Source organism: Ixodes scapularis, unplaced genomic scaffold, assembly GCF_016920785.2.
Source record: "Ixodes scapularis isolate PalLabHiFi unplaced genomic scaffold, ASM1692078v2 PGA_scaffold3__209_contigs__length_174095766, whole genome shotgun sequence".
In the NCBI taxonomy this organism is placed as follows: Eukaryota; Metazoa; Arthropoda; class Arachnida; order Ixodida; family Ixodidae; genus Ixodes; species Ixodes scapularis.
The window spans coordinates 54,574,489-54,718,667 of NW_024609868.1; the positions used below are offsets into that span (position 1 = coordinate 54,574,489).

Here is a 144,179-nt window from a genome sequence, read left to right on the forward strand (position 1 = left end):
GCCGCTTGTTTTCTCGCCGGGTTTGAAAACCATGTTTCGGGTCCTCGCCGCTGCAAAAGCTGCGCGCTGACGACCAAGTTCCCCGAGAAATGCTCTGTGCTACCAGATCCTCGCGCTCCAAATCTGCGACCGGGCACTCTGTGGCTGCGTCGTCGAAACTTCCAGGATTTGTGAGTATAGAGGAGGCTATGGAACAACAAACTACTCTCTCGTGCTATACTTGCGCGCGCCGGTCTGTCGGTTCGTGAAAAGAAAGTTATCCCATTTAATAACCGTCGAATCGACCACGGCCACTCGATTAGGACTCCCAGGGGGGATCGAGTGGCCGTGCCTCGACAGTCTCGTATCTTGGCGTAGGGTTTGAGCGCAGGGCTCAACGTTTTAAGATGCTGGGTTCAATTCAACGTAAGGAAAGTTCGGTTGTTATTGTTGTTTCAATTGATTTACGGGTTCAATCGTTTCGTGGTAAAGATTCAAAATTTCCCGGGAGGCTGTCGAAATAAATATCGCAATTAAAGCTAGAAAGAAGAAGTTTGTGGTAATTAGAAAAAACAAAAAAAAAACGTCTACTACGAACCGCAAAAAAAAAAAAGAAAACATGGATTTTGTGCTTCGGCTGCTCCCTTCAAACTTTCTAGATGTCTTGTTATGATGTCGTTTTTGGCGAATTCTCAAAACGAGAGACCGACCAAGGCCACGTCGTCATCGTCGTCGGCTGGTCGATCTTTAATCTGAACCGCGTTTTTTTGTTTTTTTTTTTCCCCACCGAAGCTAACCCGTACCGTGAGAGCTGCGATCGAACCAATGGCGAGCAGGATTCCCATTCTATTTCCGGATGGGCGAAAAGTTGGAGTGCTCCGACGCATACGCAGCACGCGAATCGAGCGGTTGCATAAACGAGACAAAAAAACAAACAATTATTCCGACAAACAAGAACTAAATGTGAACCGAAGAGGAAAAGAGAATGAAGGAAAGAGGGGGGAACAAACAGGCATAGTAAGACAAGAAAAGGAAAACAGATTGGCAGACCTCTCAAGTTGCAGAAACATAAACGAGATAAGTGGCAGCATCTGCGGCAAAGTGAACTGCGTCTACTACCCAGGCTCGGGGAATCAGCTTAGTTCTCGAAGGATTTCTTACATTTTGCGTTTATATTTCTGTTCCGATTTCGAGGGATTCTTGATGTTCAAGGGTATACGTGCACGACAGCCTCCTGTACTCCATTTCATTTTAGAATGGAGCACAGCGGACGTAACGCACCATATCAGCCAATCCAGCGTTGCGAACTCGTCACGTGACCAGGCGCTCTGCGCGTCCTTGTGGGATACATATGACACTCGTTGGATCGGTTGCGAGCGTTCGCAGCGTCCTCCGCGCTCCATGGCGAGGGGAAACGAGGTATAGCGAAATTCCTCAAGCTCAGCCCACGTGATGCACGACGCGGGTTCTGCGAAGAGTTGGGTTGGTGAATTTAATCAAGTACAGCGTGTCGCGTGCCACGAATGCGGCGCTTGCAGCCTCTTTTCTCTCTCCCTCCTCCACCCCTCCCCCCTTCTTTTCCTTGTGCGCGAATATTTTCGGTCCTTTCCATTTTGATCTCTGGCGCGAGCGTGCAGGCAGTCCCATGTTGCTCCCCATGGGATCAGCTCTTCTTCGCGTGACAAGAACAGAGAAAAAACAACAACAGGGAAATCGGTCTGCTTTGATTTATCATTGTTATTTTATTCCTTCTTATCTTTTAAATCTTTATTTTCCTTTATCTATTTCTGTCTTACTCTTACGCCTTCTCCTATTGACTCTGGAAACTAGTTCCCCGGTACATTCTTTTAAATGGTAGCTCGAGAAACATCCCGAAAGCTTCCTGCATGTACATTTGACTATATCTACAGTATATAGTTTCTTTTATCTTCCGTTCTTTCTTTTTGCTTTCATTTTTTTATGTGTACTTATTTTACTGTCAGCCCATTACAGAGTTTTTAGAGGAGCGGAAAGGTATTTGAACAAAACAGAATCAGTCAATCATGTACGCACAGTTCACACGAGGCTCGAACAAAATAGGACAGTACTTACATGACAGAGGGAAAACCTCTCACTCTAGAACAATTGATCCATCGCTTAACAATGCCATTAACAAGAACATTGGCATTGTTAAGAGTCTTTTTACAGTATGTCATTTATTTACTTACTCCTTTATTTCGTACAATATAAAAGCTGTAGGAAGAGCTCCGTCCACAAATTTCCTTAGATCAATTTCGTCAATGCGCCATTCAGTACCCAAGCAGCACAATGCATCGAGTGAAACTTTTTTTCTGTCTGGGAATTTAGGGTCTTAAAATACCCGAAGAAGCCGAGGTGCAGTCAAACTTCAACTTCTGTGGTCAGAGCTTTGTACCTAATTCGCCAAACAAGTTCCAAAGTTAGGCCTGGTTGGTAGTTTAGCTGCCATCTGGCATATTTGGGCTTAAATTGCCAAACAAGTGCCATACTTAGGCTTCACGGCTGGTTGTTCGGTTCATTAGTTGCATCTTTGGCTTAGGTCAGGCACTTTAGTAATTATGTGGCGAGGCAAAAACACCAAAACAAAATGCGCTGTCAGTAAATAATTCCTTGGAGAAAGACTGTGTTAGGGCGAAGTTAGGCCCCTAGAATTGCCAAGCTTGTGCCAACATAGGCATTTCTCTAACGTGCTGCCTATACGAACGAACCATATTAGTTGGCCCAGGACCGGGTAAAAATACAATGGGACAGAACGCATGGGTCGGCGACTTCAACAGGATACACATTTATATGTAGAAGCTATATAAATTAATGTATTTATTTATTTCCCAGTACCGCAGGCCACATCCCTGGCATAAGCAGGTGGACATTTTAACGAACAAAAATGCATATATGCATGCAGTGCAAGAATGCAAAGAAAAAATATTCAAAGCGTAGAGCAGAATTAAATATTTTTAACAACGATAAAAGAAAACTAATGATGCACTGACCCAATGTAAAAGAGTAAAATGTTGCTTTAAAGCTTGTTTGAAATTATGTGATCGAAAAATAGCTTTAAAAAAAGTTCCATCAAATGCGGTAAAAAAGCTGCTTAAACTTCATATATTTTTTGTTTCCGAAAATGGGATATAATGGATGCTCCCTAGTGTGATCTGTTCTCCTTGAGTTAACGGTTAAAAAATGGGGGTGAAATTATGATTGTGTTCCCTGATAAATAAGTTATTAGAAATAATATGCGGCTTTTTTGCGTCTGTAATTGAAAAGATGGAAGCTGGTTGTCTCTCATAATAAGCTTAGTTGGTGAGTCTTGTCTTTTATATTTACCAAAAATAAATCAAAATGTTCTTCTTTATAAAAATAAATGAGTTTAAGTTGCGTGTTTTCACGACTGCATGTTTCATAAGGTCTGAGCGACTATCTTCTCCCGTACTTTACTGTTTTTTGTGTTGCACTATTTTCGAACACCCGGAGAATATAGGCCGACGTTAGCATCAATACGCAAACTAAAAATGTGTCAATCACGGATATTAAAAAAAAAAAAAAAAATTCACGTTGAACCCAGGTTTATAAAATCATAATTGCGCATACAAACGATATCGTATACCGCACATCTTGACAGTCGTTATAAACAGGGAATATAAAAAGGCCAGAGTGAGAACGAAAGTGAGGTGGTGTATATAATCAGCGACAACTTAAGATATACAGGACGTGGCTGGTCCCGAGCATATCACTATCGCTCCCCAGCCAATCAGATTATAGCATTTGTTTACATGATAAGCCCCGCTCCCTGCATTTCTTTAGCTGACACTGTATACTTCATTTAGATGTATAGTTTTAACATGTTTTTTTTTGTAACTTGCGACATGAAGTGTGAGTCTAGAAGTGTTCAGCGTTTGAAAATAATAAAACGAGTCGATTTGCGCAAAAATAATTATGGCGCGTCTATCTGCTCGCCAAGTGGGTCCGAAGAGGCAAACTTTGAATGGTGAAGTCTAAATGATTTTGTGATCGAAATAAATTATCTGCTCCTGGACAAAAGGGAGCGATGATAGTTCCTTTGCGGGTCACATTTCTGGGTCGGGGCTATTTCTCTGTTAGTCGCAGTGACAACATTCTGCGGAGACAACACTCTGCGGGGACAACACGCTGCGGAAAGGTCTCTCTTTTTTTTTTTTTTTTTTTTTTTTTTTTTTTAAGCGAAGAGAAAATACCATTGCGTCACATTGAGAACTGAGGATCAAATGGCGGTGCAACTGGCACATAACACTTTCCTTTACGTCTGCTTAGTTCAAAAAAACGAAAAAAAATTTTAAAAAATATCGCGATTTGCTTTTATTGTAATCCAAGGATACCCTGAAAAGCTTACCTTTGTTGTGTTTCTAACATACAACAAACATGAGCAAATGAACAAATAAAATAAATAAGCAATCCAAGAGAAGAAAAAAAAACATTTTTTGCTGCTCTTTTTTTTTTTTTTAACTTGGCTCAACATCAGAATGAATTGGTTCACCCATCTCATGTTATTGCGTTTGGTAGTTCGCTCGTCGTTTGACAGCTGGGAATACCGACTTCGACGTTGCGGTTGTACACTCTTGCTTCTTTTCCTCTTTGTTTTGCTTTTATTACACCTAGCAGACCCATCTCGTGATATTGAAGCGAAGTAAGGAAACGTGAGGCACATCCATCGTACACCGCACCAACGGTGCCGCCTTTGTGTGTATTATCTACTGCAGTGCTGCTTGGGCTGAAGATAACCGAACAGGAATAAAGTAGGTTATATTAAGTCCCGAGGCAAGAGAAGAGGTAAATTTTTATGTAAACTGCTCGGTTTTAAAAATAAAAAAAATCCTTTTTCTTATTACGCAATTAATTGAAAAAACTTTCAATCTAATCTTTTTAGAAGCATTGTTGACTAAACCTAGTTAGCATTTTCTGAGTTGATTAAAAAAAAAAAAAACAAGCATACCTTTTCTACATACATCTATAAAAACCGTAAACACGACCTCCATACACTACAGGCTCGGTTAACGGACGGTAAAAGTATCCCGGTGTGATATTCAATTTATGGCTTTGCAATAATAGATTACAAAGTTCTGTATTAGTAATGATTCCCGCTGCTACACTCGGAAGCTTAGAGGGATTTTATTTCTATTTTTGGCGCGTCTCATGAACACTAAAATATTAAGGTGGTCTAGTTGGTACAACATACTGAATACATAAAGCGCACACGGACATACGATGACCTGAAGGACAGGACAGCCTTGTCGTGTTTACTTAATGTCCTCGTCTGTCCCTTTTCGTTTTATAGTATATCCAGTAGATCCAGTAGGTTCACAAACAAAAGGCAAAGGTGCTTGAAAGTGTACGTTAATGACACAAAACTCGCTCCTCTACTTTCCGCGATGCTTATTTACTGCCCGAAACGAGCATTTATGGTAAGTGCAGATGTTGCTCCGTTGACTGCTAGTCAGAAAATATTGAGATGAGACTGCTTTGTATATATATATATATATATATATATATATATATATATATATATATATATATATATATATATATATATATATATATATATATATATATATATATATATATATATACACATATATATACACGTATATATACACCACGGGCACTTCACATCATCGTACGTGGTCTCCGAGGAGGATATAAACGAACATATGCAGATGTATGAATAAACGATCATATGCAGATGAATGAACCGTACTTAATCCAATGAATCAAAGAATTAATTTTTTTTTCAGGAACCCGTCGAAAGCCAAAATAACGAAAGCCAAAATCCTAGCTCCGCCGTTTTTTTTCGTCTTTTTTTTAGCTTTCGGCGGGTTCCTGAAAAAAATATAATTCTTTGATTCATTGGATTAAGTACGGTTCATTCATCTGCATATATATATATATATATATATATATATATATATATATATATATATATATATATATGTATATATATATGTATATATATATATATATATATATATGGTGCGCTTGCCTCAATTCCGTGGACCGTACTCCCCGCCGAAAAACAGTAACGGTTAGAAGTAATTTTATTACTTTAAAAAGTAATCAGATTATTTTTGTGATTACTGCCTAATTAAAGTAATCAACTGATTTCAAAATTACTCCAAAAAGTAATTGATTACAAGTAATTTGATTACTTGTAATGCGTACGGTACAAGTCTGAATTTAGCCCTCTACGCCCTCGTCCCCAGAACTCCCGTTCTCCCCTCGAACAGTACAGAACTTTCCAGTGAATTGCCAAAGCCATTTTCCTTTCTGACGTCCTGTTTTCGTGACACTGTTAGAGCTGATTTCTCCCGAATCCTTCTTTCCCACATTTTCCTCCCTGCTCTTTCACCCCCTTTTTCACTGAAGTAGTCGTCCGTTTTATTTTGGTTTTAATTGGACATTTTGACGCCGAAACGTATACGGTGGAAGGGGTTTCAGAGATGCCACCCCCATCTCCCAAGCGGACGCACCGCGAATTACTACCCAAGTTAAGACGCGCCCAGGTCAGGACGCGCTACCTGAGATCACCGGTGAGACATGGCTGTATAAAAACAATATTAATTGTGCCCCAAAACCTTGCAAACTAAAGATTTTAGAAAAGATCACGCCTTGTCATTCTGTACTAATCTCCAATAAAAGTTTTCACAAAAAGTGCTTTTTCCGCTCGTTTTTACGCAAAATGATGCTTTCTAAAAGCTCATGGTGACCACAGTAATAAAAAAAAAATATTGAGTCTTGGCACTTCGAGCCTGGGGGTTTCGGTACTCTGAGAATATTCAGTGACTCTAGCAGCAGCCATGTAAAACAACTTTCATGTTTCAACTCGTCGCTAAAGTGTGGCGCCGGTAAAGGGTGTCACCACAAAACGTTGTCCGCGAGTATATACGTGTATATATATATACTCGCGAACAACGTTTTGTAGCATAAAGTCAAGTCCTGTGCACCCGTGAGCTCGCATGTACTTTACGCTCATCAAAGTTGTGTGCAGGATCTTCTCACTTCTTATCAAATAGCTATAAGAGTTACCCCCGAGCAGAGACTGTGTATCGGAAGTCGTGCGCAGTGCTATTAATGACGCGGGCGTGAGCGCGGGGTTTTCGAAATGCGCTTCATGCTCGAGTTCTCGCGCAAATAGACCTTTCTGCAAAGCATATATAGCTGTTCCTTCGCTACACCCGACTGGTTAAATGAAGCGGTATATAGACTGAACCTTTTAACGTGCATCCCTCAACGGGGATCACCCGAGAGCACGTTGGAGCATGGTGCTCCACTTCGCCTATACTTCGCCTATACGCCTTCGCCACCAAACTCCGTCGGTATTCTTAAACTGCTTCATATTTGTGTGGCGTCGGAGTAACAGCTTCATTTGTGTGAGTCAGGTAGCACGTGAAAATAACGATATTTTAGCTCGATTACCACGACGAACGCACAATCGTTTCAAGAAAAGAGAGTGAAGCTATTTGGAAGCGGCGTTTTATTTATTTAATACCGAAATTTCCAAAAACTAAATCGACTTTTTTTCACTTTTTTTTTGTTTTTGTCATCTCGTTTTATATAAAACGGTGCGACTTATGTGCGTTCCATTTTTTAGAGGTGTGAATCTTTGCTGCGAACACTTGCCACGGGAGTTCGATTTTCTCGTTCCTGTCGTTGGCGAAAATATCGCAATTTGCCATTGCATGCGCATTATATTGCAATCGTAATACAGATATGAGGGATTTCAATGCAGCTTTGTCGCGCCAGCCGTACACATATATGTGCGACTTTTAAAAAGGTGTGATCTATGAACTGCAAATACGGTATGCGCTTTTTGTGGCCACTTATTAATGACCAAGCGTAATGAAGTGTTTTTCTTTTATGCGTCTAAGAGTACAATTAGGTTTCTCACCTAATGTTCCAGGCTTTAAATGTATCGGGAAGTACACGTGCTTTAAGAGAAGTTATTAATATCATGAAGTCCGATGCTTGACGTGGTATCGTTTCGTTTTTACGCTGACTACATAGGAGTATTTAAATGGTCAATATGGGTAGTAAAACGAAAGAAATTCAGATAGGTTATGTTTCATAACCCATAAAAAATCTAAAATCAGCATTTCCATTTAAGAACGTCTCAAGGCGTTTCTACAACATATGTTGCGTAGGCAACCACAACTTAGCCTTATGTCGCAGTTTATTTTTTTTTTCTCCTCCAGGGTTTTATCTCTTTGTTTTTAACGCATAAGCCCTCCTTTTTTGCGACTTCCATAGGCGAGTGAGAACGCAACGTTGGAATTATTAATTCAAGCTTTTCGGCTTCTTAACGAGAATAATTCCTATCCTTTAGTACAAAAAAAAAGGGTTTTGAAACAGCACAAATCGCGTTATTTCTTTTTACTTCCAAAGTTTTAAAATATATATATTTTTTTATATACTATGTTCATCCATCTGCATACCTGTGAAAGGCTGTCATGAAGTACTGAAAGTCAACATTGGCGTTATATTTGGAAGCTCTCAGGGAATTAAGTTTTCCCTAACTTTTTGAGTTTGAGGATTACGTTCTTGGCGACTCAAAGACTCTGTTCTGCTCGCATATTTATGATGGTGGAAGTAATACTACAAGAAGATTACGTTCATATTATATGGTTAAATCGTTTTCCTAAAACAGTACACAGAATCTAAAGATTTAAAGAAGGCAAATCTCTTCATCGAGAGAGCTGCATATTTGAGCAGCTATTTGGCGCTGCTAAGCCTTCGTCGTTTATTTAAAGGGGGGAAAAAAGAAGAAACGAGAAATACATGAAATTGGCAACGGTACAAATGAAGAAAAAATTGTCATCTTAATTCTTATGGTACACTCATGTATACTATAATAATGCACTCAGGGTTTATACAAATACCAAGATAGAAAAACGCGAAATACACAATTTTAAAATTAAATATATGTATCCAAAAATAGCGCATAAGGCTTTCTCTTTTTATCCTTGACCGCCGTTCATTCACTAAGCGCGTACACGTGGCAGGAAAACTCCTCGTACTTTAAGTAGCCTAAAATATATTTATAAGTTATTTTGTGAAGGATTTCGTTTCTGCACGATGTTCTTTAAAATAATGTTCAACAGTTCCCTAAGTAGGCTTTGCCTACATGCAGAAGTGCTTGATTGTTTTTTTTTTTTTTTTTTTTTTAACTACAGTAAAAAATAAAATTGCTTTCTTCTGGTTTTGAAGTGTAAGGAAGGGGGGGGGGCAAAGCTGCCTTTCCAAATTTGTGCCTGTCAGTGTATTTTGTTCAAAACAAAGTATCAAAACCAAGTAGATCGGCATTCAAGGCACGCGGTAAAACTTTACTTTGTGACGGTTTGCATAGGCCCCTTTCCAAGCAGTTCCGGGCCCTTAGAGCAGTTTGCTTAAGAACGCAAGTTGAGCCGTAAGAAGAAAAAAAAATTCAGAATCAAGAAACGCGCAACGTCTTGAGTTAATTTCACTCCCAATTTAACCATCTTTTCTTTCTCTTCTTGAATACTCTAACAGCGTTATCTTAACCTTTACTCGAGAGAACTTTTACGTTTTAACTTTGGCCGTAATTCTCTCTCGGTGCGCGACCGCGTATTTTCCCCTCTTCTTTCGACCGAGCATTTTTAATGAGCGAACTCTCGGCGGCCGCGGAAGGCAAACACACCGCTGCTTTCCGATTCTATTCTCACTCAGCTCTGCGCCGCCAGGGACGCTAACAAGATTGAGCCGCGTTCATGACGTCGCTTTGACGTCATACTAACCTTTGTTCGAAACCCTCGAGAAAGTTATTTTTATTGTTCGCTTTAAAAGTCCGTTTGGCGAAAAAAGAAAAGATCAGAGTGATCTTGTTTTAAACCTCCAGTCTCTTTCGCGGAGGGAATTAGTGCCGAATTCGCAGTCGTACTACTCCTGCATCGTATGTAGAAGAGACACGGAGTTCGCTGTATAACACGATGAAAGCAGCATCTGCCGAGAGGCCTCAAGCGTCTTCGAAGCATGTTCGCTTCTTACATGCATGCTTAGAATGCCTCGTGGCATTCGAAGCACGAGGAGGAAACTCGGGCACGCGAGCGGCATTCGAAACACGGATATTGTGGTGACTCGTGTTCTGCAGGCAGCCTTTTATAGGACGATGTGGGAGCAGTGTCAGCCCGGTTTTAAATGCACGAATGTTTACGCACGAGGGCCGCTTGGACATTAATGACTTCAATTTCATTGCCTTCGCCCAAGACTCCATGGGCGAACGTGGGTGGTATGATGGTTGATCCTTCTCGCCAATATTCGGTAAATTTTGGTTCTTGTGCGTCAGATGGCAGCACAGGGGCAGTCTGACAAAATGACGCCTGATATTGGTGTACGTAGGAAGCAAAAGTGTGTAATTGAAATTTCGCGTGCGGAAAATATTGCACTTATTGACGTTCATTAACGCCTGCGGAACGTTTACGAAGATCAAACAGTATGCGAACGCGAGCAATGGCGTAGCGCCGTGTAAAGACTGGAGGGAGGTGGTTGGGCGTTGGGGGGAGGGGAGGATAGTCCTAGATGAACGCTAACTCTCCTCCCCCCCACCTCCCCCCCCCCCCCCCCCGCTGCATAGGAACAGGGGCTACGTAGTAGAATAGGAACTGCGTATTAGTAGTATAATATAGTAGGGGCCAAGGCATTTCAGGGTCAGATTCTGTGCGTGGCATTTCAGAGAAAATGATGCAATGCGCCTAAAAAGAAAAGGTGCATGGATAAGGAGCAGAAGTATTTTTTACATTGAAAATTGCTTCGCCCCTTGTCACATTTCATGTTATTCCAATACCAAATGTTGCTCGCTAAAAAAAAAAAAAAGGGAAAATATCAAGTTTTTTTTTGCATTTTTATTGGTTTTGACGGAATGTTCAAGCCAGATGATTTGTTTGTGTTCTAGCTGTGATTACACCACTATAGTCCGTCTGCAACTCAAGAAGATAGGGCGAGGAAAAGAAAGGCCGGAGATGAGGAAGCAGAAAGAACGCTGTAGAAATAAGGAGGTTTCCCCCTATCCTTTCCAGCGTTTCGTCGGCTTCTCCCTCCCCAGCCTTCCTTTGCCTCGCCCTACCTTCCTGAGGTCTAACTTACCATTCACTTTGGCACGACGCTGTAACTTACAGTCTAACCGTTCACTTTGGCACGACGCATATCGCAGCTGCCGCACTATACAGCACCAACACACCGATTACAAACAAGCCAGCGTCTTCCCCACAACCGGGTGTGGGGCGCTGCGGGCGCGCGCGCAGAAACCAGATTTGTTTGGGGCGAAGTATCTGCGCATGCGCAATGTCGACAGGAGCGCCACCGCTGCGTCGTAACATCGGAGAGTCGAGTTGTTTTTTACTCCGCGTTTCTCATATTAATTCTAACTGCAGCCGAAGCTACGATTTCATGGCAACGCCCAAAATGAATCGCCACGGCGCTCCTGAATTCCCTTGCGGGTTTGCTGGCGCCGGCTAAAACCAATTAACGCATAAATAAAAAAGCGCAATCATGGCGCATTCATTATGCGTGATTGGTTTAGTCAACGAAATAAAACTGACTAACACGAACGAGCACGGTGAAAATGCACTTTGGGCTCTGCTTGTTTAACTCAATCAGGTCGTAGCGTCGACTGCACGGTCGGACTTCAAGTAAAACGCAGTATGGCTGTGCTGTCTGCGCACTCGTAAAATACAAAAAAATATCATCGGAATATACTGAAGCGACCAAAAGCGACTCTGTCAATTTTCTGCCATCTTTAACGTACCGTTAAACACAAAACAAGGTGGAATACTTCATCAAGTTACAGCTGACGCGAGCGGGGAAAAACAAGAATAGGCAACGGAAGTTTATGTTGCGCGTTTCTGATGCAAACATAGTTATACGAACGAAGCTTGTGCGGAAATGTGGAAAGGTATTTTTGCCTTTGCGGAGGAGGACATCGCCGCTTGCTGCACGTGTGTTTGCGTTTACGAGCACCCGATCTCTAATGGATCTTTCCATGGTGTATAGAAACTTTCAAGGCTAACGAGGATGGAATTCCTAAAGTTTCGTTCGGGAGCGGTAATTTTAGTTCCCTTCCTCTTCCTCAAAAGCTGCGCTCTAATTCGGCGTTACAGCGAATTGTAAGTGGCTTTCATTTTTTTGTGTAATTTTGTAGCAACCTTTTGAGAAGGCAAATAGAGCAATTAAGCGTTTTTTTCCCAAGCCGGTTGCCGCGAAACTTAATTTGACAACCAACGCAATAAATTGAGCTGTACGCGTAGTTCTATTTGGTCCCCGCGACAAGTTTAGACGAAAGTATTTTGACTATTTGCTGCACTCTATAATTTATAGTGATAGAAAGTGTTTTGTTGTGTTAAACTTTTAATTTCTGAAATAAAATTTTAACTACAGGTTCGCTTTTGGTTGCATCAAGTAATAAATATTCGGAAAAGCCTGCCGGCGCGTTTAAAACCGAGTGTCACTGCACACAGTTAACATACACGTGTTCAAGACTTCGAAATATACGACTTTACTTAATTCGATTCAATTTGTTTGTGTTCTTACATGATGTTGGAATGACCCTAAAAAGGCTGTCAAAGATAGCTTTGTGTGTGTGTGTGGGGGGGGGGGGGGGGGAGGGGGTAGAGGGCTGGGGTGACTAAGCCATTAAGCAAATGCATAACTTGATAGGTAACTAATTATTTTTGTTGTTTTTTGTATTTTTCAGTGGGATCCCACCAATCACCATGGAAGAAATAAATTTTAGTGAAGTCGTTGTCAAGCCGCCATTCAGCGATACAGTCATCTGAAAACCATCATCGTCATCTGGCATCCCCAACGTCGATCATGTCTTGTTACGTCACGCTAAGCTGTTCAGAGCAACGACGTTAAGCTTGGACTTGGACCGCTCGGACTGAAGACTGTCTTCTGAGCGTCCAGCAGACGCCCATTTTTAAGGCAATAACGAGCGGAAAAACTCCTCTTCTTTACCGGTATTTCAAAGTACTTTCTCTAAGCCACTTCCATCTGTCCCAACGGCTCAAGTCGGAAGTTTATTACAGAAAAGTGTGTACCCTTTGTGCGATAACCTTACCGGTAAAGAAAAATAGGAGTAAAATATAATATTCGAAACCAACAAAACAAATAATATAAGTTCCACGTTAAGAAAGTTCCGCTAAGCCTCCTAGGCTGGGTTTGAAAAATCGCTTCCCAAACTCGTAGATTTAGGGTCAAGTTGGCCATCACGTAACTTTGAGAGGACATCAAAAAAGACAGTCAGCCGCTTTTCGTTGTCTTATGTTAAAAGTGAGGCGCATTTGTTTGCCATCCTCCCGACCCCCTAAACATTTCGAAAGAAGATAAACTTCCACCGCCAGGATTCGTAAACACCTCTGAAGAAAGAGTAAAGTGTCTTCTAAAACCCAGAAAATACCGGAGATCGCCACCTTCTCTTATCTAGTCCAGCTCAAGACGTCGGAACCAACGTGTTAAGAACCTGGAAGCCATTCAAACTAGGAGTAGTTGGGAGACATAGGTTCTCCGTACTATATGCTTCCGTGAGAAAGCTCGCGTTGGAGCCGCACAGCGACTTTCGCAAGACTGCGGAGCAGTATTTTCAAACTTCCAACTTTCCGACACAGCCAGTTCTTTGTTTTAGATCATCTGCTTCAATCAATCCCGTGGTTCTTCCTCTGTACCGGATGTAAAGCTTGCACAGACAACGGTGAACAGTGAACCCGAACATCAACGTGGGATTTGTCACGTCCGTAAGGATACACGTGAAGTGCCAAGTGTATGTTGTGCAAAAGGTGATTCATCTCTACCGACTTCGAGGCGACCCAGAGGTCTGCTCGTCTCCACAACGTGGGTGTGAGTTCTCAGTATACTGTGTGGTGCGAAGGACGCCGAGTAGCGAGCGCTGTGCCCAGCGAGAGTGACGTCGACACCATCGCGATTTCGTGGGCCGCGCTGAGTCGGCCGCCGTCGGGCAGCAGACAGCTGGCTCGAGCGGTGCCTGGCGGGCGCGGCGGCCATTATGCCCAGATGGCGGCTGCGAGGCCCTAGGAACCGGGCGGGGACATGCGGCCGGGAGTCAACGCCACGTGGACCAGGAACACGACGGCGCCCGCACCCTTGGCCACGACCATGGCTGTCCCCGCCACCCCGCCGACGACTCGGGCCGCCCCTCTGGTGGGACACGCGCTGCGGCCGCCCAGGCCCACCGGTGAGTGTCCACGCGCGAGTTGCCCTCTGCTCTTTAACAATCTCAAGTGTGTAAACTTAAACGGCGGCAAATGTATAGAAGACTGCAAGCAAAGTGTCTGGCCACCGCAACGCCTTTGCTTGTGCTGGCAAGAACGTGTAATTGCGAGTCTGCCAAAGCTAGGCTCACGAGCATATCTGCACGTGCTTGCACGCATGAGCATAGCCTCCTCTATTCTCACAAAGCCTGGCAGTTGAACGAAAGATCCATAGAACGCCCGGTCACGGATTTGAATCGCGAGGATCTGGTAGCACAGAGCATCAAAAAGCCATTTCTTGGGGAACCTGGACGTCAGCGCACAGCTTTTGCAGTGGCGAGGACCCGAAACACACTTGTTCGCTCGAGAGAACTCTGTTTCCGTGTCTCGCCGCAGCGGGGCGCCAGTCACGTGGCTCTCTGCTCATCCGTTGTCTGCCGCTTCACCTTTTCCATTTCGGCGGCCGCTTTTCGTGGCGATCCGCCAGGCTTTGCCAGTATTCAGGGGGCTACGTCATGAGCACGGTGGTCATGAGGCACCAGTCGGAGCGCAATGCTTGCCATAAACCGATCTCACCAGCCAGTTTGACTACGCCACCGCTGCCGCAATGCTACAAGGGAGCATTAGTCTTTCTGCACTTGCGACAACACCGCTGGGGCTTTGCGCGTGTGAAACACGCGACGGCACGAGTCCTCGCATGCACCGCCGCCTGCCTATTGTAAACTAAACTTATGGCGACGTCACGCATGCGCCGAGCGCTTAGTGAGATCTGTCTATTGTCTATACCTCATCCCCCCTGACCATGAACTAACCGTGAAAGCTCATGAGGGTGAGGAGGAGACGAGCGCGTGCGGGAACGCAAGAACACCGCACTCTGGTTGGAATGATTAGTAGGTAGACGCCAATCTAGCTGCCTTCGTCTCCACTCCACTGTTCGAAAGAATTCGTAAGCAAAAACGGGTGTCTAACGTTTAGCGTTCGCTTTCAAACGCGTTTGAACGCAGAGTAGAGACAAAGGCAGTTAGCTTTGCTTCTACCCAGCAATCATTCCAAACAGAGCTCGGTGTTTTCTTTACGTCCTTTCATGCTCTCGTCTCCTTTTCTCCCCCAGTTCCTCTCCGCACTGCGTCATGTGTTTGTTTAAACATACCGGAAGCCAGTCAGCCTCAACGGGCGACTTGTCTCTCAGCTGTAGATGGCCAGTGCGGTACAACGGCTAGCCTTGGGTCTTTAGCGTGCACCACGCAGTAGTGATACACGACGGCACGCTGGTACGATGCTACGGCCCCTGTGTCTCGAGAGACTTGAGGAATCAGTCGGTCGTTGTCTGAGGTGATAATGCCCGCAATGATTGCATAGATATCTTTAAGAGGTGAGAACTTTTCATGCCATTTGCTTGTCGTATGGCACACTGCGTGAACGGAATAGCGCAATTAAGAGCGTAGGCTTGGGGGTGGAATCACGTGTCTGTATTTCTGTCCTCATCAAGACGCCCGCCTCTCGGTTGAGTGTCTAGCTAAGGAAATGCAAGATAGCCACTGTACTGAAAACAAAATAGGGTGTCGGGCGATAGATAAGTGTTTATATTTCTCTGAGTAGTATTTAAAGCCGCGACGACTTTGGATAATTCAATTGACTGATTACTTAAAAACTAAACATGGAAGATTGAGGCAGATAGCAACTCCTTCAAAATGAATGTTTTACTACTTTCATTCGCCGTCATTATGTAACCTCCGATAAAGTAACTATTATGTTGTTTTATCCGGGCAGCAAGACGAAATTTCTCAATATCACTTTACTACTTTTGTTGCCAATACTTTCCGTGAGCGTTTGTTTTTATATGCATTACATTGTTACTATGAGCTGTTTTGTCACGTCGCATCACTTGGTGGCATGCCGTTTCATTAAAATTATTGTCTATAAAATATCCGTCTTTCCGACCGATATTTACTCCACTAAAGGAGTTTGCTTAGAGGCAAACCTGTCTTTCCCAGGGCATTGTTGTACACATACTGTTCTCACACTGCGCTTTAAGTTTTATGCCCTAATAATTTGTCTGTGTATACTTTCGTAGGTTAATTCCTGTGTATAGCTATCATTATAGGTAATAGAACATGTACAGTGTAAACCCGATACTGGGGAATAAAAAAACGGACAGAACAACGAGGTCGCTCTTCTTCTGTCAGTTCATTGTTTTATTATTATTTTTCATCTGCCTAGGCTTTACTATGAATGTCATCTACCAGCTCACCTGTGGTTTTTATTTTTTATTTTTTAAATCAAACACGACTGCGTTAATAAAAGCTCGTAGCTACGAATGTAAGTCCGCTCGCAATGCTTACATGTGAGCGGTGTTCCACGGCTCCCGATCACTCGCAGTGCAACAAAATTTCTCTCCTTGCCCGTGTTTAATTTATAAACGACTTTCTAGATAACAAAACACATTTGTATCAATAAAAACCTGTTTTTTTACGACAACATATTTCCGCACGATGCTTTAACATCGGCGCTATCCTTAGGCGCCTGGCCCGACTCGATCGCTTGCAGTGATGACGTCACGACCAGTGTCCGAAGTCCTAGCCCCCAGCGACAAAAATGAGAAATGATAATCTCAAACGCAGGCTCTTGTGAAGAGAGGGACTGCGCATAAAACAAGATTTTTGCTGTTTACGGCACTCTTGGCATCGGTGTTGTTCTTGGAGCGTCGTGACAATGCATTTCTCACGTTCTTGCATTGTGATATGTGCGTAAGTTTATATAAAAAAAAACAGAGTCTTGCAAAGAAACACTGCCCCCCCCCACTGTGTCATGGCGTCTGCATAAACAGACATGACGGCACCCATGGAACAGCGTAGACAGTGGTCTATAGACCTTTCCAGCGCCATAAGCATCCTAAACAGGCAAATAAAGTAAAACTTCCAAGACGAGCCGGCGAACTCCGAATGCACAATGCAGGCGGGGAGTCACGCTGACCGAGTTTCCACAGCTCAGGCGGGTGGCAGAAATTTCTGGCTGAAAGGGGTCGCTCGATTCGCAAAATGGCGGCGGCCAGAGGTTGTTTTTTTTTTTTGTTTTTTTTAAAGGTCTATAAATGATGTTAGTCAATGGCGGCCCTCTCCCTCGGTGCAGCACGAAAGCGCGACAACGTGAGCTGCACGACGCGCATGCGGTCGCGATCTGTCACGCTCATAGAGTAGTATTTTGTGCTGTAGGCGCACTGTGTAATGCAAATGATCCAAGTAGAATCAATCTTAATACAATTTACTTGCTTAAGAGAAATGGTGAGAGCGATCTGTAATGCTCCTTACGATTCACATACCGATATCATATTTAATAATTTAGCTTTTTTAACAATGCATGCGCTATATGATCATCTATTATGTAACCAAATTTTAACCAAATTAGAAGCGTTAGAACTTAATAGTCTTTTTTACTCGCCACAATGAATAAAGAAGGGTTCTCACGTACAGATCTAACTATACAGGCAGCAAATGTTTCGACATTTAGTTTCTCAAGTTTTAAATCACATTGAAAACAGAAAATAAATCTCAGCACAATTCCTAAAAAGAAATACACGGTGCAGATTTTTGCAAGACATTACTATTCTGCACATTTCAACGTTCTTTGTTGTTTCTGGCTACAGTGTTCATTTTCTAAATGTTACTTTAATTACCGTATAACTTAGGTGTGCGTGTGTGTATTTTGTGGTTATTTATTGCACAAACTGTGGTTAAAGGGGTATCCACACGAACGAGAACTCCGCGGACGGATGTCGTGACGTCAACATCCCGGGAAACTCCATCGGAGGAGAACGGGAGAACGGCGCCGCGAGGCGTCAAAAAGGGATGACGTATGTCTCACGTGATGCGCGCTCCGCGGAGGAAAGGAGCGGATTTATCCTTCGTGTGGATACCCCATAAACTCGTGAAACACAAAGATTCTTTCGGTTATGATATAGTGGGGGAGGAGCCGAAAGAGAGCAGCGAAGTTGTTGTTGTTGTTGTTGTTGTTTTCTCACAAACCCGCAGATCCGTTTATCTTCGCGACGTTTTTCATCGAAGGAGCGAAAAATCTCTACCACTTCCTGAGCGCCGAACAAGAGGAGCTCGAGAGAGCGCGCGGAGGTGACCGTGGGTTATACGTGTGATATTACGACAAAGATTTCCGGCTGCAATCAACATATTTTATGGCCTGTAAAATTTACGGTGGAGGCTTGGGATAATTGCATTTTAAAATCAACACCGTCGAAATTGTCGTTCAGAACTGATCATCTTCTTCCTGACGTCAAGAGCAGAAACTATAAATGAACGTCACGGATCGCGCCTGCACACTACGATCCATGGCACGAGCATCTCGCTTGAAAGTCTATCATGGCCGTCGCCCGTCCGTGGGTTTATGGAACGCGAACCGCCTAAATTCTAGTACCTCTAGAACCATTATTTCGCAAATTGCGCTCTGTTCTGTTCCTCGTTGTCGCTCAGTTGGAACTTCTCTAAGCAGGGGCGTCGAAACAGGGGGACGGGGAGCGGGGCGATTCCCCCCCCCCCCCCCCCCCCAGGTCCTCAGTGGCGTCGAAAGCGGGGGCATAAATGAGTAAGGGGGGGGGGGGGCGATTTCAAAAAGGTATATTAAAAAATTCGGGGGAGGGAATATCCCCCTTATTCGCTCCCATTATCCCCCCCCCCCCCCCCCCCCCTTCTTCCGAACATTTTCTACGGCACTTCCTGACCCCTACTTTATGTGTGTCGGTATGTTGGTCGTAACCCTTTTTATTTACCTTTCTCATTCTTTTATAGCCATTCTTTTTTCGCCCCTTCATATCAAACACTACCAGCGCCACTGCACGCACCGTCGATGGGTGGCCCCGGTAGTGTTGTTGACAGAAGATGAGCTCTAACGTCGATGTACACTGCGCACGGCTCCACAGTATCTTAAAGTTCAATCTTCGCCTCGGCCTCAAATTTCGGCCTCAAATAACTCCTTCTTAAAGTTGTGGAGCGTCACTTCGTCGTCATCAGTAACGTCCGCAAACGACGATCTTGCGACGAGAAAGTGCAGAATGTTCACAGCCCGCCTAGGGACGATCTAGACAGTACTGACTTTAACGCGGCGTAGGGATACGCGGGCGCGATGTCATCAGTGCAAATGCAAGTCGGTTGGTCCTACGGTATTGCTCGCCCTCACTCTGATGAAGTTCGGTACGACTTTGCCTTTAACAATCTCGCTGGCATTTGAGCACCGAGAGGGTTTGGATGATTGACATCTTTTCCCGCATGACGCCTACGTCTCGAGAGCAGCCCGCTCTGCGAACTTCGGCCCGGACTTTGTCTTTGAGGAGTTTAGCGACCCAGTTCGCTCATCAACTGCCTAAACGGGTCGGAGGACTCGTCAAGCTTCAATTTGAAGCTTTTTTTTTTTTCTCTCCTTTACAACCATTTGTGGAAAAATTAAAAGTAAAAGATATTATTATAACTATAATAATAATAATTATTATAATCCTGTGGTGGCTGAAAACTTGAGAAACGCAAGGCTTGACCAAATATGTTGGCGCTTCTCGATTCGTTCTTCTGCGTTCTGATCGGCTCATGCCGCACTCTTATTGGTTGAGGAGCGATAATGAGATGGTCGCCACACCCTCCGTTTCTTAGGCTATCAACGGAGTTCCCGTTGTGGGCTAAACACCGCTGCCGCTTCGATTGTCCGCTGGCACTTCGGCCAGCTGAATTTGGCACCCATCGAGTCAGGGGGAACGAGCGTCGACCTTCTCAAGGTTGACCTCCCTGCCTCGTTGCTTCCGCACAAGAGGTACAGGATTCTGCATGAGGCTGCTGAGCGCGGTGACGGGTCGTCGGTCGCTCAAAAGATCGACGATGTCTTGCTAGATATCGGGTAACGGCGTTAGGGGAGCACTGGCTCGGGGTCTTTCATCCGAGTAGACCTGCCCGGCTTACCGCTCATTCACACTGGAAGCGGATCCACGTTCGCAAAGCGGTTGCGAACGCGGTTGCATAAAGATCCAGTACAATTGCACGCACACTCGATGTCATCGAGTGCGCGTGCATTTGTGCTGGATCTTTATACAACCGCGTTCGCAACCGCTTTGCGAACGCAGATCCGCTTCCAGTGTGAATGAGCCGTTAGGGTGCTGACTTGATCCAACAAAAACGGAAGTCCCTCTCTTTACGCAACAGAAGCGGAGTTTTGTCCCACCGCTTTTCTGAGGGGGGGTTCCGAATAATGATGGAAGCTTGTTATATGGTGACAAAGTTTGGTGTCTTGCAGAGCGGTGGAAGTGGACTGTCGCGTCAGATTCGCACTTTTCGGCGACGCGAAGCCAAAACTGTCTGAAGGAAATAATTTAATTCCCTTTAGAGGCCTGGGTATTATGGTGTTATTACAAAAGGAAGTGTCTTTTTATATATAAAAAGAAGGTTTACATTTCACAAAATTAGTCACTGTCTTGTGCTGAAACGATGGCTTCGGGCAGGCCGTTGCAGTTTACAGACGTCGCCGAAAAACAAGAATGAAAAAAAAAATTTTTTTCCAGAAACCACTATGTCCGTAGTGTACGATTTGCGAAGCATCGCGTGTATAAAGACACACGACGTTGCCTAAAAGGAGGCAGTTCCGCGGCCGCGCCGTTGTCGATCGGCTTCCAGCATCTGTTGCGGGCGCCGTTGCTTCTCATCGTCCACCTTCGTTGGGTATCGACGACGCTCGGCTGCTGAATGACGCCGTTTCCTCTCGAAGAACTCCTCTCCTCTGGATGGTGGTCGCTTGCGTGGCCCCATCTCATTTGACACGACGAGTTCCTCAAGATCGGGTTTTATAAACGGTTTTCGACGCAATCACCAGGGATCGCAGTGCTGCGCTTTTTGCGTCAAATACGCCATCAAGAAAAGTATGCTACATTCTGCGTCAAATTGATACTTTTGCTCAGAATTTCGCCACACCTGCATCGAGATGGGCTTCAGCGGAGCAAAAAAATAACAATATGCTATTATTTGCTGACCTTAATGTTTAAAGTAGGAGGAAAGAAAAACAAATCGTACAAATATATATGTATTTTACAGCGTCTCTAATCACCTTATAGGTTGTTTTATATTAGGTCAGAACACAGTCGAAGGCTCCAACAGATACAACCATGAACACGCGTATTTAAAGCGCAGTCAAGGGACATTCGCGACACTCCTAAGAACACGCGCACAGGGAGATGGACGAATGCCACGATGTCGCGCTTTGACGCTGTTTGGTTGATCCCATTGGCTCGTATCATCGGCTGCGCTTTGAATTAAGATGAATTGAAGCATACAAATTGCTCGTCCACCGCGCTTGCCGGTTGATGGGCTGGCGGGTTGATCGCCGATATCTTCTCAATTAAAATTTCCGTAAGATGTGGGTGACGTCAGAAGCTAAAATATGCTAGAAAAGACTGCGTAAGATAATAAGATGGCGTCTACACGTGATAAGACAAAACCAGGGTCTTGTACTCCTGATGAGAACGATCATGTCTGCCGCATGCCACGGTGTCGCGTCTCAGCGCCTCTCACCAGCTTGCGCGCGTCGGGCTTCACCGCTTTGCGCCCGAGTGCTAGGAGCAGCGGCTGACACGGGGGAGCGCCTCGGTCGGCACGATAGGCTCGGTAATCGTGCTCAGTAACTATTACAGGTCTACCTTCTTTCGTCTTGATTGTAAGTTGATCTCTCCATTAAAAAGAATTACGTCTAGAAAGCAAATGAACCCGGGTCTATGTTTGAGTCAAGGCTGTTCCCGTGCAGCTGCCAATAGAAAGAGCAGCGATGTTTGACTTCACCCAGGTTTCAACGCCGCTAAAGAACAGTGCCACTTTTAAAGCACAAGCGTAGCTTTTCATCATATTTGTGGGTGATTGTTTCTTTTTCGGTTTATAAGATTAGAGTTTTGACTATAATAGGTTTGGAAAAATTGGGCTATCCGTTTTTATAGAGAGGCGTGTAGCGGATACGCTGCTGGTTCTTGCTGGCATTTTACCAAAGTTATATTTATTGAATAAACTAACGAGTGTAGAATTGGAAGGGGGGAGGAGCTTTATGTCGACTGAATGGTTGCGCTGTGGTTTATTTTTTGACCATTTTTTAGTACCGATTGTTAATGGAACCCACTCGGACCAATGCTTTATTTCTAAAAAGAAGGCTTTGTGTTCCTTTGGCGCCCTATCTACTTTTATTACCAAACGTAATACGTAACATGCACCAGTAGCAAAAAGAAACCGTCAATAATGATCATAGATGCACTCATGCAAAGATGCAATCACTTTTCTATTTTCGAGTGATGCGCTAACCGAGCATCTGCTCCAAACATGTCAGTGGCTGCTCCGAACCCATATTTTCCTCGCTATACTGAACGTGCTACAAAAGGTAAGATGCCGCCTCCATCACTGAATCACTGACGTCCCCACGACTGCAGCGCGAAACTTCAAAATCGGTTTTGAATGATTGCTTCATAGCCTGGGGGCGAATACGAAGGAGTGTGTACTATACCGCTCCGTGTACGTGCGGCGCTGTGCAGGTCTTCGCGCCGCAGGCAATCGGGTGCGAGCACAGACTGCGCATGCGTTCTCTGCCCCCTTCGAGGTAGTTGCGAATGTGAAGGGGTGCGTACTGCCGCTCTGCATACGCGCCGCGCGTTTAGCTCCTTGTTTTGCGGCAATACGTCTGCGAGATCATAAGTATGTGCGTGTGCGGGGGGGGGGGGGGGGGGGGGGGGCAGTGAGCAATGCGGAGGGCAAGTTCGTCTGCTTCTTGCGCAGGGGGTAGCGGTGACGTCAGAACGTCGAGCCCTGATTGGCTGATCGCGACCCCCTATCTGAGCGTCATCTGCTCCTTTGCAACGTCGTCTGCTCGCAACGTCGTCCGCGTCTGTCTTACCTTTCCTGCGACTTTCGGAAGTGCAGAGGCCAGATTCACGAAACGATCTTACGCCAAAAATGTGCGGTTACGCAGGTTACGACGAAATACTCCGACAGCTCCGAAGCTGTCTTACGCACTTCTTACGATCAGCGTCGCGGTCGCGACGACCCACGGTCGTTTATTTTCTACGTGTGCTTCACACGCGTCCCGACTTCAAGCAGCAAGAAAAAAGTAAAAAGTACTTGAAACAGACCACGACGAACAAGAACGCTGGATCCACAAACACCCGGGAAAAGCTCCAATGGCCACGATTCTACCGAACGCGACCAAGCGAGCACGGCAGTTAGGCCTAGCAGGCACTCCGCGACTCGGCGACCGTTTGCCCACGACCGGCTGGCGTGCTGAATGGAATATGCTCGCGCGACCCTTGTGAACCCTTCCCGTATCATACTTTGATCGCTGACCTCAATTTTAGATTAAGAGGTCAATTTCTTCCTCTTGTTATCTCCTTGTTTCCCGAGGCAACGGTGACTCTCGCCGGTGAAAAAGCGGTGAATCTCCGGCAGACGCAGGAAAGGTAAAGCAGCCATTGCTTTGACTAGCAGACGTAAAGCAGACGACGTTAACTGCGCCAACCCGCCGACGCCGTTAAAGAATGAGGGGTCTCGCCGCACACGAAAGGAGGGAAAAAGTATTTGGGAGGGAACTTGCGGATACTAACACGCTCACTTTCGGTTCTTAGCAAACAAACCTCGGCACCTCGGGACACCTCGCCAGTGAGTCCTTTGACTTCCCTTCTTGATGCGCGTCTGCTAGTTGTTAGACAAAAACAACGTACCGCTCGAGTTATTTCGTCTGCCCTCTCTGAAAGGCGAAGTCGAGCTCGCTCGTAACTTCCGAAAATCGCAGGAAAGGTAAGACAGACGCAGACGACGTTGCGAGCAGACGACATTGCAAAGGAGCAGACGACGCTCAATAGGGGGTCGCGATCCGCCAATCAGGGCTCGGCGTTCTGACGTCACCGCTACTTCCTTTCTCATGCGCAGAAGACGAAAATGAGCCCACTTGCGAGGCGTATTGTTTGTAAGTTCTGTGCCGCTGTTAAGCCCAGAGTACTGACGCGTCAGAAAACGCGCTGCCCTGTTTTGAAGTGATTACCTAATCGGACGCAAGACATTTAAGGTGAGGGTAAGAGACTGATGATGCATATCTAAATACAGGGCGTACTATAGAGACGTATGCAGGGCGTTTGATTGATGAAGGAGGGAGACGAAGGCTACGACGTCAGGAGCCATGGGTGCGGTTTGCATCTGAAACGATAGCATTAATATGAGTGTTGCAAGAAGCATCGCGACTGAAGCATACGCCAGTACATTTTTAATGCAAGATAGAATTAAGTTTAAGGCTCCCAATAGAGCATGAATTCCGAAAATGTCGGCAAGTTCAGTACAGAATTAAATTTCGCTATTTATTCGTTTAAAAACATGTGCCATTTCGTGCACCAGTGATTAAGTCTGTCAAGATCTTATTGCAAATGAAATACATCTGTGCTGACTCTGGCTCTGTAAATCACACTGAAAATCCGCAGGCGCTAGAGGAAAATGAAAGAGGGGGTCATTAATATACGCAAGAAAAAACAGGGGTCCAAAAAGAGATTCCTGTGGCTTGCCAGACGCTACAGGAATACTTATGGAACGACAATTTTGAATGTGCACGTGCTGGTTTCTTGAGATGGGGAAATTATCTATTCATGCTAGTTCACAAGGATCAAGGAAAAGAGTATGAAGTCTTATGAGTAACAGTTTATGGGAGACATAATCAACAGCAAACGAGGAACGGCTGTTTCTCCTTTGCTCTTGTTCCGTGTTAAAATGTTTACAGTGCGTGAGTGTGTCTGTTTGTATGCGCAAATATACGTGTCTGGGTATGTCTTCTGTGCGCTCGAGGGTGTAACCATACGTGTACAACTTTACGTACAAGTGTACGCGTGTATTTGTTTCCCTGTATACATGTTGATTGGGTGCGTGTATGCATGTCTACAGGTGCATATATGTCTGCGCATTTGAACGCAGTGTGCGTGCACGCCTGCGTGCCCGCAGGCGTGCACTTCACCCGAAGTCTGTGCATACGGATGTGTATGTCTGCACGAGAATGTATGTATGAGCAGCCTTATGTTTATTAATGTACAGGTGTGTAAACGTCTGTGTATGAGTGCACGAGTATAGGTGTATCGCGGGCACTTATGTCTTTGTTCCTTTTTACGTGTTTGAGTGTACGAGCGAAAACGCGTGTGTATGTACGCGCCTATGTATACTTATGAGTATACGCGTGCGTCTCTATGAGTGTTCACACGTGTGCATGCGCACGCGCATAAGTCTACACGCGCGCGTTTGTGTATTTGGGTATGTGAGCGGGTGTTTCTAAACGTGTTGCGGAAAAACAGGAGTAAAAAGGACCCAGAATAAGCTAATAATCTGCACTTTTTGTACTTTCTTTTTGCAACCAATCTAGCGTGTTAACTTGAAGTTGGGCTGATACTGTTGGTGCTAAAAAGAAATTTGTACCACGCCTATAAGACAAAACTACTATAAAATTCGTCGGTAATAAAATTATATTCATCTATGGTCCACCACGTGATGCCTAATCTTAATTGTATACCTATCTCACACCGATCTTAGAATTACCGACCTCACCAGACAGTTCCGCTACGCCGCCGCTGCTGCCATGCATCGTGGGAACTGTAGTCTTTCTGAACGCGCGACAACCGCGCTGTAGTTGAACACGAGACGGCACAAGCTGACCCGCTCCCTGTCGCCTGCCTCCTGTGAACTACAATTATGGCGGCCTCACGCACGCGTGCATCGCTCGGTGAGATCGGTATACTGCAAGCATGGCGTCCGACTGGTGCCACATGCGTGAAAGCACGTCCAGCTTACGCGTGAACATAGCTTTGGCAAGCTTGCACGAGCTTGTCCGTGCGAGCAGAGATATAGCTGCGGCCTGTCGTCTCGCTTGCAATCGTCTATACACTCAATGTACAAGTACACACTACCGTTCGTACCGTGGCCTAAATTGCCTTTAGGATAGTCACCAAGGCGTTCGTACCCACCGGTCTTAGGCAGAAATATATTCCCTGTCCATCCATAAGTTTTAGAAACACTGAACATTTTTTTCGCAGTCCAAACCTCGCCGCCATCTAATATTCCGTGATTCCTACTCTAAAATGTCACTTTCGTGGACAGCGATTTCAGAACAATAACTTTTCTTTCCGCGAGCGCAACCACTGTTTTCTATATTTCTTTTTTTTTTCGCGAACTGTGAATGTCTGGAATAACCGTACTAACAGTCTTGTCATGCAGCCATTATTGTCATTTTCGCCCCTTATGTAAATTAGTTACATCGCGATTTTTTTTCTTGTTGTTATTTTATTGTTCTGAAATTTGTGTGTATTTTCTGTGTTCTGCCAGCCTGTTGATTTGCAGCTGTGTACCCACCTGCTCAAATTCCCAGGTCGGAATTCCACTATTAATGAATAACGAATTATATGAATAATAAATAATATGAAGAATGAAGAAGGATTCAAAATGAAACAGTCGGTGACTCTTTTACGCCGAAGGAAGGAGGTAATTTTTTTTTTGAATAAAATTATATTTTTTATATCAACGGAAAAACAGGCTTCATGAGCATTAAATATGCTTTGGTACCATGTTATTACATATAAAATATTTAATCATATTGTGTGTTCCTTTTTTATTATGTCCCTAAAAAGTTATGATCTTCTGGACCAGAGTTTTTTTTATTATTCTATCAAAGTAACGGATTGTAACGGATAGTCGCTGAAAACTTAATAAATACTGGGCATGCCGAGTCACGAGCATTTTATTGTCGCTGCTTAGTCAATGATATTACAGCATCAGACGATGAGAATGCTAAACGATGGATCAGAAGGCAAAACGCATGAACTGAACGTATTCAAGCATACCCTACGTTTCTTTTAACTGTCAACTTCTAAAGCGCGGTTCTCACGTGCATAATTAATACACATCTGTAAAGCGTATCAATTACGCCACTATACGCTGCGTATACTGGCACTGACCTTCTACCTTAGGAATTAGGGTGTTGAGTGTGAGTTCACTTGGTCAAATCAATTATGCACCCACGTAGCGTCTCTTGGTTGACAACTCCAAAAAAGGACGCACCAACGCTTCCTACGCCGAGCAATAAAGTGCTTGTGTACTCGACCCATAATCAGTGATGATCTACGAGGGTGTTTTGGCTATTAAAAGGGGACTATATCTGATACGTAAATCAGGGGTGGGTTTCTAGACGTTTTTGTGCCGAACGCTACTTCGCTAAAGTCACACATAAATCAAACAACATGACTTATATTTTTTATCTCACAAACCAATTTTGGTGTGGTATGAAAATCAAAGAAAAAGGGGCTCTATTTCGTAACTGGACTCGTTCAGACCGTGCATATGACGCAAGAGTGGAGTTGGTGCTCGCACGAATAATAGAGATACAATTGTCGTTCGAACTTTGCGTAACTTTGATTTATTGACAATGAGACTCTGCATAGGAGGGAATGGCAGATGTATCGTCCGTGGGTGGAAGAAGTCCCAGCGACAGCCCTAATCCTAGTTTATTATCTCCTTCATAAGTGGCTCCGTTCATTTACTGCGCGCGTACATCTTAATTTACGCCCAAAAGAAATTGGCACGAAACTTTTTTTTTTTACTATGTGTGTATCCTTATTGATCACATTTCATTCCTAAATAGTACTCAGAGTAATTTTTTTATATATAACGGTTTAATATTTAAAAAATGAAAATATTTTAAAAGACCCATACTTTCATAATCATGGTAAACATGGGAAAAGTTGTACGGAGCGCTTCACAAGTCAGTTAAAAATTCAGAAATAGTATAGAAAAACTACACATTTCGTTTAGGAGTTTGCTCGTCTGAATTCTTTAAAATATGTTTGTGACCTAAGTTCCGGTTTATTCCGCCTGTATAATATTGCAGAATCTCTATTTTAATCAGGGTGTCGAACCGTTACCGGAACTGAACCGTAACTGGAACTGAACCGCTCATTCGAAAAGTTTGACGACGGGGAGGAGGCTGACTTTCATTCAAAAGTCAGCGTTTTTCTTGTTTTTTTGTTTTTTTTTTTTGTCGTTAAATTTTTGAGGCCGCACCGTAATGGCCCGTTTACACTCTTGCAACCAAGTACAACCGAGAGAAACCGAGACTTGTTAAAACCTTTTAAAATTTCTTAGAACGAGAAAGCACACTGGCACGCTGGCGCCATCTACGTGGTGACCCTAAAACTGCATTTCACAAGAGTGAAGGTTTTGCGGGATTTCCGAGGTCAAATGTGCGTAATACCTATAGGAAAGGCTCGTTTATAACGTTGACAAAAGTTTTTCGAGCCAAGAAAGAAACGATAATGCGCGAGGGAAATAGAAAATAGGCCGGACCGCCAAGTTTACACTGCTACCCAAGAGATGGCGCCAGTGTGTCCTCTCGTTGTAAGAGGTTTTAAGGAATTCAGTTTTAAGAGGTCGCAAGAGTGTGAACGGGCCTTAAAAAGAGTATGAAGGCGCGCCGTTGACAGGCAGTCAGAATAAAATGACCTCGCAAGTAATGTTGTGACGGCGATTATCTGCACTCCTGGTCCTGGGTAGGGTGTCCACTCAATCCCCCGGCCTACTAAGATATACTGGTCAAAATCACTTTTTCAAAGTATTTAAAAGGCGAGTCTACAACAATAGCACTCCTCTACCAGTAATTTCACTGGGGGTGTGAATAATGTCTTATTTAAATTCAACATCCTACAATATTCGCGTTTATTTTGTGAATCGTCAACGTTTCGGCCCTCCCTAAATATTTAGCTCTTATTATTCTTTTTAAGATATATTTTCGTTAGCCTACGTCGGTATCCCGCCAGCGGTGATAAAACAGCCAACCACCAACCTTTTCGGGCAGACCGGGTAGAAGAGACAATGGACTGTAGGTTTGGCTATATCCCCGAAACAGCACCTGTACTAAAATCTATACAAATAGGTGAATCCAAATAATAATATTGATCCAATCTGGGTCGATGCGTTTTTCTTTTGTTTTGTTTTTGTTTCATGCAATTTTTTTAGCACTTTTTAGATTTTACCAAGTACTCTAAATATTTGCTGAAGGCTTTGTCTAAAAAAGAAAAAGACAACGGTCCAGCAATACGTGCGCATAAAAACGAAGCCGTGAGGCGGCCGGATACGTGCCGCAGATGAGCCGCTCGCCAAAGCTGGCTTTCCCGCTGAAGGCGGGTTAATGAGGCAAACCCGCCTTTTGGGAGACACGGGCCACCCGTGGCGGGTTCCCGCCCCGACCGCCGTCGACACTCAATTATCGGTGCGTCATTTTGATGTCTTTTTCTTTCCTTCTGCACGCAGAGTTATTAACCTCGTCCCGTGCAGAACATCTACATTAGATTAGGTCTGATACGTCCGATTAATCAAACATGTTGTTTTCGTTGTGCCAGCGTCGATCTTAAAACCGCGCTTTTAATGAGAAAGAACACACCCCCAGTTGGTCTTTATTTTTGTCTTATTATTATCGGCCAGTGTATATACATCCATCACACGTTATTATGTCATGACCCCTTTGCCCTCCCCTGGCCAATTTTGTTTTCTTTTTCAGTTACATGTTACAAAAAAAAATTGTGTATGTGTGTGTGTGCGCGCGCGCGTGTGTGTGTGTGTGTGTGTGTGGGTGTGTGTGTGTGTGTGTGTGTGTGTGTGTGTGTGTGTTTGTTAGCAAAGTATCAGGCGTTTTCACCCATACATCTTCTATGAGAGTCCGCACTAGATGTTAATGATTTATCTGAGGAAAAGCAGTCAAGGTAGGAAAGATGTGCAGAAGGACCAATCGACTCCCACCTTAGATGGAGCGTAATTCGCGCCCTTCACGAGACTGGCATCCACCGGACAAATCCGCCTCGTCCGGAACCCGATCACAGTCCCCGAACCACTATTGATATCCATTTACTCTGCAGGCGGTTAACTTCTCGTTAGTCCTGCTGGCAGAGCGCTCCGCTAATCTTGGAGAGGCTGCGGTATTGATTCACAGACTGTAATTATTTATTTCTGCGGCTGCCAGTGGTTGTTTAGGCTGCGCGCAAAATTCACTTCAATGACAGTGACGCCTTAAAAAATTTTTCTAAATAGCTATTATTTCTTCTGGCGCCCTGCTGTATCCGACGCATGGTCGTTTGGACGCAGATATGAACATTAATTTAGGGATGTTCCGGCTCGAAGCAATGCTTCGATGCTCTAGCTCAAAGCGAAAACTCAGTTGACGTGATTGCTTTGCGCTAATGATGAATCTTTATTTTTTTATGAATTTTTAGAGCGCAGCTTTTAAGCGCCCGTTTCCGGGTTGAGCGGCGTCACCGTCGCCGTCGGCGTAACCGCGCGTTGCATTCTGGAATGTTTCTCATATTGACTTCACAGGTGACGCCACTTTACCCAGGAAAAGTTTTCCGCTGAATTTAGTGGAAAAATCTTTTCTGCTAAATTTAGCGGGAAAATATTTGCTGTAAATATAGCAGAAAATTTTTTACCCTTGTGACATCACACGTGACGTCACGTGAATGAATGAAACTTCACGTGAAATTTAGCAAAAAAACTTTTCCGCTCAATTTAGCGGAAACATTTCCCCACTAAGTTTAGCGGAGAAATAGACGTCACATGACCTCAACACCAAATCAGTTTTCCCGCTAAATTTAGCGGGGAACGTTTCGCTAAATGACCCGTTAAATTCAGCGGGAAAATGTTGATAAATTATCTGCTAACTTTAGCGGGGAAAATTTCAATAAATTCAGCGGGAAATTTAGCGAAAATTTCCCGCTAAATGGGAGAGGAGCAGAACAGGAGGAAGGAAGGATACAGAGAGGGAAAAGGGCCATACCCTCTACTCCGCACCCCCCCCCCCCCCCCAATCCTCCTTCTCAAGAACTGCGCTCTAATTCGGCATTATTTATATATAACAAACATTACAGAGAATTGTAAACGTATTTTATTATGATTAGACTCAACTAAGATTTCGTACAACTTTGTTTAATTTTACATTTACATTTTTAAAAAAATCAGTAGTACTCGCGGAAGTGTTTTTTTTTTCTTAAAATTTCTTGTTCACATTGTTATTGACAAAATACATAGCCCTTAATTCGGTCTGATCTTTAGATAAGAATTTATTTTTACGTCTTTTCTAACGTAACGGAAGTTACGTGTATGTATACGAGTATTGGCTAGCTAAAAGCGTATGTCCGTCACCATAACCAAACAAAAAACAAAAAAACATTGCGCCGTTTGCAAACGAATATCCCACGGAAATTTGTTCTCCACTGCGGAGGGTGCATCAGCAAACACTAAATCTCGTCCTTATTCCCCATTTACTCGATGCGTCAACTTTTTTTTACCCGTTCGCGGAAAATGCAGTTGGTTATATAGGCATCGTGCCTGTACCTATAAATTGAGTGCGCGATCTTCATAATTAATTTTGGTTTCCCAGTTAACACACCTGCCTTACAGGGATTTTTTTTCTATTTTTTTTCTGTCAACAGAAACAGTGTTTATTCAAATTAGTTGAATTATTAAACTAAAAGAAATCTTCCGCCGTCGTTAAATGACGAAATGTTATAAACTAGAGCGAAAAGAATGATTCTTCTGGGAAAAGGTTACGTACGCTCCTTGTGCATCAGTTTGATCAAACTATTTTATGTTGTTCCGAATTAGTTTTTATAAGGAAATGAATAACTGTATTAATGGTCATTTTAGCAGATATCTTCTAGGCGATATAAAACCCCTTAGCTGTAGTAAATATATAACCCGTAAATAAATAGAATAGTATAGAAATGTGTATTATATTTTTAAGGTTTCGGGTTCTCCCGCGGTACCCAAGTTCAGGTTTCCGCTTCTTTGCAAATGAATTTCAGTCTGAACCGTACAATCTGCAAATCATCTCGGCGGATTGTCCTGGCATGCATGGTTCATGTTCACCAGTCGAACAAACCACATATTTTTCTCGTTTTTAAAGAATTCGATTTAAAATGTCTGGTCGGGAATACACAAATTATTGCACAAATCCGCCCGCTTAACCTCAAACCAGCCAACCAAGAACAACCCTAAAAATGCAAATATATGTCTCTCGTCCGGGCAAATTCGTAACTCTATTTCAAGAGATCCAGACCTCTTCAAAACATCAAAGCACGATCTAGATTAAACACCTCAAACTTTCTTCAGACATGGCTAACAACTCGCATGCTCTTCTTCTTCTTCTTTTTGGTATTGTCTCTTTATTTTCTTTTTTTATAATGGCGAGGAAAGAATAAAATCGCCAGTTCTTCTGAACGTTGTGCCGTTGATCTTTATTGTTGCGCAAAGCGAGTATTTATTAGATTTCTTAGTTTGAGCCATCGGAGGAACGGTATCTCAATTGATAATGCACGCGCGCAAAAAAATGGCACATTTGCTTCTACCGTTCCTGCACGTATTTCACAACTAGCTTGAAATTTCACGCAATTACAACAGACAACTTAAGAAACTTATTTACGCACCGCAGCCAATGAACTTGCGTCATTGGCTGAGGTGCGTCAGTGAGATGCTCGGACTTTGACGCGCCCTTGCTGTGTTTCCTAATACGTCAGTGAATTGACTACATCTTGCTGAAATAAAAAAAAAATCGCTATCTAGTTTATTGAGAGGAGACGGCGAAAACAAAATCTAATTTGGCGAGAGATTAATTCCAATCACGAAATTTGACATAAGGCGAGGTGTCGGGAGTGCGTAATTGAATTTGAGTTCTCTAGCATCGATTCAAGTGTATTCTAAAAGCCCCCTTCTGTCTATTTCACTGCTAGACATGAAAGAGGCGGGCCACCACGTTTTCAGTTGTGGGATTTCCCGTTACGTGTGCATGAGTTCTCTGAAATTTTATTAATATGTCGCCGCCGTTCAGGGGGAAAGAGGGAGACAGTTTTCTTTGAAAATGTTTTATTGGTGGATGACGTTTTTAGCGAGTGTCTTATCCTTGGTGTTTTTACATATAAAACAAACTATCCCTCACCCCAAAATAAAAGCTCATATGACCAACGTCAGCCGATATAATAATGTGTCCAGAATAAATAGTCAACAAAGTAATATTTTAAGATGTTTCATTTTAATTTAATTTAATAAAAATAACCTCGAAGACTTCTTTTTGTGGTTACATTGTTGGCGTCATGTGGCTGCGTTTGACGGTTTAGAAAACTTTTACCACCCTTTTCAGCAACGCACTGAAACATTTAAATTATTTTAACTGCAAATGTCGCATTGGTATCTATTAGTTAACCAAAGTAATAAAACTGGCGGTCATTTGACTAAATATAACTTAATAAATGTTGATAACTTAATTTATAACTTAGCAACCCCCCAAAAAAACAATGACAAAATTAGCAGGAGTGTGCAACTTCTCACTTTGTATCCGTTAATCAATCGAAATGAAAGCATCACTACCATAATAAGACACCAACAAAACATTGTACATGAATGTAGCTTTTGGTTGATGATGCATCCATGTTAAAACATTTGTAAATACGCAAGGAAGTATGCGACGATTCCGTCGATAATATTAACACATTGTGGTGGTAGGAACTTCATACATCTGGTCTTGAATAGAATTGAATTTTCGAAAACTCTAGCGCGTGTTAATATTAAACAAATGTGGTGACCACATACGAATGATCTGGACTAAACTTCATGTTTACAATTACACCCGACACACGTATGAACATTATTAAGGAATCCATGTTTTTTCTCAAGGCGCCACAGCCCTACCACAGCCTCGTCTAAAGCCATCGAAACCTGTCAGCTTACAGAACATTAGGCCATCGACTACTTTGTATAAAATGGCACATCAAAACGAAAACCAATTTCAGTTCTCTTTATTACAGTTCGCGCGAAAGCCATTTCGAAAGTCCAGCCACTGGCACATAAAAAGAAAGAAATGGTTTACAATCTGGACAGCCGCGTCCGTCAAAGCAGACACCGCCGCGCCGCAAAACAAGAGAATCCGGTAATGAATTCGCGGATTAACCAAGCCGATCGAAAGCTGGGTCCTGTATCTGTATCTCGATGCGGAAATAGCGTGGCTATAAATAGCGGCCGGCCGCGTCGCCAAGCGAGGCCTCCGGACGATCTGTCAGCTGTGGCCCTTTCCCGGTTCAGCCCGAAGCTGACAGCGCGGTCGGAGCTACGGGCTCGCCGGGCCTATCAATCGCCTCCCTCTCATCACCTGACTTCGCTGTCTGTGCGTGCGTGTGGGCGGAGGCGCAATCACGTGGGTAAAGATGGCCTATACTTGTACAGTATGGTCCGATGAACACTACACGCTTCCCCCGCACTGTCAGCTTAGACATTAACAAAGTATAACGACACACGGACGGTCGCTGACAGTTTCTGTTTTTGGTGCGACACGGAAACGGACGAAAGCAGTCAAGCTTCCGGTTTATTTGTTTGTTTTTTTCGTTGATTTCTCGGGTTATTCTTGCTGGGTTTTTCTTTTTGTATGTCGTTTTGTGTGTCTGTTTGTTTGTGTGTGTATGTGTGCGTTCCGTGTTACAAGTTCCGGTTAAGTGTTATGAGCGCGAAGGTTTAGGCGTAACCGCGTCCCACACTTTTAACGTAATGGTCAACGCTTTTTTCTCTTTTCACCGTACCGTCTCCTTCTTTCGTTTTGCCTTTCCCGAGAGATTTATTCCCTTTCCAACGGAGGGAAAGATCGGCGGGCATTTTTATTGTACTTCTCTTCTCTTCTTGCTTCGCGGCACTTGTAATTTGGAGGAGCACGACACTAAGAAGATAATCCACCTTGCGAAAAACGGAAGTTGTACCTCTGCTTTTCCACGTGTGTGCGGGTGTTCAAAAAAATAAATAAACAACGGATCGATAGGAGCAATGCCAAACCTGAGGGTATTACGTGCCAAATTAACGAAGGGCGTCTGGCAAGCCACAGCAAAGAACGGATGATTCATTTTGACCGCCTGGGGATTCTTTGATGTGCAACCGAAATCTCGGCTAAGGGCTGCCTACATAGGACACTGTTAAGGGTACCGCGCACAGCACTCGCTGGACTGCAGTTGACGGTTTTCTTCCGCTTTCGGATCCGCTTTGGGACTTCCTTTTTTTTTTTTTTTTTTTTTTTGCCAGGGCGAAAGCCATTTTCCGCCTTCATCTTTGGACAAAGCCTCGGAGAGTGCTCACGACGTGGGTTCAGACCACTCACGCGCTCTACTGGTTGCTGCAGTTAGTCCCGAATCTCCCAAAAAGAAGAATGGAAAGGAGATGACGTGTTCCACTAACACCGTCGCAAGAATAGAACGAAGAGATGACAGTGAGGAGGCAAAGAAAAAAGCCGTGATGATAATAAAAATAATGCAAAGTTTCAAGCGGGCGGTACAATGGCGAACATAATCCCTGGAGAATTTGAACAAAGGAACAAAGGACAAACACAAAACACCAAACACAGCTAGGTGACTGGTGCGCAACCGAACCAATCCGCCTGGTCCTGGTATCGAACCAGGGACCTCTCCATTTCCAGTGGAGCGCTCTACCAACTGAGTTAGCCAGGATGGAACTTAACCCGAGACTGGGGTAGAAACAGAAACTTAAAAGTAGAAGGGACAGAGACAAGTGAAGAAGAGAACGTCTCAAACGCAGCTAAAAGATTTATTTAGCCCCACATCCTTATATACTCACAACCACAAGGTCACCCAAACACTCAACATGCGCCTTTCAAAAACACAACACACCAGGAAAAAAAAAAAAAGACAACAATGCAAAGGGACGCCCCCTCAAGCACTACTACGAACAGGGGGAAAACATCCACTTCTCCAGAAATAAAAACTTTTCTGTTCTCCCTTTCCTTCTCTTTTCTCTTTGTGTGTCACTGACACTACACCCATGAACCAACAAGACCCAAAACTTGAGTACAAAGACCAACGATCTCCGCGAACACAAAGAGAACTGGGAAGAATATCTCCAAACCGGAACAACAACCACAACAGGCAGATACAGAAGGACTCACTCTAAAAAGCGCAAAACCACTTCACCCTTAAAAAAAAAAACTGTTTACAGTCTCAAAAATGCTGTAGCATTGTTTCCCAACTGCAATGATGCCTGACTTATACAATTACCGATTGATTTAATCCGAATGGTTTCCCTTACCAGTCTCTTACTGTCATTCACTTCTTTATGTATTATTTCCGTCTCTGACCACAAAGCAGTGCAATTGTTACATTCGTTTATGTGCTTAGCTATTTCAAAATTAGTTGCGATAATCCTTACATTTCTCTTATGTTATGTTAAGGCCCGTTCACACTCTTGCGACCGAGTACGACTGAGAGAGACGAGATCTCTTACAACTTCTTAAATGTTTCTAGAATGAGGGAACGCACTGACATTGTGGCGCCATCTATGCGGTGACCCTAGAACTGCATTTCACAAAAGCGAAGGTTTTGCGGGATTTCCGAAGTCAAATGTGCGTAATACCCATAGAAAGGCTCGTTTATAACATTGACAAAAGCTTTTCGAGCCAAAAAAGAAAGGATATTGCGCGAGAAATAAAAAAAAAAAAAAAATATGCCGGACCGCCGACTTTACACTGCTTCCCAATAGATGGCGCCAGTGTGTTCTCTGGTTTAAGAAGTTTTAAGGAACCCAAGTTTAAGAGGTCGCAAGCAGTCGCAAGCAGTCGCAAGAGTGTGAACGGGCCTTAAGTCTGTCATTAACACACCTCGAAGTTTGCCCTACACACGCCATCGGAATTTCATACACTGCACTGTTTCTGCACGAGATCGATTTTTCACGGTGACTTTTCCTGCACTTTTGCATTTCAGTTTCAAAAGGAGTTAATCTATCTAACCTGAAATCAGAACTGCTTAGCACACGCCTTCAGGTAATGTGAAATTCCATGAAAATACGGGATCACAGCCATCCGTCTTTTCGACGTGTTTTCTCTTTCCTTTTTCTCCTTGGTGTGTACATCTAAATTCCTTCTGATGAACTCTTCTTCATACCCTGCCCCTCTTAGTCTCTTCCATTGACCTTCCACCGAATTTGTGATAAAATGTATGCATGATCGGTCTAGAGCATTTCTGATCAAAGACTTTACGACTCCCGCTTTCACCGTTTTCGAATGGCAGCTGCTTTTTGACAGAACAGGTTTCGGGTTTTCTTTGCCGTACTCCCAGCAGAGACCTTTATCAGTGTGAATCCGCAAATCCAAGAATTGTAATATTCCATCTGAAATAGCTAAGCACATAAATGAATGTAACAATTGCACTGCTTTGTGGTCAGAGACGGAAATAATACATAAAGAAGTGAATGACAGTAAGAGACTGGTAAGGGAAACCATTCGGATATAATCAATGGGTAATTGTATAAGTCAGGCATCATTGCAGTTGGGAAACAATGCTAAAGCATTTTCAAAACTGTAAACAGGTTTTTTTGTTTTTTTTAAGTGTGAAGTGGTTTTGCGCTTTTTAGAGTGAGTCCTTCTGTATCTGTCTGTTGTGGTTGTTGTTCCGGTTTGGAGATATTCTTCCCAGTTCTCTTTGTGTTCGCGGAGATTGTTGGTCTTTGTACTCAAGTTTTGGGTATTGTTGGTTCGTGGGTGTAGTGTCAGTGACACACAAAGAGAAAAGAGAAGGAAAGGGAAAAGGAAAAGTTTTTCTTTCTGGAGAAGTGGATGGTTTGCCCCTGTTCGTAGTAGTGCTTGAGGGGGCGTCCCTTTGCATTGTTGTCTTTTCTTTTTTTTTTTTTTTTTCTCCTGGTGTGTTGTGTTTTTGAAAGGGGCATGTTGAGTGTTTGGGTGACCTTGTGGTTGTGAGTATATAAGGATGTGGGGCTAAATAAATCTTTTAGCTGCGTTTGCGACGTTCTCTTCTTCACTTGTCTCTGTCCCTTCTACTTTTAAGTTTCTGTTTCTACCCCAGTCTCGGGTTAAGTTCCATCATGGTAAATATCCACCAGCTCGCCTGTACTTTAACCGTTTTTTCATTAGCTAGGAGTTAGACGTCAGTAGAGCAAACGGGTTTTATCCGCTGCCACCAGTCTAACTCAACAAGGGTGAAGGCCGGCGTTTTAAGGTAATGATGATAATAAGAATTATGCAAATGCACAATTGAGCTGGACAAGTATGACGAAAATAAATCCCGGAAATTGAGAGATCTCTGGTAATATGCCAGGACCAGGCGGATTTTTTTGTTATAGAACCATTCATGTAGTTGTACTTTGAGTTTAGTGGCTTTTCCCTTTTTCCCCTTCTCTGGGAATTATTTTTGTCAGGAAAGCCGTGTCGTTTGTGCGCACAACAGTGTTGTTGATGTCTCACTGAAAACGTACGCGCGCGCTAAAACTTCAATGTTTTTTTATTATTTTTCTGTAAAGCGTGCACGGTTTTTTTCTTCTGTGCTGGGCACAACGTACATTGCTTTTCGTGTGGACAGCCATTTACACGGTGTCTTCTGCGCAGTCAGCATCCATTAGGCTGTGGACTGATAACATGAAATATATTCTTGCTGAGTTAAATTTGTGCAGCCATACAAGAGTTAAGAGAGAAAATATGCTAATAGTACAGGCGAGCTGGTAATTATTAACCTTGTTGAATTAACCTGGGACTGGGGTAGAGAAGAAACATCAAAACGTAAAAGAGACCGAAAATAGACACGACGACGTCTCAAACTCAGCTAACTTGTGGCTGAACAACTAAACACTGTTCCACTTCCTAAACAGGAACTGGGTTTAGAATATAAGTAAAGAGAGTGAGAGAGAGACAGATCCTTTTGTTCAAGTCTGAAGAAGAATGGGTGTTGCCTTAGCACGTAGACCTGTAAGGCTGTCCCCATTATTACATTATGTGATGGAGACTTTGGCGCTTAACTTGAATAGACTTCGTCCTTCTGTGTTGATGGCGATGACCTTCAGATTGAGACTATATAACGGGGGTAGCCAACGTGCGGCTCGCGAGCCGCACGCGGTTCTTTTCGGGTCCAAGTGCGGCTCGCGGCTCTCTAGTAAGCGTGCCCCTTTCCCCTCCTGTGTTTCCAAGACGAAAAAAGTTCTAGAATTTGTAAAACAAGCTTGCTGTTTTAAAAGTATTTTACTACACTACGTACATAGAGCTGGACTGCCCTTTGACAGACAAATGTGTGCAGTAAACCTGTTTTCTTTATTGTTCAAGGAAGAATTTTAAACCGTACATGCATAACGGGCGTCAGTGGCATTGGCTTGCTAGCGAACCATGGATTAAATTCTGCTTAGCGGTTGAGGAAACATTCTGCTCTCTGCTGTTATTTATTGTAATGGACAATTATAGTTGACCCCTTTGGGAAGGGCAGTTCGCTCCATATCGTTTTCTGTTAAAAGTAGCCCTCCCTCCCCCCCCCCTTTCTTTTTTCCTACGGCTCTTTGAACATTTGTAGTTTTGTCTGCGGCTCTAACCCTTTGTCGTTCTGGCCACCCCTGCTATATAATGATATGGACTGAATAAACGAGTTAGCTGAGCTGGAGACGTCGTCCTGTCTACTTTGTCTCTTCTACGTTTTGTTGTTTCTGCTCTATACCAGTCTCAGGTTACTTCAATATGGTTAAGGGTTAACAGTTCCATTTGAAAATTTTCAGAGTGCTTGTCGAGAAAAGTACGTATCGCTGTGCCGTCAAGGCAAATAGACCTAATGGATGCGTCATTCATTGCCATTTAAAATCATACTTTGCAGGTTCTTCGAATTTCGTAAAATTAGGCACAGCTTAAAAAATTAGTGCTAATTACCTCCAAAGGTGAAGCTTTTAGCATGGTTGTATAGTAAGATAACACGGTTTTGTTTTTAAGTATGCGCTCGTTTGGTCGGTTTCTGTTTGTTCCCTTCGTGAAATTATTCCTATAAACTTAGCAGCGCCCGAATCTGTTCATCCACTTCAAGACGTGAAGTTTGTATTTTGAGGATGCCCAAATTTTGTGAAAAAACCGGGAAACGGTTTATCTTCAATAGATAGAATAAACAAATGAGCCATTTTAGTTACAGTGCTTAGCAAGGTGCAAGGAAATAGGTAGTAACGACTACCGACAGTTTGGGTTCTTTGTTCTCAAATAAATTCTTTAAACATTCAATCAATACTCGCCGGTAGTTCAATAATTGTTTACAGCTCTGACTATGGGGAATTCTAAAGTTGCTAAACAGCGATGGACATTACACACAAAAAGAATTATTCTGCGGTTTTTTTTGTGATGCCCTCCTGTTGGCTTTCGTCATAGCCATATAGATACGACTAGGCGAGACTACTCGGCAAGGATACATTTCACGTTCAGAACTTCAGCTGCGTGCCTCAGAAAGTTGTCTCGGTTGACGTATGTAGACATAGGTTGCAAATGGCGTCATTGTAGGAGAAGGGCGGGCACCAGACTGGTGCCGCATGTGCGCAGGTATGCACCGTATTTTCAACAATGGTACAGTAGCCCTCCACGCCCCTTTGGTGTACATGACAGTATTTTGAAAGGCTTTTGTCCAGATTGTGGCTGGAACGCGAAGTTTAGTTTATATTCTTTGAACAATCTGGCAAATTAAGTTGGTGGTATCCGAGAGCGTGGGGAAAAGCCAAATTAAGGGCTGCTGCTTATTCGCGACTCCAGCGACCTATAGGGGGCGCCACCACCAAACAAACATGGCGGCTGAGTCCAGGTCGCGTCGGCTCGGCCGGGCCGCCTGAACAGGTGGCGCGTTCCATTTAACAGATTTTCTTTTGTTTAATGCCCAATTTTATAGGTGTTTGAAGTGAGACGGTTAAGTGCAGCCGGTGCAGATAAACTTGCAAAGCATAGTTTTGTTTTTGCCGATGTTTTTTGTTCTTTTTATGTCAAACTTTCGTTTCGGAGATTTCGTTCAAAACCGAAACTATGGGCTCCGGAGAGGCGGTAATATACTAATCGGTTTTGATCATCTAAGGAAAGTGGCAATGACTACAGAATTGTTCCACAGAAAGTAACGTTTCAGCTAACTCGCATGCCTCGACCATGCGACTTATCTGTCCGCAAAATCGAGCTTTTGTGCGTATCAGCTCCAGTCGTCTGCTCGGTCAAGAACACAAGCTGCAGGAAAATTACGAAAATTAAGCAAGCGCTTCTTGAGTCAAGGACCATGTTAACCCGCTGGCGCCCCACTAAGCGGCTGATACTCGTATTTCAATTCAGGTTTTAGTAGCAATCGAGAAGTCATTTTGACGAGCGGGTTATGTATTACATTGCGTAGTATGTCCCACTAAGGTGATATTAGTATATCTTCGGGTTGAAATATGAGCTTATTTGACTAGCTATTAGGTGAGCTGCTGAATAAAAGTATATTTGAGAGACAGAGAGATACTACTTAAACTTAGCCAAATGGTTCTATAGCCGGCAGCACGGAGACAAACTGAAGAGAGTCTTTATCGAACATTCACGCAGAACCTCTCTGCATTGAACTTTGCTTCGAATCCTGAACGGAAAAAATTAGTATTTTTTTTGTGGCCGGTCAGCCTGACCAATGTAGACGTATATTGCTACTGGCTTCGACGTCCTCGTAATATAAATATTGGAGGCGCGATAGGTCAAAATGCCGTGACAGCATCTTACGTCGCGAGACTCGTCCCCCACCTTTTGAAAAACAGATAATTTCCCTCATTCATCATTTGCAGCGAGCAGGTTTTCCTGAATCAAGTAATTCCGAAATCAGCCAAACTCCTTTAGTATGATCCAAAGGCTTTTTCGGCAAAAAGCAGCCAAGATGAATAGCCAACGCAGCGACCGGCGTGGGTGGCTCAATCTTGAAGCTAACCGAACACAACCAAACTCAAGAAAAGCAGCTATCGAACCTTCCCATTCACTTGACTGCAACATGGATGTGTCGTCCTGTGAAATGCCTCGTCTGTCGTCCTCAGTCCACTGTTCTACATCCTTATAAAGAAACCACCTATCAGTTACCAAGTAGTCGTCACTTTGAATGTGAATCGAGACAGACAAGAAATCAAAACGTTTTTCCGTGATTCCTCCGCATCCAAGAAATCGAAAGCACGCGACTGTGTGTTGTGGAGTAAACGGGCTTTCAAACACGTGATGGAAGGAAACAATCTACTGAGGCCTCACCACACTAATAATCACTCAGGCAAAGTTAAGAAATATTCAGACCTTCGTCAAATTACATTAATTGTTCGCCACCGCGCCGACTACACGTCTCTGCGAAAGCCACCAGAGACGCGGAGGGGCGCGGAGCGACCTGGACCGGCTGGTTCCCGGTTTTCCCGCTTGGTGGCGTCCGTTTTGCTGGAGTCGCGAATATGGTTCGGGGCCTACGTCATCTTTCACACGCAAACTCGACACAACGTTCCTGCGCGAACTTATGATGAGGGCGTTGTTGATCCGCTGCGAGCATAATTTTCCAACGTCGGTGTGATCGCGCTACGAGCATAAATTGTAAATACGTGATGGAAGAAATTCGCCGATGTAAGCGCTTAAACTAAAGTTGGAAATGTTCACGTGAACACAGAGCTTACTGGTGAAACATGCTTCAGTACGCGGGACCATTGTTAAGCCGCACGCATCACTAACATCCCCCAGTTATTTCACGAGCGGCCAGTTTTAAAAGCTACGATGTAAACATCTTTCAAGTTTAAGTTTCTGTGATTGGCGAGATAACATAGTTCCAACACAACAACACCAAATAGGCAAGTTCCGTTTTTTGCGAATTGCGCCTTTAAACAATACATGTACCACCAAGCCTAATTCACTGAAGGGTGTAGGTTTTTTTGGTTTTATTCAATTATTTTTGCGGTGAAGCGCAAGGCAAAGAGCACGAACCAGCAAAGTCAAGGCACAGTTCAAACAAACATAAACACGTTATAAAAGTGCCGTCACTCGTCTGACAAATCCCGCAAACTCGATTATGTGGGGCCACATCGTCGGCGTCAGATTCCCTGCCGCTTTTTGCATCTTCTTCCTTGACAGCTTCCTTGTCGCGGGACACGCCGATGTAACGATTGCCGGGAGCCGTATGGAAACTACTCGTGAAGCTGTCGCCGTTGTTATTTTTTTTTCTTCTTTGTTCCGCGAGTTACTGCTGCGGACGAGCGGAGCGCCATTTACCTATCTGACATAGCTGATCACTGCAAATTGCGGCGTGAAAGCCAGGAAGATTTTCCGGGGGGGAAGAAGGGGGGGAGGGGGCAGCTCTATAAGTCACCAGTAAGGTGGTATCTGCTGTGCAGTCATCTTGTGACCTTGGTGCAACCCGTGTAGTTCATGTGTTCCACCTGCATCGCGGTATAAAGTCGTACACCGGTGACCACCACGCAGGCGAGCGGCATTTACACATGCACCTATGGCAGCCATCTCAAACGACGTCCCAGTCGTGCTTCAGGCTTGAACGTTTGATGTTACAACAACGTGCTACTTTATTAACAATACTACAATAAGAAGTCACTCGAAAATCACCCAAAAAGAACTATATGTAAACTGAAAACAGGAGACAATCAAAAAAAATCGAGAAAACACTTTCAAGAGTTACGAACTCGAAATGAAATTCTGCAGCATGAAAATCGGTTGGAGTCAGCACACTACGGTTGGTTGGTCTACTTATCTGAAATATATAGATTTCCTCATCCCGGAACGGATACAACTCGCATGTTTGGGTAAAGCTGCTTACTTAACGTACTTAACGCCTGTCCTCGGAATTTTAGTGAACACCTGCCTCGTGCCTGACAGGAGCGCATACAAAGTTCCTATAAGACGCTGTTACATGTTTCAACTAATCAGTATATCAGTGAGCGTAAACCGGTATTCAAAATATTAAGATTCCAACAACCTGTGCAGTTCGAACAAAACACCTGTTGTTGTCTTTATTTCACTTCAAATATTTTTTTTTTTAAAGCTCCAGGACAAAAACCTGTCTACGCGACACAGTATTGTGCGGCTTAGGGAAGGCAATGTTGACAGAGCACAGCTAATGTTCCTACATACTTCTCAAAAGAGCGACCGCGATCACCGTCAAAATAAACGCGGCGAGTACGCGTCAAGAAACATTCCACCGGCGCTAATATGCGAGCTCCGCGTATACATCCCCGGCGATGGCGTTTCCGCGACTTGAAGCTATCACCGGTTGTTTGTGTGCCACGGTCGCGCGGGTATGATGCGAATCGAAAAAAGACGGCGGAAATGTGCCGCCGCCCATTTTACGGCTGCCACCCCGGTCTTCCTCGATGATAGCCGAGATAAAATCGCCGTGCAGCACCGTACTGCACGTAGTGCGTCTGCCACCTTGGAGCGTCGGCTCCTCCGAATGGTCCTACAAAAATAGCCTCCCGGTGCGTGAAGGGTCCATTCCGAGCAAGCTGCATTCGTGTTGCGCTCATGAGTTTTACGCTAAAAACAAACGTCGGAAGGAAGCGGTTACTAAAGACAGCGTTTTCACATTACTTTTTTACGTTTTTTTTTCACTTATTTATTTTTGTCGTCTCTATCGCGCACTGTTTACGCAGTGTTGACGTAAGACGGTCAACACTGCGCATAAGGACGATTTGTTTAGTCATTTATAGGCGTTGGGAGCTAAATAAGTACAGGAGAGGATGGCCAAGTCCCGTGCATCTAATTATTACTCCGCAGCCAATGAGATTCCAGCATAACGTATTAAGAGCACTAACACCACGACACAAAAGGCGTGACCATGACAAGCTACGCCCTGCGTTCCTTAAGCTGTCGGTGACTCGATTTACATGAAGTCATTTACTGTTTAAAGTAAACTAATGTAGCATAAATCAGAATTTAAAGTAAAGTGAAATAACCTAGATATTACTTGTGTGTGTGTGTGTGTTTTTTTTTTTTCAAATATATATAGTTTGTAACTTAAATTGAGTTGTTTTACTCGGAATTTAGGGACGACATCATCACAGATTTACCTACACGCATGACATACGAAATTTGAAGTAAAATCATGTATTATAGCCAGTTGGCATTTCAGAACTTGCTCGCGCTTACCTTATCACGTCGCAAATCGCATTATAGAAGCGAATTATTTACTTTGGAGTAATGATTCACGCTTCTATTTCTTCGACGGTGAGCAACATCGGACTAGGCTATTAGCCCCGAGAGCGAACACAAGCGTCGTTGCGGTCGCCGCGCTCTGATTGGGTTAGGTATACCGTGACCGTCAGGGGAAGAACTCCGCTTCGCAATCTCGCATCTTGCTCGATTCCCTGCCCCGGTTTCCTGGTTTGGGCGTTGTGTGCTCCAAGCACTTCGAGGAGCGACACCTCGTTTATCCGGTGTACCAGACGCTGGGTTAGGCTGATACCAACGTGAATCCGTGCATTTTATAAACGTGCTTGTCACTTTTACCTTTATAATTGGGTTACAAATCTCGAAAGCTATCGGCAGAGGCAATTCTGCCGATGTATGTCGGTCCATACGGCACAAGGCAACCGTTCAAGGGATGCTGGAATTATGTTCCTTACGTGTGCATGATTTATTAGGATATTACACACCACTTTGCGGGAATTCAAAAAGGAATTTATATCAGAAGCCTTTGCACGGTCAGCAAATTATCTCTCTCCCCCCAGACCCTGCGCATATATCTCTATATGCGCCGGTTCGCCGAGTTTTCAGAGGCAATATGTCTGAAGACCTTTGAAGTGCTCGTGGAACAGGGTTGTTTTACATAAATGTAGCTTCTTCGCGAACGAATGGTATAGGTTGTACACGTATGCAGGCATGTTTTATTTTTTAGAAGATGCACAATTTCTGAAAATTAGTTTATATGGTAGCAGGAAAAACGGCCGAATCGCCCGGAGTTGCCTGTATGAGATGTATTGAACTGCCAAAAATATGCGCAGCAATACTAACGTAATTTTGAATGTTTATATTTTTTCCTGACATTCTTTCTTTATTCTTTGCGTATTCGGAAATTAGACCGTTTAGTTCAAATGGTCACTTCAAATTAAAAGAGACCTTGTTGCAGGTCCACAAAAGCTTCTTCAGCCTTTAAACTCCCTACAGCTGGGCTCTTTGACACCAAAAGGAAACAGGAGGAGGAACAGCAAGAATTCGAACGGTTTTCCAGTGGTAGATGCTGCAGCAAAAAATGAGGAACCTATGTAGGGTGACAGTCTGCGTGAGAAAAGCTCCGGGCATTTTAGCTTCAGGACATTTTGATTTAGCTAAAATCACAATTCAAGGACATAAGGGACAAATAACAGGCTAGACACCTTCGCTTACATTTGTTGTACATTACTTGAGGGATGATATAAACAAGTCCACCGATACCACCAGTGGAGTACATTGAAATACTATTTGAATCCAGCAAAGGTCAAATGCAAGCAATGTATATTATAAAATTTTCCTTCTTTCTTTACTTTGCCCTGTACTTGGGCCGTCTCACCTGTGATTCTCTCTCCATAACCCAGACTATATTTAGCATGTTTCTCGAGCAGCATGCAGCTTTCTGCTTCGGCGATATTGTTTAAAAACAGATACAAGAAACAAGAAAAAAGAACACGAAATTGTATACATAAGCTGCCAATTCATTCAGACCATCAGCAGCATTGATTGTGTGAGACGTAAATCTACAGTGATGCTCCTGCAATCGCGGCCATATTTGTTAATTTTCATATACCAGCTGCGATTCATAACTGGCCTGCCCTGTCAACCATGCCTGAAATGTTGGTTGAAGTTTCGCCTGCAGCTACAAGCCATACCTCAATAAAGCCACATATGAAAATTTACACTTCCTACGAAAAACGCGCAAAAAAAATTAAATAGAAACGAGCGCGCCGACAGCTAACGTCGTCACAGCCTCCACAGGGCGAGCGGCGTGAGTCGGGAAAAAATTCAGCCCTCGACGTGACGTCACCCCGGTTCGCCGTAAGGGGGCGCCACGCAAACTTCTCGGAACACATAGGTAAATGACGTCCTGTGGTCTGTTTTTTGTCTGCTATTCTGGCTCGGAACGGTCACAGGTCACCAGCGTTGCTGCGGTGCTAGTTTCTAGAAAGTTCAAAGCTGTAACCATCTGTGACAGACAACCGTCGTTTTGTACGGGTGCATTCAGAATGTTGACGTCTCGAAACAAGGTGGGCGTGTCCCTTATTATATGCGGGCACATGTGTGTGTGTGTGCGTGTGTGTGTGTGTGTGTGCGTTAATGCGAAAGCATGAACTGTCTCGTGGAGCGAACCGACGTCATCAGCTTTGAAACCACTCCAAACGTTGGCCAAACGGCACCTAAAATCCCTTTTCCCAAGTGAAGCCGATCTCTGATAGATTATGCTCCCATTGGCCGGCGCGCGTCATCGAGGGACGGGGCTCCCGTTGGCTCTCGTGCGGCGTAGTTCCAAAAAAAGCCACCAAAAAACCCTCTCCATGGCTGTGCAGCACACGCAGCAGCCCGGCCGCTGGTAAGAGCGGCGCGGCGATGCGGGCCTGGCAGCAGAGCCTGCTCGGGCAAACTCCAGGGAGGGTGCATGGCCGAGCTCAGCGCGGCGTGGCCACTTCACGAGAGCGCGCACTCGGCCGTCGGCCGGGGAAACGTGGCCGTCCACGCCACTACGCCGTAGACGAACCAAGGGAGCGGAAGAATGACATTCAAGCTTTCGCATTCACAACTGATAAGAAGTGCTTAGGTGTTCTCGGACTTTTTTAACGTTGTAGTTATTGAAATAATAACTAAGTACCCTTTCTTTAGGCTCTGGTTCGATGTTGAAGAGCATTTCATGTCGGTCGTCAGCTAGGTGTGTTCTCAGCCACGTCCCGGGGCGAAGCCCATCCAGAGAAAATAAGAACAAGGATTAGGGCCATTTCAAAGTCGAATCGAAGATATTTTACTTGCCTTGTCACGTGGTATTACCCGATGACGCAAAAAACAGGTTATTTGGGTAAGATTTGGAACACATCCAAGTATAGGCTCACACGCCCGTGCATTGGTCAGCACTGTAGACATTTGTGAGGTGTAATATATTGTTTCACTATATTGTACCGAGCATGCCAGAAAAAAGTTATCCAGGCGATATCTAACCTTTTTTTTCGTCTCACGTGTTTCTTGCGAAGAAGAAAAAAAGGCTCGTGGCGTTCTTGTGTCAACCAGCGGTGTTTTTACAAGGTAACTAAAAAAACGTCCATCCGCTCTCTCACACCGAAGACACGCTGAAAGCACTTCAGGGGACCTCCTGTTTTTTTGTTGTTTTTTCTTGTTTTTTTTTTTTTTTTTTTGTAGACCTCCATAAATAGATTATGTGTTCCATCACCTTGTCCTGTCTTGTCCACTCTTCTGCCGACAGCATCAACATAAGAATCTGTACAGTCGCGGAGGATATGGGAACGCACAGGCGAGCGCGTGGCTCCGGAAACTTCCAGTGCTATCTAACGGAAGAAATATGAGCTATCATCGAGGCTATTGTCAGCACAAGCGACATTTCAGCCGCAGTTAAAGTTGTGTCGTCACTCTCACTTTGTCGTCAAACGATGGCTGTGTCGATACCAATTTCAGCGCTGTTTTTTTTTTTGTTTTTTTTTTTTATTAAGAGTGCGTGCTTGGGAAAAATTAATTAAAAACCACCGATAGTCTTTTATCTCGCGATCTTATTATTAAACGCCCGAAAAGTGATTGCTCAACTTGCTGATCTGGTGGTCTCAACCGTGCTTGATTTCGTCTTTGGTTGCGACACGCCTCAATAATCGGCGCTCAAATCAGCTTAGCTCAGCGACAGCCGGTCAAGTGGAGAGTGATGACAAAACTTGAACAGCCACTGAAGCCTCTAATAACGTTTGAGCGTTCTCCTGATGGATAGCGCAGATGACCTTCTAAACGACGCGCTCGCCTTATCTTCTAAATTCTACAGCATTTATTTAGGCAGACGTATAACAGCAACCTGATAACGCTAATGATAGAATTTATCGAGCTCAGTTTTTATGCGGATATTATCTTCTAAACCCTGTCCAGGGTTTTTGCTTTCAAGTTGATTGAAGGTACGGAAATTATACTCATCCACGTCTTTTGTAGTCTCAGACTTTTTTACTTTTTGTAACACTAGCTAGCTCTCTCAATTGTTATCTGTTTTAGTTCTTGCTTAAAAACTCGCACTTAACAAATATATGTTCAGCTGTTCTTCCTATTTGCTCAAAAAGAATCAGTTGCAGCGGCGACGAAGTTTTCATATATTAACAGTTCATTATTAAGTTTCAGTTTGCTTTCCAGCTTATACTCCTTTGCTTCGTTTCTTTCCATTTGTTATTGATTCCATGCAATGTTCTGTGAAAAATATTGGTTCTACGGCATAAAAGTTTAAATTTTCAATAGTTTCAACTGAGCAGTAAATTCTACCAAGTCTTGCGTGTGATGTTTTTTTTTTCAGAATAAATGCGTTAAGTTTTCTTTTTCTCTTTTTTTTTTTTGTCAGAAATGATGCAACATTAATAGCATTATAGTCGGTTGCAAGCTAAGAAAAAACCGGAAATACCTCTCAGAGGAAAATGTAATCCTACGCCGAGAAACGCCAGCCAATCGTTTTCATGACGTCACGATTCCGTGGACCAATCGCGATCCTTTTGAAAAAAAAAAAAAAAAAAAAAAGCTCAACATGGTTGCTGGCCTTAGCAACGCGACGCTAGTTTCTCGTGACAATTATTCTGCTTTTTTGCACCGTGTTTTACGTGCCCGAGGTTACGCTACGAAATCTTAATGGTATCGGCTTGCGTTTGCAGCAGTTTTTGCGCGACAACGTGAGAATCCAGCGACGCTATCGCCAACGAAAATTTCGAAGCGGGCGCGAGGCTTAGCACTGCTGAGAGGTATGTTAGACGGTATGATAGACAGTATCTTGGACAGAAATGAATTGGGAAAACGGTACATGTGACATGACTTTCTTTCTTTACTAAACAGCTATTTCGTTGACAAAAACGTATTCTAACTTATTTAAATGTCCTGAATGAATTAAATAATCATTGTAGTAGTTTAAGACACGTTTCCTGGAGGAAGAAAAAGCAACGTTGCTAGCGAACTACTTTCTTGACGGCGGAGGCACTTCAGATGGGCGCAATGCGCTTGTGGGTGGAGCTAAAAGATTGTTCTTAGGTTGCATCCGACTCCGACTGGTACACTATGTTGTGGGGGTCAATGAGCAGCACGGCACGTGGAGGGACGGCGCTGTGAGGGAAGAAGAAAAAAGGGCGAGGCTCGTGGCACGGCGAAGACAGGGACAGAGTTCCAAGGGCAGTGATGAACGGAAGAGACGGTGCTCAGCGAGGCCAGGGAAGGCCCGGACGACAAGGCAGCCTTGGCCCTCCGAAGCACCCGACTCACACAAAAAAAATTGGGTTGTGTGTGTGTTTATACAGCCTAGAACTTGGTCTGCCTCACAGGGGCGACGAGTCTCCCAGCTGTAGATGAGAAATTTAGCCAGTGCGGTACAGCCGCTAGCCTGGGGTCTTTAACGTGCATCACGCAGTAGTCCGACTCACACAATTGAGTATCGATAAAGTGTTTCTCCATGATAGCGCTCCCCGTGTGACTTCCTCGGAGCGAGTGGAACTCGGCCTGATCGGGCAGTATTGATAGGCGACCCACAATGTCCAGTCGTAGTCCTTCACTTTTGTCAATCCGAAGTTTATATGACGCTGTCTGCTCATCCGCAAACGCAGTTAGAATCACTCAAAATAACTATCATTCTGTCACAAAGTAAAGAAGGTCACAGGTGATAAAACAAGTTACTTTGACATTCACGTCATTCGGCGCGTAAACGTACATCGTGCACATATGATGTCGTGTAAACGACATCATATGGAGAATATGATGTCGGAGACTCGGAGGTCACGCATAATGAAACGCCCGCAAAGGTCTGTCGTGACAGCTAATTCAGAGAGATAAAAAGACTTCCTCAATAAGCGTCCAGCGGAAATACTTACAGCATGGCTAACGCATACCTTGTAGTCGTGCAGGAAATGTCAGGGGGCTTGTTTTACCAGTTCTACCATTGACAGCTTTGTTTCCTGTACGGCTCAAAAGTCTACCTCTGCTTCCAAGTAGACGTCTCAGATACTGTTGTTTCTTTCTGGTAGATTGCAGAGATTGGCTCTTTGAGTGTTCTGCGGGTAAGCAGACGCGCAGGCATTTTTTAGAGTGTATTGGTTTAGGGAGTCTGGCGCGGCAACGCGGCGCTGTTTGCGAGGGCGCTCTATTGGTTTCAGTGCTTAAAGTCAGGGGGGGTCTCGGGAATCTTAGACTCCCCGCGGATTTCAACTGGGGGTCTGAGACACCTTTGGGGAGTAGATCCAACCGTCGCGCTCCTATCTGCGAAGTTGAGTACTAAACCCACGGGCACAATATGGATTACTTTGGCGTGTTTCTGACGCAGCGTTCGACTGTGTCAACCAAACGCCGTGTTAGCGTTTGGATGTATGTGCATGTTATCAATTTAAAGGCAAGCTGCTTCTCAAAAAATGTCCCACTGCCCCCCCTCCCCCTCCTCCTCTAATCGGCCAGAACGGTCCTCCATCTTTGGCTCAAGCGCATTCCCTCAATCATCACTTCGTTCGTGCTAGTGAGCTAAAGGGTTTTCGTCTAGCGCTTTAAACATCCACAAAACCTTTCACGAGAAAGGTCGGTTACCGCTCTGTTTTTCCTTCGTATTTTTAACGAGCTTTGGCCCAGCGTTTTTCGCTCTTCATAAGCGAGCTGGCTAGCGATCGCCGCTTTCAGATAGTCTTTTTATTACGAGACGGCTCCTGCCCCAAAGCGCTCTAAATATAAAAAGTCGCTTCAGAAGTGCCCAATTCCTCTTTGGGCTCCCCATAAGCCACAGTTCACTCGCTATCACGCCATACCCTAGTCAACCTTTTTTTTTTTTTTTTTTGATCGGTTGAGCAATTTTTGTTTTCCAGGCCGGGCTCCGCCTTCTGCGTGACACCGTCGTCGATCTCATGTCGTGACTCTGCTCTTCGCTGACATGTTCTGACGTGCACCGGCGGCGGCCGCTCGATCAAAACTCTCCCGGTTCTCGAAAATATCGCTATTTCGATATCTTTTTTATAAAAAGCTCCCAAGACATTTAGCTCGCTGCTGCTACGATAGTTTTCTTCTTTCGTTTTTTGTTTATTTTTTCTTTTTTTGCTAGATTCATTTTTTGGTTGTTTATCCCTACTCCTAATGGAACAGCGCAAATTTTACAAGGACAAAGGAAGGAACTGGACAGGACGAGCGCTGACTAACAACTGAAAGCTTTATTATCAGGAAACTACGAAGAAACCATACAACAACACGACTCTCTAATCACGATGGAAACGCGCATGCGCCTCATAAAAGTAGGTGCTATCTGTTACACAATTTTATATGCGTCCTCCTCGATCTAAGAATTTAACCTCATTGTCCAGCAAATTCAAGGAAGCCTGACTCACGCAGGCTGGCCCCTCCTTCTTTATTCTATGAGCTTCGACAATCCCTCGAGCTTTTTGAGCTTTTTGGGGTCTGTGTTTATACAACTAAATGGCCTTGTCTAGTAGCGGTGTACAGGCGCAGTCTCTGCAGTGTAACACCAAGTGGGAGCTTGCTGTTCCTGTTAGAGAACGACGGTGTTCCCGCAGGAAAATGTTGAGGCACCGCCCCGTCTGTCCGATGTAAACTTCCCGCACGTGAAGGGTATCTGGTATACTACATCCAAGGTGCATAGCACGAACTCAATGCGGTGTTTTATGCCGCACGGCCTCTCCCCCTGTTTTTCTTCCTTGTTCACGCACTCTTCTACTGCAGAGCGAATACCACTTAACTATACGTGCCGAGAACACTACATCTACCCCATGCTTCGAGGCTGCTCTTTTAAAGCCGTGTGGCATGTGATGCACATACACTCTAAAAAAAGTCTGTGCGTCTACCTTTACGCACAACACTCGGAAAACGAATCAGCAAAACTTACGGAGGCAGCTCAGCGAATGACGATGCCGAAACATCTGTTTAGACAAAAAAACGCAGACTGAGTTGCGACATTAAGCAATAGACCATTTGCAGTATTCCCAAGCGCCCCGGCCCGCACTCAAGGAATCATGGGAACGGTGTTCCTTCAGCTCCCTAATGATCGCTAATTTTCGACCAACTCCATGGTTACACAGTTTTTGAGCGTAGTTCGAGGTCACCATGAACAAGCACCTGATATACCTCAAGGACCTGTCATATTACTTTTAAATTTGCTCTTGAACGTCACCATTACTGATACTGCGCATGCGGTTCACCTTTCAATCTGGCCTGAGCTGCAGAAACCTCTTACAATATTATCATTCTCGTGATTGTTGTTTGAGCAGGAATTGCTTAAAAAGCCGATAATTCAAAACAAAAATCAGGATTTAGCTCGGAGTCCGCGGGGCTGTTTATAGCATTTTTAGCGTTTGTATCTTAATATCAGCATAATAATAATGTAAGAGATTTCTGCAGCCCATCCAGGTTGAAGGGTGGACAGCACACTCTAAAAAAAGTCTGTGCGTCTACTTTCACGCACAACACTCGGAGAGCCAATCAGCGCAACTTACGGAGGCAACTCAGCGAATGACGATGCCGAAACATCTGTTTAGACAAAAAACGCAGTCTGAGTTGTGACATTAAGCAATGCAAAACGTCACGCTTGCATTGCTTAATGTCACAACTCAAACTGCGTTTTTTTGTCTAAACATATGTTTCGGCATCGTCATTCGCTGAGCTGCCCCCGTAAGTTGCGCTGATTGACTTTCCGAGTGCTGTGCGTGAAAGTAGACGCACAGACTTTTTTTATTGTGTAAAGGATGAATGTAACCTGCTTTTTTTACCTTTTTTTTTGTTACTTTTCCTTACTCGTTTCAAGTACGACATCAACCCCCGCTATGATTTGATACAGCCAACCAAGCAGCGCCAATATGGCATCGTCACACCTTTCGTTGTCTTTGTGGGTTTCTTATCGGCGGCTAAATGAATCATGCGCGAGAAAAAAGCTCAGGATCGCGGCGCATACTCTGCGCGTGATTGGTTGTGCTGGTAATGGGGAGTGCAAGTCGTCTGCTTCTTGCCCGGGAGTTGCGGTGAGGTCAGAAAGATGACGAGCTCTGATTGGCTTTGCTTGAACGGACAGTGGGTAGACCTCGAATCTAGATGTCTCGACGTCTACCCACTATATTTTTCAAATGGCCAATAAGAGCTCGGCCTTTTGACATCATCGTAACCCCTGTGCAACACGCAGACGAACTTGCGCTCCGCACAGCAACTGCACAACAATGACGAGCGCCGTGACGATGCACTTTTTGGCGGTGCTTCATAGGCTCTATCGTATCGTCGCATCGGCTGCGGACGGACTTGAATTGAAACGGAGTGTAAAGCAACTTGAGTGCACGCCAAATGTCCGGCCGCGTAATGATGGTTCCTCGGTAGTATTCATTGACGCAGTCAATGCGTAAGTAATATGTTTTAACATATGAAAAACATGCATGCATAACTGCGTTTATATTGTAATGCATAATTCTTCGGGCCATCGCTATGACATCAAGAAGCGTTCTATACGTATGTGTTGTAAGCGCAAGATATTTCGAGCAACATCCTTATTCGTGTAATATGCCTATGAATTCTATGTGCCTTTGACTACTACGATGTTAAATATTCTCGAAAATAGGCTGCCACGAGAAGTGTCGAAAGACCCGACAATGACGTATCTCTAATGACTGAGAAGAATGACCGGTAAATTGTACTCACTTGACCGATAAATCTTGGTGCTGATTCACACACTTCCGACTGCTTATGGCCGGAGTGGATAAACGCCGTCTTTAAGCCTTTTTTTGACTGCTTATGACGGTTGCAAGACGCCCGTGAGCAGACACAGAAGGTTTCAAAATAAGTGTTTAGCCCCTCTAGTAGTAAACAGTCGCAAGAACATGAATCAGCCCTGAGTCGCACAAAATGCCTTTATAACAATATAATAGCTTTTATTTACCATATAAATAGGGTGGGAGCTGAGCAAAACACCTGTCTAAGCAGCTTGACTGGTCCTCAGCCCTCTCACACGTACACAGCGGTTGCAAAGCATACACAAGAAATTATATAAAGCAAAAAACAATAAAAGCAAAAAGCAAACAAAAACACCTACAAGGTAATCAGTGTAATCACATAATTACTTTTATATAGAACTATCTCCTAATATTAAAGCAAAGAGCAAAGAAAAAAAAAACACTTACGAGGGAATAAGTGTAATCACGTAATTACTTTGGTAGAACATATCTCCTAATATCACACATGCTACAGGATTCTATATTGAAATTAGGCCGGATCATTTTGCTCAGAAACATTGGCAGTGTTTTTTTAATAATCTGTAAACCATAGTCAGTACCGAGATGCATCTGTTACCCAGAAATCGGAATGGCGAATGGAATATGTTTTAGGTTTGTTTCTGAGGGATGCTGAGCACTCTTTTCTGGAGTAAAAATAGTTTTTGCAGATTAGTTTTTGTGGTGGTATCCCAGACTAGATGACAGTAGTTCAGGTGAGATGAAATAATGAGATATCAAATCAGCTTAACTCCAATAGGAAGAATATGACGATGTCTATGTAACATACCAGTTATACTGGCAAGTTTAGAAATTAAATAGTCCACATGTTCAGTCCAAGACATGTGCTTTGAGAAAATTACCCCCAAAGTTTTAAATGTGTTTACTATTTCGATTGGAGAGGAGTCGAAGGAAATGTCGCTTGTCAGGATAATATTCCTATTTCTGGGGCTAAAAAAAGGTCGCCTTAGTTTTTTTTTTCTTAATTATGATAAGATTTTCGAACTAACCCAGGTTTCTAGGCCTTTTTATGGTTTTATTAGCAACACAAGACCTCCTTCCACACAAAATTAACTCCAAAAATGAGGATTAAAATAATTTATTTTCGAGTGTGTTGCAGAGCAACGCACCAAGAATGCTTTCGTAGAGGTGGAGAATGCTCCTTGAAAAAAAAAGCTACCGTTTAAATGAAAAGCCTTTGTCAAGTGCCGTCCTTAGAGTCTTCGTTTAGCTCGCGCTCCGCCGCACCTATGAAGCATTTTCGGCTCGAAAGATAAGCCTTCCCTGGTATTTCAAATAAAGTTTCGGATAACTTTTAACCACCATTCTTAGTACCAAGATTGCAGAAGTGTCCTTATTCGACAGCCTAGCTTGCATAGCTGCTTCGGTAAATATTCCATATGTCTCCATAAAAGTATTGCTACGTTTGCGCATTTCGCACGAGCCTTTTTATGCTGACCGCAGTTGCGTCCGCGGACTGTAATCTAAACCCTTGGACTGTGATTTTTTTTTAACAGTTGAATCAGATCTATACTAGGCCAGCTGTAGTTTCTATCAAAAGGGCTGTCATCTGGATGGTCGTCTTGCGACGCGAAAGTAATTCCAATTTTGTGAAATACGAGAGATATGCGAGGCCTTACTTCATGTTTCCACGTCAGAAAATTTTAAGCAATTAAGCGCCTACATTCTGAAGCCGGTCATTCCTCAGGTAGGGAACGCGATTCTCTCACCGCAGACAACCATCGCTGAAAGTTGCGAATACTGCAAGCTCTAATAACTGAACTCGTTCTTGAAAGGTTCTTCCATGCCCCAAGAACTCGTTCAGCTCGTGAAGAACGGTTTCGCCTCAAGCATTATCGTCCCCTGGTGCACTAGAAAGGCCACAAGGTAATAAAAAAAAAAAAAAAAACTCTTTCGCGTCAAAAAAAGGAGTTTTTTAAACAACCCTCATTTGCTTTTTCACGAAGGACCCTTTGGGGGTTCTCCGTGCTTAAAAGAACGTTTTTAGGGTGCAAAGTATGGACAAGCCGAACAACTCTTAAGAGTTATATTACGACCGTTATGTTTTAGATTGTATCTGATAAGATTACTTGCAGCGCTGCGTCCTCACCTCCTTCTGTGATGGAGCGGGTTACAAATAATGAAATGGAGAAAAAGGGAAACGTCTTGACGAATGAAGTGTAAGATATAATGATATCAATCGAGACAAAGCATAAAAGTATTCGTGCACTTTAAGGTCTAATCAGCCTTTTCCCTTCCAGAGTTTTACAACTGTGAGTGTAAACTTCACCTCACATGTCAGAATTATATGCACATATAAAAATAATACAATCGTTTTTATGAACGAACCTAACATGAGCAGCACTAGTGGCGTAAAAAAGGTTCGAGGTACACCCTAGCACTTCTTATGAGCTGTGAATGCGAAAGCATGCATCTCATTCTTTTGTCTGGGGCGTATTTGCGTCGACGGCAGATCGAGCGCTCTCATCGCCGCTCTGACCTTGGAGGCTTCGTGTTACCGGCGCGCTGGCCACGCGCGGGCACGCAGCGCCATGGGGTGGCGGTCGTTAAAACTGGCTCGCAGCTGCCGATGGGAGTCTCGTTCCTCGAAACTACCGAAGCCGAAATCTATCAGCTTCACTCCGCTGCTTTGAGATTGGGGAAACTAGGTGCCGTTTGGCTAAGCTTTTCGCGTGGTTTCAAAGCTGGAGCCGGATTCACTTGGAGAAAGGAGTTAAGGTGCCGTTTGGCCTGGCTTCAAAGCTGGTGACGGCGGCTCGTTCCATGTTCCAGTTAATGCTTTCGCATTAAAAAATTGAGCAGTCCTGCGTTAATTCACAGCATAGTCAAAGCGATAGCTGCCACACGTGACGGGGGTGTGTTGGACATACGCGTCGCGTTCAGGGACCGCGGGGCAATGGGGCGAGTGAGCAAGAGCGTTCGGAACAAAAAAGACATCTCAGATTTTTTTAACGCTTTTGTTTTGTTTCCTTTTGTTCCGAACGCTTTTGTTTCTTTATGTTCTGAACGCTTTTGTTTCTTTTTATATCTGGAGCGAGTGAAAACGGGTCTCCCGGCACGACCTCTTGGCATTGACAGCGCTACGATAACATTTTGTTACAGGCTTTTTTTTTTTTTCAGAGATTGCGTGCAGCGTGCGTTGGGTACTACAGGAACACAAGTTAAAACCGAGTTATTACCGGCGCAGCTCCGGTCTAGAATTGACCCATTCATTTCTACGACAAATTGTGTCTAGGTATGTGTTTTTACGCGACCAGAAAGACATTTTTTCGTACTGTTATGCAGGTACAACTGTAGTATGCGCTCTCTGAGTTTGTGGTGTCCTCTAGTAATTAAAGATGTGCCAGTGTACAAGGTTATTTCCGTGAAGTTGAGCTTTCTTTTAGAATACTCAAGGTGCGCTTTGTCTTAGAAAATCTCAGTTCGGTTTCCCGAAAACCGCTGTCGAGAGATTCAATAGATGTGCTGTTGCCGATACCTTTCTATAGGTTATTGTACTGTGATGGCCCAGCGTTGGACATGCTCCAAAGGGTAAAGTAAATGCCGGTCAAACCTTCAGTGTAACTTTCTTTTTTTTAATTGCAGTGCAGAGTGCTTGCTGCCTCTAAAACCGTGGCTAGAAAAGAAAGGTATTTTTGTACCGTGGTCACTGAATTGTATCCTCTGCAAGAAAACTGAGTCGGTAGAGCACGTATTTATTGAGTGATGGTACGCGGTTTGCCACTGGGATATTCTTCAACGCACCCTGAAGAAGGACCTAACTTGAACCGCGCACGGCATCCTTCTTCTGCCCCTAGAAAACGAGGGAAGAGCCCCTTTCGATGTGTTTTGACTTCTCGGACTCCACAGTCTACGCAGGACAAGAATGAGTATTAATGAAGCTCGTGTCAATATCAAAACAGTAAGAGAACATTCCATTGAAAGTGTGGCGTATATTCGCGAGATATACCGGGAGCAGAGGTTGCGTGTTTCTGGCTATAAATCTGCATGGTATTTCTCGAATGAAATATAATTATTAACCTGGACCGTGTATTGGTTTCTGATTTATGTGCCACCACGTTCTGACTGCCTTCTTGTTCCAAGGCATCAAACAAATAAATCATCATCATCATCGTCATCGTCGTCGTCGTCGTTATCGTCATCATCATTATTATTATTATTATTATTATTACAGTAGTAGTAGTACAAGGGACTATTAAATTTTGCTGTTCGAAAGCACCCCGCATTCATAATGCATAACCGTTTTTACTTAACTACTATTGGCTAATTCTTTTATTCCTTTTACAACTGGCACTCATATCGGCACCCTATGTTAAATAAAGGATCACACGTTTGACAATTTCATTACTTGTAACTGACCATAAATTTTTATGCTCCACATATTCGCGTCCTTTGGTAAAGCTTCGACGTCAATAACTCTGTTTCGTCTTATGCCGACCGAGAAAGCTCCACACTGTGTAAACTTTTATCGGATGAGCAGATGAATTTCTTTATTTGACCGAAAATTAAATAATTCCTCAATTCATTCCAAAGGACGATACACTGAGAAACGTTATGAGGAGATATCGATGCAAAATTAAATTCTATACTGGACGCGTTACAGCAATTTGTATTTGTCCTTCAATCCTAGTTTCCGGAACGCTTGAAAATGGAAGCTAACAAAAAGAAAGAGACTTTTTAACGGAATTAAGGGCTCTGTAAAACAATATTGAACGCAGAATCAGAATATAACGCGAAGCTATGCATTTTTTTTTTTTATCTTTTGGATACGATTAACCCGATGTGAATATCTTCAGTAGTTACATAAGAACCATAACATTGCCATAGGACATGCATTGACTGGAGAAGCTGTTATAACTGCTTATAAAGTTACAAACACTGTCGGATAGGTATCACCTGTCAACAAATATCTGGAAGAAATTGGACTAGTCTTATTTGTTCTTATTCATAACGTTATATGTTTTAACGTAAGCAATCTTTCTTCGTATGGTAAGCAACCTATGCAAAGCCTTGTTCATAAATTAAAGAACCGAACTACTTATGTGGCTGAGGTCATTGAAGTTCGGTAATATATCAGCTAGACCTTTTCAAGCGTGAACTGGACTGGTTCTTTCTTTCATTTTTCTCGTTCAGTTTTTTTTTTTTTTTTCCCCTCGCTGTTTTATTGTTTGCTCGTCATTTGGATTCCATCCTTTCACTGTTCGCGTGGGCGTGTGTTCTCGTCCCGGACATAAAAGCCACGTACGCTCGAGAATGGAGAGAGCATTTCGAGGTACGTTAGTTTCCTTTTAGCCCCTCTCTCCCGTCGCCTCCCTAGTTTTCCCAATTCTCGGTCGTATCTATTCGGACCACGTTTTAGAAGGAAAATCGACGACGAGGGGTCCGACTCTCGCTTCTCCGGGTTTCTTTTTTTCTTTTTTTTTTTTTCAATTTTTTTATCACCGCTTTCGCCGCTGTTTTCTCGTTTGTTGTGTTCATTAAACCTTGTTCCCTTGTGTATGTGTGTGTGTGAGGAGAGAGAATGTTTGTATGTGTGCGTGTATGTGCGTACGCGTGTGTGCGTACGCGTGTGCGTGTGTGTGTATTTTTTGTTTTTATTTTTCCATTCAACATCATCCGAATTCCTTTTGCATACCACTTTAGTGGCTCGGCTACGGCGTGGGCGACGTCTGATTTCGACGAAGTGGTGCCAGCAAATACCACGCTCATTCGAAAGAAAGGAGAGAAGGCGAAATGGGGAAGGGGAAGTAGTCTGACTGATTTCGTTGAAATTTTGAAGAGAAATCCCACCCAGAAATTCCCCCACCCTCTCGTTTCTTTTTTCCCCTGGCATACCGTATGCAGGCTCCCACTTCACCTAATGCCCGCTAAGCCCGTAAAGAAAAAGGCTACGGGAGAAAAAAAAAGAAAGGATTGGAAAGTGCATTAAACAAAACAATTTCCGGGAGTACGCTTTTTTTTTTTCTGGGTTTTTTTTCTACACTTTTATTTACGCGCTCAGGTAGGGATCGTCGGCTGCTGCCTTTCGTTACCGATCTGTTTTACGGCTGTTTCGTAAATTACAGTGACCTCCACTCGAGAGATTTCTTGCATCGATTGTTGATGTTTTGTCCGCCGTCGGGAACTTCGCTTTCAAGTCGGCAAAGTAGGCTTGATTTGTTTTAGGGTAGAGGGGGCGAGATGGAATCGTAGCGTGACTCTGATGCAAAGATCGTACGCTCGAACGAGGTAATGCTAACTTGCTTTATCCTAAATTGCTTTCTTTTTTTTTTCTCTCTTTTTTTTTTCTGGAGGTTTTTTTTATATATTTTTTATATTGTATCCGCCATAGTAGAGTCCACAAGCCCGGGCGAATATGAAACCATGAACCCTTGTGAAAGGGGGAAAGCAATCTTGTAAAGTGGTAGGAACATCGATATTAAAGGGAGAATTCGTTTTCTGTATTTCTTTCCTGAACGGCAAGAGTGTTTTATTTACGTTATTGAATAAAGAATCGCGAGCATTTACCGTGTTGTAACTGGTTAGTATTGGGTTCCTATTTAGACGTAGTTGATTTTTCTGGTATTTCGGAACATTTCTTTTTAATTATTATTTTGATCAGCAAGGATTTTTTTTTGTGACCAAATTTTTAGTTGTTTTTTTTTCGTTTTTTAGATAATTTTTACATAGCTCTAGCCATAGCCTCCTTTATACTGGCAAAGCCTGGCAGATCGCCACGAGACGCGGCCGTAGAAAGTGAAAAGGTAAAGCGGCAGACAACGGATGATAGGAGAGGCATGTAACGGGCGCCCCGCTGCGGTAAGACGCCGAAACTCACTTCTCCCGAGCGATGGAATGTCCGCTCGTGCTCCTCGCGTTCCTAGCACTACCGCTCCTTTTCTCGTCGGGTTTAAAAACCATGTTTCGGGTCCTCGCCGCTGCAGAAGCTGTGCGCTGAATACAAGAAATGCTCTCTGCTACCAGATCCTCGCGCTCCAAACCTGCGACCAGGCAATCTATAGCGCCGTTGTCGAACTGCCAGGCTTTGTTAATATAGAAAAGGCTATGCTCTAGCTTATACGATTTCTAAGCATTTCTTCAAAAAATGTTTGCTGGTTGTCGCCTAGTTTTTAACGGGCAGCGAAGCATCTGCTTCTTTCTCGACCTTTGAACGGACCGTTCTCTCAACCTCGATCGCGCGGTGTACCCCCTGACATTGTGCATTATTGTCTGTTGAAAGAATCTAATTGCGTGAGCAACGCAACAAACTGCTTGTTAGCATTTGTCATGTGTAAATCACCTCCTGTTTTGTGCGCCATGTGCCCCAGAGCCTTCCCTTATGATAATAGTCCTTATGATAGTTAGTTGTGAAATAGTTGTCAGGATAAGAACTCTCAGTTTTAAGGAGAGTAGTTGGCGACTTTTTTTTGTTTTACTGAGCACCCGTGCATTCAATGTAAGAAAAGAGGCACCGACTATTATCGTAAGGAGTACTGCTCATGATAATAGTTTGCGCCTCTTTGGCGCCTCAAGGGTTACAAGGCTAATCCGGTTTAGGATCTTAAACTCAGTGCAAGACTGCAGGATTAGCCAAAGTGTGTGATTAAGTTGTTTGATCTATATTCCTGTCCTGAAATGCGGAAAATAATTAAATAGAGGCCCAATGGTACAGCAGGCGTACCATTGGGCCTCTATTTTTTTTTTTCCAGTTCTTTCATTTTCTGGTATAGGCCGAAAGAAAACATTCCCCGGAGCCCCGTGTACCTAACACCAACTCTGAATCCACGCATTTCCTTAAGTTTACGGGTACTTTAGGTGATCGCTCATTTTTACTTGACGCGGATGTGGCATAAAACTTTCATAAACTGTGCTCTTCCCGGCGTCAGGAAAAAAAAAAATATTGGCAATTCAAACAAAAATATTTATATATTACTTTGTAGTTTTATGATGCCATTTCGAAAAAGGGAGACGCGAGAAATTCCCGAAGAAAAACGCATCGCGATTGTTATCAAAGAAAAAAAAAAGTGCAAAATGATGGGGGTTGTAAAACGTTATTTGTACGGCAAAAACAAATGAAATAAAATATTTGATAAAACCGTTCCAGAAATTCTTTTGTTGGCGAGATCAAAGATATTATAGTTCGCTGTATTTATTCTGCGAAACACTACTTCAACAGCCACCTCCAAGTAGAAACACCATATTCTTACCTAAATAACACCGTACAACTGTAAAAAAAAGATATATATATATATATATGTATATAGACGTATTTATACTTTGTGTATATCTTATGGCGAACGTTTACTGTCTCAAACAGAGCGTTCGCTTCTCTTTTTCTTCTTTCGTTTTTAATGGGAGGGGAGGGGAGAGGGGGGCTGGCAACAATGTCGAGTGGCATTGTTGTCAGTTGTAATAAAACTGTGTGAAGTTCGAAAGTTCTCACTTTATTTCGGTTTGAACCTTTCCGTTTGTATTTTGATTATGGAGTTTTTTTTACTAGTTTTCTCGGAAAAAGATAAACGGGCCAGCCGAAAAAAAATTCGTAATTCAAAGGCGCGAACAATTGCTGCTCTTTGGTATGTAAGACTTGAAAGAGGCCGGCGCTTCCATCTCGAGGCCGTGCGCAAATAAAGTTCCTCGTTTACGGTGAAGAAGCAAGAATAAGAAAAGCAATGGCAATAACGTTAGTAATCAATGTGTTTCTATGACGTACAGAATAAAATGACAAACAGCTACATTGTAGATCCTCAGAAGTTCTTCAAAAAGCCAATGAAAGAGCACTCATCGTCAGCACAAAAGCGAGTGATGTACGTACTTCATGGGAAGCAAATACACTCAAGAAAAAACAATCTACATCTTCTGTTTGAAATTACCACCGGGGCGCTGTTTGTATAAACCTCGAGATAAAACATATTTTGCATTTGTCGCTTTGCAGCGTATAATTTGTGCGCCCCCTTTGGTTTTTATTCAGATTCACAAACACGAGAATAGAGACATTCATTGAGTTTTCTCATTTTGTTTTCAATCAAATGAGTCTCTCCGCTGAAGAAGGGAAAATATGGTTAATGTCGTACGGCTGCGAACCTAAACGCCTTTACAAGGTTTCTTCTTTTTTTTTTTTTAGTATCGGAAGCTTATGTTCTGGGAAATAGATTGTGGGGGAACAAAAAAAAAAAAAACAGAAACATTTACTAAGTGGAAAATAGACTAGGGTGATGACGAAACAATTTTTACTCACAGGATTCATCCAAATTGGAGGCACATGTGTGCGGTTTATATAAAACCTCGTACTACATGATAAAAATTAACAGCTCAGCAAACGCAGGCGGGGAAAAAAAAAAGACGCAACCACAAGAGAACATAGCTTTGTCCTCATGCGATTGCGTTGTTTCTTCGTCCGCTCGTACTGAACTGTCCATCTCCATCACGTACATCATTTACCAACTGGCCCAATTGGTTGCCCTAGTATATAAAATCTTCTTTTCCCATGGGGCGGTTTCACGAGACGCACTTCCGGTTCGATGTCTCACCGGACGCCATGTTGATGAACGTTCGCCTGATGTGCGCAGAACAAGTGTTTTCCAGATCGTCCGAGTTCTTTCGCGTAGAGGTCGACTGCGCTACAAGAGTAGTCGAGAGCATAAAGAGAGCATCTGTCGGTACGCGATTTTTATACAAACCGGCCTTTATACTGACTTGAACGTGCCCTGAGGAGGTTTCTGAGATTGCCTAAGTATGGCGTTAACTCACTGTGCGGGCTCTAAGCGTCATAGAAAACTAGAAATCATAGCAATGCACGGCCAAGTTTCCTCTGAAAACAGAAATCGAAAATCAAAATGATCTCCGACGTTGGGAGGAGCATTGTGCCGGCATGGGACTAATGAAGACGCGACATTTTGTTAAGATTGCAGACGCTGTTATGACAAAACGTCCATACTTTTGTAGATGATAGAAGGAAGTAGGAAGTAGTCGAAAGATATTAATTTTACGCGGAGAGGGAACATAATACTGCAATAAAGTTCTCGAAAACAGCAAACAATTTTTCTTCTTTTTTTTTCCCTTTTTTGCGGGAGTGATGTGTTTAGTCGTCAGCTCTCGGGCGCTCCAGGCGATAAAATAGGAGACATAGCTTTTACTTGGACATTTCTAAGGGGTGCTCTGTACGTCTAAAGGTTAGGGTTCAAGTTCCACATAACGCCTAGCACTTTCTGGACCTAAACTTGCACCTAGAACAAAATCATTTATGCTGGGTTTACGAACCGAGGACAAAGAAATCTCTCCTTGGCTATAATTCCACGCAATCTTTAATTGTGAAGAGAAAAATTGCCGAAGCATGTCCCAGAGTTTCTTTAATGAAATTTTGTTTTCAAAAAAGTTCCAATAGCTTTATGATTAAGATCAAAAGGCTGATTTCAACGGGTTCCCCTAAAGATATGATAGTAGGGGTAGCAGAATCGCTGTTAGCTATCTTCAGGGAAACGCTTGGTGTTTCTGACAACGCTAGGCGGGAACCTACATCCTGACCAGTGGTAACACCTTATCTTCATAACCTTTCCCATAGGAAATATCAAGAAGGTGGCGGATAAGGTTCCTGTAGTCTTCTCAGCCCCTTCTAAGTTGTCTCGATTGCGTGCTGCGATTGAGAAAGCAAGAAGTACTACTCTTGTAATGTGTGAAGTCAAACATCGTTTCAAATACGTGACATCCAGAGTGGAATTTGCTTGTAAAATCTCAATTTTCCTGCGGTATGGTATACATAGGACAGACATGTCGGTGCATAAATGTTTGAGCTAGGAAACTTTTTCTGACTTTGAGGTCTACGTCATTGGGTCACCTGACAGTTTATTTCAATAGATGTGGTATACACCTCTGTTTAAACAGATTCAAATATTGGCAAGATACCCCATAAAATAACTAGGGAAATTAATGAAGCATGTTACATTCGTCTACACCAGGGGTGGCCAGGCTGACCCAGCCTAAGAGCCGCAAACAAAACTACGAAACTTCTAAGAGCCGCAGGGGGGGGGGGGGGGGGGGGGGGGGGGCAAACTTTTGTTTAGGGCAATAAACTAAACTCAAACTACCTTTGATCTATCAGAATCAAAAGCAGTCCAACTGTCCAACTGTAGGTAAGGTAGCAGTAGCACAACTCTACCAAACCGCAACCTGCCTTTCGATTTAAGATGCGTTCCATTTATCTTTTGGGGAAGTGCTCGCGTGACCGGGAGGGAAGGGGGGGGGGGGGGGGGGGGGTGAGGTGAGGGAGCCGTGAACCGCACTTTAACACGCGAAGAGCCGCATGCGGCTTGCGAGCCGCAGCTTGGCCACCTTTGGTCTACGCGGTCCTGATGTTTGTGTTAGTGCAGAGTCAGTTTCGATGGGTAATGAAGCTTCAATTCTTTCGCAGCACAGGAACGTATGTGTGAAAGTTCGTGTTTAGTTCCTACAATTTTTAAATGTTTTGAATATTTTGTAACACCTTTTCTATTTTTATTTTTTTATTTCGAATGGCTGATAGAAGACGTGTCCTGCTGTGAATGAGTCTTTTTTCCTCACTTTATTTCGTTTATGTTGCGAGTTAGAGCTGTGTTTGTGTCTTTTGTCTGCTTGTCCTTGTGCCTTTTTTGCGCTGTTTTCTCAAGTCCCATATAGTCTGTTCACCCTTACGCTGAGACAGCAGCCTAAGCTACAAGCGCGAGCTAGCGTGCGCTCCTCGCTTTTAGGCATGCATTTCTAGCGCGAGCGCTCGTTCTGCAGAAGCATGCTTCGAATCAATGACCTTGAGCTCTCGTGCTTGTGCTATAGACCGATCTCACCAAGCGTTCGGCGCATGCGTGACGCCGCCATAACTTTAGCTCACATGGTGCAAACGGCAGTGCACGAGATGGCTCCTGCCGCCTCGTGCTCTACACGCGCAGAGCTCCATAGAGGTAGTTGCACGCGCAAAGACTAAAGTTCCCTCGATGCATTGCGGCAGCGGCGGCGTAATCAAACTGGCAGGTGAGATCGGTCTATTGGCTGCAGTATCAGTACACTGTAGTATCAGCTTAAGGTGCAACCCCACCCTTGGTTGGTGCGATTCTGAACCAACAGATGGCGATGAGATCGCTTTCCAGACTTGTACATCAATGCAAGAAATCCTGAGTGGTGGCGCTTTGATACAGTGTGGTATTTTTCTATACCCTGATATTGACATCCCTGGTCCTTCGCTTGTTTTTCTCTACGCGAGCTTCTATGGAACGCGCACGGCTGTACCAGGTCTTGTGCAAGGGGGGCAGTTGCCTACGCTCCGAGCTCACGTCTCAAGCAAATGTGGTCAGAACAAAACACGCAAATGGTCGTGAGCTAATGGCGAGACACATCCACAACAAAGCAAACGACGCGTTGAAAAATATAAAATTGCCTGTTCGGCGTTAGCACCCCGCGAGGATTTCGAAGGCCAATTACACATATTCCAATGTGATCAGATTTATGTGATGGGCCGGGACTTTTGTCGTGCATGCGTTTGGCTCTTTGCTGGTTTCCAGCAAAACGTGATGATGTGATAGACTCGGGTTTCCAAAATTCTAGCTTGAGGAATTAAATACCTAAGAAATCAAAACAAATGAACTATTTTTTGGGCGATCAGGTGTCTCATTTAGGGAGCTGGGTATTTTTTTTTTAATCAAAACCACGAGACTGGAAAACACAAATTAGTACTGGTGCGAGAGTCATGATAAAAAAAATGCCAAAGTTAAAAATTAACTCGCAGCAATTGCTGATAAGAATTAATTTTAGTACGGGTTGAGTGATAATTGCAATGAGTGGCCAGGCAAAGATTCTGGGTCTGTGGATAGCTTTTGCACAAAGTTTAAGCAATGTTCCAGTCTTAATTTGGTGATTTATGCGCGCAAATAGTGCTGTGCAAATGTGAAAAAGATGCAAACTTGTAGAGTTTGACGTTGTATAAAATATAGTATAAGCACGTACATTTCGTGCTTATACTATATTTAAACGTGCTCACGTTTCAGTCTTAATCAGCGTACCGCTGATTAAGACTGAAACAGCGCTCCTTTTTTTCACTAGCGTTGAGCGTATCGAAAGTTAAGAGTGCTACTAAAGCTAAAGCCTGTGCACATATACTGCTCAGGCCGTAATGTTTGAATGTTCATAGTACTTTACTACCCTCAGATTTGGTGTACGTTGTCTCCTGATTGCTACAGAAAGAAGGAAACATTCTAACTCTGGGTTGATAGAAAAACTTCACCTGCTGTGACAGGTACCAGTAATCTCGGCGCCGATAATGAGTATCCATTGCATGCCAAGAGTCGCGTGCTCAGAACGAGTTTTTCCCACGTGATTTCATACAAACGCAATGGTGCTTGACAAACAACATAGTTTGCTCACACAAGCGGCCAAGTGTGAAGTTGAGAATATTTGTTATTGATAGTGGCACACGTAACAAGTAGCGTATGTCTTCTTCTTTTTTTTTCTTTTTTTTTTTTTTTACAATCCGCGAAATAGAATGCTCCTGGGTTACGTTGGTCTCTAACGCTTGTAGCACAGAAAAAAGCACAAGCTGGATTGTAGTGGGAAACGAAAACAATAATGATAAACACGTGTGTAATCTCGTGAAAACTGAGGGCATTGCACATATGCAGAAGGTAAGCTTTGTTTCACTAAATGCGTTACCAGTTAAGTATTCTGTTTTATCTTGCGAGTTAAAAACGTAACATACAAGTGCGAGCATGCTGCCCTGAACTGCACTTCCAGTCAACAAGCGCACCGTTTTAATCATGAAGATCGCTTTTATAGCTTTTGGTGCGCTCAAATTTTTAAAAACACAAATATAATCAATTATATGATTTTACTTATTTTTATTAAGTGCGCCTATTTTTTTTTCTTGTTGTATGTTGTCTTTTGCGTTCACGTGCCATTTTTTTTAGTTGTGTCATATTTTTTTTCCAGAAGTCTGACAACTATAGTCCGTTTCATCATAAGTAAAAGCCACATAATCAAAGATGTAGACAGGAAAAAAAAAAGAACGCGAACACGCGAACACACATTAAAAATGCAATGTAACGGTGCATTCAATATTAGTCGTCAGTTTTTTAGAGAGCAGGAGTTTCGTAGGGCGACATTCTTACCCGTTGCAGATTATAAAAAGTGCAGTACAACTGTTAGCTCGGGGACTTTAACGTGCATCACGCAGTATACGTGATACACAATCGCACGACGGTAGGATGCAGATGGGCGGCAGAAGCCAGGGTCCCTACTAAAGCCTCTTGATAAAGGCGTTTTTTACAAGTACCGCCAACCATAGTTGTGGAAACGCGCAAGACACGTGCCACGAGCCGGGGCTCCGCCGTCATTCGCGTTCAAGGGCCAATCATTTTAGTGCTGCGCCGCCATTTGCCTCCAAGGGCCGCTCGAGACACGGGCCTCGTGCACTGGCAACCGTACGTTACTTGAACGACCAGCGCAAACACATCGAGGAGCTTTAGTCCCTGCAGGTTCTGCAGCGTGAGCTCCGTTCTTTGAACGGAGCTCGCAATGGCGAACTTCTCCACGTGCTTTGACCTGCGGTGCCACAACACACTCGGCTAACGATCCCCCGCCGTACTTGGTTTAGCATGTGAGCTAACCAAAAAGGCTGCGCTTAGAGTATTGGCACTCTTTACCCCGCTATCATGGGCGCCGCCATCTGGGTGGTTAGTACAGATCAAACACAACTGCCGATTGTCATAATTCAAAAGTGTGACTACCTCATCATTAGTTTCGGTGTTAGGAAGCTCACGCAATATTGCTTTGCTTTGTCGTGACCCGTTTAAACATTTGTGGAGGACAAAAAAGCGTTTCCTATGATTTCAGATAAAGCCTCAGATAACTGAGAATCATCATTTTAAGCACCAAGATGTGTATGAAGCGTAGCTTATTTAGTGGCTCAAGTTTAGCCCGACCGTACAGGCACAGAAAGAGAACGGTCCGCTTGACCTCGCGCTCTTGGCGCTGCTTCAGTGGCTTCATCAGCCCGTAGCGTTGGCTGCGCTCAGAACAAAGGTAAAGCAAAGCAACTATTCAGATCTTTGGAGTTTACAAGCCAAACCCACAAAAATCACTGACCACGACCCAATAAAAAATTATTGCGGGTTTAGTTCGACTAACTGGAGATCTTTTGACGTGGAGTCGAAATCTCACATTGGCTTCCGTCAGATTGCATGTACCTCGGCCGATATTTAAACCGGATAAATATGAATTCATGGGCCAGCGCGGAGGCTCAGAGAGACTAACACGTTTTCATGCTTTGTGTTTTGTTTTAATATCATTGCCACTTAAGAGCCACCGAAGTGGTTTTTGAAACAATATATAGTCGAACAATTTCGACAAGCGTAGTTTGATTGCGAAAATGTTTTTTTCAAGTGATAAAAACATTCAAATGTTTTCTAATATGTGGCGGAATCCCTTTCATTGCGCCCGTTTCATTTGGATTACGTCAGGCATGTGTACGGACGCACAGTAGAACGCGCGCCAAAGCAGCTGTGGTGTACCCGCAGCCTCGTGCTTGTTGCTCTGACATCTCTGGCTTGCTCACTGCGGGCATCCAGGCTTCTGACACCCTGACATCTGGCGCTTTTTCTCTCTTTCACGTGGTGTTCCAAGCGGCACGGGACGGAAATTGCGCATCAAGCTATTCTTGAACACGTGCCGCCATCTGTGTTTTATATTAAGAAACTGCACTTTGCCGTAACTGAATGGGAAAAGCTTGAGGTCTAATAACATTCTTCACGTGTAATATATCAATATGGAAGTTCTGAAAAATGTAATATCGAATGATGCTTCATAATTTAATGTCTCGTAATTTTGATTAATTGACATGATTTCGTTTTATAGAGCCATTAAATAATACCATTTTGAACATTATTTTTGTTTTAAAATATACATTATCTGTACAGTTCATTGCTTACTTCTTTAGTTCATTATATCCAACCGAACACTTGCGTAAAAGATGGGAGCGTTGGGACGTTCTAACTCGAGAAACATTTTTTTTTATATTAGAGGCTGTGGTCTATTACATACCTAATAAATAATTAACCACTACACATAATCGTAATGTTGAGACATTAAAGTATTGTTGAAAAACAGCTCTTTAATTTGACATTAACATTTTAATTGTAGGAGACATAGAAAGAAAGTTATAAGCCGTCAAATAGCACCCAAACGTCATGCGCGGTGGGGTTCCACCCTTTAGCCCGGCTGCACAGGCACAGAAAGAGAACAAACGCGCTCTTGGCGCTGCTTCAGTGCCAACATCAACCTGTGGCGTTGGCTGCGCTCTGAACTAAGGTAAAGCGAAGCAAATATTCAGATATTATTATTTTACAAGCCAAACCAACGATGGTTGGTTTCGCTTGTTGAAAGGTCAGCGGTTTGGCTGCCGCTGGCCTTTCAACCTGTCATCAACTATAGTTTACTGTACCATTGGAGGCGAATGGCGGCGGAGCACTCGCTCATGGCACGTGTCTTGTGCTTTTCCACAATTATGGTTGGCGCTACTTGTAAGCGTCAATTTTATCAAGGGACTTTAAGTCCACTTGAAGTAGAGAGCGGTAGCTGCGATATCCTAAGCACCTCCCGTGCCATCACTTCCACTGATCGTTTGATGTATTCTTAAAAAACAGATTGAAAACACTCTGGACGCAACCTTCTTCTTACCTACCCTTTTTTATGAGTTTTGTTCTCTGCACACGGTTGGTAACACCTTCACGGTGAACGTTTTGCGCTTCTCAGCTTGTACGTAAGCCACCTGACGTGTTATGTTATCTTTCTTGTTACGGTACATGTTGGAGAACGGACTTATTTACGCGCCAATCCGCAATATGTATGCAAATAAGCCCGTCAGTTTTCAGCTCAAATATTATTTTTATACATTTATTTGAATTTGTGTTTCAGGTACCGCTTCTAATAGATATTTGCATCTTGAGCTGTTCAAGCTATATGAGTTTCCTGTCTAGCAACGCCAAAGCGCATTTTGTGTTCGCGGTGACTCCTGCCTGTTTTATATTCTTTTGTCTTCACATTCATAACGCGCATGTAAAAATCTGTGAATTTTTTACTATTCCTTATCAAGCGTGCTGCCGACGCTATAGCCTGAAAATTTGTATACTAACCGATTTTCACTTCTTGTAGAGGTGAATTTACAAAATTATATTTCTTATTGAAAAAAAATATCGCTCATTATAGCAAGCAATATGCTTATATAAACGGTGGTTTTTGTTTTATTTTTGTTTTTGTTTTTTACATTTTACTTATAAAACGTCGCTTACGAGTCTTAAATTGTCCTTTTTGCTTATTGCTTTTTTTAGCCATATATATAACGGATAATCAACGGTTCGTATACTTACATACTCCGAAAAAAACACCGAAAGTACGTTCCTGTTTTTTCGTAGTTCCTCGGTCATGCGTTTCGGCACGACGGTACGAAAGAAAATATTGCTTTTTTGTCTGCTCTTACTAGTCACCTGAGCCGGGGAACGTATACATTCTAATAACGTGACGTCGTGCTTTTGTCGGTATCATTTTTCTCCGGTAGAATACTGTTCAAACAAAACAAACCGCAGTCCTGCGGCCAGGAACCCGGCCTGGACTCAGCGCAACCTAAACAGATGGTCACTGCCCAATATGGCGCGTTTACACTCGCGGATTCGCGGGCGGATCCGTGCACGCGGAAAGTGGATTTTGGAGCCAGGTGGCGAAATGGGCTCGTCTTTGGCGGAACATTTTGGTCAGTCCGGGACCCATATTCAGATTTTCCGCCAGCGACGTGTCAATTTCGCCACCCGGCTACAAAATCCACTTTCCGCCTGCGCGGATCCGCCCGCGAATCTGCAAGTGTAAACGAATCCGCAAATCCATCCGCGAATTTGCAAGTGTAAACGCGAACAACGATGCACTCAAGACCGGTCGCCCAAGTAAGGAAGAGCCGCTTCTCGGCAACCCGAGCAATCACCCGCAATGCCGCAAGTTCTTTTTAGGAGCGAAGCTCCTTAGGGTCTAGCCTTGTCCGTCCGTCCGTCCGTCCGTCCGGCCGGCGTCCGTGCTCACATAAAAAGAAAACATGTTAGGGCAGTCGACAGGATTCCAACCTGTGCGGGGAGACCCCAATGGATTGCTAGTCCATCGCCTTAACCACTCGGCCACGACTGCGGTACGAGTAGGGGGCTCTGCGATGTCGTAGTAACTCAAGAGCTGAGGTTTCTGTCATGGATGAAACGTTGCATGCAGCCGCTCAACGTCTATACAAGAGAGGGCGCTGTGGTCAAATCCGTATATAATCGCGTTAAACTTTGCATGCATTGGCTCAACGTTTATAGACGAGAGGGCGCTGCGGTAAAATGCTCAAATGCGTATATAACCACGTTCCATACCACACATTCTGTTTCTGACATGGACCGTTGACTTAAGCGGGTGAGATGCGTTTCCACGGCTTCTAGCGGATCCAAGCTGATCCGCTAGAAGAACCACTTGCTCTGCATTTCACCGACCATAAAGCAGTAATAATGAAGTCTAAACGCAACCCGGAACTCAGCACTACCTATGAGCAATAAAAAAAAAAATCAGCACCATCAGTACTACCTATGAACAAAATCAGTATCATCAGCACTACCAGAGCTTCGCCCCAATCAACACCAGTCACCACGTAAAAATGCGGTCTTTTTTTTTGTGATTTGGGAGTGTTTTAGGAGCAACGGAGGTTGCGATGACGGGGTATGTTTGAAACATCCGTTATACTGGTTTTCCTTCTACGTTCGACCGGAGTCAACGCCATACCATCCAACGGATCCAGTCAAAGAGCGCCGAAATTGTATCGTCATGTTGCTCATCGCCTTTGTGCGTTTGACCAACTAAACAGGCTCAATAAATGAACCGCGATCCTGGGCTTTCTTCTGTGCGTGATTGGTTTAGTCAGTAATAGGAAACTCACAGACTATATATAAGTAGCGTGACGATGCACTTTTGGCACCGCCTGATTGGCTCCATCGGATCGGCTGCGGGCTGTAACAATTGCGGTGCTGTGCGCTATGCGTTTTTCTTGGCTTCCTGATAAGATTATCTAAAGCGGTGCGGGATTGTATATCTTTCTTTTTGTCCGGTCCTTATTGGATACAGAATCCTCAAAAGCCAGCTTGCTTTTATAATAAACACACATCGTCTTTCACACTCTAAAAAAAAGCCCGTGAGTCTTTTTTTCCCGCACAACACTCAGAGAGCCAATCAGCGCTACTTACGGATGCAGCTCAACGAATGACCATGCCGAAATATATGTTTAGGCTAAAAAATGCAGTCTGAGCTGTGACATTAAGCAATGCAAAACGTCACGCTTGCATTGCTTAATGTCACAACTCAGACTGCGTTTGTTGGTCTAAACATATGTTTCGGCAGCGTCATTCGCTGATCAGCCTCCGTAAGTTACGCTGATTGGCTTTCCGAGTGTTGTGCGGGAAAGCAGACGCACGGGCTTTTTTTAGAGTGCAGTAGCAGAGAGTCTGTCTGTTCCTTCGGCAGCCGTCTAGTCGTGTAAATCGGCGGAAACGTAACAGGGCGGACTTAATACGAAACGGAATATAGAAGAGTTTGTTTGTTTGTTATCCTAGTTATACGATATCCTTACAAATGTCGCAAAAGTGCTTTTTTTTTTTTTTTTTTACTGCGATTGTAGTTTGGTGCACACTTCGCGGGTTTCGCACCGTCGAACGCGCTCCATATCGACGCCGGCAATTTCGGGCGCTCCGCCAAAAGATTCCACATTGACGTCACGCCGCTGGACACGACGACTCTGACATCACGCCGCACATCACGACCCCTGGCGTCAGCTGACACCATGACGTGATATCGTCATGTCAAGTCACATTGCATAGTGACGCCACGCGACTTAATGACGTCAGGTGACACCGCGAGTCACGTGATGTCATGTCGCCACTTGACGTCATGGGATGTCATGTAATGTCATGACGCCACTTGACACTGTGATGTCATGTGACATTCAGACGTCACGTGGCAATACGTCGTCCCGTTACACTATGAGGACACGTAGAAACATAAACGTGAGACTGCTGATTATGGAAACAATATAAAGTTCTCGGGCGAGAAAACGAATTAAGTTAGGTGGGTATACAATGGTGCGTTTACGCTTGCGCGAATTCGCGGGCGGGTACACGCCGGCGGCGAGCTGATTTTGGAGCCGGGTGGCAAAATCCGCTCGTCACTGGCGGAACATCTGGACTGGACCGGGACCGACTTCCAGATTGTCCGCCAGTGACGAGTCCATTTTGCCACCGGCTTCAGAACCCGCTCGTCGCAGGCGTGAATCCGCCCGCGAATCTGCAAGTGTAAACGCACCATTAGGCCGGCGAAACCACGGGCGTCAAATTAGGCGGAACTATACACGCTCGAAACTTGAGTCTGCGATTGTGGAAGTGTTCTTCAGTGAACACAAGGCGGTGTTATTTTGTTTTCAATAATATTGCATAAGACGTTCAGGCAACCCCACCAACGACAGGGAACGGTTCATGCATACGCACGTGGTTCTTCATTCCCTGGATTTCAAACGTGGGCGCGCAATTTTCGAAGTGTTCTTCATTACCGCGAGGCAGTCCCAGTTTGTGTCTCTCTAGCTCTAGCCTGGAGGAACTTCTGCATCCGCGGTCAACGCGAGCTGCGACAGATATGGCACTAAAAGAACTAATAACTTACCTGAAAGACGCGGCGCTCTAGAAATTCTTTAGGAGACCACCTGCAGGTCAACAGACCAGAACAAGGCACGACTACCCAATCTAGCTCTCCAGCTCTTGATTACGAAACCTGCATTTCGGACACACCTTGTTCTACCAAGACAACAAACGTCATTCCACGAACGGAACGTTCGTACCGATATTAGCCCTGGAGCACAACTACCAGCCACTGCAGCTTTAAGATATTTAGCCATTCGCCCTAAGACGGCTCCACATCAAACTTCGACAGGCCTTGCGTCCTGAAGCTTGGGTCGTCCTACGACTCGACATGCGGGCGAAGGCCGAGACATCCCCCTGCACCCTGCACCCCGCCCCCCCCCCCCCCCCCCCCCAAACCTAATCCTCTCTCTTTCTATCCTTTCTTTTTCACCCAATCCCCTTTCCTGTCGACAGTGACATGTGCACACTGAGTGCACAAGCAACAAAGTCGATTTTTCAAAAAAAAAAATATAATAGACATTGCTTTCACTCACTCGCCTATGCGGACTCTAGGTGCGCGCTCACACCTTTACCGTTCATTCGGTCCATCTGCTCCTAAATGACACCTTAGCGGCTCCGAAGTCACACCTCAGCTGCCGCAGTGTATCACCTTACGGGTAGCGTAAATGTTCAGCGTTTCTTTTCTTTCCTTTTTTTTTTCTTTTTTTCTTTTTTTTTTTCTTTTTGAAGTGCAAGCCGCGCGTTTAAAGGCCTGTCGTATCGTAAGACACACGTCGACTATGGGAGCAGGAACGGGAACAGCGCCCTGCGGTAAAAGGAAAAACAAAATAGGTCAGCCTGCTCGGCTCCGACGGCTCCGTGAGTTTTATCGACGGTCGGTTGTTAAAACACTGCGGGCGCGCGATCCGTTGCCGAAGATAAAGCCACGTCAGCAAGAAATCAAAGGTACGAAAAGAAGCTTCGCACAGCCTACGATCTGCAGTCATTCCCTCGTTTTCGCGAGGAACCTTGTCTACATAACGAGAGACAAAAAAAAATGAAGCCGAGTTAAGGCAGTCTCGTATTGTACACTATGGTATCTGGGGCCCTGTGCTCCACGGCGGGACCAAGGGACCGGAACATCGTCGTCTGCTGCGATTGGTGAGCGGCGCGGCGCTGACCACTCGCAGCAGACGACGTTGTCCCGGCCCATTTGGTCCCGCTTTGACCAGCCGTGTAACACAGGGCCCCTGTTACCAGCTTCCTCCAATACATTTTGTCACGCTTATTAGGTCAGATTCTTCTTTCAAGTGCTGAAATAGTGCGTACAACAAACAAGAACAAAAATCATCGCTTCAATGAACGGCGTACTGAAATGCACGGGGTTAATGACGAATAATTTGAACGTCGATGATAGCAGGTCCGCGATCGTTCTCCGAAAATCACTGAGCGTGTAGCTTTCGCGGAATTGCATTTCCTGGGTGTATTTTGGATGTTTGGTGCTTCAGGCATGGGGTCTTGCATGCTCAATATCACCATTCCTTTTGAAACCTCACTTAAGCCGTCTATTGTATCGCAAATGCAAATGTTGGTTTATGTAGAGGCGCCGTCATATCTATGCGGAGATAGGGGCAACCTTTGCCTAAATCGCTTTGTAGCCGAGTCCGTGAAAACGAATAACAGTAAAATGTTCCTCAAGTGTATGTGCTTTTATTCGGAGTCGACTCCTCCGACTCTGAGTTTGGCTCCAATACATAGATTGTGAATATGTATCTTTATTTAAATGCTGCCTGTGCCAAAACGCAAAAGTTGAGCTGCGATTGTACCTCTACGACGAACTGTACCTCTAAAAAGAAGCGAAACCATATAGAGACTTCTACATGAAGTCTCTATATGGTTTTGCTTCTCTTTTTTAGGTTTGCCGGCGAGGCTTACGTTGAAAAACGTACCGCTGTTCGGGTTATTGAACGGTTTCGATTCCCTCCAGGAAGTTGTGAAGTGAGGTACCCGAAATAAAAACAGCAAAAATAGTGTATCTCGGAAAGGTGTTTTTTTTTTTTTTTTTACTCTTTCGTTTGTGAAGGAAACCTTTATACTCCTGAAACGAGGGGGAAAAACTATATTTTTTTATATGAAAAGGCTGGGTGATACATCAAGATGACCGATGACACATAAAACTTTTCGCGTCACTTCGAGGGCGAGGGAGGGTGAAAAAATATGCTACTCCAGGACTTCAAAGCTTTCTCTTGAAGTTTTTTTTTTTTTTTTTTTGTCCTTGCAAACAGAGGAATAATATAAAACGGTCTAGTTTTTAATAAAAGTATGACGAAGCTCCCGGCAATAAACAACGAGCGAAAAGGAAAAAGAACTGTATCCAGGGGCAATGTTTATTATGTTATATTATTTTATTATACCGGACACCCTCAACCACGGATATAGAGAAATATATAGTGAGGCAACAAAATATGCGCATTTGAACATGATTACAGTGCCGGTTGTTCTAGTTTGATGTACAATCACTTCTATTAGAAATAAAATATCTTTGTAAAGTGTAAAAGGGGCAAAATTATTTGTCGAACAAACAAGGTGTAAAATATCACAAAAGATCAAGGACTACGTTTTCTAGTCAGCTACATCTGCTTTAAATATTACTTTAACTAAAAAAAATAAATACTCCTTCTTTTATTTTAGCTCGTTTGAGCAAGGTCTTGAGGGAAAATGTCATTGTTTTAGTACAAACATTAAAAATCTTGCGTTAACCGTCTTTTTTTCTTTCTTTCTTTCTTTTTCCTACTTTGTATTATTTGGTTTTTACTGTTCAATGTATGGCTGTTTCAGACAGGCCGTGTAACTCATGTATTCATAACGCCACACTGCCTGCTTGCATAAACAAGCAATATGTGGCTTTTCTTGTTTTTTTTTTTTTTTTTTTTTTTAATTGAAAGGCTACCATTTGGAAAGATTACTAACTTAAGGGTTCTACCTTGTTGTTCAACAAGATTGTCTCAGCAAAATTCGATAAGACGCCGATGTCGTGCTTGTGCTCACAGTGTCGCGCAGTATACTTATGCCAATGAGTATAACCTTGCGCGGATAACCGTTTGAGCATCCGCATTTGATCCGCATCCGCAGACTTCGTATCCGCACCCGAACCGGATCCGCAATGCTCTTAAATTGTTTTATCCGCATCCAATCCGCATTCGATCCGCATTCGATCCCCATCCCATCCGCATCCCATCCGCATCCCATCCGCATCACATCCGCATCACATCCGCTTCCCATCCGCATCCCATCCTCATCCCATCCGTATCCGATTCGCATACGCAGACTTCGTATCCGCACCCGAACCGGATCCGCAATGCTCTTAAATTGTTTTATCCGCATCCGATCCGCATTCGATCCGCATTCGATCCCCATCCCATCCGCATCCCATCCGCATCCCATCCGCATCCCATCCTCATCCCATCCGCATCCGATTCGCATACGCAGACTTCGTATCCGCACCCGAACCGGATCCGCAATGCTCTTAAATTGTTTTATCCGCATCCGATCCGCATTTGATCCGCCTTCGATCCGCATCCCATCCGCAGCCCATCCGCATCCCATCCGCTTCCCATCCGCTTCCCATCCGCATCCCATCCTCATCCCATCCGCATCCGATTCGCATACGCAGACTTCGTATCCGCACCCGAACCGGATCCGCAATGCTCTTAAATTGTTTTATCCGCATCCGATCCGCATTCGATCCGCATTCGGTCCCCATCCCATCCGCATCCCGTCCGCATCCCCTCCGCATCCCATCCTCATCCCATCCGCATCCCATCCTCATCCCATCCGCATCCGATTCGCATACGCAGACTTTGTATCCGCATCCGAACCGCATCTACAAAATTCGGAACCCAATTCGACCCGGTATCCGCGCATTCATGTTACATCATAAAATCAAGCGTGAATAAAAAAATAACGCGTCAGAATGGTGCCTTATAAGGCGTTTGCTTATCGTTGTTCAAAAACTCTTCGAATCAGAATACGGGGACAGCCATTTTATAGTATTTGGTTTTATCGTATTTGTATTTGTAAGCCATCACGGTTCTAGAGACAGGTCGCTAGAAAAATAATCGCAGTTATGAGAACGTCTTAAAAGTCTGCGACATTTTGCCAAAAAATGCTCTCAAATTAAAAAAAGAGAGATATGTATAAATATGTTTGTGGTTGTTGCTGTTTTTTGCTTTGCAACTTTTACTTTAAGAAGACGCCCATTTTCTAGACATAAAAATGAATAAAGAACAGACTAATAACATCCTGTCATTTTATTTAGGAAGAAGAATAAAAAAAAGTGGGAGAAAAAAGCTGGTTACTCAACGTAGAGGTGTACTCGTATATATGTGACACGACGAGAGAACATCACTAGAAAGATATTGCAATTTTCAATAATATCAGAATGTCCTATCGGTTTCGATTTTAAACACGACCCCAACTGCGTGCTCCCAACCACATTCTTGCAACTAGTCGACTGTTGAGAAGGAAAAAACGCACGCACACTCTACGTTTCACCCGTCGAGGAGGCTTCTACTTTCTTGTGGCTTGGCATGTGTTAGCTTTTCTTTGCTAAAAACTTTTTCCGCTCTTTCCCTACCAAACGAGAACACGATTTTCCAGGACGATTGATTCCCCCTTATTTGTTTTTTACTTTTTCTAGCTACAGCATTCTTGGAGAGATATAATGCTCTAAAGCGATCTTTGGTTAGAATCAGGTCTTCCTTGGCGCAAGCAACAAATGTCTCCTCTGTTGCCACCTTTTCTCTGAGAGAGTCAATTGCTGCCACGAAACATTTCATGGTGAACTTCAAAGTACATCACTCATTTATCCACTCCATACTCCGCGGTCGCACACGCGTTTGTGGGCCGCCTCGGCAAAAATGTAGATCCGGATCCGCGCATATTCGCACCTGATCCGCATCCGTGGCGTCTATATGCTCACGGTCAGCTTTCTGAGGCAATGCAGTCAATGCTAGGGGAGAGGGTGCACCAACCGCTGTACACGCGCTTTCCTCCTCTCTTCGGAATGCCACAGAAAGCTGACCACGCGATCCGGAGTCTACCTAATCTGATTAATTTTTATCCAGATCCACCAGTTGACTGCGGATATCCACGGATAATCCGCGGGTAATCGCGTGGGTAATCCGCGAACACGCTGGGCTCTAGTAATAAAATTTCGTGTTAAAATATCATCTGTTCGTGGTAGTTATTTACAATTAAACTTCCTTCACTGTTTTTTTTTTTTTTTGCAATATCAAAGATAGTTTGCACGGCGAGAACGTATGTTGGCTGTATTGTTACAACCAAATGGCGTTTACCATATACGTATACTCTCATCATTTAAACTCATATTTTACATCAGAAAGGGCGTGCCTCATACGCATTGCCCCAAATCTTTTGTGAGGTAGTATCATTAAGAAGATCGTTCAGGAGGCGGACACTTGAAGGTTTTACTGTTTGCTCGCTCTTCTGTCACCGCGAAGGCATCGGATATCATTTCAGAAAGATGTTTGTAATACGAATGTGTCATATTCGATTTGTTTAGAGACAAACGACGCAATTTCTGCTTTTTTTTTCTCCTTTCACTGGATCCGGACAACCTGCGAATAAATAATAACAGAACTACGAAAGAATGACGTGTGCCTTTCAGTAATATTGCGCGAATTAAAAAACTGATGCGTGAAATCAATCAGACATGATGAAGTAACTCGATTCCATGTGAATGTCGCTTCTGCAATTCACTGATTTAGCATATCCACACAACAGGCCTCATAGCCTACATCTAAATTCATTCATCCGTTAAACAAAATATTCCTTTGAAATAAAATAAAAAAAAAGTATCCGTATTGGTAGACCCTGCCCGCTATAACAAACCAACATGATGATACACGCAGCATTCGTTATGCCGCTCGCCCTATGTACATTTCAGGAACATACGAAAAAAAATAGTAGTATTACGGGAGGCACTCACTTGATCGAATGACGTTTTAGCGAACGCCCACGTTTCATCGAACGACACTTTAGCGAATAGTCGGACGCCGCGAAGCGGCGTTTCCGGGTGGGCCAAATGGGTTCACATTTTTGTAATGAGTTGCCAAAGACTGTCGCCGCGAAGCGGCGTAAAGCGCAGCGCGACGGATGGGTTAACGCGCGCCCCCGTTATTCGCTAAAACGACCATTCGCTCAAATGTCGCCGTTCGCTAAAATGTCATTCGCTCTTGTGATATGGACCCTAGTATTACAGAGGGTGGCGGTCTTTCTTTTACATGTCTTTTTATAGACAGTATGCTCGCCGCTTCCAGCAAAAACTCATCGCTCTTGCTGTTGTTCGACTCGAGGAGTACAGCCTAAGCCTGTCCGATTTGTCTTAGCGAGGGGAAATAGAACTAGAGCTTCTACATCGACAAAACAGAACCACGTGGCGACACCGGAGCAAACAAAGGACGCCTTTGTCCGAATGTCGAACACGTCGCAGTGGCGTCGTGTCGACAGGGCGGTTCTACAAAAGCGGCTCTGATCGCTACCGCCCAAGCGTGGCCACCCACTCGGATGTTTGCGCCGCACTCTGCAGTACGGATCGATTCGTGCGGGGACCATCTCTCGACCGACTCGACCGCCGGTCCGAGCTGCCTGTCACCATGTGCCCCGAGAAGGGCCGTGTCTCGGTGTACCCGTCTCGTAGATATGGGGTATGCCGCCACGAGGACGTTACATATGTTCTTCGTTTCGGCGTTTTTGAGTAAGAAACTAATATCCCTTTTTGCGAGGCGCTTATTGTCAAAATGTCCAATATGGGTCAACGAGTCCAACGAGTCAAGAAATCCAACAAGCCGGGTCAAGATGTCAAACGAGTCAAAAGGTTCAATACTGTTTCTTTTGACTCGCTGAACAAGAGTCGAGAAAACCAATCTCGGTCGAAAGGACCTCTGGACTCGGAAATGTTGTTTCTTGGCAGCCGATAAGTTGTTTTACCCACAGCTGCTGCTAATCATAACATGTGAATCTTATAGTCGTCGAACCGACACATGCCAAGGAGAACTTGCAGAGTCGGGATCGCGAGCTAATTTGCCGACTCCATGCATGTTTCCAATTACAAAACCTTCGAAATGACTTGAAACAGGGGTCCGAATATCACTGTTCCGCGGCCTTGTGACTCGAGTTCCTGTGACAGGTGTCACAGTGTAGCACTCGCCAGCATCGTCATTCTTATTGATCCCGGAAGTGATGATGTCAAAACATGGCCCTGTGCTCCAAACGAACCGTAGCTATACTTCGTTTCACCTTACGTACAGACGCAGGAAACGGGACCGATCAAGCAGCGTCAAAAGTGCAAATCACTACGCTCTAAAAAACGCCCGTGCGTCTGCTTTCCCGCACAACACTCGGAGAGCCAATCACCATAACTTACCGAGGCAGCTCAGCGAATGACAATGCCGAAACATATGTTTAGACCAAAAAACGCAGTCTGAGTTGTGACATTAAGCAATGCAAGCGTGACGCTTGCATTGCTTAATGTCACAACTCAGACTGCGTTTTTTGGACTAAACATATGTTTCGGCATCGTCATTCGCTGAGCTGCCTCGGTAAGTTGTGGTGATTGGCTCTCCGAGTGTTGTGCGGGAAAGCAGACGCACGGGCGTTTTTAGAGTGTAGGCCTGTTTTGTTTATAATTGGTTCAGCGATGAAAGAACACATACAAAGACATGACGAACAACATGATGGTGACCTTTTGATGCTGTCTGATTCGTCCCATCAGCTCGTAGCGTCGGCTGCGTCTGGACGGAAGGTGAAACGAAATATAGGGCCGTTGTTGAGTACATATGCATGGAGGCTGGACGTGAAGTTAAAAATTGGCTGATAAAAAAAAAGTAAATAATTTTTTGTGAGCATAGTTTCTTGTTAATGTCTATTCATGAAGACTTTTTTCTATCGTATCAGTACCATAAAGCGATGATAAAAGCTAATAGTTTCACAACAGTTTTTCCTTGCTAGCAGACGACACGGTGGCTTTGTGGGTTCACTGGTTCTTTCTGAGGAAATACGGGACCGCGATAAATTAAGTTGGTGACGAACGACTAAACTTCTATTCTCGGGGTCAACTTTTTGTGGGATTTTGGAAGCGAAGAGTTCCCGTGTACAGTTTCCATCGACCCCCAAGGTACACGCGCGCGTGCGAACGCCTGTCCATGGAGGCTTTCGCAACATTTGAAAAGGGGGAAAACACCGTGAAGCCTAATAACGTGCGACGACGATCTGAAGTGTATCAACGCCGTGTGTTCAAATGGACTGTCTGTACCAGACATATAACTTACCCGATGTTTTTATCAAGCTTTTTCGCTGTTTCGGGTCTCACAGAAAACGGAAGAATCAGCAGGATTTTCTCTCACTGTCATAGCTACGAACTAAACACACACCCATATTGCGAGCCTGAACAACGAAGTTTCGGGTCTCGAACCGATTATGTTAGAGTCACAATAATTTTTACTTTATTGCAATGCACGTCAACTGTAAAATCAACAAGAGCGCCTGACGCTGATTTGATATTTTGTTTTAAAGAGAGGCTTCTCTCGTATTTTTAGCAGATCTCCATACGTGTGCTGATTTTCGTCAGACAGTATATACCGTATCGTACGCATGTACAATTCGTTTTTATAAACCCGAGGACTTTTCTTGGACCTGCCATGTTTCCATTAAATACAACATCAATATCGTTTCATTATGCAAACGATTCAAACTGTTGAGACAGCATACTTTAGTCATTCAGAGAGAGATGTTTCGAGAACCGGAAGTTGCCGTCGAAAATATTTCAGAGACAATCGCTTCGCGGCAAAACTTCTGTCGTGGTATGTTTGTTACCTATACGTCTTATATCTTTTTGTTTTATTTTTAGGCGTTGAAATTTCAGATAAAACTTTTAAATGTTGGTTCTTTTGGAGTGAAATCCAGTTTTATGTATTCGCCCATAGCAACGCCCCTAGCAACGGTTTGTTTGGAGTAGCAACGTCACACTTATGAGGCCAATTGTCAACAACAATTACGGCTCATAATGATGACAACATGGATGACTTAGAAGGGTGGTGAGCTGGGCTAGTAGTATAAGGATGTATAAGCATGTATAAGGATGACTTAAATTGCAATATATTAAGTTGGGAGACATAAAAACCATACAAAGGGAGGAAAACTATGACGACACAAATAAAGTGCCGATGGCGAAAAAGCTAGTAATTGAATGTAGAAAAAGAGAAGAGAAAAAAAAACTTGGGAATTTTATTTGGGAAGATGTCGTCACCCTAAATGTCTACCACCGAACAGTGCACTGCCAGCCTTAGACTTCACAACAGATTAATTCTTACTAGCGATCTCTCAATTGCATAAACACGTACGTATGTCAAATGGCGCTTTAGATGCGTTTCTCCTTAGAATCATGGGAATTCATCGTAGTTACTTAAGGCCGCGTAGTCGTTAGTGCATGATGGAGAAGGAAGACCCAAGGCAAGCAGTCGTACTGCACCAGACGCCATCTTAGAACCGACGTTCTTCAAACGTAACGAGGTAGACTGTAGACACAGTTGATTCGAGGCCTTTAAATCAAACAATATACGCGAGGGATTCATCGCTCATTGGTTGTTTTTAACCAGTATTTTTTCTTTATTTTTTTCCCTCCCGCTAACAACCACAGGGTGAGGCTCATCAAAATGATATTCGTAGCTTCACAACTGCACTTTCTGGCGACACGTTTTTGGCGCTGCTTCGACTGGCTCCAACGGGTCGTATAGCACCTAAAGTGAAGCAGGGTATGCTGAGAGCAAGTCGTCTGCTTGGGCAGGAGTTACGGTGACGTCAGAACAACGCCGAGCTCTCATTGGCTTTGATTGAAAAAATAGTGGGCATATATCTCAACGTTAGATGCCTTCAGGTCTACAGACTTTTTTTTTTTTTTCTTCAATTAGCCAAAAAGAGTTCGGCGTTTTGACATCACCGCGACGCCTGTGCAAGAAGCAGACGAACTTGGGCTCCGCATAGACGAGCCTCTTTGTAGTTAGGTAGTCATAAAACGTAAAGCCGGGGTCACACTGCTTATCCATCATACAAAACACAGTCTGCATACAGGTTCGAGCGCGAGTCACCGCCAAATCCGTGCTTAGAACGCCGTACGACAATGTATTCAAGGAGGAAACTTGGCACGCGGCATTCGAACCACGGATGCTCCCGTGACTCGTGCTTGCAGACTGTCTTTTTATAATGTATGAGCGGTGCGACTCCGGTTTAAGAAGTTCTATCGTGCCTCTTGCGCAACGAGCGAATGTGGGGGTGAGTGCGCGGAGTGACGCGTGCGCGAGCAGCCCCGGTGTCCGACCCTCGGCGAACTGTCCGTTGTGCTTCGCCCATCCACATGTGGCCCAGTGTCCCTGGACGCCCGTCCCGTGCTGATCCCGATCCTGTCGTCGGTCATCTGCTTCCCCATCGTGGCCTTCGCGGTCATCTGCGCGCTGCGCTACAGGGCTCTGCGCCTGCGCAGAAAGGAGCACATGCGGAGGCTCCGCGGAGGAGGGTGAGTACCTGCTTCGACGGGTTGTCGTCACTCACAGGTAAAGAAAGGCAGAGAAAAGCCTATCGTTGATCAAGCTTTAATAACCTCTTTGTTCATTCTTTGGCTTTTTTTTTTTATCAGCCGATGCTGCAATGAGATTTGCTGCGGAGCAATCGTAAGATCAACTTGCCTCGCTCTGCGTTTCTTTGACTGTCAGTGACAATGACAAACCCGTTGACAGAGCCCAAGTGTATTTATGCTTGGGCGCGCACCAATTTGAAGCGATTATTTCCGCCCGAACAACTGTCTTAAGGACCAGCCTGAACTCGGATTAATCTGGGTTTACACCGGGCTTAGTCCAGATCTAATCCCGGTTTAATCCACTTTTAATCCAGGTTTTAACAGGCCCCAAATCCAATGACTCCTTTTTCTATTGTTAAAATTCTTTCTTCATTAGAAAACAAAATGGCGTACCTTATAAACACCACATTTCTTGGCGCATACTATGCCCCACCCCTTTGATCAAAGCAGGTGCGCGCCTAATTTCCAGTGGTGCACGCACAATTATCCTTATTTGCGGGTGGAGACCAGTGAATCGGAGAGCACCTGCAGTAAAACAGCAAGCTGCGCATGGACATAAAGAGTGAGATTTACGTGCTTGGAATCCCGGGGAATCTTGCTGATTTGAAGAAAAACTGTTGCCCAAGCATTTTCGTTCGCTGACGTCGTTCCGCAAGTCGCCTTTATTGATGTGTCCGTAGCACGCAGAAATTAATCAGGATTATTGAAAAAAAAAAAAAAAAAAAGATACGTGGGTTTCATTACTAGAAACTTAATTGGCCGATGTATACGGGCACAAATACGCTGAATACTATCACTTATAAAACCTGAAACTCCAGTTAGAATAACCAACCAAAAGCATTTTGTCGATTAGTGTTAGTTCTTAGTTGTGTTACAAATCTCCGCCGGCAATTATCTACTTTTAGAGCAAATATCGCTGCATCGTTATAGTAAAAAACCGGGCCTTATCAATTGCTCTCTGTTTTTAGTTATAAGAATATTGTTAAAAAATTCATTCCAATCTATTTTTTTAACTGTTATGATAAATTTGTGTCCCAATGCCGGCCAACAGATCCCCAGTTGGCTATTTAAAATCTCAGATGAGGTGGCGAAAATATAAAGCAGGCTGGTTGCGGAAAAAGCTTAAGACACATGGCTCCAGTGAGCCAATGAACACATAAAAACGAATCACGTAACGCCGCACACGTGACCCCCCACACGTGACGTCGCACTCTGCCAGAGACGTTAAGCATACGAGCTTGTGCTGCTCGGAACAAAACACACTGTTATTGAACAAGCACTTCATTGTGTTTAAACCACTCCATAGTCTGCACAAAGCAAAATGGCACAGAGCACAGTGGCTATGCACGATCAATGTGCGCACTGTGTTGATAGGCCAGACATAGGTTTGAACCACAGTCATATACAAAGAGCGTTGGGACAAAGGGGTCACAAAGCACCGGCCACCAGCGATGATAGAACAAAATATTGTTCTGGCTAATGCCACTCCATTATCCAAAACATGACATGACGTCGTGAGATTGAGAGAAATATGTGTGGTGATGCGGCCGACAGCCCTAGCGGCGGTCGCGTTCCTCTCCAACGTCACGTCCCCCAGACGGCGTTCTCAGAAGACATGGCGCGCAGCGGGGGCCGATACCCGACCTGCCGTTCGGGACCACCGCTCTCTCTTCGGCCAACAGAGTGATGGGCTGCGAGGAGGTGCCGGGAGAGGAGGACGCACACAAGACCCCAAAGTGGAAGCTCCCCCCACCTCTTTCCACTTTAGTAAAGAGAACGCTGGAGAAAAGGTCGCCCACCGTTCGCTCTACTAAAGTGGAAAGAGGTGGGAGGAGCTTCCACTTTACTGCTAACCTGTCACCGACTATAGGCGAGATGATTTGGAACCAGCGGCCGGAAAAGATGCCGACATCGGCCGATTTTCTAAATTTGGCCATGTAACTTGAGTTTAATAAATTATATATTCTAATAGCACAAGTCATCACATTGGTGGCTCTCACATATATGAACTGGGGAACAGCTTAGCCTCCAAGACCGGCGCCGACTAGGCCGGTAAATAATGTATAGATCGACCTGGGTATAAACTCTAAAAAATGCCTGCGTGTCTACTTGCTCACAAAGCACTCGAAGAGCCAACCTGTGCGGTCTACGAAATCTGCTCAGCATATGATGAGGCGAAACATCCGTTCAGACCTAAAAAGAAAAGCTGTGGCATTACGCAATGCAAAACGTCATGTTTGTATTGCGTAATGCCAGAGCGCAGATTTGACTTTGAGGTCTAAACAGGATGTTCCGCCTCATCATATGCTGAGCTGATTTCGTAGACCGCACAGGTTGGCTATTCGAGTGCTTTGTGAGCAAGTAGACACGCAGGCATTTTTTAGAGTGTGGATCACCCTACGCACTTAAAAACTTTTTTTTTTCTCTTTTTTTGGGGGGGAGGGAGGGGGGGGGATGGGAGAGACGTTTTACCTATTTTTAAGTAGAGCCAAATGATAAACTCCGAGGGCGCTATACAGTTTGAATAATTAACTTTGGCAGAACTCGGCCTGCGTGGCACTGTATGCCGAAAGACCGTCCGCTCGCTGTCATGACGAAGAGTTCAGTGTGCAGTCTTTTGAGATGCAACCCTTCTAAACCGAATTAGAGTAAATAGTACCAAAGATCAAGCGACTCAGGAGCGCCAGATATGAGAATTAAACGAAAGGATTTGCGGCAAGATGAGGTCAGGGACAACAATTCACCCCGAATCCCTGCAGACTACTCAAGAAGAAATGCGCGAAACATCCCGTGTTCCAAAAGTAAATTAACATCTTCTAAGCCTACGTTTCTAAATAACAAAAAAAGGAAAAAAGAATTTTGCCTGTTTCTTTTTTTGTGCGGGAAGCACGTGAAAAGCTATCACTTGCCGCTCGTCGCACTTGCATTAGTCAGTTTGATTACATTCTGAGTATTCTGAAGCAATGTGCTCGTTCGCCCTCTAGCTTCGACGCTAAGAAGAGCTTAGTGTTTTCTTGATATCATATGGCGTAAAAGTGCGCGAACAAGACAGTACGTACTAGTTATCACCTTGCCTTCTCTAGGAGCGCGAAAATTAGGGTTTCTCCGAGGTCCGGTTTTAAACTCTGTTATTTCGTAAGGCTACAGGGCCTGCTAAGAGGCTCAATCTCAAATCCGTTCTAATAAGAGAACAGGCGAACAAAAGCGCAATATCAGTTAATTAGGATTCATCTTTCCGGGTTCGTAGTAGAACAGAACAAAATCTCTCGATTAAAACTGTAATTTTCTTTTATATATTTGGTCCTCTGCATTTAAAAGGAGTGCATTACCTAGTTATCGATGCTCGCGATGGCGAACAGGACTGTTTGGGGACTCATCAAATTAGGCACCGACAAAATTCTAGCAGAGAGACGTTTGTTAATCTGCCTAACTTCAACCGTTATTTTCTTGCCTGTTTTTTTTTTTTTTGTTTTTTTGTTGTTTTTTTTTCACATTTGCACGCAATGAACGCGCCGACGCCTTGGAATTAAAATAGATGCGGACGCTTCCCGTTTAGCCAGAAGTATAGACGGATGCTGAGATAAAAAATAAAAAAGGAGAAGGCCTGTAATAAGGTTTTTGTGTGACATGTGTACGTGTATTTGCCCTCTCTTGTAGGTTGAACTGTCCTGATTGGCAGATGTTTGCTCAAAAGAAACAGTAACTAGCTAGCGCAGCTCACGCTACAATCCGGTGGAACTAATCAATCGGCGCAAAAATTGCATTGTCATGGCACTCGTTGCGTTTGTGCATTTGCTATCACACCGGCTAGGTAAATCACACGCAGTAAATTAAACATAATCCTGTTGTTTTTGTTGTTGTTGTTGTTGTTTTTTTTTTTGCGTGGTTGGTTTAGCTAGGGGAATCAAACACACCAAGACGATGTGCGCCGCGTGAAACGATCGTAGCGAGTGAAAATTCGCCGGCGAGCACTACATCCTTAATGAAAATACTCGAGACTGAAGGGGAACAAATAAAATAACGAACGCATACACAGATCGTCTTAAAGATTTTTTTAGGGTGTGTTTATTTGCTCGTTGATACTGCTATTATTTCCTCCCAGTCTCGGGTTTTTTCACGATGACGATTGTATAGCGTTGGCTGAGCAAGGACTTTCCGTGAAACGGATTATCGATCACTGTTTTCGGGGATCCAGCAAACCCGTCGAAATGACACGTCATATTGTCACATTTATTTTAGGCGCACGCGTAATTTACCAATCGTGGTGTATATAAGCACACGCGGAACACCTGCACTGCGTTTTTTTAACTACGATTCATCTCCAGCCAATCCAGCAGCGTGAACTTCATCGCGTGACTTCCCGCCTTCCGTGCCGCTGCGCCTCTCTTAAAGGCCACATGGCAATCGCGCTGCATCGGGTTAGCTTCGCTGGTTCGTAGCGTCTTCTGCGGCCGAACGTGAGCTGCAACGGAGCATAGTCAACGGCAGCCCAAGTGTCCGTCCGGTGACAGGCGGAACTCCTCCACGTGCGTACTCGTGACACCCAAGGAATGCCAAACCTACACGGGCAGAAACTGAGAAAGAGAGAGAGAGAAGGAGGCGAGAGCGCGTGGAGACGCCAGAGCGCCGAGCTCTGGTAGCAATGAATAGTGGGTAGATGCAAAGCTATGCGGAGGGGAAGTCGTCTCCTCCTTGCACAGGATTTGCGGCGGCGTTAGAAAGACGTCGAACACTGATTGGCTCCGATTAAAGGATAGTGGGTATACCTCGAAGCAAGCTGCCTCGAGGTCTACCCACTATCCTTTTTTTTTTATTTCAGTCTGTTCAGACAATACATTTTGTCTGCAGTACCAAGGCGAAAGACCAGAAGGTCTGACGAGGCCTTGGTACCACTGCATAAATGAAATATTAAAAAGACAATGACACTCGTCGACAGCAGAGCACACTAAAACAAGAAGCGCTCTTAAATAAAATGTAAGGAATAACAAAATATACATTTCAATGACATTTAGATAGTACACATTTTTGATACTATAAAACTATACTATAATACCATTACACAAAAAAACCTACAAAAAAAAACAACACAACAACAACAGAGATAGCAAAGAGGATAAAACCAGATATTTCAGATCAGTTCGCAAAATTTGTGGGCAAGAGAGTTTCTTTCACTATGCTTTTGTATCTGTTTAGCGATATATTTGACGTAATAAGTGTATGAAGATAACTGTGCATATTAAGGAAGTTTGGAATTTGAAATAAGAGCGTGTGTCTGTCCATGTTTGTCCTGATTTTGGGGAGTATATACTTGTCATTTCGAGTGTTGTAATGGTGGTCGGGTCTAGTGCATACAGATGGATAGCTAGGTTGTTGAAGTCTATGGTCATGGAATATGTAGAGTGCAAGTTTATAAATGTAGAGATGTTCAAAGCTCAAAATTTTATACTTCTCAAAAAACGGAGCTGTATGTGAATCATAAGCAGAATTGTGCATTAGACGAACAGCTTTTTTTTTTTTTTGTAATAAATGCAGATGTGTGATATTTGTTTTTGTCGTCTGACCCCAGACAAGAAAGCAGTAGTAAACCTTGGTATATATCAGCGCATAATACAGTTGGTACTTCAGCCATTCCGGTAAAAGATGCTTTGCCGATGAATTTAGGCCTATGGATTTTGAGATTTCGTTTCGTATTTTATTTACATGGTGCGTCCAATTGAGGCTTCTTCTTCAGGCAACTTCATTCAGAACCAATCGGAGCTTGGCGTTCTGACGTCACCACAAGCTCTGCAAAAGAAGCGGACGAACTTGCGCTCCGCATAGCCGCCTTTGTCTCTACGTGCTGTTGAACGCGAACGCCGAATGCGCTGAACGCCTGGGTTCGACGTTCGAGCCCGTTCGAAGAGTGAGCAGAGACAATTAGGAAGCTAGCCTCGCGTCTATACCCACTAACCCTTCCTAGCAGAGGTTGGTGCGTTGACGTCCCCGCGAGCTCGTTTTTCCTCCTCTCCCTAAGTTACTACCCGTATACATCAACTCTGATGTCACACCACTGCGGCGGCGCTGCTGTCATCACGGCGCATGCGTAGACGATTCGCGTCACGCGAATCTGGCCTCTGCGTCTGCTCACGTCTGGTGTGGGCAAATGCTGGCTTTTTGAAAAGAGCGTGTTTGGTGTATAGTTCTTTCTGTGGTTGTACTGGGCCCTCCACGTGGCGTAGGAGTAAATGCCATTTACTGCGCCATCTTAATGCTTTGATGCACTGCCACAAACTCCAACGTTAGCCTGTACGGGGTTCAGTAAACATTTCCCCTTGTTGTTTTTTTCTTTCCCCTTCCGCCAAGCTAGTTCGAAATACGAGAATAGTTGCCTGACAACGCAAAACCTGAGCTTCAGCAATTGGAAATAGTGGTCAAACGGTTGATTTCAAACCTGTCGAACCTGTCAAGCTGGGTCCTTTTTTCCTGTATTATTTTCGCCTGCGTAATTTGTGAGCTTGTGGAAATGAAATTTTTTGAACCATTCGAGACAAATTATCACCTTTTTGTACACAAACTTTTTCTCTTTTTTTTTAGTTCTTTAATTAAACCAGTGAAACTCGACACTTCGGAAATTTACCAAGCCTCATACGCGTTCGAAGTCACGTTAATTATTCAAAGAAGGGAAATGACATGTTTTAGTGAAGTTTCGTGTATCTCTACCGTTGTCCTGTTTATTTTGGAAACATAAAATGAAAACCTTCCACAATCAAATGCTTGGAAGAAAGCAGTCGCTGTAATACTCTACCCGTGCAACGGTCTACGGCAAGCAGATGGACTGCGAAACTCGCCGGCGGTTTCGTTTAATCTACTTCTTCTCCCCCGCATCCTCCATTCGTTTAAATAGGAACAAAAACGGCGAGCACCTCCGTCATTCCTCTTTGTTTGTTTTTATTTGCACATCGTTCCAATTTACTAGAAGGCATACCATTAATACGAGAGAAAAAAGGAGTGCGTTCATTCCAGCTTTTTCTGCCAAAGAAAATAATTAGATGGGTTGTAAATTTTATTATGGAAATTCGCTACATGCGTTCTCCGCTGACAATTTGTTCGGTTTTTCGTTTCCCTGTTAATTTCTACTCGGCAAATATGTTAGCTCCTGGGCCCCTACGAAGCTTGCATATCTACGTGGTTTTGCGCAAAAAAGACGGACACAAGAAAGAGAAACAAACACGAGCGCTCGTGTTTGTTTCTCTCTGGTGTGTCCGTCTTTTTTGCGCAAAACCATGTATCCAAACGTTCACCAACTCGCCCAACAATTAATTATTTTACTTGCATATCTAGCGTGGAAACGAAATCTCAAACTCAGTAAATTATATTTACTATTAATGAAGAGAGTTTGTAGTGTAGACATACCGCGACGCGTAATTTTTGAGTATTTGCAGAAGGAAATACGAAGCTGCGGGTGAGGTTGTTTATACTGGTGAGTAAAAATATGTTTTTAGTCAATCGAAACGTGCGTCCAAACAGCTAATTACGCCAGTTCTCTTCTTTCTACGTTTTTGCTTCGTTATAACGTAAGGAATAGGTATAGAAAAACATAAAACGTGCCCGGATTAAGTAGAGGCGGATGTTTCAGTGTTTGTTCGTGCGCTGGTATCCGGAATGCGTATGAGTAAGCCCAACTGTGCACACGCATCTCTTAAAAGTTGAGGAGACGCGCGCACACATATTTACATAGTGACGGATTTGACTCCGTGTCCCTTTAAAAATGTGCGAACATTATTTTAAAAAAAAGAAGAAATATATATATATATATGTATGTATGTATTCTAGGCTTGCCCATTGCCATATAAATTTCTAGGCTTATTCTTATTTGTGTTGAAATACACGGGTAGAAACTTTCGTGTCAAATCCACGAAAATAAAGAGCAGCGTTTTCAAAAACGATTGCAAAGTATTTGGCCAAAACTTGAATTGTATTTTCCTGTTGGGCTTAGAAGCCCAACCGCATGGGACGTTTATCACTCGCTTCGCCCGCATCAGCATCACTTCGCTTCGGCGCGCATCGCTCCGTGCCGATATCTGTATCGGTGAGATCTCGGCGTCGGCACGCGCGTCGCATTGTTGCGGGTGACCTCGAGCAACGCGCGCCGACGCTAACGCTAACAAAGAATGTAGAAAAAAAAAAAAGGTAACTGTTTTATTTGGTTGGACTTTAACGGAACCCCCTAATCCCAGAAGTTTGTCCTTCCGTCCGTACGTTTCTTCCCTAAATTTAACGGGAAAATGAACGTGACTTGACCTGACGTCACGTGACCTAAGCATCCCTCTTACGTTATCGTAAATTAGAAACCGACAAGCTCTACCAACTACAAAAACGGTGTTTTTAGCGTAATATTTATGCCAGGGGGCACATTCCACGTTTTAATCCCGGAACGAAACCGAAACTAACTTCTAATATGGACTTAATTTTTTCAGTGTGGGCACTCTGCGTCCGCTAGGAGCCGCTACCGATCCACCAGCGAACAGCGCCGCGCGCGGCCGTGTCTCAGTCCGCGTAGGGAGAGCGCTAGAGGCTAGAGCTCCGCCCCGCTCCCGCTGCTTCCGGCCTTCCGCCAATGTGGCAGCACAAGCAGGCATGTCGACCTTGCAGTCACAGAGGGAATAAAAGATTTCAGGCCCTGGGCTAAGGTTGATTCTGAGGCCCTCCTGATGATGCTGATGAAGATATAATTGGTTCACACAGTACTTTTCGGAAAGCCTAAGTTGTTTTTAAAGTTATATATTTGTTCCGGCCTGAGTAATTTTATCACTCAAAAATGGGTAAGATTCTGTGATCACTTCAAGTAAATTACTAAGTATAGCCGTACAGACCGCGGCAATCTAATGACTGCCACGACTCACTTTTCAGTAAACGCTCTGGGACACAAGTGCCCAACCTTTTCTTAGTGTAGCACAATCATATATCTTTTGCGATTTCGTCGTCCATTTGTTGTTTGTGCAAAAATCTCCTCTGTTTTTTTGTTTTGTTGTTTTTTTTAGTTTGAAGGAATGTTTTCATATACAACTTGTTTCTGGAAGGACGAAGTCATTGCTTCTGGTTTGTAATGGGCAGGAAGACTTTAAACTCGTTCTTATAACAAGAACGTTCTCCGGGTTCCCTCAATGATCCCCCCTTTGCAAAACAGTTCAATGTAGAGGCAGTGAACACATTGGGAAGTAAAACCATGTGTGCAGCTTCCGGCGTAAACACGCACTTGAATAAACGCCCGTAGTTGTTCTTAAGACATATTCAAAAAAAAAAAAAAAAAGAAATCCCCCTCTAAAAAAAAACAAAAAAAAACAGATAGTTTAGGTTTTCCTTCAGGCTTCAATTAGGAAAAACTTCACTGAGGCTGCCGCGGAGACGACAGCTCTGTCTCCTTCGCCAGCTGGAGCATCGAAGGCCGCGCTTCAAAAAACACACGTTCGCACGAAATATAACAGTAAGAGCTCGAGTAGGACAGCGGGCGAATGCGTTTACGATGTTTCTCCTTTCTTTGTCTAAAGAGGGTTGGAAACTCTCAGAACGCTGGGAGCCCCTCGGCGCCTTCTTTTGCTCCAAGCCATTTTGAAAAGAACGCGAAGTAGCGTGAGGGGCCATATACACGTCAAATTTAACGAGCCTTTCTGTACACCAACCAAAGAAGCTTGCCGCGCAAAGTGTCTTTAGGTTTCGTTTGCATTGCCATGATCTTTTTCACGCCTCTCTTTCTTGAAGGCTGTGAAAATATTGTCCAAAATATTCTGTTTAGTTTTATTAAAAAATATTTTGTTATGTTTCGTTTTTCTGACCAAACTTTTTTTTTTTCATGACATAGAGCATCGGGATTCCGGAGAGCCGGGTCTCTGGTCTCCAGCCCTCTTAGCCCGTACCTTAATCCGGCCCGGCTTGCATAACCCACCGGTGTACCAGTGCAGGCGAGCTGCGACTGCCGAGGTCGCTTCCCGATGAGCAAGCGCGACGCCGCCGCGAAAGGTCCGCCTATCGGCACTGAATTAGATTCCAGGGTGTCTATACTTGTTAATTTAGGTTTCTCTTTCAATTCAAGATGTCCGCCACAGAGTAATTATTAAATCGTTCGCGGAGACTTTACTTTGTGACGTACGTGTCCGATCCTGGAAATTGACAATATTTTGGAGAGTTCAGGACACCTTTAGAGGCAATGTCTTTCATACACCTTAGAGGTATCATAGAATACTCTGTTCGTTGAAAAAATCAGGGATAATATTTGTGTATTCTTGCAGCTTTTTCTCACTCAGATGATTGTCATCTGAAATAATGAACTGCGAGTACCTTAATGGGTTTTGGGGTATTGAGATTATTAACTGCTGTAGCATTTATTCCCAGCAAAAAAAAAAATACAGATTCAATGCAAAGTTTACAAAATATCCCCACGGGTGATGAGTTTATTAGGATATGTTCATAAAACGTACAAATTAAAAAAACGCTGTTCTCACTACAAAAACTTAAAAAAGGAATTCGAGTTAGACAACGGAAGGGTGGGTGTTTTTTAAGGGAACGCGTGACGCATAGGACTTTATTTTACGTCCAGTGTTTATGTCTTTCTTGCTAACGATGTCAGTTTTTCATACGCTAAAAGAAAAACAAGGTGGAACCTTCCTGTAAAGACTATTGTGGTTAAATGGCGCATTTTTGTGATTGTGGCGTTTATTGGGGGCCTACATTGCCGTAATTCGTATTACTTAAAATACAGTTAAGACATTTTAGTATTTAGATTTTCAAGCTCTAATAAAACTTGTTGCTCATAATCTAATTTCAAACGTGCAAACAGCAGCAGTTCAAAGTTCAAAATTATTATAACTGGTGTCAATTGCAGCATTTTTATTAACAAGTTATAAAATAAAAATTTTCTAAAATAAATGAAAACATGCAAGCTAGTCTGAGAAGTCCATGTAAAATGACATCGATCGTGAGTAAAGCATATAGTGCTATCCAAGTCGAGACTTTTTGACAATCGGCAAAAACTTCCAAATTCGCCGCCTTTTCTTCCGAACCAAATGCCCCAAAATAATTTTTAAAAAAACGAGTTTTGTGGTTGTTTCTTTTTATATATTTATTTTTTTAATTACAAAACTTTCCCGGGCAATTATATATTTGGTTTCATTTTTACGCGCCTCCTTTTTCCTTATCTCAGGCTTTCCAGTTCGAACGAAGCCTCCCGCTTGCACATCTGCTCACTGCAGCACGCTTTGTTGGCGTTGGAAAACCGATGAAACAGTAGTGAGTTTTAGTATTGCGTATGCGAGCGAACGAAAGCACTGTGTGTTTACGTTAACGTTGCGAGTTCCAAACTGTCCGTGCTCGGAGCACAAAATTGCCGTCTTGGATTGGCGCATGAAAACGACTTGCATGTGCAGCTTGGAGCACGCAACTCTAGCTGAAGTAATGCACAGCACTTCTGTTTGCTTTTATACGCGATATTAAAACTCTGTAGTAAGGTACAATCACATGCCGGCTGCAGCAACACATTAAGACAGTGAAGAGTGTTTTTCTTTTTTTTTTCATTCAGAAATGACTATAGGCGAGCCATGATCGCGAGCAGTTCCGCCGGGCCCGATGAGCAGGAGTGACCGGAGAACCCTCACTAGAGAGCTTCCCGTTTCCGCCGCGAGAGGGCGAGCAACAAGCAGGAGAAGCGAATACACCAGTTAGTTTTCCTGCTAAATTTATCTGGGAAATCAACGTCACGTGACCTAAATACCGATGAAGTTTCTCCTTAAGTGTAGAAGGGAAATTGGTGTCATGTGGGACCTATACACCACTTTAGTTTCCCCGTTATAAATTTAGCGTGGAAACTGATGCACAATAAGTTCGTTTCAATCCCGAATCGATTGCTTAATGTCTTCTAAACAAATTGAAACGTTTGTTCCTTATATAATATACACTCCGTGCATTGAATGACTCTCGAGATAAAGGTTGTTGGGTATATTTTTTTTTTAAACAACACTTCAATGTTTTTTTTTTGTTTGTTTTTTAAGTTTCATTGTGTATAAGCATTAAATTTTCTGTTTGTGTGCTTGGGAGTGCAGCATTATCTTTTTCTTTATTTATAGCGCCTCCGAAGTCCCATTTCCAGTCGGCACGAACGGTGGTGAAATCGGTTACAAGTATAGTGCTGCGGACTACTTTGATTCGTATATTTTGTTCATAGAAATACAGAACCATGCGCATTTCAGTTGCATATAATAGAAAGCGCAGCCGCCTTCCAGGGAATATTCGATTGACGTCCGACTGCCTGTATTACCATGCATGAACCGCCTCTATATCTGCAAGCGGTCTCATAATTTAAACAAAAAAAAATCGGCTTATGTCAGAAACAACTTTCCGAGGTCTCTAACCCCGACACTGTGCCTCTATCCTCCTGTTTCGGAACCCGTCTTTGCTCAGTCCCGAGAGCTTCAGTCCCCCGGAGCATTTTCGGAGAACTAATGAGCAAATTACTTATGCTCGTCCTTTCTTACGGTGTTTGCCGCCTTTCTCTACCATTGTATTACTTTCATCTTCACGTTGGCTGGGGCAAAAAAGAAAGCAGACCAAAAAACGAATGTTTAATGAATGAGGGATCTTGGAATGGTGTTCGCTGACAGGACGCTTTAACAACCTGCAGATATATATATTGAGAAACGTAGTTTGCAAACGACATTATGTTGCAACAAAAATATAAAAAAAATTCTGCCTACAAAAAGAAAAATAATTTGCTTTTGTTCACTCTATACGGGTTCGCACGTTTTGCTTCGTTATTCGTTCTTCGGCGCTCTTATCGGCTAAGGCCGATAAGATGCACACCCCGGTTCCTCTCAAATATATTGCGCAGAGGCTCACATTTGAAGTTTAAAGCATTGTTAGAAGGTTGCCGGTTTGTTAGTTGGTTTCTTATATTTATTGGACATTGGAGATGCTATATGCAGGACGAGAACTGACTCGCGAGAGAATCACCGAAGATAATCATCAGGTTGCTAATCAACAGGTGGTGGGCTAGCAGGAAGCCACGCAAGAAAAGGTCGGTTTCCAGGTGGTCGCTCCTTCGGTTCTTGAACAAAGAGGAGCGGAACGAAGAGAAGTGCGGCGGAGAAAGCGGCGGTGCAAAAAGTGGAGGGTAAGGTTGGAAGAAGAAAGACATGGTGGCTAAGGTGGCGGTGGCTTGTGGCGATGGCATGGTGGTGGTGGTGTTACGCCGGGAGACGAGGCTGTGGTCATTATTTGTTATTATCACCAAGATTGTTTTTTTTATGTTTGTGATATGTGGCTGGAAGCACCTGGAGCAGATAATGAAAACTGGAGACGAACGGAGGGTAAAAAGGGGACGCTCACAAACACGGTCATTTCTTTCTGACTCATTATGGTTTCTAAGGGGACAATGCCCTGGCGACGCTAAACGCCTCGAATCTTAAAAAAGAAAACACAATAAAAAAATTTCAATTTTGTTATCGTCATTTTTTTATGTGGAACTATGATTGAGTGCTTATTTTGCAAATATGTCCTCTGCGTTTTATTGTTGCAACATCACATAACCTCAAAGGTAAAAAAAAAGAAATGAATCCCCTAAAGAGTTAAATCTCCAAAACAAATTATTTTAAGTGAATTTTTAATTTTTTCAAAGCTTGTAAATACTCTTCTTTTTTTTTTATGAGTCATGACCAGTTACAATTATGACGTTATATTCGATGTTCACAGCCTCAGATCATTACAGTACTTTCTTTTGTGTTTATTGCGCCACGCAATAAACAATGTCCTCAGGAAGCTCCAGATATAGGCCTATTGTTACCTGACGACGAAGGTGGAGCTTTCCCTATTCTTTATCGCACACACGCAGAAATATAACACGCTTGGCACTGCTTATTTTCACGAACGCACCAGCAACAAAACTTTATCCATAAAACACCACTGTTTCTGTTTTTCTTCTCCAGGATGCGTGCAGCGCGACTGGAGATCCCCGGACGCGAGAAGCCGTCGCTCTTCTCCCGCGACTCCTCGTCTGGCGACACCAGTTCCCGACCCCCGGGCCAGGAGGACGAGCGCCGCACGCAGACCCGGGTGCCATCCTCGTCGTCGGACGACGAAGACGACGACGACTTCACCAGCGACATCATGGCCGGAGGCAGGCCCCTAGCCTCGTCCACGGGCTCGAGACGTGGGAGCATCAACCACGTCAAGTTCGGCGCCGCGGCAGCCATCCTGCACGTACCAGGAGTGCCCAGTCCTCGGTCCGGTTCGCCGCGTTCGGGCTCGCCCCGCTCGGGGTCAGTGACGTTTTTCGAAGAGCCGTCGTTCATCCACGACGTAGTGAACGACTACGAAGACGACGCGGACGATGAAGACGACCTCGAGACCACGGGCGACGGGAGGTAGCCACGGCGAGGCGGCGGCGGGTCGCGGCCGTCGCCCGCTGTGGCAAGCAGTTCTGCCACGCGTCTCGTGTTGCTCCAACTCCCGCGGCGACGGTCCATGGTCGTCTCTGGCATTGAGTCTGGCATCGGGTCCGGCATCGCGCCTGGAATAGGGTCCGGAGTCCTGGAGACATTGCTCTGAAGAAAGGCGTCACCGTCGGGTCGTGTGCTCGATGACGCGTCTGACGTGGCGTCCGTGTCTGATGTGGCGTCCGATGGCGTGTCCGATGTGGTGTCCAATGACGTGTCCGATGTGGTGTCCGATGGCTCAAGCGGTATAGCGCGTGCGCTAGCAGCGTTCAGCGTCGGGTTTGGATCCGGTTTTGCATGTGGAATCGGGTGTGGAAAGTGTTGACGTTCAACTTTGAAGTGAGCCTTCGTGTCGACGATGTTTGAGACTGTGAGTTGGGTGAAGCGTCGAAGCGATCGGGGACGTGGAGTAGCGTGTGTCCGTGAGGGTATCGGGACAAGCTCTGATTTCTCGGATCTGGTGTGTGAAAGGAGGAACAAACTGGTTCTTGGGAACATGCGAGGCTCGGTCTATAGACTTTCTATTTGAGCAGTCTAGCCAGTGCATTGTAGTTTTCGTACTTTCGCCACCAAGATCACTTCATCGTGTTCGGTTAGGAGTATTTCTTCTCCATGAATTGTAGATAAAATGTTTACATCCTAAAAAAAGAAATTACGTAATTAAAAAAAAGACTAAAAAAAACGAACATTTTGAGTGATAAAATGCGGCCGTCGGGGCTTATTTTCGCCAGAGGTTTCAGTTTAGTCCTCTTTCGTTGCACAAGTGCTTCGGATCGGATTTGCAGTGTTCAAAATGCCTAGGTTTGCTATAACCTTGTATCATATTGAATTGGCATCCAGCTGGTATAAACCTGCTGGTATCGGTGTTTCCGTATTGTGAAATCCAGTTCCTTAAGCGTCGTATAGTGAGGGTCAAGTTATAGACGGTCACACTTATTTAGTCATATATTTTCCAGAAACAAAACTAAAATGTTTTAGTAACTTTGTGAAGTTTTGCGTGGTGTTGTTTGTGATGCATATGTAATACCCCTGCTTAGTTTCTACAAATGCACAAGTACCACGTTTAGAAAAAAAATCTTACTCTTGAGTTACTTTCATGGGAAAATGCTTAGAGGGGTCATGAAAAGATATCAGGTTGAGTTTTCATGTTTTTACAGAGGCGTACAGGTCCTAGTCTGGCCCAAGTATACTCACACAGATTGCCACTGATTCAAACGCTTCTTTGTCGCGGTGAAAGTGCGAGATTAAAAGGGGATTATTTATCTCAGTCTTGGCCTTCACAAAGCTTTATGACGGAATAATGGGATCTAAACCAGCCACCTGGCGACAGTCGAGCGCGGCTCATGGATTGGATACGAGAACTGTGTGAGTACTCCACTTCGGCTCGTAACAATCAATGCCTCGGCGGACACTCGGGTAGTGGCTCGTGTCCAACCACTGCGGTAATGAGAATAGCCGAACTCCAACAATGCCTGGAGCTCAATGATTAACGTTGGCGGCATAGGATAGGCACCAGGCCACGTGGCCGCTTGTTCTGGATCCGAGTTGAGGGGATGAACGATACTTATATTTCACTACTTTTTTTTTGCGACTGTTTTTGCCTAGGAAGAAATACTAAGGCAAGTTGAATTATTTATAAACATCAGGGAGAAATTCTAAGTAATATATAGCGAAAACAGAAAAATCGTTTCATGACCCCCTTAAACTTGACATGAAAATAATAATAGAATAATAATAATTCATTTCAGACATAATTGTTTCCAGGAGGCTGGGAAAAAAAGACAGTCTTCTGACGTGGCCATCAGCCCCTAAATAGCTATATGTTACAGTCAGGACCTATGATTCAAGCACTTTACATTATGGCCACATCATCAAAAGAAAAATTAGTTTCTTGATAAAGAAAAAATGGTAGAAGAGGGGACCAAAAAAAGAAAGCAACGCGTGTAATACTTGTCGCCCTTACACACCCTGTCTAAATGAAATAAAAATCAGTTACTAGCGAAAGAACTGCAAATAATTCTCTAGAAATTTCTGAATGTCCCAACATGGTGCCGCGAACCCAAAATGTAAGCCTAGTAATGTAGATTTTGCCGTAGACAATAAACTTCGCCAGTGCAGGGCGATCAATGAGTTGGGGCCTCCTCTTCTAAAGAGCAGCAGTAGTGATTACATCGTGTTGGCTTAACTATCATATATATTCAGCCGATTGTTACTTAGCAATTGCAAACCATGAATTCGAGCAAGACATATCTTATATCACGCAACGCCACCCGAAAACGCGAAATGTTCCAGAATTCACCAACCGCGAACAGACAGGCAAGCCTGGTATAAATGACGCAAACCAAACCACCTCGAAAAACAAACGAACCGCAGGCAAGCGATGCCGAAATACGACTGTGTCCTCGACGCACTTTATCCAATAAAACACATCTTGACTATGATTTTTGGAGCACACAAAAACGACTTTATCTAGGTCGAGCATGAAATTTATAGACGTTCCACAAAAGGTCCGAGCAAAGCATGCATTACGCCACCTTTCCTGATTGGTCTTGCGTGAACGACGTGTTCTCCGGATCTGCCTATACCGTATAAATCGCACCTCGCTACCAGCTACAATAAACAACGCACAACCCTAGATCCTTCCAGTATTCCAGAAAGGGTTCGATCCTTCCCGAATTTTTCTTCCTTCGATAGTGTCATCCGGCGGACTAAACAGACCAGAGGGTATGAGCCTTGACGAAGTTTAATATTTTCTACCGATTAAGACGCCGTATCTCAGAGCAGTATTTTCCAAGACTGGGTAACGTCGATTGTTGGCCACTTGACGCCCGCAGCTGTTCGCGAAATATTCTGACACTTGTTAACACCTCAGTGGCCTCAAGGAGCGAAGCCGGGCAGGACGTTTAGAGCTGCTGTGCCTTCCCTGTTGCCCACATTTTGGTTGACACTCACTGCTTCAAACTAGTCTAAGAAGACCTCCCCAAACGTACGAAATCTTCAAATAAAAAAGGAAATTGGTAGAGAAATGTCTTCTTTTGAACTATAGTCACTCACAATTAAAAAAGCGCAGGGCGTGACCTATTTGTTATATTCCAGCTTTTTTATGTCGTGATTCGTTGTTCGGCGATCTTATCGACTATTTCTGCTATCGTATTGGCCACGGAGCGTTAATAAGGCGCTAGGGAATTTCCACACCCTGCGTTTATGTAAATTGTTAGTGACTATAAATCCGTTTTCATAATTGCCATGCAACCCATCTCAGGAGTTACAGGTAATATGTGCGCGCATCTTCACAAGAAGCTCCTTTTGTGCATACGTTCGTACAACCGAGGTATTTTCCAGAGTTTTCTCGCCTCTGCCTTCGACAGCTGAAGGCTCTATACGTACGTAATACAGCACGTGCTGTGTTCCTGTTGAACAAACTAAAAAGATAAAGACGCGTGTAACCGATCCACTGCTGCGTGAACATCGACCCAATCTGGCAAGTTGGGCGCAGCGCAATCAGAGGTACAAATGTAGGAAGAGCTCGTTAGAAAATTCTACCTTCCTGCTACGTCAAATGACTAGCACTTGTCCAGCCCGAAACTTTGATCAAGGAAATCCAGTGGTGAAGAGAACGTAGTGTAATACGGGAAATTGTGGAGAATGAAAAGTCAGCTGCTCAGCATTTGCGTGCAGCCCGAAAAAAGGCACTGGGATGACAGAGTGAGACCGTAAGTATGCAGTACTAATAATTTTGTTTCTTGGGAGACTCGAACCAGCGTGCATTGGGTCTCTCTTGTTTGGGTTATAGTTGTACGAGAGAAAGTTAGATGATCTTCATTATAGGCACTGCTATGTGTCTCTTCCTAAGACAAAGGCACTGGAGCCAGACTCCTCCTAATACTTCTTATGCAGGAGCGCTAGCACACGGCAGTACACTTTCAACCACGGAGACACGTCTGTGCCTTTCCAAGAACTGCGCAAAATTCGGTGTATGGAGAATAGCTTTTTAATATTGCTACCCGCCACTTTTTGTTTTTGCATTCGGTTCTCTTCACTTTATATGACTATGTGGTCAGATGCCAGGTTCTTGCGTTTCTAGACGCTTGGGCGCACTTCTCACCAATGCAGGCTTGGTGCAAGTTCGTCATCGTCGGTTCCAGCTGCTCAGTACTTGCGTGCAGCCCGAGATGGGCAATAAGGTTTAATTTAACTTGAGAGACGTTGAAAGTTTTCAATAAGTCCTGAACGACCGCTCCTAAAAACTTGTAAGTCGTAAACACAATTTAAAAGAGGAAAACACGCGTAACAATTCTAAGGCCGCATTCACAATGGCGTTCGAATCGCAACCGTCCAACATCAACTGCGCGTGAATTTGTACAGCACCTTTAAGCGACCGCATTCGCGACCGCTTTGCGGATGCGACTGAGTCGCCAGTGTGAATGCGGCGTAAGAGTGGTCTTGCCCTTATCTCCACTGCACCCGTCAAACGCCGGCGTCCGGCGTTTGGTTATCGCATTCGGACGCATTCGAGGAGTGCAGTGGAGACAAATGCAGCTAGCTTTAGGTCTACCCCCTAATCATTCGAATTAGAGCTCGGCGTTCTGACTTCCCCGCGCGTTCTATTCTCGTCCTCTCCCTCAATTTCCCGGCGTATAGTCAGCCAGTAAAATCATGGTTAAGGTTATTAAGACGCTGTGAGAAAACCGAAATCCGGGGGTGCAGATAAAATAAAAAGGCAGACGGTTGAGCGGTTAAAAGTCACGGATAAAGCTTCTAAAATATAAATAAATCATAGATTCCTCGCAGCGTGCCTAGGAATCCACACACTTAATGAGTTGACTTCTTCCTTCCTCGCCATATGGTACATCCCAGCATCGTTGGTTGAGTATGTTGAAATAGCACTAACATCAGAACAACGAGCTCTGGTATGAATGATTAGTGAATAGAACTATATGTAGCAGCCATTGTCTCCACTGCAATCGTTGAACGCGTTAGAACGCGAAAAGCCGGCGTCCGGCATTTGGCTCTCGTATTCAAACGCGTTTGACGAGTGTACTGGAAACAAAGGAAGCTAGCTTTAGGTTTACCCACTAAACCTTCGAATCGGAGCTTGGCGTTCTGACGTTCACGCGCGCTCTCGTCTTATTCTCTTCCTCGGTTTCTCGGGTGCCTAGGTCAGACACTATACTTGCACAAACCTAATGAGTACATTAATGTTGTAGGGCGCCCATGATACCGAATTCCGGTGGTCAATTTAAGGTGCTCCGACTGGTCTGCGATTTTCGCAGCTGTATATAGACCGCGTCAAAGCAACTCCTCCTAAATGGCAAAGCTGTATACTACTGAAATTCCTGCGTCACCTAGAGGCTAACAGGGAGAAGAGAGTGAACGCGACCGCAGCATCAGCGCTCGGGATCGCGTCCCCGTTTTTTTAAACACCAGTTTGAGCTGAACGCTTACGAAGCTCTCCCGTTTAGTCTGTGCTCCGTGTTGGCCAATTCTTTAGGGCACGTAAAAATTTCATTGGTATAAGTTTTGTTATCTGTAGTGACTGTCAAGGTGAGAACGGCAGCAAGGAGGTTCAGTTGTCCCGCCTCCAGCGCGAACATTTTACCTTCGACAGCGCTTCGGTGTCTCGTGGACCTCGAGCGCGAGCGCGCAGCCAAAGCACGGCAGAACGCGTATAGAGCGCGCACCTGAAGCCATGCGTTCGAAAAAAACGTCCTGCCGTTCTCATTCTGTCAGTGACTATAGTAGGTGTTGGTCAGAGTCTGGTTTGAAAGAAGAGCTCTACAGCATGCTGAAAACGATCGCCTGAATTCGTCGTTCCCTTCCTGAATGCACTTATTTTTTGACGATGACTGCTACATATGTTTCCCGCTATATTTGCTTAATAACGGCATGCGCCGACTGGCGGGATTTTAAAAAAAAAAATGATAAGAAGAATTTGCGTTCTGTTTGCAAAAAAGTGGGGGGATGACTGTGTAACTCCGTCAATTCAATCAAGACGCGCAACTAATAGAAGACCTCTCAAGTCTGCCACCTTCCAAGCAGTGATGTTGTGAACTGACCGTCGTGGCCATCCACGTACGTGTGTGTGCGTGTCATCGGTCGCGAGCCTCCAGCACCGTGGAATCGTCTCCATTCCGTTTCCTTACGGCGGTCCCTTCTAGAACAATCCTGATAACTGGAACCTATACATCCGTTCCCCAAATCACTGTCATCACTTGCAGGTGGTGCGTGTGTGTGTGAGTGTAAAACGTATTGTGTCTCCGAAACTTTTCAACGGCGCCCATCGTTCAAGGAGGCCTCCGACCAATGCAATCTTTCGGTATCCATTCTCCCAACCATGATCCATCAACGGCAGGCAGCGGACATAAGCGGACAAAGAATGTGACGGCCTACAAGCATCAAATAAAATACGAGTTCGGAGATGAAATGTCGGACGCCTGCGGCCGATAAGTGAAGACATTTAGTCCCGACCTCTCGTTGTTCCTGCCACCTATGGAGGAGATGTTATGATCAGGGTCTTGTTCCACCCAAATTTCAACCGCGCAACTATTTTCGAGTTTACCCGCACCCTCCCGATTTTAGTGTATGTCACCTTCCGGAAAGTTTCAGTCGGCCATGTCCGGATGACGAAGACGCCGCCAACGGGAAATCGGGGAAGACTTTCTCGGCTCACCGAAACAGAGAGCGACCAACATGACCGCACAAGGACGACTAACATTCCTCTCGTGAATAGGCGGTTCTTTTCCAGCGTCAATTTCCCTTGCAAGCAAACGTGGCCGTCTCTTTTCTACATTAAAAAGAGGACGCTTCCTGTTTCCCCCTGGTTTTTCTTTTTTCTTCTTTTTATTTTGTTTTTTTATGCATAATGCTTCCATGAGCAGTAAGTACTTTATGCAAACTATACACACGCCAAGTTGTAGCTTACAAATGTCACAAAAATATAAGAATAGCAGGACATTCCTTTCGAAAGTCCGGCCTCCAGCACGTGCTCCTTGCCTTTCGCCGTGCTTTGTGTGGGCGTGCACGCCCGAGATTTACGAGACACCGAGACGTTCTCGAAGGCACGAAGCTCCCGTTTGAGGTAGGAAAACTGAAACCCCTCCCTGGCCGTTTTTAACTTCTCGGTAATTAAAGTAAAACTGACTGCATTTGAATAACTTTCTCATAGTTGATCATTAATTGATACAAAAATTTCCCCCTTGAAATCTTAATATATTAAAATTTTGGCTTGCTTAATTTTAGAAACCAAACTATATCCAAGCTCATGGGACGGACATTTTCGCCTACTCGGGTAGCCCCGAGAAGGCCAAGCCACGTGAAGGACCCTCGGGCACCTACTTGGATAGCCTACCGGGACCTCCTCGTGGGACCCCATAGACCAAAACGGGCAGCCCACATAAGCACCCCTCGTGAGACCCTCAGGGGATCCCTTTGGGCAGCTTATCTGGGCCCACTCGTGAGACTTCAGGGGCAAAGATAGACAGCCCTTGGGGGACCCACAGGGAGCCTACTTAGGCAGTCCTTCTGGGCTCCTTTCGTGAGATCTCCAAGGGACCTATACTTGGGCAGCACACCTGAGCCTCCCATTGTATGACCTACAAGGGACCTGCTTGGGCAGCCCACCTGAGCCCTTTATTATGACACCCACAGGAAACCTTGTAGGGCGGCCAACTTTGGCACCCCGTTAGACTTTCGGGGGTCTACTTGGGCTGCCCACCTGCCCCCCCCCCCCCCCCCTCCTTGTGAGACCCTTAGGAAACCTGCTTGGGCAGCCTGCCTGAGACCCTCTCGTGGGACCATCAGGGGTTCCCTATAGAGGCAGCCCATCTAAACCACACTCATGAGACCCTGAGGGGACCTACTGGAGCAGCCCACCTGGGCAACACCACCTAGAATAGTCAGAGCCCCCGCATCGCCTCGTCTACCTTCATGAAACGTCATCACAGTTGGATCGCTCAAACTCGGCTATTGGGCCCGAGTCCGACCTTCGACGTGCTGAATGAACACGAGCCCCGACCTTCGACGTGCTGATTGAACACGAGCTCCGGCCGAACACTGACGCAGCACTCGTGCCCAAATTCAGGCCTTTATCTATCTGATTGTTATGGCGATGTGGAGGCCTTCTACTAATCTAAGTGGTGTTGACCCGGGCCACCCTCGTGAGACCCTTAGGGGACTTACTTGGGCAGCCCACCTGGACGTGCTCATGAAACCCTCAGGGACCAACATGGTCAGCCCGCTTAGTCTTTCGTCGTGTCCCCCACAGGGAGTTTACTTAGGCAGTCCCGTGGACCTCCCTCGTGAAACCCTCAGGGGCCTACTTGGGCAGCCCACTTGGGTCCCTTCATGAGACCCTCAAAGGCCAACATGAACAGCCCACCTGGACTTCCCTCGTTCGACCCGGGGGGGGGGGGGCATTCTTGGGCAGCCCACCTCAGACCCCTAGTGAGACCCGCAAGTGGCATAGGCACCCCACCCTCTTTTGCGTCGTGGGACCCACAGGAGGTCTAATTGGGCAGCCCACCTGAGCCCCCACTTAGGGCCTACGGGGGACTACTTGTGCACACCACCATATACTCCCTCAGGAAACCCACATTGTCCAAAATGTGCAGCGCACCTAGGCTTCCCTCGTGTAGCCGACAGGGGGATTACATGGGCAGCCGATCTAGGCCTTCCTCGTGGGTCCCACAGGGGCCCAACATGAGCAGCTCACCTAGGCAATTCCCTCGTAGGACCCACAGGGGGCCTTCTTGTGCAGTACACCTGGGCCACCTCCAAGACCCACGAGGGCCAACACGGATAGCCTGCCTTTGTCTTCCTCGTGGAACTCACAGGGAGCTCACTTAAGCAGCCCGCCTAGGTTTCCTTTGTGAGACCCAAAGGGAGCCTAAGATAGTCATCCCACTCAGGCTTTTCTTGTGGGACTCACAGGGGGGAAACACGGGCAGCACACCAACCCCCCTCATGAGACCCACGGGGCGCCAACGTGAGCAGCACACTAACACTTCACTCATGGGAACAACAAAGCCTTTCATGTGCAGTCCCCCTGAGCTACTCTCGTGGGACCCACAGGGGGCCAAAAACGGCAGCCCCATAGGCGTCCCTCGTTAGAGTCACAGGAAAACTGCTTGGGCAGCCCACCTAGGCCTTTCTCATGAGATCCACATGAAGCCAGCATAGGCAGCCTACCAAGGTTTCTCTCGTGAGACCCGCAGGAGGCCTATTTCAGCAGTCCACCGGCCCCCCATGAACCCACAAGCGGGCCAATATGGGCAGCCCACCTAGGTTTCTCTCTTGGGACCCCCCAAGGGGCCTATTTCGGAAGCCCACCTGGGCCCCCTCATAAGACCCACAGGGGGTCAGCATAAGCAGTCCACCTAGGGTTGCCTCACGGGACACACTGGGAGCCTACTTGCGGAGCCCCCTAGGCTCCCCTTCTGGACCCACACGGGGCCTACGTGGCTCCCCCTCAAGAGACCTTCAGGAAGACAGCATGGGCAGCCCATCTAGGCTTTCTTCGTGGGACCCTCGGGCGGCCTACTTGGGCAGCCCATCGAGAGACCCTCAGGGTGCCCAGTAGTGCAGCTTCCTTATTCCACTTTTTTAGGGCCTAGAGGTGGCCTAACTGGTCAACCTTTATGAGCATCTCTCGGGGGATCGATAGGTCCCCCAAGGGAAGCTCACAAAGCTACTTGCGCCGCCCACTTGGAGTCGTTCAAAGGGGAGATTTCGTAGATAATTTCCTCTGTCCCTCAACGCTCTCCGCGATCCGCTACGAGATCTGCAACTCTGCAGAGTAGGCTAGCGGGGCGCGCATGCGCCGTAGAGCCGTTTTCGTTGCGGCAAAAATAGCGGAGAGGGAAGCACGGCCTATGAAAGCTCTCTAATCCCTCCCCAGAAGATGTGGGACTTATCGGGGTATTACAGGTTACCACCAATTGTCTAATCCTACACTTTTCGTAAGTGCCCGCAGAACAAAGAAATTGCAATTTTGTTATATAAATGTGTATATTTTGTGCTCCAATAAAATTGAGTGAGCAAGGCCACCAAAAATTAGGCATTCGGCGAGTATAAAATAAAACACAAAACCGTGTACGTTCCTCCTGGTCAGGCAACCCTGATGCATAAAGTGCAAAAAAGGTTTTGGAGCAGATTAAAGCGGAGGGGGAGACAGAAGGTTTCCGACACATACTGACCAGACATGAGGGCAGAAGAGTAGAGAGGGAAGAGGCACGGTAATATATTAGGCGGACAATCGAAGGGGCTTTCTCCCAGCTAGAGCAAGGGGGACAATGAATAGCACTGACAGCAGCATGTAGAGGAGGAGCAAAATAGTGTAATAATGGAAATGACCACGAGAGAATGAAATAAGACAGAAAGTAAGGTTCCAGCAGGTACAGCGACAGGCCCAGACGACATACCAATGGAACTGATTAAGGCACTAGGAAAAGCAAACAAATTGAAGCTACGGCATGTGATTAATAAATAATTATGGGAGGAGAGGTACCCGATGATTGGAAACTAAGTAATATTAGACTAATATATAAGCCAGAGGAAGCAACGAAACATTAGGGCTTAACACGCAATTACGGTAACTACAGTGCTATATACAGTGTGTCACAAAAGAAAATTTACACGGTCTTTTTTACCGCAAAAATAAACTAGGCATCGTCGAACGCTCATTCTCCGCCCAAAGGTAAAGCTAAGGTCACAACCAGATGCCAAAGTTTCAACCCGATCCGATAACTTAATCAAAAGTTATAAGTGATTTTCTAAAAAATTTCAATGGGAAAATGAAGCCCATTTTTCCCGTTTTCAGTTTCTGGTGCCATAGAGCCCCATGTGTTTGAGAACTCCGTCGGCCGTCATTTTCCCATTGAAATTTTCAGAAAATCACTTATAACTTTTGATTAAGTTATCGGATCGGGCTGAAACTTTGGCATCTTTGCTAGCTTTGGGCGAAGAATGTCTAATGAGCGTTCGGCGATGCCTAGTTTATTTTTCCGGTAAAAAAACCGTGTAAATTTTCTTTTGTGACACCCTGTAGATTAGCTATGCAGATAGTAAAGCGGAAAATGGAGGAATGGGCAGAAGATATGCAATTAACTAGGTGAGCTATAAAACAGATTCCGAAGAGATAGAAGGTTGGAAGATAACTTAATCGTCGCCACACAATGTATAGAAATTGCAATGAAAAACCAAACTCCTTTATGGTTAGCTTTTTCGGACATCAAGAGAGCGTACGATAATGTGAGCCAGGAAAAACTCCGGGGTCAGCTGAAGGAGTATAACTTAGATGCAAATTTTGTTAGGTTTCTTCAGCAGGTGTACACAGACAATAAGGTAGTTATAACATGGGAAGCAGAAACTACACAACCCGCAGCCATAGAAAGAGGGCTCAGGCAGGGTTTTCCACTGTCACCTCTGCTCTTCATGATATATCTCAGTGAAATGGAATCGAAATTAGGCCAAAGTAACTTAGGTTTTGATGTGAGTTATATGCAAGGAAGGAGACATGTAGTACAGGTAATACCAGGACTGATGTATGCGGACGGTATAGTACTTATGGCAGATAACCAGAGTACGTCACAGGAAGTTGCTTGAATACGTGGAGCAAGGGGATACCTTGGGCATGAGTTTTAGTAGTGACAAGCCTGGGGTGACTGTGCTTAACGAAGAAAAGAGGGAACCCCTGAGGATACAAGACATTGTAATAGACCATGTAGGAAAATACAAATATCTGGGAGTCTGGCTCAATGAGGGTAGGAAATATCTAGAGGAACATGAGAAGAATATAATCAGAAAATGGAAAATAAATTCATCCATTATGACGCTAAAGGCACTATGGAACTGTAATAGATGTGAAGTGGTCAGAAGTATATAGAAAGGAGTGATGGTACCAGGACTGTCTTTTGGCAATGGGGTTTTGTGCATGAAATCAGAGGTTCAATCAGGATTATAAATTCGACAAAAAAGCGTAGGCAGATGCCAGATTGGCACTGCGAGCAACAGAAAGACACCAAATGAGGGAGTACCGGGGGACTTGGGCTGGTCGTCTTTTTTGAGCAGTGAGGCAATTAGTTGAAATCTGAACAATGGTTGGCCGAAATGGATGATACGCGGTGGGAACGGAAGGTATTCAAGTATTTACACATGAAAAGCTTAAACACGAGATAAACAAACCGAACCCGAAAGCTTACATTTAGATACCTACACACTGGTGATGGGGCTGAGCAGACTACTTGAGTGGAAAAGGAAGTGAAAGAGGCATGAAAAAAAATGTGGGAGGTAGGAATGCAGGAAACGTCAGCTCTAACAATGTACAGGACGCATAAACGGACATAAGGAAGAAAAATGTGTTTCACAAGTCACTCGGAAATTCTGTACTGTTTGAGGCGAGAACGGGAGTTTTGAGGACGAGGACGTACAGGACTAAATTTGAGGAGACAGACACATTATGTGCTGCCTGCCATAATGAGAGCGAGACACTAGAGAACTTGGTTTTGAAGTGCACGGGCTTTTGCCTTGCCCTTTCTGAAGGGGTACCCTATTTGGCCGTGACCCTGGGTTTTGCTGGCAACAATGGAAGGAAGGAAGAGAAGTGGATTACAGTCACAAAGAGTCTATTAGAAGATTAGTGGAAATTATATAGAGAAAATTAAATGATACACAACTAACTAGCACAGCTGGGGACTGGCGGGTCAAAAGAAAATTGAGACTCCCTCCCGCGTGGCTCCGGCCTAAAATCTCAACCTTATGTCTGGTGCTGGGGTAACGCCGACAAGGTTCGAAAAATTGTCGACTCTCTCGCCGGGGGGAAGAGGCAAGTGTAATATTTTTCGTTTTTTTTTTTTTTTTTTTGCCCGATTTTTCGAAGGTCATTTTGGTGATATCCTACACCTCCTGGTGATAATTAGGGGAAGAAAATTGGCTTAAAAGGCTGGAAGGAATCAATTTTTTGTCTTTTTTAGACTTAGGCTAGGTGGCGAAAGCTACCGCCCGTTACAAAGGGTATATAGCCATTAACATTCATTCATCCAGCCATCCATCCGAGCTAGCTACGGAGTCCGAGTTCTGATACGATTGATTGACGAAGTATGTGGGGATCCCCTTGCTGCTACCCGTCTCGGAGAATGACACAACGCACTGGATCAACAACATGCATTCGTTTATTCATTGTCGTCGTCTGCGCCGTGATCTTAAGAGCGGATAAAAGGCCGTCACGCAACCGCTGCGACGGTCTTTTATCAGCGGCGTAGCACCACTCGCGTGGTGCTATGCCGCATGCTAATTCGGCATGCGGGCCATTTGGTCCAACTACTAGGGCACTGTAGTCCAACGCTCTGGTTCCGCAGCTGACGAGGAGCTCGCGTCATCATTGGTCGAGGTCTGGTGGGAAACAAAAGCACGTGTGCGTGTTTAGTGGGTTAAACAAACGCACGAGGTGCGCAAGGAGCAGACCGACTTGCACGCCGTATAGCCAGTACGAAAAGTAAAAGAGAAGGGGGCAGCCTTCTCCAACTCAAACTCCGACCGCAGCCGACGTGTGCACGATCAAGTAAAAGTAAAACCAATCAAGCAGCACAAAAAAAAAAAAAAAAAAACTATCAGCTTTTGCACTTTGGTGAAGAAGGAAGAGCAGCGGAGCTGTAGCTTCTGTTCTCGGCGGTGGCTTTCCAGGCGAGCGATGTGCTCTTCTTTCGCAAGGGAATCTGAAACGCTCGACGCAGTGTAACTTTAGGCGATAGCGGCCTCGTGGCGGTTACGAAACCATTCGCGCTGCTGCGCACTTCGCCGCTCATTCCGTTCCCGCTCTTCATCATCCGAAGAAATGTTGCCGCGATCTATGAGCGACGGCGGCAAGCGGACAACCGGCAAACACAACACTCTGGACAGCTACCGTCATCTATGAGCGACGGCGACAACCAGAGTTTTTTGCCGACATTTCTTTGAGGGGGACACGAAAGAAAAAGCATCGTCACGGCGCTTGTCGTCTTTCTGCGCTTGTCGTCACCGGGTGAACCAATCACGCAGAGTGAATGCCCCATATGACCCTTATTTTCTGTGCGTGATTGGTTTGACCGGTGATGACAAGCGCGCAGACAACAAGTTCCGCGACGATGCCCTTTCGGAGACATACTTGATCGGCTCAAATCGTAGCGTCAGTTACGGCCGGACCTAATAGGGAGTTTTAGGGAACCCATTTTGCCCATCCGATATGGTACGTTGGGCCTTTCGGTACTCACTGCGCATGCGCAACCCCAGAAGACTCGCATATAGGCAGTTCGTACCGGAGTGCTCATCGTACCGTATCAGATGTGCGAACACGGTTCCCTAAAACTCCCTAATGTGGAACGGCGTATAGAGATCTGAGACATCGCACCGTTTAAAATGAGCTTAGCAGTGTTGCGGAGTTGCCACTCCGGAGTTGGAATGATTCCGGAATCATTCCGCAGTTTCGCGACCTCGGAATGGAATGGGAATGGAATGGCGGCAACGTTGAGGGGAATGGAATGGGAATGGAATTGAATGCCTTTTGCCCGGAATGGAATGGGAATGGAATGGGCCAGGTTCTTTATATTTTATTTATTTATTTATTTATTTAATTTTTACGTTCAGCTATACCTAGCCAGTCAGGAAGTCAGTTGTTCAGAAATAAAATGAGCGGGATACTGCGAACCCGCGTAAGGCCCTAACATACTTATATGCAAAAAAATAATGCAATATAAAAATAAGCGTCAAAGCAAAGAACAGAGGGTGAAGGGGAGGGGGGGGGGGGCGGTGGCGACTTCCACCAGTGAAGTTTAATGCATATCCGAATGCGTCTGCGCCTGTGATATTGCATGGCTCAAGGGTATGTCATCAGCCGACGTGAATGTGACCCGCTGCTCTGGTAATCCGATACCCAGGAAGGAGGCCAAACGTGGCCTCGCTGTTCCGACCCAGACTTCGTACTCCTGCGACTCGTCTCGAGCACGCTGTTTCTCGGAGAGCTCGCACCTGTGCCGGCCATCTCAAGTCGCAATCCACTAGGTCTCTGTTTGAATGATGCTAGGCGAAACTTGAAGACTGCCATTCATGCGTTGGAGGCGGAGAGTCGGCAGGAAATACCGTCACAACAGGAATGCCACCGTATCGATTTTTCAACCGTAAAAGAAGATAAGACATCTGCTTCAGGATGTTTCAGGTTGTCCACTTTTCTCGAAAATTCCAAATGCAACTGCCTGCATGGTCTTCAACGAGGTCACCTACAACGAAAGCACATATTGTCCTTTCATACAGCAGCGTGCGTAAAGTTTCATGTTCAAGGCATCACCTACAGATTCAAGAATACTTGTTCATCCCAACGTGACGTCATGTCATCAGTGCTGACAGGGGCGCCCTTATTGGGCAGGAAAGTGGTGATGTTTTGAAGGAATTTGTTTACAGGTCGAAGTCTTTTCGCATCACTGGTCAGACAGGCAGGATGCCAGGGAAGGGACCGCAGTCAGTCCTTCATGGAGCGTTTTTTTAAACCCATTGAGGACTCTTCGTTCAGAACCACTACCTTCAAGGCGAAGTGCCAAGGATGCGAAAAAGTAATTGTGGGACCAAAAAAAAACAAAAAAACTTTTACTTCAAACTTAAAGCTTCATCTCAGTTGGCGTCTCAAAGAAATTTGAAAAAATGTATTGCATTATCAGTAGATATACTTCTGCCCTCCCTAAAATGTAATCTTGTATCTGCATTGCCAAAGAATTTTTGCCTCTTTTAAGAATGTATTTCCGATACGAATCTCGATACATTTTCACAGATATATTTGAGACTTGAGTATCAGTATCTTAGCAACTATTTTCACCTATCCCAGTATTTGTAATTCCGAATACATTTTTGAATATTTCTGCCCAACCTTGCAACATAATGCAGCTGTCAAGTGACACTTTTAACGTTTAGGAATTAGAGGAATGGAATGGAACGATTCAGCCATTCCAGGAGTGGGAATGGGCCCAGTGTCCCAATTCCTAGGAGTTGAAAGGAATGGAATTATCGAAAACTCTAATTCCCCGGAATGGAATGGGAGTGGAATGGGGGTGCCCATTCCGCAACACTGGAGCTTAGCACGCTGAGGAAAACATGGTTGCCATAAAGAAGAAAAGAAAGAGACAACTCCGGAAATTGGTAACAATCGGGTAGATATAACAAAGTTAAAGAAATATTCTTAAGTCTAAAGGAAAAAAAAAATTTTAACGTTGCGGGTGTGGGAAAAGAATGACGGACGTCAAGTAAGCGCTAATGCGTCATGCATTGAACGATTCAACTCCAGTAGGCGGATTCTCATGTGCAAAAGACGATAAACAATCGTTCGCACGTCGTGATAATGGACGCAGGACTACTTAGTTATCATTACTGACTAATGTATTGGGGCATCACAAACCATGGCAAAGAAAAATCTGCAGCACTGGATTTAGGTGTCGAGACCATTACGGCGAGTTCGAATGAAGCAATGAAATGACCTAGTTCTAATGCATTCGGGAAGACTGCGTAAGAAATATTCGAAGTACAGACCAAAAAGTTCATTAAAAGTGTGCCGGTACTCTGTCAGGGCCCGCCGCCGTCCCTGGTTCGCTGTGGCTGACCACACGAGAAAAATAATTTGGTGGGTGTAAGTTTATACAGCTGGAAGTTAGTCTGCCTCAGTGGGCGTCTGGTATTTTAGCTGTAGATGAACAATTTAGCCAGTGCTGTACAACCACGAGTCTGGGGGTCTTTAACGTGCACCACGCAGTAGTGACACACGATCGAACGCTGGTACGATGCTCATCCAGATCGAAACGGGAAGGGGCAATAGACCTATTGCTAAATTACCCAAGCATCAAGGAGAATACTGGGAATGGTGTTCCACGCGCGGCACGTGCTAGCGTCAGCAGTAGTAATTTTTTCCTGCATTCTCCTTGATGCTTGGGTAATTTAGCAATAGGTCTATCTACCTTTTCAATATTTTCAAAATCACAGTCCAGCGTGCGATCTTCACAGCCCAGCACGTGCGTGTTCGTCGCTTCGGAACGTGAGCAAAGCACGTGCCATACACACGAACACTCAAAATGGCACCGGCCACACACACAACCCAAAATTTCTGGGTTCCGCAGCGCGAGCTTTCGCTCCACGTGCTTCGAGCTATACTCTGTTTCACCTTGTGTTGTACCGCAGGAAAGGCTGCAAGCGCGAGCTCCTTGCTCTAGGGCACATCTCGGCAGCACAAGCTCTCGTGCATTAAGGGCAGTTGCCAACGCTATGAGCTCACGCTTCTAGCCTTCACTGCGGTACAACACAAGGTGAAACGGAGTATAGTGTGCGCTATGCAAGCCCACCACTTCATGAAAATCTACCGGAATCACAAACTCGTAATAAAAAAAATAAAAAAAAAGGATTTACGTTTTGAAGAAGTGCGAGACACGAGTCTCGCGAAGCTCGAGGTTAAGAACGCTGAGAGCCTTCATGGTAAACAGACGCTAGCTAGCGCACACCAGCTCGGAGCACGTGGAGCGAAAGCTCGCGCTGCAGAACCTAGAGATCCTGGGATCAATCCCCACCCCTGCCCGTTTCGATCTGGATGAGCATCGTACCGGCGTGCGGTCGTGTAACGTGCACTACTGCCTGGTGCACTACTGAGTGGTGCACGTTACTACACAGTAACGTGCACTACTGCGTGGTGCACGTTAAAGACTCCAGGCTAGCAGTCGTATACTGCACCGGCTAAAGTGCTCATCTACAGCGAGTGACTCGTCGCAACTTTGAAAAGGCTGACCAGCTACACGCTGTATAAATATTCACACAACCACAATTATTAAAAAGACGCTAATTGTGTTTTCGTCTCCTTACTTAAATTATAAGGGTAGGGCTCTGTCCTTCCCCCCACAGAGGACTCTCTGCAGAGCCTTGCTACCACAACCGCTGAAATGGTCGGTGGGCCTGCAAAGGTCGATGAACTCTACAAAATAGTAAAATGTTGTCAAGCAAACGGAGCCACAGAACAATCACGAAATCCATTCGCGATGTGGCTTGGGCCGAAATTGAGCGACCCTTTGTTTTCGGGGTGCCCTCTTACGGTTCCTACTCATGACGTTACGACTAAGATTCTCCTTGTTGTGACGTCATAGAGTAGTAGTAATACAGTGATGTCTCGTTAATATGGACATCTCCGTTCTACCAAAACATCGACCATAATGTGAGTTGTTCATAATAATGAGACAAAAATGCATGTGTTTCCCCAGTTCATCCCAGAAAATGGTGTCCATATAGTGGGGTGTCCGTATTAACGGGTTTTATATAAACGAGACCTGACTGTATAGTATCACGTAGTTGTTTATCATCACCTAGGTTGGTATTTCCCAAAACTCTGGTATCCTGCGGCCGAACAAAAGTACAACAGAAAAAAAATGTTTCTCTCCCCCCCCCCCTCCCCCCCCCCCCCCCTCCGACTTTTCGTGATGACACAGAGCCTTCAATTTCAGCGTATGAATAAATAATTAACGCTGAAATTTTTTTTCGCAGTTAATATAATTAGAGCACGTTCGCTGGGCACCGCGCATGCAACAAAAACGCATGAAAGCAGGAATGGCAGTTCCTATAGTGACTAAAGAGCGCTTGTTTGTTAAAGCACATTTTCTCAATATTAGGTATGAGTTTCGACACGCCAAACGCTCAGTTCTGGCTCGATGTTGACCTGCAACTTGTACTTCGTTTTATAAACACCTCGAAAGAAAAAAAAAAGTTGACCCTTTTTTTTAATGTTTCCGATCCCTTTGGTTATCCCTCCGCGAAATCTATCGCATCCCCCTTGGGGTCACGATCCACACTTTGTGAAACACTGCCCTAGGTGACGTCACGAGTTGTAATCCTGGCTACTTATCATCAGTTGTGAACGACAAGTTCGATGGTGGCTGTAGAAAACACACTGAAAACTTGGAGTAATATTAGAGAGTTTTAGTAGATCGTTCCCATGGCTCCGATAACGATACCCGATACTATGCCACCGCCTCCCTTGCGCTTGCATAGTATCGTTATCGGGGCTGTCGGAGGTATCGGAACGATCTACTAAAACTCTCTATTCTCAGGTCAACACCGATAAAGTGGACAGTCTCACATTACTAGGATGACCAGACGTCCCGTTTTCGCCGGGAGAGTCTTGTTTTTAAGGTCCGCTTCAGCCGTCCCATTTTTTTTTTTTGTCCCAATAAAGAATCATGTTTTGTTTTCGCAGGACTGAATAGTTTCGAAATTGGCACCAATCGAGTTGAAGATAATTGAAACTCGCTTTAAATCCTAATGTGTGCATGCAGCTTAACTGTGAGTGTGACTGTTCTCTAGGGCTTAGTTCATTATTGTAACGTTTTGAAATAAGAGCAGTTATTTCATTATATTGAATCTCCGAATCTGAATCTTTAGAATATTTAGATGGAACCGTAAAAAACATAATTCAATTATGTTCCTTGAAATATGGCGCTTATGCATACCTGTAACGTCAGAAAAGTAAAAAGTGTTAATTCATACAAAAAAAAAGTAACGCAAAAGTAGCGTGCGTTACTTTTCAACGGTAACGGTGACGCATCCCTTTTATTTTGAGGTAACGTGGGTCGGTAACGCCTACAACACTGGCCGTAAGACCCCTTTTGACGACGGTCCGAGATTTGAAAGATGACTGTAGTGGCATTTTCCCAGGACCTTTCACCCTGTGCGCTGATCAAACTTAATTGTAATAAACCCTCCTCTTTTTTCTTTTCTTTTTTCTAAGAGGGGGGGGGGGGGGCACATAAAAATTCGGAGTTCATCGGATAAATCAGGATTGACCGAAATATTCCCGGCGGATGTTTTTCGGCGTTTTTCGGATTTATCCGATAACACGAAACCCTGGTTACAAAGGTGATATTCATGTTTATACCGACGGGTCAACCTCGGAGAAAGAATCGACTTCAGCTTACACAATCCCGATCTTGAACACATCACAAAGTTTCCGATTATCACATCATACATGCTCGACGTCAGCTGAACTTCATGCAATACTTTCTGCTTCCTTATTCATTGTCAAATATCGTAAACTGTCGACTTGGGTCATTCGAACAGACTCGGAAGCATCTCTACAATTATTGCAGGGCATACACATTCGTAACTCTCGGGTAGCTCTTTTGTGTCGTATTCGACTTACAGTAGTACAAGAAAAAGTTTCTCGGAGACAGCATTCGCTTACAGTAGATTCCGGATCATACTCAAATTGCCGGGAATGTAGAGGCACGATGGATACGCCATGGAACTGACAGCCTTAACACCTGGAGACACCAAGACACTCCTCCGTCGTCTGTGCGTGCAACGATGCCTGCAATTCTGGTTAAATGAAACTTCAAAGGCAACTCTCCTACCGTGCATCGATCCAGACCCCAAACTTTCAACTCACACCAAAAAAAAAAAAAAAAAAAGATATGACGCACACTTCATCGGCTTCGACTAGAGGTTGCTTTTGCCTTTAGCTATTTATTTCGAACCAAGCAACGTGATCCTCCAAGACGTGATTGTGGTGACCTCTTTCAAGACGTTGAGAACATTCTCCTGAATTGTGAACGCTTTGAACATGAGAGACGCAGGATGGAGCTTCGCTTTCAAGTGATAGGTGGCAGGCCCATGTCTCGGGCAAAATTGTTGGGATCTTCGCTAAGGCGCAAAATGCGCCGACGTGCTCTTAAATTTTTTTGTGACTTTCTGCAGGACACTGGAATTATATGTAACTATTAAGTATTTTTTATAAACTTAACTGCAAGAGCAAATAACCGTAAGTATATGTATGCTTCAGTACGACAGCATCTAACTGTGACGTGGTGTGCTCGGTGAACCGAGCCCGGACTGGGATATTTGGTGCCCCGTATTCTATATCTTGAAAGTAAACATCTTCGACAGAAATCTGTCTGGTTTGGGGAAACTATCAAAAAAAAAAAAAAAAAAAAAAGAAAACTCGGACCAAAAGTTGCGAAACAAACAGTTCTCAACGTTTCGGGGTCGACTTGACTCCTTCTTCAAGGATGACTAAAAAGTGAATGGGACAGCGAGAGCTTCGACTTCTTCTTTCTCTTCTACCGAGTTGATGTTTTGTTAAGGTGACGTAAGCCATGGCCGTAAATAGATGGTAAGGCCCCGAGGGACCTGTTAATATTCCTCGGTGTGCTCTGAATATGCCACGACTCCAAGGACACACGGTTTCGGATATGTGGCTCCGTGTCTATCACGTGCGCGTTCCCGAAGCTGGTACTTGATCATCGGATCGACTTCGAGAACGAGCACGTGATAGACACGGAGCCATATATCCGAAAACGTCTGTTCTTGGAGTCGTGGCATATTCAGAACACACCGAGGAATATTAACAGGTCCCTCGAGGCCTTACCATCTATTTACGCCCATGGCTTGCGTCACCTTAACAAGACATCAACTCGGTAGAGACGGAAGAAGAGGTCGAAGCTCTCGCTGTCCCATTCCATTTTTAGTCACCCCTGAAGAAGGGGTCAAGTCGACCCCGAAACGTTGGGAACTGTTTGTTTCTGAGCTATTGCTTTGAGTTTTCTTTTTTTCGGATGTTCTATATCCCAGGGTTACTCATTTTTTTTTTTGCCTTATATATATATATATATATATATATATGCCTTATTCTTTACACTTTTTATCTCTCCCCAACTTGTGTCCCTTTCTCTTTTCCTCTCTCTTTTTATCTCCCTCACCCTCTTCCTTTGTCTTGCTGTTAAGTAGCCGGCGTCCTTCCTAAACGACAGCCAATCTCTCTTAAATACCCCTATTATCTCTCTCTCTCTCTCGAACATAAAACCGACTCTTAGTACAAAAATCGCTAAAACAACCTGCAAAAACAAAACACATTTAACGTCGAAGTTATAGGCACATATACGAGTCACACTTACACAAGTTCGTCGAGCGTATACCTTCCCATGACGACCACAAGTGTGCGTTTTTTAGGCCTAGCAGCCCAACATGATCTATTCATCTTTCCAGTACGCTTTTTTTTTTCTTTTTTGTATGTTCGTGTGTGTCTGTCTGCTGACTGAGCTGTGTCTCCCTGCGCTCGGTCGTCTCGTTTTACGCCTCTGCCGGCGCGAGAAAGGCTTAGCGCGGTTTCCCATTTCCTGTCGCAATGGTCCTCACGGTGAATATTTTATCTCCGCATAGACGGCAGCCTACGGCTGGGCACACGCGTGGAGGCTTTGTCCGAAAAAGGCGCATTCCTTGCCGCACGTTCGCGTAAGCCCTGTGGGTAAAGGCCCTCGCCTTTGTCCTCCGTTCTCCCCTAAGCTGACAGTGCGGTGGACGGAGTATAAAATTTCAACGACACTCCGAGAAAGCGAGTATACGGAGCCACCCAAGGGCGGGCATGGTTATCTTCTGAGTATTTTAAATTTAATTACATCGTACTAATTATCTTATGTTCTAACGCAGAATTCTTGAAAGAGAGAGCAAATTAGAATGTATCACGATCCCTGTCCTCTTCCCTCGAGTTTGTGCCACGGCCGGGCTTGAGGGATGAAGTGCGCTCTCTTACGGCATTCGAATGGGGGGTATAGTTGCTCCCTCTCACCGTAGCTCGGTGGGGTCGCTGCGACCTCACCCTTCTTACATTTCGTTAACTCCTTCTAAGGAAGCACCACAATATCACCGTGTGGGCCTCTTCGCTCCGGGGTTCCAATTAAAGGAATGTACTACAGAAACATGATGCTGTGGTATTGGTCCCATCAGCACCTAGCGTCGGCTGCGTCTTGACCAGGGTGTAAGATAGACAGGTGGGGAAACGGCCCATAGAAACCTATCGCAGCGCCGTGATCGGATTGTGTACTCGTCTGCTTGCGGGTACCCCCGATTTGCGACAGATGGCGCTGCGGCGAGAAGAAAAAAATTGGAATCGAATTTGCATGGAACTTTATGAGAAAGTGCGCAAAATAAACCGAGAGCACGACAGTTCTCCATTGAAAATCCACGAGAAATAATCTCCGTCAGTTTAGCCAGTCGCCACCGCTCGCCCACCTGGAGTGAGAGTTCGCGGTGCTCCACATAGATGGCGCCACAGAAAAAGAGAAAACCGAGGGGGACACAATCCGGTCGCTCATTTGGCTCTCGTTTCCCCACCTGTCTATCTTACACCCTGGTCTTGACTTAAGGTAATACGAAGTATAGAAACACGAAAATATTTTAAGTGTACTTTACTTTTTAGGTTCAGGGATGATATAACGTAAGTGACGTACTTACGTTACTTATTTCGAGTAACGAGTAACGTGACTGCGTTACCCGTTACCCGAAATGACTTATAAGCAACGTCAGCTGCTTACAAGTTATTTCGGTTCTTTGTTAAAAAAAGTAACGAGTACGTTATTGCTTTACCGAAAAAATAACACGTTACCAATAACGCTGTTTCTTGTAACGCGTTACCGCCAACAACTGCTCACCCCCTTCCCCGCCCATTTGTTTTCCCAGGCGATTTAAAGGGATACTGAACCAAGGAATTTGGTGTCCATAATAAGTGGCGCACGTTCTTTCCACGAGCCAGCAGCCGCCGGTGTGCGCGAGCACAGGCAACAAAAATGACGTCACAGACCTCCATTCGTGGTTTAGATGACAGTGAAATGTATGGGCTTCGGACCAAAGGAGAATAAAGACAAGTTTTTCATCTACACAGTGGTGCCTGGTGTAAAACGTAAGCGATGAATTGGTCTAACAAGCATGTAGCTTTCACTTGTAGAGATGAAAAGCCTGTCTTTATTCTCCTTTAGTCCGAAGCCCATGCATTGCATTGTCCTCTCAACCGCGAATGGAGGTCTGTGACGTCATTTTTGTTGCGTGTGCTCGCGCACACCGGCGGCTGCTGGCTGGTGGAAAGAACGTGCGCCACTTATTACGGGCACTAAATTCTTTGGTTCAGTATCTCTTTAAAGGGATACTGAACCAAGGAATTTAGTGTCCATAATAAGTGGCGCACGTTCTTTCTACGAGCCAGCAGCCACCGGTGTGCGGCTGCTGGCTCGTGGAAATGCGCCAGCACGCAACAAAAATGACGTTAAAGACCTCCATTCGCGGTTAAGATGACAGTGAAATCTATGGACTTCGGGCCAAAAGAGTATAAAGACAAGTGTTCCATCTACACAGTGGTGTCTGGTCAGGGGTGGAACGGCTGCGCCATTTGCACCATTTTGCGCCAGACGCATTTGTCTGCGCCATCCTGCGCCATCCTGCGCCATGTTGCGGAAACTGCGCCATGTTGCGGAAACTGCGCCACAGCCAATACCTTGCGCCATTATGCACTAAATCGCAAAACGCGCGCGAAAAAAAAATTGTATTTTGTCTTGGTTTCGGTCTTTATCGACTCGATTGGCAACAATGAGCACGTTTCGCTTGGTCGGCAATCCTTTGGTCTGTTTATTCTCCCTGTGTATCCCGAGTCGGAAGCACGTGAAAAAACTTCTGAAGTTGGAACCACATTCCCGCAAGATATATATATATTATAAGTCGTGATTTGATAGAGCTGAAACGCGGTCCGGTCCGAAACTTTGCCGGTCAGCAGCTCTCACGATACTTTAGTCTTGCTCCTGCTTATCGCTTCGAATACGATAACTCCTTTAATCGTAGTCTGCTGCTTCGATATTGAGCTGCACAATAGGATAAACTCAAAATTTGTTGTCCTGTTCCTCCGCGCAACTGCACTCCCGTTTTCTGTGCACGTCACGTGGTTCGCCCATATAATTACTAAGTCGAGCACGTGCGGGTTGTGCGATCAGCAGTGCTGGTTTGCATTTTGAGCAGCTGAAAGCCATTCAGAAAATATCAAGGGCACTGTCTCCAGAAACATGTAAGTTTCAAGTTTTCGCATCTGTTACACTGTTATCCCAACTACCTAGGTCCCTAACCACTCATGTTCATCTGCGCTGCTAAGCACAATTGAAATTGCTCCCGTGCTCGTCTAAGACACAAGCTGAAGTGCAATGAAAATTGATCTGAGCTGCTCCTAGCCTGCTCCAGGATGTAGTTTTAGCTGCTCTCAACCTGCTCCAAAACAGCCTTTTCAGCTGCTTCCGTGGCTGCTCCCAAGTACATTTCATGAGTTCCACCCCTGCTGGTGTAATAGGTAAGCCATTAATTGGTCTAACAAGCACGTAGCTTTCACTTGTAGAGATGAAAAGCCTGTCTTTATTCTCCTTTGGCCCGAAGCCCATTCATTTCACTGTCCTCTTCAGCGCGAATGGAGGTCTTTGACGTCATTTTCGTGGCGTGTGCTCGCGCAAACCGGCGGCTGCTGGCTCGTGAAAAGAACGTCCGCCACTTATTATGGACACTAAATTCTTTGGTTCAGTATCTCCTTTAATATGGTGTCAGGAGACTACTCAATCAATATTTTACTATATAGAGTTACGTACGTTTTTAATAAAGGCAAAAAACTCAACTGCTTCAATCCGAAACCGGAACATACCCTGTCAGTGTCCCACGACATGTGGACGATGAGTACCGAGGAGGAGGGAGAAAAGCAGTGGAGGAGAGAGTTGCCGGAAGTCACGTGAATACACCCGACCACGTTGCTTTTTTTTTTTGTGTGTGTGTGTGTGTGTGTGTTTTTACGCTTTTCTGGCGGGTTAAACAGACTTGTACACGTTGCTACATAAAAGTAATGAATTACATTTACAATTAACCACAGCTAAATTGTAACCAATTGGTCTGTCGAGCGCCGCCATCGCGTCGTACAGCCTGCGGTACCTCGCCATTTTGAGAATAACGTAGTACATGTACTTCTTGTAATATGTGCAACATCTTTTTTTTTTATTTTAACGTATTTGCAGTTACTTGGAGACCACAAAAATGGGCTTTATAATATTTTCTATTTTTAATATTGAATGCGTGCCTTAGATGAGGCGTGACTTTTAATATACTTAATATGCTATAGTTTGAACGCCACGGGACCATGGAAAAAAGACGTAGCGCGACTGAAACCAACTCGATCGGCTGTTTTCGGGCAGAAAGAAAAAGAATTTCGAACTGCGAATTGTTTTCTCGGTAGGTAGGCTTCCATATGTTATGTTGAAATAAAAGCCTCGGCGAGCGTGAATTCCCCCTCAGTGTCCCTTTAATTTTCTTTCTGAAGAAGCCTATTTGTGCCTCCGGTGAATAGATCGCCCTCCAACAACCGAAATGAGAAATTATATGGTGATGATATCGTAATAATGCGGCATTGTGCCTCAGACTCAATATGCTAAATAAAAAGAAAAGCATTCAAACAATGCCTGCAAAAAAAAAACAAAAAAAAACAGAAGAGCGCTTAAAGAGGCGCCAGGTAAGCAATCTCACCAGCGAGTTTCGCTATGCTAGAGTCCCACCAGAGCGACAAACAGAAACAACTGACACCGACAAGCCTCAAAGAAGTGGAGTATGCGCACAAAGGTATGCACATGGCTTGCATTGACGTCACATCAGCCGCCATTGCTCCGGACTGTGCTCCGGTGCCCGTACCTTCTGCAGAATACATTGGCCAGCATCGAATTTCTTTTCCTCGGCAAGCCTTGCTGAGAACTAATCCGATGGTGCGAAATGCCTGCTGCAGAAGATACGGGCACAGAAATGGTACAGAGCCATTGCGGCTGGTACGGCGCTATATGACGTCACATGCAAGGTATGAATAGTCGGTGACAAGTCAAGAAGGAATTGGAAGCTCCCCCCACCTCTTTGCACTTTATACTTCGTTTCAGCTCCCGTCCGAGCGCAGCCAAAGCTACGTGTGGCCGGAGCCAATCACACGCCGGCAATAAATCACGCGATCTCGCCTGCACTTTTTTATCACTCCGCTGCGCCGCCGGTCAGCCGCGCCGCCCGCGCTAGCCGAGTACTTCGTCTGCTACGGGTGTATCAACGATATCGTCTGCTACAGGTTTGAAAAGTGCCATTTCACGCTCTGAAACTTATTCACAGGGGTTATCAGTACGTAGGCTGGCCGCTGGCATCTGTGTCCGAGCTTTCCTCATGTTCGGCATAGTTTCGAGTTGTAACTACACGTTGCAAGGTCCCCGATGACCCGGCCGTTGATGTTTCCTTGTATTGTTTGGATATACCAGGGCTCGAGGCGCAGTCCTTTCCACCATGCAGCTTCTCGGCGTTCAATGTGATCGGCAGGTAAAAGGGTGCCCTGATTTCGCCGCGTATCTGAATTGTAGTGGCCCGGACGCTTTGCTTGTTTACAACGCATTCCCGGTACGACGCGGCCTGAGTCTCCATGGCGAATTTGAAAGTAGACATTCATCACGACTTCTCGCGCCTGACGCCCAAACGTGCCTTTGCGAAAGGTCGTTTTGAAGCGACTCGGGGAGGAAAGCAGCGAAGCACATGATTCGGCAGTTACGGGAACGAAATCACACAGAAAAACCGAGCGCTGCAGCCGTGTTGCCAGCGGATATACATGTTTTCACCAAACCACATGCATTTAAGTATATTAATAGAAACATAAACTCCAGAGATTTGATTCCTTTAGTTGCAAATCATTCTTAGCAGTACACATCTGGAACATTGTGCAGTTTTACGCACAAAACAGTTATTTTAAAGGAAATTACTTTTGTGAACTACTTTGTGGTGCGTAGGAATGCTCTTCTCGAAGTTGCGAACCGTCCCTCAGCCTTTGCCTGCGCTCGGACGGAACCTGAAACGAAGTATAGTAGTCAACGTTACTAAAACACTCAGTTGGGAAACTCCCATAGAGACAGCTTTCAAAGAGTGGCCCCAATTTGGCTCCGAGCACCGAGCTAATGACGAACACAACGCCACCATTTCTCCCGCAGCGGCCACTGGAGGAACTGCACGTGACTTCTATTATGGCTTTAAGAACAGATACAGCGGTAGGGGTTACAGGGGTGCCACCCCCGTCTCCCCGGCGGACGCGCCGCGTTCGACAACCGAAGTTAAAATGCACCTAGGTCAGGACGCGCTACCTGAAAGGCCCGCTGAGGCATGGTTGTATAAAAACAATATTAATTGTTCCGCAAAACCTTGCGAACTAAAGATGATAAAAACATTATGCGTCCACCATTTGGTACTAAACTCCAATAAATTTCATACAAAAAGAGTCTTTTCCGTTTGTTTTTACGCAAAAACAGGCTTTCAAAAAGCTCGAGGTGACCACAGTACAGACAAACGATAAAGAGTGGCGCTGTTGTCGCATTTAGCTCGGTCTCGGTGGACGCCAGCGGCCCAGGTTTCGACGGCGAGTTTCCCAACTGAGTGTTTTAGTAACGTTGATAGTAGTGCGACTGCTAGAGGGAAGGCGACCTCCTCTCCACCGTTCGCTCCGCTGAAGTGGAAAGGGGTGAAAGGAGCTTCCACTTCCCTCTTGACCTGTCACCGACTATAGGCAGGTTTGCAGTTTCTCGGTCTGAACGCTTGGTGAAATTAAAGTGACTGGATCTTGGTCAAATCGCGCCAAGATCCCCGTATGGTCGCCATTTTGGTTTATAAAATAAGGAATGTCTCCTTGACCTCTCCTTCCTTGTTGAGCCGATCTAAAATCGCTGGTCACGGGTAGGTTTATAGAGACGTTTCTTGTATACCCAGATTTTGCTATCCACACACTGGCAAAACAGGCGTAAACACCGCATGCAGTCCCGGTGCTTGAAGGCATCGAAAAATAATTCTCTTGCCTTGAAATACGCCAAGAAGAACAATATCATTGTAAGAAATCCGTAGAGATGGGCATGATTGATGAGCTGATTGGATACACAGTGCCAACACCTTCAGTACTATGATGATGATGCTTTATGGCGATCTTGGTGCCACTGCCTAACAACGACCCTCTTAAAGCTTCGAAGATTTTTATGGACCGAAATGGCGATTTCCATGACTGTAGGGTAGTATAGGTTTACGTCCGTCTAGTAGGCAGGGAAGGCAACGGCACTTCTTTTCCAGGATCGAGTGACTTTATGTGAGATCGGTCTACATGTTCATATGTGGTCATCAGCATGCGCCATGGCAAATTAATTTATCATCTGTCAAAAACGACAGCTTCGTCGGGGCAAATTAATCTGGTGCAATCTCGCTGCCTGCGTGCGCGCGCGAGCAGGGCGCCAAATTACGGCCCTCATTAGTGGATTCCCCCGTGGATCACCAAAAAACAACCAAAATGAAAAAGAAAAAAAAAATACAAATATGTTTTCCGCGACTCTTTCTAGTCCTGCTCATGTTACTGACAAAAGCGTAATAGAATATGTGACGCACTCCCTCGTTCCACTAAGTGTTTTAGGAATCCGGTTTCGACACGTGTCTGGACCAGCGATAGATGAAAGAAGAGTGGCATGTTGGTTTAAAGTTGTTTTTTTTTTTTGTGTGTGTATGTTTCTGTTTGTATGAGGTCCGAACACACCAACAAAAAAAAAAGAAGTCGAGTACTTTCCAATTTTGTTGTATGACCTTCCTTTCTTTTTAGTTTACTAAAATGATAGAAAATCTGTCGCGGCGCCTCCCGGTTATGCGAGGCGTACACAGCATTGCGGAAATCTTTAAGTGGCAGGGAATATTGGCACCACGTGACGCCTTCTGGGATTTTCAAGAATAGTATTTTGAAGGTCTCGTTGCTCTTGGGGGGGGGGGGGGGGGGGGGGGGGGTAGGTTTAGTTGTCGCGCACCTGACGGTTAAGTTGAAAACTAAGCGTGTCGGAATAGCAAGAACATAAATTATTTGTTTGTGTTTCTAACGCAACACTCTGTTGGCGTAGCCGAATATCGTGTCAGTTCAGCTGGTGCTCGTGTTCAATCAGTGAAGCACCATTGCACGAGACCAAGTCTAATGCTGACGCAGTACTCGTGCTCAGCCTGCGTGCCGCACTCAATACACGCAGATGACGTAAAGAATCTAACCCACAGGCTTGACTTGAGTTGGGTAAACTTCTAGCACTGCGGAAAACAAGCTGAACAAAGCGCCTCCCTGTGGTTCAATCTCCTCGCCAATACACTTGCCTGGTTCCTGCGGCGACGCACTTTTTCTGAGCCTTATTGGTATCGATGCTTTTTGCAATTGATACTACTTTTGTTAACCAGATCTTTGCCATTTGAACCCTCCGATAACACTAACGCCGTGCAATACATGTCTGCTTTCCCCCGATGGCACGCCTTTCCTGAGCGACGCGCGAATCCTATTCTGGGAGCCGTTGTGACAAAAATATAAAGCGCGCTGTGACCTTTTTGTTTTGTCGTCGCGTGTGTGTGCATTTTTATAAGCTGATACGCATAATCCTGATGCGCAGTTCGGTGGCGCGGTTTCTTTCCCACTACTGGCCATTTGTCACTCTTGTTCGTCATGCATCGTTCGACCTCGCGGTAATGCGGTACCCTCTTCGGCCGTCACCGGTGCGCGAACAGCGTCGCTCTTTGGAATTCGTGCACCCTGAATCAAATATTTGGTCTTCCACTGCCCTTGGCAGTCCTCGGCCAAGGCGCACAAGGCCGGCGAGTGACTAACGACACTTTCCACGGTCGTCAATTCCGGCTCGGGAATACGAGACCCCATTTCGTCCATATACGTTCCTATTTCTGAAGAAAAATATCGTGTTTTGTGCTCTCGTTTTGTTGGCTATAGAACCAAGTCGAAGCTGCTCTGCTTCCTGGTACAACTCCCAATGAGTGCATTATATGATCCATGAGAGCACGCTCTGACCTTCGGGCGACGTCTTTCTCTTGCGCGCTGTATCACAAAGCCCAATGCTGACGCAGCATCAATATGTCTACTACGACTATATGAGCGTTCCTTTGCAATACATTCATCTAGTAGCCCCTCAGTTACGTGTTTCGGCCTTGTGCGTCTTCACACGAACTGCGGAAAAAAGCGGAACTACTTTAGTCTATACGTTCCTTTTATTTTGAAGCAACGTAGATCGGTAACGTGCTCTTTTTATTGGTAGGTAACGAGTAACGCATGTCGTTACCTTCACTGTAACGCTTACAACACTGTGGCCATTATCTCCCATTTGAACAACTATCCGATTATTTATATATATATATATATATATATATCAGGGTGTCGAACCGGAACCGAACCGAACCGAAAACCGGAACCGAACAGGTATTTTTTCTGCAACTGAACCCGAACCTGAACCGTTATATTGTTATCGCGATGAACCCGAACCGGAACTGAACCGGAAAAAAAATAACGGTTACCGGCTCATGTCAAAACTGTTCGGCCACGCGCTGTTGACAATGAATGTGCTATCAATGCCATTTGTTTTTTAAGTGCCGTCAACTGACACACACCTCGCTTACATATTTTTCTTCTCCACTCAGTCTTAGGAATATAAACACTGCATCAATGAATCTTGACAAACGCTCGCATCTATGAATCTTGACATAGGAATCAGTATTGCGCTGGTCGCGGCTTGCACGGAAGAAAGAAAATTGAAAGGCTGTGAAAAAAAAAAAAAAATCGCGTCACGGGATTTTATTTTTTTACAATCTCGTAAATCCTAAATGCTGCTGTGTGCTCATTTCATAACACGTTTCTAGAACGCGCGAGTTCTTGAAGCTTGCTTCCATCGGAATGAGAAAAGAAAAGGCTGTGGAGTTTGATAATAATGCATCCGGTTTCGTATAGGCACTTAGAAGCTAACATGTTTGTGAGACAGCGAACTCTTCTATTTTAATATTTATCCTATTACGTCCTTCTGGCGTTGCGTTCGGTGAAGTGTTTTTCATATTCCGTATCTTGTTTAATGAAAACTTCTTTAAGGGTCTAATTTGAGTTACCGAAGGCTAGTTCAAATAAAGAAAGCTGTATTTTCTCCCCACTGTTCCTTCAATTGCTTACACGCCGAGGTGGCGGGATAGTTAGCGAGTTCTACTTGTAAGTGGGTTTGTAAGGAGGTCGCGGATTTTACAGCTACTGCGTCGGACCCAATTAGATGAAGTCAGAATGCGTAAACGTCAGTGAGGTAACCTTTGAGTGCACATAAAGAAACCATTCCTGGTAGAAATCACTGAGCCTTACACTACGATGTATTCCGTTTCGTATGTGCTGATTTCAGATGTTTTATTTGTAATTTATTTTGATGTTGCAATTTGTCATTTATAATTTCTGAACCGGTTCAGCGCCCCGAACCGGTTCGCGAACCAGTTCGCGGATCAAATTAATCGAACCGGAACTGAACCGGAACAAAATAAATTTACCTGAACCTGAACCGTAACCGAACCCGTATTTTTTTCGGTTCGACACACTGATATATATATATACGCACACACACACCTTGAGGACCCGTTTCCCCTACCGAATGTTTATACCGTGCTTTCTCCATACCTTGACGAAACAAAAATTACTACAACATTTTTTAACACAACTACGACCCCCCCCCCCCCTTTCCCCTTTCCTCTGCAGATCAAACAGCCACTCTTTCTTTTTATGTGCATTTACTTGGTACTCTCTATACAACACGATTACAGAGTTTCTTCAAGTTGCGTTGCCTTTTAGTGTGTTTTCTGCAGAGAAATAATTTAATCGCTCATATTCATGCAGCAAACTGTGGCAAAGACATCCCGGCAATTATTGGTCCCGGCCAGGTGTCGACTGCATTGATAATTCACGGCATCGTGCGCAGGCACCGAACACGTAAGGAGCCGGCCTGCCGTATACATCTCGTTCGTTCCACCGAATTAAGTGGATTCGGCTGCTAATACCTGGTAATCCGCTACCACGGAAGCGATTCCCGCCGCAGGGCAGGACCAGGATGCAGGACGAAACAGCAGATTCCAGAGCTGCTTCCGCCGGAAGAGCTGGAAAACGAAAGTAAAAATAAAGCCTTCTAGAAATCGATTGCTTGCGTGTGTGTTTTTAGGGGCTCAATAAAATGAGGGAGAAATCATTTTTTTTATGTGTATTTTTGTCGATACAGTAATGAATATAGCGGATGTTTTAGCCGAGGACCCTCGAAAATTCCTGCCGATAAGGTGGTCGAGAATAAGGAATCAACTCTTTTCAGGAACAAACTGCCATCCACGGCGGACGTCAGGGGCTTCAAAAGACATACTAAATATCAAAATACTTAACTAAATTTTGTTGTCCATTTTTTTGCTTAATGAAAATAAACATATGGTGTCAATTCTGAACTTGCTGGGCGTCATCACTCCATTCCTAAAGCGCGCATGAAGCGTGGGGGTGCGCTAAAGTTTCTAGTCGTGTAGCAAGCACAAGGCTGGCCGAGCTAAAACGCGGATGATATTTATAATCCGCATTTCTGCTTAAAAAACAATTGTTTATTCGCATTAATTACGAAGTTAATTAGAAAGTCTTAATTATTTATTTATTATATTAGTACGTATTTCTTTTCCAACTCCTGACGTCCGCCAAAGCTCGCAGTTTGATCCTGAAAAGAGTTTATTTTCTTCTAAACCACTTTTTTGCTTGGAATTTCTCAAAGTCTTCGCTGAAACACCCACTATAAACGCATGGATTTTAGATTCAGAACGCGTTTAATGGCCCCAAACAGGGAAACTTAGGGGATGGCGCCGGTGGTTTAAATGACCTGGACGCACGTGCACGACTCTAAGGGAATGAGATGGTAAGATCTAGATAAAGACGTCTAGCTTTACCTCATACACGAAGCCCAGGAGGCTCCGCAAGGCGTCTTCTATGTCTGGTGGTTCTGGTGGTTGAGCCTGTCGTCCAAAGAGTGGGCTTGGCTGGGCCGAAACTTGGTCTCTGGCCTCTTTGTAGCAAGGGCAGTTCCACAGGAGGTGGTGCATGTCCGCGTGTTCTTGGGTATCTTAATCGGTGAATAAGGTGGACCTTGTGCTTCTATCCCCGTTGACCATCCCGGGCGGAGTGCGAGCGTCGTCCGCCATAATGCAATTGAGGATGGTCTTGTCCTTACGCCCGAGTCCCTGAGGCAGGGAGTAGAGCTTGGAAAGCGGGGGGAGGTAGCTTTTATTACAGCGTATTTTTGAAAAGGTTCTTGACATTCGTACGCCTCTCTTCGGGATCGTATTTTGTCTGACCATGGGATCTGCTGCTCAGCGGAGGTGAGGCAGCGTATCCGTGGTCGTGACTCACTTGCCAGCTGATGGGCGTCTTTATTTCCGAGGATTCCAGCGTGGCCCGGTATCCAACAGATCTTGACGCCGGTGCCTTGCTTGCGGAGCTCGGCAGTCATCTTCTCAAAGTTTTTCATTTTCCCCTCCTTGCGCTGGAAGCCTTCTTGAATTCTTGTACTGCATCTCTAGGATCGGTAAAGATTCTTAACTAGGGGAGTCTGACTCCGTGTTGCTGTTGCGGGAGGTAAGATAAGGCGAGGCGAATAGCCTCCAACTCTCGTACTTTAACAGTTGTGCTTCCTGGGAGCGGCTCCCTCGTGGCAATGCCGAGTGCCGGGAGGCAGACTGCAGCCGCCCCAAGAGGGAAAGGAGCCTCTTCCTCTGCGTAGTCTGTGTATGCCGCCAGAAAATCGCTCGGGTCTTTCCAGTATTCGATCATTTTCTTCTGGGTTTGTGCTATTCGGGAGTTCCTCTTACCATCTTGTCCAGATCGCCGATCTGGACGAGAGGAAAAGGTTACCACGGACCGCCACAAACCGGCCTACCTCGAGGCAATCCCAACATTGTGGTTAGACGCCGAAACACAGTTCTCATCAAGGCAGGCAGCTTCCGGCTGCTTATCTACTTTTCCTCCACGAATTCAGCACAAAACTGTTCGTTCGAGCGACTCCGTCTCTGGGGATGGGAGTTATGTGGTGACAAGGCAGCAAAGAAAAAGACTTCCATCGGATGGGGGAGCGCGGGGCTGAAAGGCGACAAGCGCGTGACGGATATAAAAAAATAGTCTTGGCCCGAGCTTCGTCGTGTTCAGTTCCTTTCCTTGCTTCGGCACCCACAAAATAATACAAGCAAGTATCGACTCGCATTGAGCAGTCCATGTATGAAATGACTGCCGTCACGATATGCTACCATCTTGTCAAGACAAAGGGTAAAGTACTTTAAGCGTAGGGCTGATCAATGCATGTTGCTTAAAAGCACGGGCACAGTTGTGTTTCTGGGGGATGTTTTGACCGGTTTTGACTAATCAGTAGTCACGGGCTGAAAAAAAAACAGGTTGTTTTACGCTCGTTCCAGTTTCGTCATTTATAAAATGGTTAAGGTTGCAGTGCCGCATACTTGTAGTGCCTGTGTAAGCATCGTACGGGGTCATGTAATTACAAGTGTGCGATGGATGTTAGATACCACAAGTTAGCGGCCGTATAGCCCCAGCCAAATTGCCCACCTACGGCGGAGACACTAGACGCCATTTTTAAAGCAGGCAGACTTCCTCTAACCTTCCAACAACAAATCTGACTTTTGACTTAATACAAATTGCCTTTGAAAAACAAATGTGCTAATTTTTATCATGTCGAGCAATTTTAATTTTTTATTTTAGCCGAAATGAATCAAACCCATCTTGAACTAGCCGTGAAACTCACTTCCGCGAGATACGATGCTCCTCAATGACTCTGGCACGAGAGCTGAAACTAGCAAAGTGATTTTTAGTACAAGCGGCGCTTTTCGCTAGAGGATTAAGAAACTTGCACATCAAACCTTTCCACTAAATCACCTTCCCCCCCCCCCCCCCCCCCCCCCCGTAAATTGAGGTATTCATCTTCAAGTTTCGTCTGAATATTGGGCGACGGGCTAATCTTCTAGGGGAGAATGGCTGTGTCCGGGTACACAAACGAAGTCCGAGCAAGAGGGAACTCCCCCCTTTCTGTCTTCTTGAAGTGTTTGGTAGAATGCGCAATTTATGAGTTGAGGAAGGAAGCTAAGCAGGAAAAAGTTGGAAAACCGTTTCATTTTAGGCGTATGACCTATTCGCCACTTTCAGTGATGATGGTACCGCAGTGTGAGAATCGCGCTCACTAGCTCATGGATGATTGCCTTCACAATAAAGGTGCTTGCCAACTCTTGCGTGACGTGAAACAATACACCAAGGCTCTAATGCTGCTCGTATATACCAAAACTAGAATTACTCACGCTTCGCAGACCCAGCCTCGTAATGCTGTTCTACGACGATCATCCAGATGAAAGCCATTTTGATAGGCACCAGTGCGCCCCCTATAGGTCGTGAAAGTTGCAAATAGAGCTATGATATGTGTTTGCTTTTTCTGGAAACGATACATGATTCACACTTGATTCGATGAACTAATTGAGCCTTCATTGTTAACCTTAGGAACGCACCCTCTTCCCTCCGCCTTCCATAAGGAGAGCACAGTGATGCCACGAAGCAAGCTGCTTATGCCATTTTTATCATATTTTCTCGTGGATGTTCCGAATTTCTATAACACACAAAATATCTTTTTTTCTTTCTTTTTTTCATCTATACGGCAGTACTGGGAACATTATCGCAAGTATTATATTCGATTGAATAAGCAACAGTTTGTGGAGAGGTAATGAACCCTTTTCGAAACCTCATCAAGCAACACTGGCAATCGCCATTCCTTGATCATCCTGACGATATCCCACAACGCCTGGTGAATGTGATCGGATTTTGACAATATCCCACAGCGCCTGGTGAATGTATTCGTTAGAAAAATGCAGAGAAGAGCAATTGACTTAGAAGGGCGAGGGGATGAATCATCCTTTCGGTTTCTAGACTACCAGTTCTGATACCTCCGATAACGATAAGATGTATGCGCAAAGGCGCCGGCAGAGTACCAGGTATCGTTATTGGAGTTATCGAAACGTTCTCCTAAAACAGCGCAAGCAACTACCCGTTATGAAGAGTACAGTCATTAGTATCGATCCATTTATCCATAATTGGGCACGAAGTGTGTAATTGGATCCAAGCCCTCGCCGAACGCTGACGCAGTACTCAAGCCAAATACATATTCGAAGTACGTTCCCAAACAATGGTCTTGGTACGCACTTTTGGAAATATTATTATCACATTCATCTTTTTATTATTATTATTTAATGGCAGGTGTATGAGGGGTCCACCAGCACAAACCTTCATTATCTTGACGAAATATGGCGGTTTTGTATTCCTAGCTTTCACGATACTCCGGACAGACACAAGTTGGAGCGCCCTTTCCGCTCTGGTAAGAATCCTTTATTCCAACCATCCCAAATAAACACCGAAGAAAAAATTACAATCCTTAATACCACTCCACTTTTTTTCTCCTAGGAAAGACGCAACACTTTATCATCCTTCTCGAGCATCGCTTGTCGTCTCAGTCAAAGACCGCAGTGACCACAAGCTCTTCCCTCACTCACCTGATCGTCGCTGTCTTGGTAACTATGGCAACCGCGCCGGCTTACTGCCATAGAATCGGCGACGTTCTCCCCCTTTTCCAAAACCTTTTTTTTCCTCTCCCTCCAATTAAAAGAGATGGAACTCTAACCTTTAACGTGAGCACGATCCCAGTCGGTAGTTTCTGGAAGGCCTGAAGAGTTCTTTTGATCCTCGTCCCTCTAATGCCCCCTCTTCCCTTGGTCCCTTGGTTCGATCGTCAAAGGTCAGCTTGGCATAGAAGAAAGCAGCCGCCGTCTTTGTGCGCGCGGAAACAGTACGGCTGACTTCGTGAACTTCACTCCCAGTGACAGTCTCTAGGGATGCCCCAATCCCATTAACTGTGAAGCGATAATAACATGCTCAGGACGCTCCACATCCATCGTTTCTTAAGTTGTCGATGACTGGGGGAAATAATACACTGCAGGGAAGTTTAAGCGCATTGGTGTCTGCTGCTTCTGTGGTATGGGCGACTGAGCGCGTTGCCGACATATTACGATCAGAATGGGCAACGAAATGATAGAGCAAAATACTACATCGAATAATATCCTATACTGCGAATGCCAAATGTCAAAGCATTGGTAAGTGCTGATCATGCGTGGTACTTCGTGCGGTGAAAGTATTATTCGTCGCTAAGAACTCGCGCTTCTAGTCTTTTTCCTCCTTTAAATGAAAAGTGTGGATTGAAACGATTCTTTAAAGAGACCCCAATACGACATCGAGACAAAAAAAAATATATATATAACTTTCTCCTTGTTATAACTTGTATGACGTACCATAAGCTATCATAAAGAAGACAAGGAGCGCCTACCCGACGGTCGGTCGAGCAGCCACCTGGTGATTGGTGGATCTCATCGTCAGACAGCTCTTTAACAAGATTGCTCGCAACACTTGTGGAAGCTGATAGAGTCCGTCTCATCGTTGTAACGTTACCTCTATAGAATGACACCTAAAAATAACGCAATCACGTTTGATCTTGCGATGGCGTGCTATGACACTGGCCGAAAGTTCTTCCGTAGTTCAGGTATTGTTTGGATGCTTTTAAAGCTCAACATCTCCTCGGAGTTTGGTGTGTCCTGCAATTCAATCGGTTTTTGCTGTCTTCTGCGCGTCCACTGACTGCGAAAATGATGTAATGTTGTGAAAACGACTGTGCAACTTTGCTGTGGCAGATGTCTACGAAATAAAAGGCACCGCGGCCGTCGAGAGCGGTCAGTTGTCGTCACACGCGCGTCGATTTTATGCTTAGCATTAGCATCATCGCTTTATTTTAAACCAAGGATGCACACATCCGGCTCGTCCGGAGAGCAAAAGGACTTGATTGAACGAAATACGCTTCGATACACGAGTATTTCACGAAGGTTGGCCGCATGACAGTGTGCTCTTACCTTTGAGCTGTGCTTTCATGGCACGGGTGAATGCACTGGATCAGCGCCTTCAAATTGGTTGACCCTGTAGCCGTTTCCTTCCCAATGTTACGAGCTAAGGTAATCGCCAAACGGAGCAAAGTTCAGTTTTTCACGCCAGCGTGCTTGAAAGTCTCAAAGCTCCCTGCCAATGTATTGCGATGAAAGCTGTGCCATAGCCTTCAGGTTTGCGCGCAGCTAGTCAAATATAATTGTGAACGTCCGAACTGCAATAAATTCGGTCAGCAGAAAGCCAAATCTAACAAATCTACAAACACACTTCTTCGGATGGACGATGAAACCGAAAGAGAAAATTTAACGCTCAAAAAAGAAAACATAGAGAAGAGAGAGAGAAAGAGAGAGAGCGAGAGTCGAAAAAGTAACTTGTCTCCGTCAAGGTTATTTATAGCCTGACCTTTCTCTCATTCTAGCACTTCACTCCTCATCGTTACTCTGGCTGCGAAAAGGGAGAAAGGGGGGAAAGGGGGGGGGGGGGGGGGGGGGGTCCTGTCGGGGAGACATTTCTAAAACGCGCACGCAGACGCAAGCGCTCAGAGTATGCATAAATGAGAACCAGACTCTCGCACGAAACGAGTGTGCTATGTAGCAAAGTAGCGACAACCAAGAAGTTGAAACGAGCTGAGTAATTTGGTCGCGGGCAGGCCGGAGAGCGATTAAAATTGCGAAAGACGCTTATTGCATTCTGAAACTGCCAACCATCCCCCCCCCCCCCCCCCCCCCCCTTTTCCCCTCTTTTTTGCCTGCGAACGAAAACGTAACTTGGTCAAGTTTTTTTCGCAAAAACAGAAAAAAAAAGATCAAATATGGATCTTTCTTTTGGGGAGCAGAGAGTGGGTAGAGCAAATGCGTTACCCTCTACTTTCACTCTTTTCTTAACATGGCGAAACTTTGGTTCTGCTGGACTTTCCGTCTGTCACCGACGTACACTTGGGTAACACCCCGAACGTGACATTACCCGGGCTCGTGCGCAAATTTGTGCCCTTGTGCTCATTTCCCGCGTGCTTGTTGCTTTTTTCTTTCTTTATAAAATTATGGTCTTGTTGATTGGGGCAGCGAATCCGAAGGCATTTACGCTGTCCGCTCTATGGTTCGAGCGGTACCATGGACGGACACGGTTTTTGTGATAACGCGAGACTGTCGTGTCGTTTGCAGTCTAAAAAAAAAATATAGGGCTCGTTGATTTTATCAGAATTTGTTTTTATACGTTTGTAATACCTATAAATATACTTTAAATGTGTCTCTCAACCAGTATTATAGTCTAGCATGTCGGTACCCCTAAACGAAATTTCCTAATAATCAAATAAATATTCAATAATGTAAAAAAAAAAAAACTGCAAATGCCACGCGAGTTGTTAATAACGCCGCCACTCGGATATCCTACTTTGCAGAAAAGGGGGGGGTATGATATTTTTAACAGCCGTAAACTGCAGTTCCTGCTCATTCATCATACAAAACAGACGGTGTTCGCCCGGCCCACGGCCCGCTGCTACCAGACATGTACACGTCAGTGAAAAAACCTAAATGAATGCCGTTACTCGCTCAAAGGTAACTAAGTGGGCTACGTGTTACTGAGATTCAAAAGGAAGGCGTTACTAACTCAAAATTAATAAGTTAATTCCTCGCTATAGTCTGGATGCGGCGTTTTTCTGAAGCAGTAGCCGCCTTCCAATATTTCGTCTCCTTAATAATGCCTAGTTTTTTAACGTATTCATGGACGTCTTTTTTGTGTTCTCGTTGGCGCTTTTTTTGTGTAAAAGTCACAGAAGCGAACTGGGGCGAAAACCAAAATAATGTAACTTTTGTTGTTACAAAAAGTAACTAGGTGGAAGTGCACGTTCCTCGTAATACGTCACATACAAGTATGCTGCTACCTACGCAAAAATAAACGCCCGTAAAAAAGAAAACGGCACCACCTGGCACGTCAAAACGCGAACGAAGATATAAAAAATACAAATAAAATTGCATCCAAACGTGGGTTCTCTCGCCATTTTATTTAGCGTACATTGTCTTCATGAGCATTACGATTAGTAGCCCACTCTTTCAGGCATATGTAACTATGTTAAATAAAAAAAAAATGCGTTCTTGTGAATACATGCCTTGCGCCTGATGTCAGACCGCGCTTGTTTGTGTAGTGTTCTGCAGGCCGTTCGCTGCACATTTAATCGTCTCGGGCAGCGACATTTTAGTATCTTTAGTGTACTTGCGAGAGTGGCTTTTCTGTACTTTTGTTCCCGTGTTCTGTCGTTTAAAACCTCCCCGGGTGCCACTGACCCTAGTGACGAGTAAAGATACTACGCTGATTTCTATTATTCCCTGGCAAAGAGAAAATATAACATACGTTTTTAAATAGAAATTAGGAAAGCTGGAAGAGTAGACTGGTTGCTGCCTGCTTCAATTTGCATCCGGAAGTCTCGTAGACAATAGCGCCAGCTGAGCCTCTAGCGTTTATTGTAATAACTCTATCGGTGTCAGCGTACACAAGCTACAGCCAAATCAACTGGGTGTAGCAAGGCGGCAGCGGCAAGGCGGCAAAGGCAAGTCAGCAGCCAGACACCGCAGCGGCTGCAGCCGAGGTAGTCGGCCAGATGCAGCACGCACTACTGACAGAATAGCATTCACCTGAACACTCCGGTATCTGTTACCTTGATCGGTCAGCGTAGCATTGGCTTGTCAAGTAAAAACATATTGTGCTGCACACAAAACTTTTTTCATTATGTTTAAGAGTTGCAAGACCAGAGACTTTGCAAAGGACCGCCCTAGAGCCGTAGTAAGTAGCGTGCGTCATCATGCCAAGTAACAATTCCAACTCACAATTATGTACGCGCGCGTCTGTGTGTGCGCGCGCGTGTTCGTGTGCGTGTACGTGCTTGCGCGTGTGCGTGTGGGTGCGCGTGCGTGTGAGTGCGTGTGCGTGTGAGTGTGCGCGCGCATGCGTGTGCGTGCGTGTGCGTGCGTGTGCGTGTGCGCGTGTGTGTGCGCGTGTGTGTGCGTGTGTGTGTGCGTGTGCGTGTGCGTGTGTGCGTGTTTGTGTGTGCGTGTGTGTAATGTTTTAGTTGCAAGACCAGGAATCTGTGGCGGAGCTTCAGATGAAGAATTTTGCTAGATTAGAAGAAAATCACCAACTCCATTTGGATCTGTGCTCTGCTCGAGCCAGCTTTAGCAAGCAAAAGTTTGAAAAGGACGCATTTAGGAACAACGACGACTTAGTTTTTATACGGGGCTGCCAAACACTGCAGCGTGTTTTGCTGTTTACGAACTGCTATAGCCTCACGTCAGTCACAACGCCCACAACTGCCTGAGCAAATTTCAGGAAATTATCATTTTCTTTATCAGGCTTCGAATAAATGTGTCCCTACAGGACCTCGCCTAGTAGTGAAAATGGCCAAGCTTCACAAATATCAGCTTATCGGTTATGATACTTATTACTTACAGGGGTGGATGCAAGTTTTTCCAGTGTGGGGGGAGGGGGGGGGGCAGTATATCAGATGTTTGAGAAAACACGCTCCCCTTTTCCCACCCTAAATTTTTACGAATGTCGAGAGCACTCCTTTTGTGTAGGGTTGTCACGCGCTTAGCTCGAGTTGGCTCATGGTAGCCGTGATCCTTTCCCTTTGCCAAGTTATGTTGCATACCAGTTATCAATCCAGCTATGTAGCTAGTAATTTGTCTGTTTGACTATTAGTGCATTAAAACTATCTAAACATCGTGCTAAAATATTTAATGTTTGAAGTTTTAGAATTTACAGCTTCTCGGATTGTGTCCAAGTGGCTGGACATGGCCTACGTACGACTTCCAGGCTGTGTTCAATAACTGGAGCGGAAACACTTGAAAAAAAACAAAAAAACACGCCGATGACTATTTGGAAGGAATTTGGCAGCAGCGTTGCGGTGATCTTAGATTCCTTCAAGATATTCACTGAACGACCGTTGTCACTCGTGGCACGAGCGCTCACGTGATCTACTTACAAACACCACAACACCGTAAGATATCGTGATTGCTCCTCAGGCTGTGATCACTTTCATATCGAAAGATTGGGAGGACGGGCTAGTGACAAGCTGATCACAGTCTCGTGGAATGCTAGACAATATGTTGGCCGGGGATTCTGTTCTGGCTGACAGAAATTTTAGAATTGCTGGTGCCGTTGGAGTTCACTGTGCACGGCTGGAAATTCCGGCTTTCACAGGGACACAAGCACAGCTGCCTCCGTTTATTGTCGAACCAACACAAATATAGGCGAATGTATGCATTCACGTTGAACACGTGACTGGGCTTGTCCGAAACACGTACACCACCCTAAAGAGTACAATCCCAGTCGACTCGCTTATGGCTATGGGTATTGAAATTGACACAACTCTTGACAATATAGTGGTAGTTTGTTCTGCTTTTAACAATTGCCGTGATTATGTTGTTCCGTTTCACAAGTAAAATAAAACTAAAGTGCAAAGGTTACCCGAAATGTGCGAAACATGACTGTGATACTATTTGGAAAGAGACAGCCACATGCAGGACAAATATGTGTACAAACAATTGTTGCAATATTTGTAAAGGATGAATGACTACATGTGCAAGAGATGAATAAATGTTTTCATCGCACTCACAAAAAAAAAAATGAACTTGCGGAACCGAAGTAGGTGCCCGCGGGGAACCGGCATGGCACTGCCGTGGCCGATGTAACAGAAAGAAAGCGACTGCAACAA

General features: G+C 44.7%; 1 protein-coding gene and 1 non-coding gene across 3 annotated transcripts; one reads left to right on the plus strand and one right to left on the minus strand.

The window, feature by feature from the left end:
* Nucleotides 1-12,705: 12,705 nt before the first annotated feature.
* Nucleotides 12,706-107,609, plus strand: LOC8024042. Of its 2 annotated transcripts, XM_029973971.4 has the most exons (4): nucleotides 12,706-14,224; nucleotides 86,122-86,269; nucleotides 99,339-99,467; nucleotides 100,279-107,609. In XM_029973971.4, exons 1-4 carry the CDS (start codon nucleotides 14,080-14,082, stop codon nucleotides 100,718-100,720), a joined length of 864 nt encoding a protein of 287 aa, XP_029829831.2. In that variant the 5' UTR covers nucleotides 12,706-14,079; the 3' UTR covers nucleotides 100,721-107,609. The 2 variants fall into 2 exon arrangements, with proteins under 2 accessions (XP_029829831.2, XP_029829832.1); XM_029973972.4 differs by lacking the exon at nucleotides 99,339-99,467 and having other exon boundaries at nucleotides 12,709-14,224.
* Trnaa-agc lies at nucleotides 73,093-73,174 on the minus strand. The gene has a single exon. It is a non-coding gene; the product is annotated as a tRNA-Ala (tRNA).
* Nucleotides 107,610-144,179: the final 36,570 nt, after the last annotated feature.

What these genes read in the sequence shown, in the direction of transcription:
- LOC8024042 (XM_029973971.4), top strand. Translation starts at nt 14,080, where the DNA reads ATGCGGCCGGGAGTCAACGCCACGTGGACCAGGAACACGACGGCGCCC. An exon ending in GCGGCCGCCCAGGCCCACCG is followed by an intron (nt 14,225 to 86,121) that starts GTGAGTGTCCAC and finishes CATGTGGCCCAG; the next exon opens with TGTCCCTGGACGCCCGTCCC. An exon ending in GGCGGTGCAAAAAGTGGAGG is followed by an intron (nt 99,468 to 100,278) that starts GTAAGGTTGGAA and finishes TTTCTTCTCCAG; the next exon opens with GATGCGTGCAGCGCGACTGG.